The sequence below is a fragment of the Podarcis bocagei genome, assembly GCF_964188305.1.
Source record: "Podarcis bocagei genome assembly, chromosome: 1".
Taxonomy (NCBI): domain Eukaryota; kingdom Metazoa; phylum Chordata; class Lepidosauria; order Squamata; family Lacertidae; genus Podarcis; species Podarcis bocagei.
The window spans coordinates 10,805,797-10,949,975 of record NC_138125.1 but is presented as its reverse complement, the minus strand read 5'-3'; the positions used below and the strand labels follow the sequence as shown (position 1 = coordinate 10,949,975).

The window sequence follows — 144,179 nt, the reverse complement described above, 5'->3', positions numbered from 1 at the left end:
GACAGGAGGGCCTGGCATGCTCTGGTCCATGGGGTCACGAAGAGTCGAGGATTGGGAGGATTCGCCAAAGTTGTTGAGATTTTGGGGGGGAGGGGGGTCACCAAAAGTTGTTGAGATTTTTGGGAAATCAGGACTTTTGTTGGGGAGGCAGGACCAACATGATTGATCAGTTAGTTAAGTATTTGTTGGGGGGGAATTGTCATCGCGCCACTCCTTGGTGTGTGGAGTACCTCAGGGTGCGATACTCTCCCCGATGCTTTTCAACATCTTTATGCGCCCCCTCGCCCAGGTTGTCCGGAGTTTTGGGCTGGGTTGCCATCAGTATGCTGATGACACCCAACTCTATCTGTTGATGGATGGCCATCCTGACTCGGCCCCAGACACACTGACCAGATGTTTGGAAGCTGTGGCTGGATGGTTACGTGGGAGCTGGTTGAAGCTAAATCCTTCGAAGACAGAGGTCCTCTGGCTGGGACGGGATGATATGGAATTGGGGGGGTAACTCCCATCTCTTGTGGGGCCGCAATTAGTGCCAGCACCGTCCGTTAAGAGTTTGGGTGTAATCTTCGACACCTCCCTTTCCATGGAGGCGCAGATTACAGCTATAACAAAGGCGGCATTTTTCCATCTCCGCCAAGCTAAGCAGTTGGCTCCTTGCCTCTCTCGCCCTGACCTATCCACTGTGATCCACGCGATGGTCACCTCCAGACTGGATTATTGTAACTCGCTCTACGTGGGGCTGCCCTTGAGACTGACCCAGAAACTTCAGCGGGTGCAGAATGCTGCAGCAAGACTCCTTACGGGGTCTTCGCTGCGAGATCACATTCACCTGGTGCTATACCAGCTGCACTGGCTCCCGGTGGAGTACAGGATCAGGTTTAAGGTGCTGGTTTTAACCTTTAAAGCCCTATACGGCCTAGGACCCTCGTACCTACAGGACCGCCTCTCCTAGTATGTCCCACAGAGAAACTTACGGTCTTCAAATAAAAACATCTTGAAGGTCCCAGGCCACAGAGAGGTTAGGCTGGCCTCAACTAGAGCCAGGGCTTTTTCGGCTGTGGCTCCGATCTGGTGGAACACTCTGTCACAAGAGACTAGGGCCCTGTGGGACTTGACATCTTTCCGCAGGGCCTGCAAGACAGAGCTGTTCCACCAGGCCTTTGGCCAGGGCACAGCCTGACTCCCTCCCTCGGCAATCTTCGCGGAGCTCTGGCCCAATGGTTGCCAGTGGTTTGTTTTGAATTAATTTTATAATGAATGATTTTAGAGTGTTGAGTTGTACTGTTGTACTGTTTTATTGTTGTTAGCCGCCCTGAGCCGGAGAGGCTGGGGAGGGCGGGATATAAATAAAATTATTATTATTATTATTATTATTATTGTTGTTGTTGTTGTTGTTGTTGTTGTTGTTGTTGTTGTTGTTGTTGTTGTTGTTGTTGTTGTTGTGCTGAGGAGGGCTGCACAGATGAGGAATGGTGGGAACCTCCCCCTGCTCCTGATCAGGATCCTGAATCTTCCCAGGAGCAGGGCAACTGTATAGATCTGGAACAGTGGTTTGCAGAGGGACATAGTTCAGAAGGCAGAAGCTGGGAAGAACTGGGTGGTGAGCAGCTAGGAGAAGAAGAACTCGGAGAGAGACAGCTAACAGACTCACTTTCACTGGAAAGCGCCCATCTGCCCAGCCCAAGGTCAGGAAGAGCAGATAAGGTGGCAGCACAGGAAGCACAGTGGCTGCAAGATCAGGGGGGGGAGGGGCTAGGGATGAAGTGGGTGAAAGCCTGAATTGGGAGCACCTTTGTTCCAAGGAATGGATTCTTTGTTCTCTTGCTGTGATCATTAAAATTTCTAACCAGTAAGAGATTCCTTTCACTTTGTTCTGCTTATCTATTGCCAAAGGAGGGAGGAAGCTGAGTCCCTGAAGCCTGACAGCTACACTCATGGGTGGCAGGGGACAAATTCTGCGTGTCACCTGTCCAAAACAGGTCACGCCGTTCCCAAGCTCTTCTAACTGGAGGAGCAACGCTGATTCAAGCAAGGGAAGTCCTAGTGGCTGAACCAAAATCATGATGGGAGATCTGGTTAACTGGAACCCGGAGCAGGGTTTTCTCAGCTCTGGCATCCGGCCTTTGGAACGAGTCTTCCTTCTGAGAGCCTGGATGGCTCCTACGCTGAGCAGGTTCTTGCGACAAACGAAACGTTCTCAATTCACCTGGCCTTTGAGCGTTACGAGCAGACGTTTAATTTATACTGTTCTTCAGTTATGAGCGATGCTGCGAGAGAGATCGTTGCATCGACCGGTTCCGCAAGTTTCAGTTGTTTTGCATTTAATGATCATGCTTGATTGTATGTAAGAAAGCAGGCAGGCAAAAAAATAACAAAAAATCCAACAATAACAGCACATGCCTATTCTGCAGGGATGGCAGTTATAAATTTTGGTGTTGCAACCTGCCCTGTGGCTTCAGGAAGAAGGGTGGGGTATCGGTTCCGTAAATATATCTGTAACTGAATCAGAGGGCAGCATCTAAACACCCCTTGGGAAGCCTTGGCTAACAATGACATCATGAGGTGGCTCCAGAGGGACATCAGATGCTCGGGTGAAGAGCGCACCTTTGCTGTGGAAGCAAATAATGCACAACTCTTCAAGGTTTATGAATGCAGGCGGGAGCTGGGAAGAGTTCTGCAGATGTGCGGCCCAACTGCTGCAGAGGGGGAAGGATGGAGAAGATGTGTTGCGTCTGCTGCTCTGCTGAATCCAAGGGGAGAAAGAATCCCAGGTGGGAGCAGCAAAGAAGAAGGGAGGCATGTTGTTGTTTAGTCGTTTAGTCATGTCCGACTCTTCATGACCCCATGGACCAGAGCACGCCAGGCACACCTGTCTTCCACTGCCGCCCACAGTTTGGTCAAACTCATGCTGGTAGCTTTGAGAACACTGTCCAACCATCTCGTCCTCTGCCATCCCCTTCTCCTTGTGCCCTCCATCTTTCCCAACATCAGGGTCTTTTCCAGGGAATCTTCTCTTCTCATGAGGTGGCCAAAGTCTTGGAGCCTCAGCTTCAGGATCTGTCCTTCCAGTGAGCACTCAGGGCTGATTTCCTTAAGAATGGATAGGTTGGATCTTCTTGCAGTTCATGGGACTTTCAAGAGTCTCCTCCAGCACCATAATTCAAAAGCATCCATTCTTTGGCGATCAGCCTTCTTGATGGTCCAGCTCTCACTTCCATACATCACTACTGGGAAAACCAGAGCTTTTACTATACGGACCTTTGTTGGCAAGGGAGGCATAGGTAGTGCCTTACACCAACTTGGACCATTGGCCCACCTAACTTGGTAGTGCCTACACTGGCTGGCAGCAGCTCTTCGGGATTTCAAACAGGGGACATTCCCAGCCCTACTGGTAGATGTCAGGGGTTCAACCTGAGGTGTTCAGCATGCAGTGTAGACACTCCAACTTTTTGCTTTTGTTTCCCTTAAGAATGATACCAGTATCACAAACCTTGTTGCTGTGGAAAAAAGGCCGGCTGAAATAAGAGTGCCGGGAGCTGCATAAACTGAGCCGGAACACTGATCTATCTTACTCTGTATTGTCTACACTGACTGGCAACAGCTCCCTAGGGTTTCAGATAGAGGAAGGACCCAGCACAATCTGGGGAAGCCAGGTATCGAACCCAGGACCTTCTGCATGGAAAGCAGATGCTCTGCCCCTGAGCCACATAACATAAGATACAGGCAGGAGTCTCTGTGTCTGAGAAGAAGCTGCCGCTTTGAGCTCCAGACGGGGTGCTGGAAGGAAGCAGGGTGAGGTTCTACCTGCTACAAAAGTTTGTTGTATCAATAAACTTCTCCTTGGAATCTGGCTGACACTGCCCTTTGTGGAGGAAAGGCAAGCAGACGTGCTTCTGGCTAGCTGGAAGATGACCCTATGTCAGAGAGTCAGTGTGGTGTAGTGGTTAAGAGCGGTGGACTCGTAATCTGGGGAACCGGGTTCGCTTCCCCGCTCCTCCACATGCAGCTGCTGGGTGACCTTGGGCCAGTCACACTTCTCTGAAGTCTCTCAGCCCCACTCACCTCACAGAGTGTTTGTTGTGGGGGAGGAAGGGAAAGGAGAATGTTAGCCGCTTTGAGACTCCTGAAGGGGAGTGATAAAGTGGGATATCAAATCCAAACGCTTCTTCTTCTCATGTGGCTCCTCTTGCTGCTAAACGAGCAGTCACTATGGAGGAACACAGGAAGAGCCTTCCTGGATCAGGCCAATGACCCATCTACTCCAGCATCCTGTTCTCGAGTGGCCACTCAGATGCCACTCAGATGCCCCATTGGGGAGCCAGCAACACAGCATTCTCCCCTCCTGTGGTTTCCAGAGACTGGCATTGAGACGCATCCCTACCTCTGACTGTGGAAGCAGAGCACAGCCATCGTGGCTGGTACCCATCGATAGTCAAATCCCCCATGAATTTCTCTAGTGAGTCTTCTTTGTGGCTTAGGGCCCTCGTATTTATGGGACCGCCTCTCCTGGTCTGCCCCACAGAGGACCTTAAGGTCCATGAATAACCATAGTTTAGAGGTCCCGGGCCCTAAGGAAGTCAGACTATCCTCCACCAGGGCCAGGGCCTTCTCAGTGATGGCTCTGACCTGGTGGAATGCTCTGTCCCATGAGACCAGGGCCCTGCAGGATTTAACCTCCTTCCATCAGGCCTGTAAGACAGAGCTATTCCGCCTGGCTTTCAATTTGAACTTAGCCTGATCTTTTATTCCCCTTCCTCCCCTCCCCCTTTTTATGAAGATTACCCACCCTGGGATCCCACAGCTAATTCTCCCCTGGTCTCCTCGCTGGCCCAAATAGGACTAATTTAGCCAGCTAGCCCTGGTGATCATCTAATGTTTATTGGATGGACTTCCCCCCTAAATTGATTTTTGAATTCTGAATTTATTGTTATCCACGTTTTATACTGTATTTTAAGCTGTTTTTTGTTGCATCAATTAAGTGTTCTAAATTTGTTGTTAGCCACCCTGAGCCCTGTTTTCTGAACCGGGAAGGGCGGGGTATAAATAAAAAAATATTATTTTTTATTCTTATTCTTTCGAAACCATTCAAGATGGTGGAAAAAGATTTAACCTGAAGCAAACGTAACAAGAGGTATGCCTGTAATGGGTTCAACGGTCATGAGGGGCAGATGGGGCTCGTCCACCTGGGAAGGTACCCCGTCTGGGAGAAGGAAGACTCTGATCCTAAACCTCCACTGCCTTGTGGGACATCTTTGGGAGAAGAAAAGGCCGAGGAGTAAACCCGACACAAATTCAGAGTGCAGTCCCTAAGGCGGTTGGATGGTGCCTTGTACGCCTCCTTCCAGCAACTCCTGCAGCCAAGCTGTGGCCAAACGTCTTGCTCTGCTTTCCTTTGGACCACATCAGTGAATTCGGGGGGGGGGGGTAGATTTGGGCAGCCCAGGACCTCCAGACACACTGCCCAGTCTTGCACCCCAGGGAGTTCGCTTTGGTACTGCTAACATAGCAGTTTGACTTCGCTTCTGCATGCATTGCCTAAACGACAGTTCCTGGGTTAGAGTGGGTTTTTTCATTATGTGCAGGGGGGGGGTGTGGATCTGAAGGGGGTGAGGAAGAAACAGAAGTGGGGAGACCAGGTGGGGATGATGAAGTGTTCCCTGTTGAGAATTCCGTTCCACCTTAAGGAACAAACATGAGACGGTTATGTGTCACATGTCTGTTTACATTCCAGCACAGTATGCTGGGAACTTCCGTTGTGTGTATAGCTTTTGCTTTTAGCTGTTCTCTCTGAGACGACGTGAGAGAGAGAGACGACATGTTTCTTTGTCCTGATTTATGATTAATAAATCTGTAGTTGTACTATGCTTCCACAAGCCTCACGCCTATTCTGTGTGTGCAGTTTGATCTGCTGAGAGTGTGCCCTGGCTCAGAAGCCCAGGTCGCTGATTTACGTCAGAGCAGAGGTGATATTCTTTGGTGGAAAGAGACAGCCCAGCCAGGGCTAGCCAGCTGGCCTCCTGGCCCTCTGCATGTCGGCATCTTGGCAAAGAGATGCTTTGGGCAAACCTGGAGACCCAGCCATTCCATGCCACAGCGCTTTCTGCAAGGCTTCTCCCTCTGCCCCCAATGGCAGACGAAGGATAAATGTGATTTATCAGATAAAGGCCCCAGAGAACTTGGCAAGCAAGAAACTCCCAGGGGCCTGGCAGTGCCACCGCAAAAGCCACCGGGTCCTGCAGGACTGCTGTCTTTGGCACACCAGCAGTGCTTCTTGTTTCGCACGGCCTCTGTTCACCTGCCTGCCACCTGCACGGGGCTCCCACACTTATGTTCTTTCGTCACGTGCCCGTTGAGAACAATCCTGCCAACTCCACTCTCAGAAAGCGTTGCGACACTGCTGCTGCAGGCACTCTCGGTCTTATTCATGCAATGATCCTGTGGTTTGCTATTGCTTAAGTCACGCAAGGTGGATGGCAGCGGAGGACTTTCTTATCAGAAAGTGAAAAGCCTTAACCTGCAGGGGCAGGTCCAGAGGTTTGGGGTTGTTTTTTAGCAGGAACTTGGGGAACTGAGTTCCCATACCTTTTAAAAAATAAATGATTCTGGGCTGCATCAATAGGAGTATAGCATCTAGATCAAGGGAAGTAATAGTGCCACTGTATTCTGCTCTGGTCAGACCTCACCTGGAGTACTGTGTCCAGTTCTGGGCACCACAGTTCAAGAAGGACACTGACAAACTGGAACGTGTCCAGAGGAGGGCAACCAAAATGGTCAAAGGCCTGGAAACGATGCCTTATGAGGAACGGCTAAGGGAGCTGGGCATGTTTAGCCTGGAGAAGAGGAGGTTAAGGGGTGATATGATAGCCATGTTCAAATATATAAAAGGATGTCACATAGAGGAGGGAGAAAGGTTGTTTTCTGCTGCTCCAGAGAAGCGGACACGGAGCAATGGATCCAAACTACAAGAAAGAAGATTCCACCTAAACATTAGGAAGAACTTCCTGACAGTAAGAGCTGTTCGACAGTGGAATTTGCTGCCAAGGAGTGTGGTGGAGTCTCCTACTTTGGAGGTCTTTAAGCAGAGGCTTGACATCCATATGTCAGGAGTGCTCTGATGGTGTTTCCTGCTTGGCAGGGGGTTGGACTCGATGGCCCTTGTGGTCTCTTCCAACTCTATGATTCTATGATTGATTTTTGCTTTTGGTCCAGGGGTGCCTGAGCCAAAGATCCACCTGTATCTGTAATCAATGGAGTTGCGGCCATTTCTAATCCAGACCATTGTCTGCTTGAGTTTATTAATCACATCTTACAACTTCCGGGTTAGCGCGATCAGCAAATGGCGGATTCCCTCCGAGCTCCGGAGGGAATCGGCTTTGTAGAAGACGGGTCCTGCCATGGCGGCGACGCGGGGACCCTCAGAAACCACAGGCGCGGAAGCCTGTGGACCTGGTAACTCGGCGGGCACCATTTGCGCCCTCCTCGACCAGCGAAGAAGCCTTTTTAAAGGCTTCAGAACCGGTGACGGAGAGTGGCGTGGTGCTGTGAGTGGATCACTTCTTCTACGGAGTGAAGCCGCGAGCCATGGCCGGAGAGCACTGACTTCTTTCTTGAACATTTGGGCTGCAAAAGTAACAACCCGTGAGTAATACGGAAATTGGACTTATAAATTTCTTTTAATTGAATTCGGTACGACCGGGGGAGGTGTTAAAAGGAAGTCCGCCTCCCCCCCCCCCTTGCAGGCACTTTAAAGCAAGAATCGGATAACTAAGGTTGAGAGACTGTCTTTCTCTCGTTGAGATAAAAACTTTTAATTTCACGATTTGGCTACATAGGTTTTGTGCTGGAGGATTAGAATCGATTGCGAGAGCTGAAGTTTAACCCCCCGGATCCGGGAGCGACCCGAGAGAGAGCCTGTGGAGGATTTAAATAGAGTTTGACAGCTGTCAAATGAGCTGTCAAAGTCAGGAAATTTGGCTTTGGGCTATTTTTACCGGTTATTTTTGTTACATTGGACTTTAAGCTTTTGGAAATAAAGAAGAAATAAGAACAAAATAACCTGATTGTTGGAGAAAGAACACTAGTAACCAGAATCCCTCTAGAGGGGGTTCTGAGACATTACAATGGCCGCAGATGGGAAAGTACAGGCAGAGTTGGATAGAGTGTTTCATTTCCTGGGAATACTGCAAGAGCAGAGTGATGTTTTGGCTACAAATCTTACAACCTTGAACTCTAAAGTAAACAAATATGTTGAAACTGCTGAGGACTTGACTCAAGAAGAATCTGCAGCTGGAGAAGAAGAAATTTGCGTTGTTTTAGAGGAGTGGAAAGGAGGAGCTGTAATGCGGCAGGTGAAAAAGGACAACCAGAGGCCTGTTAGGACGGGATTTAAGGAAAGCAAGGTTAGGATGATGAAAACTTGGCGTGAAATGGAGAATGAAGATTGGGGACTTCTCCCTATAGGGAGTTCGGAAGACCTTTGGATTACAAATTTGATAAAGGCGAAAATCGGAGTATTTGGGACATTTGGGACATTGGTATCTGAAAAGACTAAGAAGCAGGGTCTGGACTCCTTCTTTGAATTTGGAGGTCTGGTTGGAAAAAATATACCGTATTTTTCGCCCCATAAGACACACTTTTTCCCCTCCAAAAATGAAGGGGAAATCGGGGTGCGTCTTATGGGGTGAATGCCTGCAAGCCTCGCGCGCCTGGCAGGAGGTCCCACCGGGTGCGCGAGGCTTGGGGCTGCAGCCTGTCGCCCGAAGCACGGGGAGCCCTCGGGAGGGCTCCCCCTGCTTTGGGCGAGTGTGTGCAAGCCTCACGCACCCAGCAGGAGGTCCCACCGGGTGCGCGAGGCTTGGGGCGGCAGCGGACTGCTTGCGCGCACCTAGAAGCTTGGGGCGCGCTGAGCTCAGCACGCCCCAAGCTCCTGGTGTAGCGCAGCGATCCGCTAGCCCTGGGAGAGCCCCGCGGCTCTCCCAAGACTAGCGGACTGCTTGCGCGCACGCAGAAGCTTGGGGCGCGCTGAGCTCAGCACGCCCTAAGCTCCTGGTGTAGCGCAGCGATCCGCTAGCCCTGGGAGAGCCCCGCGGCTCTCCCAAGGCTAGCGGACTGCTTGCGCGCACCTAGAAGCTTGGGGCGCGCTGAGCTCAGCACGCCCCAAGCTCCTGGTGTAGCGCAGCGCACCTGGGGGGGAAATAAATTTTTTCCCCTTTATTTCCCCCCAAAAAATCTAGGTGCGTCTTATGGGCCGGTGCGTCTTATGGGGCGAAAAATACGGTAGGTCCTAGTGGGTCAAAGCTGCTCCGAGACTTGATGTTCAACATGAAGGACTGTCAACAAAACCGGCTGAGAGGGACTGAAAGAGACTTAAGGGCCTCGGACGTGATAGATCCAGGCTGAGAACTGATAGACTGAAGGATAATTTTGGGGGATCAAAACCGGGGAAGGGGGGGAATTTTGGAATCCAAAGGGGTATAATTATATGTTTTTACTTGTTAGGTTGTTTGGTAATAATTATAAAAATTGGGAAACTCGTGAAAGGGAACTTGGGTCGACCTTAGAAAAAGGGGTAAATGTTATGTATTAAAATGAGGTTTAGAAGTTTAAAATTGGTTAGTTAAGATGATTTAAGTAAAATGTTAATAAGGGATAATTTGTGGATAAGAACTTGCTCACTTAATTATTGGAATAGGGATGCAAGAAGGGGAGGTGGGGGAAGTCTGGGAAAGTGGTTAAGAAATTAAGGTTCTAAAATTATACTTGTTATTTGTGTGTTGTGTCTGTATGTAGTTGTTTATGTTTTTGTGTTTGTCTAAATTTTTTTTGAAAACCCTAATAATTTTTTTTTTTTAAATATTAATCACATCTTACATTCAGCCATTGCTGGGGTTGACACAGCGACTGGGCCTGCAACGAATAAACAAACTTTGCGGTGAGTTCCCCCACCCACCTTTTTCACCCAGAAAAAAGCACTGGGCAGATCCCAGAGGAATAGTTCACACGCCACATTTCACGTGGGCAGGGTAATATATATTTAGAGGGGTGAGGTCATAGCTGTCAACATTTCCCTTTTTTTAAAGGGAAATTCCCTTATTCCGAATAGGATTCCTTGCAAGAAAATGGAAAAGTTGTCAGCTATGGGTGGGGTACACTACTTGGTTATGCCTGTGGGGATGTCTCAGTTGCACGGAAGGCAGAACAATAAAATTAGAGCATAAGACAAGATGGCTGTGGGGAACCGGCAAGCAGGATTCGAACGCAGGAGCCCTCTTTCCTCCTATGGCTTCCAGCGACTGGATTAGGAAAGAGGTTCACGAGGAAACAAAAACTATTCAAAGTAACCACACAATCATTCAATTTACATACTTTATCAAAAGTTCCCAGGATGGTTTACAACATTAAAAACACATTACAGAGCACCAATGATGAAAACCATAATAAAAAGCGTACTGGCAGACAGCCGAATAATAAAATCATCATCATAATAACAGACCTGCCTCTCCCCCACACTTTCATAGAATCATAGAATCATAGAATCATAGAATCATAGAGTTGGAAGAGACCACAAGGGCCATCGAGTCCAACCCCCTGCCAAGCAGGAAACACCATCAGAGCACTCCTGACATATGGTTGTCAAGCCTCTGCTTAAAGACCTCCAAAGTAGGAGACTCCACCACACTCCTTGGCAGCAAATTCCACTGTCGAACAGCTCTTACTGTCAGGAAGTTCTTCCTAATGTTTAGGTGGAATCTTCTTTCTTGTAGTTTGGATCCATTGCTCCGTGTCCGCTTCTCTGGAGCAGCAGAAAACAACCTTTCTCCCTCCTCTATGTGACATCCTTTTATATATTTGAACATGGCTATCATATCACCCCTTAACCTCCTCTTCTCCAGGCTAAACATGCCCAGCTCCCTTAGCCGTTCCTCATAAGGCATCGTTTCCAGGCCTTTGACCATTTTGGTTGCCCTCCTCTGGACACGTTCCAGTTTGTCAGTGTCCTTCTTGAATTGTGGTGCCCAGAACTGGACACAGTACTCCAGGTGAGGTCTGACCAGAGCAGAATACAGTGGCACTATTACTTCCCTTGATCTAGATGCTATACTCCTATTGATGAGGCCCAGAATTGCATTGGCTTTTTTAGCTGCCGCGTCACACTGTTGGCTCATGTCAAGTTTGTGGTCAACCAAGACTCCTAGATCCTTTTCACATGTACTGCTCTCAAGCCAGGTGTCCCCCATCTTGTATTTGTGCCTCTCATTTTTTTTGCCCAAGTGCAATACTTTACATTTCTCCCTGTTAAAATTCATTTTGTTTGTTTTTGCCCAGTTCTCTAATCTGTCAAGGTCGTTTTGAAGTGTGATCCTGTCCTCTGGGGTGTTAGCCACCCCTCCCAGTTTGGTGTCATCTGCAAATTTGATCAGGATGCCCTTGAGTCCATCATCCAAGTCGTTGATAAAGATGTTGAATAAGACCGGGCCCAAGACAGAACCCTGTGGCACCCCACTAGTCACTCTTCTCCAGGATGAAGAGGATGAAGAGGAACCATTGATGAGCACCCTTTGGGTTCGGTCAGTCAGCCAGTTACAAATCCACTGAGATTTCACAGACCATAGATTATTTAATAGCCTGGGTAAAGGAGGAATGTTTTTGCCTGGCACCTAAAGATGTGTAATGATGGCGCCAAGCGAGCTTCTCTGGGGAGAGCCTTCCACAACTGGGGAGCCACCACAGAAAAGGCCCTGTTCTCGTGTTGCCAACCTCCAAACCTCTCTGGGATGGGGGGGGCATAAAGAAGGGCCTCGGATAACAAGTGCAGGGGCCAGGTCAATTCGTATGGGGAGAGGCAGTCCTTAAGGTATTGCGGTCCTGAGCCCTGTAAGGCTTTCTAAGTCAACATCAGCACTTTGAATTGTGCCCAGAAACTAATTGGTAGCCAGTGCAGTTGTGCCAGGATTGGTTGTTTTATGCTCAAACCATAGTGGTCAACAAAAGAGGTTTGAAGACTCTCTCAAGGCAAGTATAACAAAATGTGGTATAAACACTGACAACTGGGAAACACTGGCCTGTGAGGGCTCCAGTTGGAGAACAGCCTTTACCAAAGGTGTCATGGGCTGTGAAGACGCTCAAACTCAGGGCAAAAGAGAGAAATGTGCTAAGAGGAAGGCACGCTTGCAAATCCTCACTGTGATCAACTCCCGCCTGGAAACCAATGTCCCCACTGTGGACGGATGTGAGGATCCAGAATTGGCCTCCACAGTCACTTACGGACTCACTGTTAAGACCGTGTTCATGGAAGACAATCCTACTTGGCTACGAGTCACTCTGCACCACTGAGGCCACCTGGACCTCAGAAGTGGACCCAGGAGCAGCCCCTGTTCCTTAAGAGGGAGTGTAAACCTTCCCCCGCCCCAGCAGTGCCTCTGTCTTAGCTGGTTTGAGCCGCTGCTTTTTGGCTCCCATCCAGTCCATTACTGAGGAAAGACACCGGTCCAGCATTTCCACCGCCTCACCTCCAGATGAAATAGATACGTGAAATAGATATGTGAAATGAAATGATAATTAAGAAATGAAATGATAATTAAGACTCTCCGGCAATGGCAGAATTCTTCTGATCGGGAGGAACCTGCTCCATGGAAATCAGGGTCTGGCCGCCACGGTGAAGGCGGAGACCCACTAAAAACCACAGGCGGGAGAAGCCTGTGGACGTGGGATTCGGCTGGCACCTTTTGCGCCTCCCCCACTCGTGGTGAAACCCGGTTTCGGGGGTCCGGAGCGACGTGGGGTGAGTGGCGCGGTGCTTCGAATCGACTGCTTCTTTCACGGAGTGAAGCCGCATTGCCGTTGCCGGAGAGCGCTGACTTTTTCCTGTGGACAATTGGACTTTAAGCAACTACCCGTGAGTAGAACGGAAAATTGGACCTTTAAACACCTTAATTAGGCACCGAAACGGGAAGGTTTCAAACAGGAAGTCCACCTTCCTCTTTTGTAAATAGATAGAGCAAAGACGCTGCAAGCTAAAGTCTTGGAGAGCCTTTTGTAAAGGACTAAATTTCCATCAGTCAAAATTATTAAACCCCCCTTGGAAGCAGGAGAAGAGGGGAGAAATTTTAGATCGCCTAAGCCTGCAGGAGAGAGAGTGAAGAAAGACAAATTACCACCGTTTTGAACCTGGGAATGGGCTGTCAGTAAGTTTGACGTTTTGGGAAAGTCCATTGACTGTGAATAAAACGTATGTTGACAGATAGTTAAATAAGAGAAATATATTGTCACCATTGTTTCCTTCTGCACTCAAAAAGGAGCAAACGTAACTGAAAGATTGAAATTAACTTTGTTGCTGGATCTGCGTTTAAAAGGACGGATACAAATAGAAATTGTTTCCTCTAGAGGGAGCTTTTGAAACTGTTGCAGGCGTGGAGCTGGGGAATTTTCCAGCTGCAGAGACAAAAGACCGTGAGAATCAGAGATTGACCTTGGACAAGAATGTTGACAGAAGAAGCCTTAGTGATTGCATTTTGTAAGATAAGTGCTTTATTGGAACAGGTTCATGAGAAGATGGATGTGATGACTATTAAAATTGATAATTTGGGACAAAAAATGACTGATTTGGGACAAGAAGTGAATATCTATACAGAAACTACTCAGGAATTGATCCAGGAATCTACTTCGACATGGCAAGTTGTGGAGAAGACGAGGGAGAAAGTTATTGTAGAACTTCAAGTAATACAAGTGGAGAGAGCCTCAGCCTTACAATTTGGTGAATATAAACTGTTGCCTTCTATGATTGAATTCAGAGAAAGCCAGTTGAAACACGTCCTGAAATATCTTTTGGACTCTAGTTTTGACTATGACGAATGGGCTGACCAGTCGAGAAGGAATAAAGACATTGTTAGGTTGGAGCTTCCCCGAGATCTACTCCTCAATGTTAAAGGAAGGAAATTAAGAATAAGATCAGCAGAAGATAAAGTAAAGTGTATGTATAAATATGAAGAAGATCTGCAGAAGGGAGATGGAAAAGAGTTAAGAGCCTCAGACAGACGATCACCAGGTTGATGGACCATATGGATTGATAGAAAGGACTGGCAGAATCCGAGACCAGGGAGAAGAGACGGTGGAAGAAGATTGGAAAAAAGTTTTAAAATTTATTTATAGAAACATTGTAAAATTAATGAGTGTTAGAAAAATGGTGGAACGAAATTACACGGCTTTAGTAGAAATGTTATAAGGAGTTGAGTACAAATAAGTTTTAGGGTATTAATGGTAAGACAAGGTTAAAATAAATTATGACAATTATATGATAGAAAATAGTGAAGGATGGAAAGGATTTGCTGAAATAATTAATAATTAGAACACAAAAAAGGGAGGTGCGAGGAGGTCGATGAAACAAGTTAATGAAAGACAAAGATATGGAAATATTGGATGTGTTTTTGTTTTTGTTTTTGCTTTTGTTTTGATGTATTGTGTTTTTTGTTTTTCCCTTTTTTATGTATAGTATGGATTTGTATTGTTTATTTTTTCTTTCTTTCTTTTCTTTTCTCTTTCTGTAATCTTTAAACCTTTAATAAATATTATTTAAAAAAATTAAAATGAAATGATAATTAAAAAGGGTTCACCAAGCACCAGAAGTTCATCTTGTCTGATCTCAGCTGGGAGGCAGTGCCACAGAAATGGACACACATAGTTCCTGGCAGGTGCAAGTTGTGTGTCAAAAGCATGTGGGAGACACTTGTCAGTTTCAGTTCTCCATTTCCACATCAGTTTGTGAACCTTCATGAAAATTCCACAGGATTTTAGTGTCGATGGAAGAGGAATAGGCAGTGGGGGCAATCTCATGGGCAAACCCTCCCAGTATCCCTATTTTCCAGGGACGGTCCTGGATTTACAGAAGCTATCCTGGTTTTTATCTGATCCCGGAATGTCCCGCTTTTCCTTAGGATGTCCCTATGTTCATCGGGGAAATGTTGGAGGGTATGGAGCTATGCCACCCCTGAGCCAAGGAGATAAGTGACTATCTAACCATTGTTGTTGTTGTTTAGTCGTTTCCGACTCTTTGTGACCCCATGGACCAGAGCAGGCCAGGTACTCCTGTCTTCCACTGCCTCCCGCAGTTTGGTCAGACTCATGTTTGTGGCTTCGAAAACACTGTCCAACCATCTCGTTCTCTGTCGTCCCCTTCTCCTTGTGCCCTCAATCTTGCCCAACATCAGCGTCTTTTCCAGGGAGTCTTCTCTCCTCATGAGGTGGCCAAAGTATTGGAGCCTCAGCTTCAGGATCTGTCCTTCCAGTGAGCACTCAGGGCTGATTTCCTTCAGAATGGAGAGGTTTGATCTTCTTGCAGTCCATGGGACTCTCCAGAGTCTCCTCCAGCACCATAATTCCAAAGCATCCATTCTTTGGCGATCAGCCTTCTTTATGGTCCAGCTCTCACTTCCATACATCACTACTGGGAAAACCATAGCTTTTACTATACAGACCTTTGTTGGCAAGGTGATGTCTCTGCTTTTTAAGATGCTAGAAGACCTCTGAAGGCAACCTTGTACAGTGAAGGTTTTTAAAAATCTGTTTAATGTTTTATTATGTTTTTATATATGCTGGTAGCCTCCCAGAGTGGTTGGAGCAACACAGTCAGATGGGCGGGGTCTAAATAATAAAATTATTACAATGATGGAATAGGAAGTCCCTATTTATCAGATAAATGTCGGAGGGTATGTTGTGCTAGAATGTGCTCGCAGATAAAGAGCCCAGATTTATTTCCTTATTTTATTTATTATATTTCTGTACCACCCTTCATCTCAAGATCACAGGGTGGCTTACAATATGAGAACACAGAAATGTATGGCATAATAACAAACAAAAAAAATAATCCTCCTCACACAGTTTAAAAGGCCATAAATTGATTAATTAGCCGCTGCAGAAAAGAGCTGTTCTTGTGTCGGTGCCCTGAGGCATACAAAGAGGGGCCTCAGATGATGATCACAGGGTCCGAGTTGATTCATATGGGGAGACAGTATTTACCTCCAATTCTCTCCCACACTAAATGTAAACTTTTACACATAGCTACCAGAAGTCTAGGGACGTGGGTAGCGCTGTGGTCTAAACCACTGAGCCTCTTGGGCTTGCCGATCAGAAGGGCAGGGGTTCGAATCCCCACAACGGGTGAGCTCCCGTTGCTCGGTCCCTGCTCCTGCCAACCTAGCAGTTCAAAAGCACGTTAGTATCTTGGCTCACAGTCAGAGGTACCTGGCCTCCCCCGAGGCAATTGAGCGAGATACTGTGTTTACCATCCGTCTGCGACCCCCGGCAGGCTAGGTAAACAAACCCGGCGATTCTTCTCATTAGTCGTGAGAAAGAACACACCCTTTGCTTCTCTGCTTCTCTCTCCCTCCCTGCATTCTCCCAGGGAGGGGAAATGAGACAGACAGGAGTCCTTTTTACATGTTTTATTCCTGTCACTCAGCAGTACATAGAAATGTGTCTGTTCCCTTCAGACTCCATCAGAAGAGACTCAACTCCACCCCTGTACTTCCAGCACAGGTCACATGACACTCTGAGCTAACATCCAGTGCTCAGTACAGAGAATAGGCTCCACCTTTTCTCCAGCAGTACATCTGCAAACCACAACATCCTGTTTTGCATTCCAGCCATCTGGAGCTGGCTTTTGCCTTGGTACTTTTTCCTGACATCCTCCCCCAAAAGCATCAATAGGCAAAACATGATCCAGAGAAGAAAACAAACAGTTGTTATACATATAACAGTCCCCTGTTGTTTCAGTTCCACCCTTGGAACTCCTCACCACTGGTTTCACCAGTGTACCTCTCTGGTTGTTTGGCTTCCAAGGAATGAGTGCTTCTGCATTACCTTGGCTAGCTATTCTCTGTTGTGTCTTTGTCTCTGACTTAGACACTGCTTTAACCTGTTTTGAGTTGTTAACAATAGCAACACATGCAACAGCTAAGTTAGCAAACTCTTTTGAGTACCTCTTTGGTGGTACACCCTTTGTAACTCTCTCAGACCTGCGTATGAGGTTCTGACCCTCTGTGCTCACTGGTTCAACCTCTGGACTTTGTTGAGAACCAGTAGCAATCAGTGGTTCTTCCTTCATCTGTGAGGGTCTATCCATCGTGTGAGATTTTCTCTCAATGACTGTTACAACTGAACTCTCTGAGCTATCACTGTCATTTTCATCAGTACCACTGTAATCTGTGACATCAGAAAAATCATCATCATCTGAATTGCCACCTGTGGGAAATGTTTGTTCTACAACCCGCTCTTTTTCCGGAGCACTCTCTAGGAACTTTGTGAGAATCACCTGACCAGATTCAGACAAAATTACTCTGTAGAGACCCTTTTCATATCCCACGAAAATGCCTCTGGCATTCTTTACTCCACCTGGAGCTTCTGTTCTTACATGAGACCCGAAAACCTTAAAATACGCAATAGAAGGTTTTCTATTGAACAGCTTCTCAAAAGGAGAACATCCCAACTCTGTTGAGACTTTTCTCAACCACACATGAAGATAGGACGCTAGCGATTCGGCCCAATAATCATGTGGCAAATGTGAACTTAGCAATTGCGCATGCATCCCCTTTAGCAATTCTTTGTTCACCCTAACACAGACCCCCCTGTTCCACGCTTCGGCTGAAACAGCAATTTTGTGGTCTATTCCTTTTCCATCCAGGAACTTCTGAAACTTCTGTAACAGAAAAATTTACTTCTCATCTGTGAAAAGACAATCAATGTTAGCATCATGCATATTTTTAACCTTGTCACAAAACTCCTGAAACTTTTCTAAAGTTTCTTGCGGTTTCTCCATCATAAAAACCCAAGAATAATTAGTGAAACAATCCACACACAAAAGGTAATATTTTGCACTGCCCCTAGATGGTTCTAGAGGACCAATCACATCAGCATACACCCGCTGAAACGCTCTGTCGACCTTCTTGGTCACCTTCCTGGTGCTCACACTGGTCACACCTGCAAGAGAGATTACGTTAGAATCAGAAGAATTACATTTCATGTAATCACTTTGATCAAAAGTCAACAAATACAGTCCATCTTTCTCTTTGGCAGTAAGAAAGAGTTCTCCATCTTTGTAGATCTTGCAGCTTTTAGCATCATAGGACAGTTTCAGTCCTTTCTTTGCAATCTGCGACACACTCAGCAGATTAACTCTCAGTTCTGGAACCAGGTAAACATCGCTTATAGTCAAGTTCAGACTCTCAAGATACACAGTCCCAATTCCAGTCGCTTCCAACTCTTGACCGTTGGCCTGTTTCACAGTGAAGCTTTGCTTCTTCAACGTCGAAAACAGTTGTCTGTGCAGGCATAAATGTTTTGTACATCCAGTGTCGATTATGAATGCGTTCCCAACATCTGGCGTGGTTCCTTTCGCCATCATAGCCTTTGCAGGTTTCACCTGGTACTTGGAACGGCTTTTGCCTGACGCCTCAGGCTTCGTAGAGCTGCTCTTCGCTCCTTTTGACTGGCGTGGCTTCCGACAGTTTCGCTGTAGATGCCCAGTCTGTCCACAATTGTGGCATCGGACAGCACTCAATGCTACTCCATGCTCTCCAGTAGATTCGGCAGTGGGGAGATTTGAACTCTGTTCTACCCTCCCCCTGTCCTTCACTTCCAGTGCAGCAAGTCTGTCGTGTTCATTCAGGACCACAGCACACACTCTTTCCGCGGTTAGCTGCGCGGCCGGTAGGGAACCAAGCTGACTGGCAACAACCTTGTAGGTGCGGTTAAGGCTGTTTATCATCATGAAGCAAAACACTTCCTCCTGTAGATTGAAATTGCGTTCCACCATCTGTTGACGCAGAAACTTCATTTCTGTCAGGTGCGCTTGAACATCTCCATCAGGCGCCAGTCTCAGATTGGTCAACTTCTCAAAATACAGCAACGCTGAAGAACCAGCATCTCTCTGATGCGTTGTACGCAGCGTGTCCCAAACCTCTTTCGCATTTTCTAAATGCTGGATATGCACAAGCTGCTGATCTGAGACACACAGAATTATAGCAGTCCTGGCCCTCACGTTCTGTGATTCCCAACCTCTGGTTGGTGCTGCAGGGATGGGGTTTTCAATCACCTCAAACAGCCTCTGATTCTGCAGCAGGGCCTTCATCTTAACAGACCAAGATGAATAATTGTCATTGGTTAGGGGAGGTGGGCAAGGCAGAGCTCCCTTCTTGGCATCCATCTTGAAGCCAAGCCTCTAGCTCACACTCTCAAACAAACTGTAAAATCCAACAGTCGTTTCCTGCCTTCTCTAGCAGGCAAACAGCAAGTTGTTTACGCTCTTTGGCACCTGGCAGCTAAACTCTGGCTGCTATGGAAAGTCCCTCCAAGAGCTCGTAAACGTGTAGCCAAAACACTCTATGGCTTTGTTTCGCTTTTCTCAAGCTCACAGTCCAGCCCCTCTGCCAGTAACTTTCCAAAGAGTGCATTCAGGACTTCTTATCTTAACCACAGGAATTTGTGGAATGCAGGCTGAGCTTTCAAGCTGCAGGCCTCTTCTCCCGGAGCTTTTGTTTTTTAAACGCAGAGCTCCCGTGAACCAGGGAATTTATCAACCTGCGTTCACACTTATAGCCCGAAATGTGCAGCATACCTTGAGCTCCGTTGCTTGGAAACACTTTCCTCTGGGTCTGTTCAGCCTCTGGCTTCTCTCAGACGCTTGCCTTCTCCCTTGGAGCAGAGGAGAACAATCCAGCATGCAGATGTCCGATGAATCGTAACCATCCGAAGGCTACCATATGTTAGTATCTTGGCTCACAGTCAGAGGTACCTGGCCTCCCCCGAGGCAATTGAGCGAGATACTGTGTTTACCATCCGTCTGCGACCCCCGGCAGGCTAGGTAAACAAACCCGGCGATTCTTCTCATTAGTGGTGAGAAAGAACACACCCTTTGCTTCTCTGATCTTCTCTCCCTCCCTGCATTCCCCCAGGGAGGGGAAATGAGACAGACAGGAGTCCTTTTTACATGTTTTATTCCTGTCACTCAGCAGTACATAGAATTGCGTCTGTTCCCTTCAGACTCCATCAGAAGAGACTCAACTCCACCCCTGTACTTCCAGCACAGGTCACATGACACTCTGAGCTAACATCCAGTGCTCAGTACAGAGAATAGGCTCCACCTTTTCTCCAGCAGTACATCTGCAAACCACAACATCCTGTTTTGCATTCCAGCCATCTGGAGCTGGCTTTTGCCTTGGTGCTTTTTCCTGACAGATCACAGGGTCCGAGTTGATTCATATGGGGAGACAGTATTTACCTCCAATTCTCTCCCACACTAAATGTAAACTTTTACACATAGCTACCAGAAGTCTAGGGACGTGGGTAGTGCTGTGGTCTAAACCACTGAGCCTCTTGGGCTTGCCGATCAGAAGGGCAGGGGTTCGAATCCCCACAACGGGGTGAGCTCCCGTTGCTCGGTCCCTGCTCCTGCCAACCTAGCAGTTCGAAAGCACGTCAAAGTGCAAGTAAGATAAATAGGTACTGCTCTGGCGGGGAGGTAAATGGTGTTTCCGTGTGCTCCTCTGGTTTCGCCAGAAGCGGCTTAGTCATGCTGACCACATGACCCGGAAGCTGTCTGCGGACAAACGCTGGCTCCCTTGGCCTATAGAGCAAGACGAGCGCACAACCCCAGAGTCGTCCATGACTGGACCTAATGATCAGGGGTCCCTTTACCTTTAACCAGAAGTTTGGGAACCACTTCCTAGATCTACCACCTGGAGTGACTGCCTCACCCTTTCTCATAGGTAGGCTGACCCTGGCTGGTGGAAACCGAAGGAGTGGCCTTGTGTTCGAATCCTGCTAGTGGGCTTCCCCTGGACATGTGAATCACTTGACTTGTGTTCTTATGTCACCATTGTCACTGGATCCTGAATTTGCTCTGTTCTGCCCTCCTTTTGTAACTTGTATTGGGAGCTTGCACAGCAAAGGGCTGTCTCTTCTTTTAAAAAGTGTAGGTGCCCTAATAAATAACACCACCACCTTCTGTTCTGTTATTATTGGATCCGACGCCTGGTTCAAATTAAACCCCGCCTAATAATCCTCCAGTTTCTTCCATCCTTTCCAATTTACATCTTTCCATTTTCTTGCATAGAAAATAAATAGGCGCAGGGCTGCGCAATAAAACAATTCACCTCGTTAGAAAAAGCAGTACGACAGCGCCCCCTGGCGGCCACGCTACGCAGCAGCACGCCTCTCCCTTTGCTCGCGCTGTCCGCTCGCATCCTTCCCTCTCTTGCCTCCAAGAGGGTGGGTCGTTGCAAAACTAATTGACGCTACACAAACTACACTTCCGGCTCTCCATCGAATATGTGGGGCAGAGTCAAGTCTGAACAAAAAGATAGGATCGGGGACGCCTGGCTGGATCTGGACTGGTCAAAGAAGCGATTCAGTTAAACGCGTTGTAAACTCATGCAGGGAAATCCGGTAAGGAAATCCGGGACTCCACAGCGCCATCTGGTGTCACAGTGTCATACCGCAGATACAACCCATATAAAACGCTTTTTCTTTACCAATCTAGCTGAGAAACGGAGCAAAAGCAAGTTACAAATACAAGCGCAGGAATTGCAGTGCTGCTGATAGCACACATGGACGTCGGTGAGCAAATTCTATGCGTTCCACTCGTGCGCCCCTCAAATGGCGGCCTTTTAGTGTAACCCGGAAGTACTGGCCGTCCGCTGACCTTGCCTTTCTTATCTCAATAGCCGGTGTGGGCGCGGCGTTCGGAAAGCCACGCCCTCGCTGCTGCCTTGACCAATCATATTAGCGTAGGAGTCCGTTGTCGTCGTTGCGTCGTGAGCAGCCGGCCAATGGGGCTGCGCTGAGCGGAGGCAGCTGCTGAAGCAGGAAGGAAAAGTGAAGCACGCGGGGAAGGGAGACGCTTCTTCTTTAACTCGCCTGCGCCAGGTAATACACGTGTCTTTCCGTTTGGTACGTGTGAATTGTGCGTGTCTTGTTTATTGCTGGTTTGTTCCGCATAATTTCTCCCCCCTCTTTTCATTTGTAAATTACATTATTTATTTAAGTTGGGTTAGTAAAATAAAGTTATATTCTCCCTTCTCAGTTAGATAATTTTGCATTACGAATTTCCATAAATTCCTGGGCCGCCCTTGCATCACCATCATTAATATTACTACTTCTTTGGGGTTGTTGTTTTTTTTTTTTTAAACACATTTCTCACAAGGTATCTCTAAAACGATCCCTTTCTGAAATTACTTCGGTGGTGTGGGAAGTCAGGCCTTGGCTTGTGCACGTGTGAAAAGGACTAGGCAGTTGGTTCTGTTGTTCCCCATGTGTGCATAGGGGAGCGGGCTCAGTCGTCCTTCCTGCTGCCCAAAACTATAATTCTCAGATTCCCAGGTTTTATTTTTTTAGAAAGTAACGTTCTCGATTTAGTAGAACTTTTCTTTCTTTTGAAATGTTTTAGATTGTTGTGGTTGTTCTTAACTTTGCTGTGTTAAATGTGCATTTAATTCCCTGTTAATTATGTTGCTTTGAAGGTAGACTTTCTGTTTGACGTTCTTCAGTAAGTTTTTATTCTGACTTGTTTTATTTGATGTTTCAATGTGTTGTAAAGCGTGCTGACATTTTCTCTTAAAAATATAAAGCAGCATGGCAGAGTCATGAATAATAATAATAACATTAAATATGAAAAATGCACAGGCACTATTCTCCTATTTCTGTGTGTATCAGAAACTATCCTGGTCCCCCACTTTACTTTGCTCCTACCCCTTGGGAAAAATACCTGCAAATTCCCTTGTATTTTTTATAATTTTACATATATAGATTTTGTATTTTTATAATTTTGCTATATACTGTTTTCCCCACCTCTCTCTTTCATGTGTAAGACTCCCTGCTCCGATTGTTTCAGCTCCTGCTGTTACCCCAGCAGTGTGAGTAGCAGCTCCTGTGAAATTGCAGACTGCAAAAGTGGTGATTGAAGGTGTCCTAAGATGTATTGAGGGACGCAGGTGGCACTGTGGGTTAAACCACTGAGCCTAGGACTTGCTGATCAGAAGGTCGGCGGTTCGAATCCCTGCAATGGGGTGAGCTCTCGTTGCTTGGTCCCTGCTCCTGCCAACCTAGCAGTTCGAAAGCACATCAAAGTGCAAGTAGATAAATAGGTACCGCTCCGGCAGGAAGGTAAACAGCGTTTCCGTGTGCTGCTCTGGTTTGCCAGAAGCGGCTTAGTCATGCTGGCCACATGACCCGGAAGCTGTACGCCGGCTCCCTTGGCCTATAGAGTGAGATGTGCGCCGCAACGACTGGACCTAACGGTCAGGGGTCCCTTTACCTTTAAGATATATTGAATTCATTCAGGTGCACACACATTCATGGCACATGCAATTTGCAGTATCTCCCTATGTGGCTACAGATGCCACGTAGAGAAAGCCTATCTGGGCCCGGCATTCCACAGTCAAGGGTGTCACCACTAAGAAGGCCCTCTCCTTGGTAGCTGCCTACCTCGCTTAAATTGGCTACAGCACCTGAATCTGAGCCTGTGAAGAGACTCTCAAGATTTGGGTAGGTATATATGGTTTCCAGCAACTGGTTTTTAGAAGTATTGCTGCCTCTAACCAAAGGGAAGTCACTTTGCCTCTCCTGATAGGTGAACTTAATTAACATACTTTACATGGTTTTCAGGAGGACAGCATAGCTTTGTGCACTTTAAACTTTCTATGAATGATTAAGAATACATATAGTGGCACCATCTCTCCTGAAGCTCTTCAGCCAGATCTTTTGCTTCCTAGCGGTTTCATTTTGCTCTTATACCCAGATCCATGTCTGTGGTGACACGTCTTGAGACTGGTAAGATATTATTAAACTTAGTAAAATGACAACGGCAAAATTCAAACTTGAGCTTTTTCAAATCGCTCCTGATTTACACAGGGATTGCGTTCCAAGGCACCACACGTTTAAGTAAAATCACCAAATTAAGTAAAAATTATGTAAAAACCAAATTAAGTAAAATTTGGAACACCATGGGAAAAGCTTGCAAACACCCCGTTTCTGCCATGTTCTGCCCCTTTTTGTGACATTGTTGGGTCACTTGTGGGTTCAGTTCAATGCACATATCAGATGTGCGTAAATGGGGCTTAATGATTGTTGCTTACTGCAGTGACTGTATTCCAAAATTAAGCATGATCATTTCTGTACAGGGTCACAAAGGACACACAAGATATACATTTTTGCTTAATACACATTCTAGCTGAAGCAAGTATTTTATAATTTATATCTTTTCCTTTTGGTCAATTTCGTTGCCATCCAGCTGTTTTGGGGGTTGTATTCCAAGTGTGTTGACTGTTACAGCCCTAACTGATCTGGGGATATCTCAGACAAGCTCAAGTTTTTTTACTTAGTTATGGAGGCTCTTTTTCAGCAGAGGGAATCTTTATCTGTGGCAATGCTTAAATAAAGAAATAATCTCCCAAGAGAGATTCATTTGATTGCGCCCCACTCTTTTTTTGCTTGTTTCTAAACAGACTTTTATGCATTTTCCCAGTCAGAGCCCTTGTTAGTTATATAGGGCTGTACAAAATGCCGTTAATCTGCTAGTGCAAGACCTCCTGCGCTAGCAGATGAGTGAGTTTTAATACTGCACAGCCGACGAACGCGGTGTAACAGTTGTACCAGCAGAAGCTTGCCGTGTAACCGATTACACCAAAGTTCACAGCAACGTTCCCCAGTGCAGAACGTTTTGCCAGTGGAACAAGCATGCTGTAGTTTAACATAGTGCTACGCTGGATATCACCCTTAGTCTGCCTTGGCTGTTTCCTTTCTTAAGATTCTGTTTTCGCTGTTGTTTTCATTTATCTAGCTTCGTCATTGCGACCATTTTTAAATTTTGCTTGGTACTTTTTGTTACTGGTGTTAGAGACCTGGAGGTGCAGAGCGGTGGCTTAAAATGTCTGAGCTGTGAATCGGGAAGGCCCTGGTCTGAATCACACCTCTGCCAGGAACTCATTAGGTGGCTTTCAGGCAAGCCCCTGTCTCTCTGCCTCAGTTTGCCCATCAGAAGTATGGGGGTAATAATACTTACCTCGCAGGGACATAAGAATTGTGACTAGATAGTGCATGCAAAGTGCTTTGGATAGAAAAACAGAATTGTAGAATTGTTGGAAGGGACCCTATGGGTCATCTAGTCCAACCCCTGCAATTTAGCCAGGCTATTTTTCAGCAACCTATTCCGTCCCCACCCCAGTCTTCATTTTTTCTTTTCCTATGATCACTTAACATTTCAGGACTACCAATCATTTTCAGACCTCATTGGGCTTCTTGCCACCTTATGTTTGTTTTTGTTTTAAAAATGGGTGGTTTCTTTTTGCACTTCTGTAACCCTTGGGTTTGGGATGTGGGTGGCACTGTGGTCTAAACCACAGAGTCTAGGGATTGCTGATCAGAAGGTCGGCAGTTCGAATCCCCGTGACGGGGTGAGCTCCCGTTGCTTGGTCCCTGATCCTGCCAACCTAGCAGTTTGAAAGCACGTCAAAGTGCGAGTAGATAAATAGGTACCACTCTGGCGGGAAGGTAAACGACGTTTCCGGGTGCTGCTCTGGTTCGCCAGAAGCGGCTTAGTCATGCTGGCCACATGACCCGGAAGCAATATGCCGGCTCCCTTGGCCAATAAAGCGAGATGAGTGCCGCATCTAGTTTGCGACTAGACCTAATGGTCAGGGGTCCCTTTACCTTTTCCTAACCCTTGGGTTTACTTCCCTGCATGCCTCCCAAGTATGCTGATGCCTCTCTCTTGATTTGCAGAGTCCCTGTTTGAACTCCAAGCTGGTCAGCGCTCAGCACCTGCATTCATTATCAGAACAATTTATATTTTCATTCGTGAGTCGCTCTGAGTTTGAATTCAGCTTACAAAGGCAGGCCTGCAGTTAATGATACATTTGGTCTTAGCTATCCTTTGGGCTGGAAGCTGTTTATGGAAGCTGTTTATCCTTTGGGCTGGAAGCTGTTCTTCGAAGGCATAAAGATCTTCCTTTCCCCCAAGACAGATTCCAGAGGTGCCGAGCAAATTGGCTGCCAATTGCGTTGCTTCTTCAGGTCCTATTGCCTTGGAAACCTGGCTTCTAAAATAACACATGTGCATTAGTGTGGGAATCGCGAGAGAGATGGAAGGCCCAGCCAGAGAAATAATTAAATGCAGAAAATGAGTCACACTCAAGACTTATTTTTAAATAAGAATTGTTTTCTTGTTCTGGAGTTTGCTTTGAGCTGTTGCTCCCAACCTTGGGACTGTTTTACCTGTTGTTTTGGTGGCTCTTTCTTTGAAACAGTCCAGTGCTCAAATGCTTGGCGTCTGCATTTTTTGCAAAGCCCTTAGAAGCTTCAAACTATTCTTTTCCGTAGTCAGGATGTTCAGGCTTCCCTTCCGGGCTACCATGGAAAAGCAGTGGCCTATTTTACTGAATGCCTGGTTTAGGTCAAAGGCGGGGAAAACTCTAGCCTGCAGGCCAAAGGCAGTCTGTCAAGACCTCTTGATTCGTCCTTGAGGCTGTTTTGAAAAAGCCAGGCCCTCTGTCCTCCATGACATCAAGTGTGGGTGGGTGGGCTTCAAAGGAACAACCTGGATCTTAAGTGAGCTCCTGATCGTCCCGTTCCTTAGAGCAAGACGCGCTCTCATCTGCCCCACAGCTGTCAGGAGCAAATAGGCAGTAAATCACACTGTTCTGGTTTGAGTTAACTCCTTACCAGCCAAAACATGATATGCACAGACTTGTCAGGGCGTCAGGCCTAATGAGTATAGGAACTCATCTCTGGTAGGTCTTGTCCCGCCTCCCCACAGCTGCTGGAGTCCTCTCCTCTCCAGCATTTTCTCCAGTCAATCAGAGACTGCGCCTGCATGCAGCCAACCTCTCCTCTGCCCTTTTCATGCCTCTTCTGGTTCTAGGCGACAAGCGGGGCAGGGAGCTTGTCACAGCAGGAGGAGGAGACACCTGTGACTCTTCCCCAGGTGGACTCATCTCTGCCTCTTGGCCTCCCTCCTTCCACCCTCCAGTGTGGTGTAGTGGTTAAGAGTGGTGGACTTGTAATCTGGTGAACTGGGTTCGCTTCCTTGCTCTTCCACATGCAGCTGCTGGGTGACCTTGGGCCAGTCACACTTCTCTGAAGTCTCTCAGCCCCACTCACCTCACAGAGTGTTTGTTGTGGGGGAGAGAGGGAAAAGAGAATGTTAGCTGCTTTGAGACTCCTTCGGATAGTGATAAAGCGGGATATCAAATCCAAACTCTTCTTCTCCTGCTTCTGCCTCTGTTTCTGAAATCCTCTCTGCCACAGACTCTCTCAGCTCACTAAACCCTGTTACCTCCTCAGCTTCCCACACCTTCTCCTCCCTGCCTCTTCTGTCTGACCACTCGTCCCACCACCAGTTCCCAGGCTCTGAGCCATCTTCCCTTGGGGGTTCCCCAGCTGGTGCCCCCCACCATTCCTCTGCATCCAGCCAATCCATGACATCAGTTGATGGGGGGTACAGAGCTTCTCCCTTCCAGCATTGCTTTGTGAAGCCACCCTGTGCTGCTCCTTCCAACCGCTGACTTTGAGGGTGGAAAGGAACAGCGAGTGGGCTGGGCCCGTGAGGTTTGCCCATGTCAGTGTCTCCATTTCCTTGTGGACAGAGGTCTTTAACTTACTGGTGCCTCCCTAGGCAGAAGCTCCTGAACGGCGACTCTTGAGGAGGTGCCTGATTAGAGGCATCCAATATCACAGGCACCTCCCTGTGATATCCCCAGGCATCCCCAACCTTCGGCCTTCCAGATGTTTTGGTCTACAATTCCCATCACCCCTGACCACTGGTCCTGTTACCTAGGGATCATGGCAGTGACCCCATGGACCAGAGCACGCCAGGCACTCCTGACTTCCACTGCCTCCCACAGTTTGGTCAAACTCATTCTGGTAGCTTTGAGAACACTGTCCAACCATCTCGTCCTCTGTCGTCCCCTTCTCCTTGTGCCCTCCATCTTTCCCAACATCAGGGTCTTTTCCAGGGAGTCTTCTCTTCTCATGAGGTGGCCAAAGTACTGGAGCCTCAGCCTCAGGATCTGTCCTTCCAGTGAGCACTCAGGGCTGATTTTCTTCAGAATGGATAGGTTGGATCTTCTTGCAGTCCATGGGACTCTCTCCCCCCCCAAAAAAAAGATATTTATTAAAGTTTTTTAAAATATAACAATGAAAAAATAAAAAATAAAAAGAAACAAAATACAACATAAAAACAGTTAAAAAACCAAATAATTTTCCATAATATATCTTCCTTACGCTTATTTCCCCAGACCTCCTCATACCTCCCTTCTTTGTATTCCACTTCAGTTTGTTAGTTCAGCAAATCCTTACCATTAAGCTTTTACCCATTTATAAACCTTTTTTTTTCAATCAAGAAAAAAAAAATGATCTAACATGTTTTTTTTTAAAAAGGGGGGAATTCGTGGAAGGAAATTGGGGCAGATCTTGGGGGGAAAATCTTTTTTCTATTTCTGTTAAAGATGAGGAGTGATGGTAAGATTGTATAAATTTAAATTGGCTAATGGGTTAAACATATTAGGTTTTAATTGGGAATGAGAGCTTGTGGAACCAACTTAGGGAAAGGGGAATACAGTCGGGAGGGGAAGGAGGGAGTCCTAGAAAGAAGGTTATGAAAGTAAGAATTCAAATTTGTCTTTTTTTCCTTTCTTTTCTTTATCTTCTCTATTTTTCTTATTCTGTTATTATTGGAAATTCTAATAAATATGATTAAAAAAAATAAACATTTTTTTCGTATCTCCTAAAGCATTACAGCTGGAAACCCCTTAGTTTCTACCCAACATCCTTCTAACATTCATTAATTTTACAATATTTCTGTAAATAATCTTTAAATTTCTTCCGGTCTTCTTTCACCAACTCTTCTCCCTGGTCTCGGATTCTGCCAGTCATTTCTGCCAATTCCATGTAGTCGATCACCTTCATCTGCCATTCTTCCAGAGTGGGTAAATCTTGTGTCTTCCAATACTTTGCAATGAGTATTCTTGCTGCTGTTGTAGCATACATAAAAAAAGTTCTGTCCTTCTTTAACACCGATTGGCCGACAATGCCCAGGAGAAAGGCCACTGGTTTCTTCAGGAAGGTATATTTAAATACCTTTTTCAGTTCATTATATATCATTTCCCAGAAAGCCTTAATCTTTGGGCATGTCCACCAAAGGTGAAAGAATGTACCTTCCATTTCTTTACATTTCCAACATTTGTTATCGGGCAAATGATAGATTTTTGCAAGCTTGACTGGGGTCATGTACCACCTGTATATCATTTTCATAATATTCTCTCTTAAGGCATTACATGCCGTAAACTTCATACCTGTGGTCCATAACTGTTCCCAGTCAGCAAACATAATATTATGTCCAACATCTTGTGCCCATTTAATCATAGCAGATTTCACCGTTTCATCCTGAGTATTCCATTTCAACAGCAAGTTATACATTCTTGACAGATTCTTAGTTTTGGGTTCTAACAGTTCTGTTTCTGATTTTGACTTTTCCACCTGGAAGCCGATTTTCTTGTCCAAATTATATGCCTCCATTATCTGATAATAATGAAGCCAATCTCTCACTTTGTTTTTTAATTTTTCGAAACTCTGCAATTTCAGTTTATCTCCCAGTCCATGGGACTCTCAAGAGTCTCCTCCAGCACCATAATTCAAAAGCATCAATTCTTCGGCGATCAGCCTTCTTCATGCTCCAGCTCTCACTTTCATGCATCACTACTGAGAAAACCATAGCTTTAACTATACGGACCTTTGTTGGCAAGGTGATGTCTCTGCTTTTTAAGATGCTGTCTAGGTTTGTCATTGCTTTTCTCCCAAGAAGCAGGCATCTTTTAATTTCGTCACCATCTGCAGTGATCATGGAGCCCAAGAAAGAAAAATCTCTCACTGCCTCCATTTCTTCCCTTTCTATTTGCCAGGAGGTGATGGGACCAGTGGCCAGCCAGATGCTTAACGGATAACCAATCGCAACCAGTCCAGCATTTGAAAAATAAGACTTTAGAGCCGTCTTGCCCCCAAATGGCGACTAGACATTCTGTTTTGGCGACTGCAGCCCTGGTTTAAAGTGCCATTTGGCATCTAGCTTCTATATCCAAGTTTCTAATGCTGCTCACCCACGGCGTGCTCTGAGCTTGGAGTACCTGTTGTGGACAGAAGCAAATGAAGGTGATGGACTTCCTTTACTTCCCTAAATCCTTGAGCTGCCTCTGTCCTCCTTTCTGGGCTAAACACATCCTTCAGAGGCAGAGCAAGTTGACATGCCTTGTTCTACCCCCTCTAGACACATTGGCTTGTCTCTGCACCTGGAGATGGGCTGTAGCTTAGGGGTAGAACATCTGCTTTGCATGCAGAAGGTCCTAGGTTTGATTCCCAGCGCCTCCAGTTAGGGGGATGGGACGGAAATCCCTGCCTGAAACCCTAGGAAACAGCTTCTCAACATGGTAGACAACACTGGACTTGGTGAACTAATGGCTTGACTTTGCTTCGGGTTCCTGTGCTCCTCTGCGATACATGGGTGTCATTAGTAGGGTGGGAGAGCCCTTAAGGACTAGAAACTTGGAAATGACGCACCAAAAATAGTGAGATGCCCGGGGCAGATTCTAAAAAGCCAGGACGAAGTGGCAGCAGTAGAAACGGGGAAGAGGTTTTTTAAAGCAGCAGTTCTGAGCCATTCGATGGTGAGGGAGGGTGAGAGACAGCAGGAGAGAGAAAGCAAAGAGATTGTGTGGTCTTGGTGCTTCGATGCAGGCAGACGCAAGCCTTGCTTGGCATAGATATGACGACACCACTGCTTTGCGTGGGGTTTGCTTTCCAGTGGTTACTTGCCGCAGCGGCCTTGCTCCCGGGAGACAGCAACCATTGTGAAAACCGCATTGTTGCCAAAAGATTCTCTGGGAGGTAGAAGAGTGTAATTCATGAATCACCGGTCTATTTTTGAAAACCTTGTAGGATTTAAATGACTCACGGATCTCTCTTTAGCCGAAGAAATGCTGTTTATAACTTGTGTGTCAATGACTGAACATCTATAACTATATTCCAGTAGCATTAAAAGTTATGCGGACCAATATTTCAAGCCTGCCACGGAAGGTTTTATAGTCCTTTATCACCTCCAATATACTCTTGGAGAAAATGGTATTTCAAATACTACTTTGCGACCAGTAATTCAATATTGAATTCCAATTAATTCTTCTAGTCACCCGGTACAACATTTCGAGGTCTTCACCCTGGTGCATCGTCTTCTCCCTGTGAACTGTGGTTTGCAAACTGGAAGCTAAGCTTTGCCTCTCTTTGGAGCAAATTCTACCTCCCAACCACGGTTTCGCATGTCATGTCCATCCATACAAACCATAGTTTCTTTGAAATGATTACTTGGAGCAGTTTAGCAAACCATGTTTGTTAGGAGAGTTTGGAGGCAAGGCTAGGGGGAGGATAGTTTGTCTATTTATTTCATAGTGACTTCAGGAGAGGCAACAGAGTGGAAGGGGGTGTCCCCTCTGCAAGACAAGAGACCTGGCCATGGTTTGACAGCCCAGCTTGGCTTCTCTACCATGGTGGGAGTTCAGCTGGGCTGTGGTGAGAGAGACAAGCTGATGGCCCTAGCCCCAAACTTGGGTGGAAGTCTGGACGTTGGTTGCGGATCTCTGCAAGACACAAGCAGAGATCTAGAGCAAACCTCTGCCACCCCTCTTCCAGGTCACTGTTGCTCCAGGCTGGAGGAAGAAAACAAGGAGGCTGTTTCAGGTACATAATAATAATAATAATAATAATAATAATAATAATAATAATAATAATAATAATTTATTTATATCCCGCTCTCCCCAGCCAAGACCGGGCTCAGGGCGGCTAACACCAGGTATAAAAACAATTGATTAAAATACAACTTAAAAACAAGATTAAAATACAACATTAAAATGCAGCCTCATTTCAGTAGAAACTCAAATAAAAAACTTTTTGAGGATGAAAACGTCAAATCTTCACCAAGGCCAACTATCCAGACTGGCCCTACGTGGGCCAGAAAAAAGCCAGGGAAGTCCCCAAATAGGAGTTCCATCACAGTTTTAAGGATAAGATAGCTGCTTATTTCCTTGACATCTGCTGGGAGGGTGTTCCACAGGGCAGGCGCCACTACCGAGAAGGCCCTCTGTCTGGTTCCCTGTAACCTCACTTCTCGCAATGAGGGAACGATGGGGGTGGAGACGCTCTTTCAGGTATACTGGGCCAAGGCCGTTTAGGGCTTTAAAGGTCAGCACCAACACTTTGAATTGTGCTCGGAAACGTACTGGGAGCCAATGCAGATCTCTCTTTGCCATGTATTCTTTCCCTGACACAGCCACCCACTCCCTCTCTCATAACATCCAGAAACTGCATTTTGCCCAGAAAAACTTGATATATATGAGGGGGGGGGGGGAAATGCAGGCAAAAGGGGAGTCGAGCTATTAACAACCCTGGGATTAATCGCCTTGAAATTAATAGGTGAAAACAGCAGCCGCAGACTGGATCTTGCATTTGCAGGCTTCCCATCTGCCCTGGCAATGTCTGCAGCTGGCTGCCTCCCAGCTCTTAATTTCCCATTGTGCATGGAAGATCACGACTTCCCTACTTCTCCCATAAATGTGACCCAGTGGGTAGAAGGTGGGGGGAGGGCCTTCTCCTGCCTCCTATTGAAACTCTTCCCATCAAAGTCTCGCAGCGGCTTCCTCTTCCGAAGAGGAAGAGCCTCTGGCTACACCCTGGACTCTCTGCCTGGCTTGTTTGTTTAACCTTCAGCCGGGCATTCCTAACGAGAGGTAGGATTCCGTTTTCACCAGCTGACATTTTGCCACATGTCCGCGGCGCGACTTAATGAGATGTGGCAGTCGACAAAAATACACCCTCGCCGGTTATTACCCCATTGTGTGGGATGCTGCCCTTTCCTCTGGAAGGCGGTGCCCTCCGACAGCAAGGACATGTAAACATTGCCCCAGAAAATGTGGAAATGACTTTTTTTATTATTTTAAGAAACATAAGTGCAGATTTATACAATAGTACCCTGGAAGAACTCCAGATCTGTTCTCCTTCCAGATCTCCACAATGTCTCTTGAGGAAGTCCAGGGAAATGCTCCTCAAATGTCTGATGGCTTCATCACTTCTTTTTCTTCTGAATGGAAACTGGAGGAACATTTGGCTGGAGATGCCTTAGGGACGGGCAGGTGGGGCTACCCACCTGTCAGTCACCTGACATCACAACGATGTCAGTTGGCTTGTCTTTGCCTGCGTGGTTTGCTAGGAGTCCATCATCTTTTATTGAGTGGCGATGTTATGCTGACGATGATTTGGGTTGTATTGTGTTGCATTGGTTTTATTCTTACCTGGGTCTTAAAGTAAAGGTAAAGGGACCCCCTGACCATTAGGTCCAGTTGTGGCCAACGCTGGGGTTGCGGCGCTCATCTCGCTCTACTGGCCGAGGGAGCCGGCATACAGCTTCCGGGTCATGTGGCCAGCAGGACTAAGCCGCTTCTGGCGAACCAGAGCAGCGCACGGAAACGCCGTTTACCTTCCCGCCAGAGCGGTACCTATTTATCTACTTGCACTTTGATGTGCTTTTGAACTGCTAGGTTGGCAGGAGCAGGGACTGAACAATGGGAGCTCACCCCGTTGCGGGGATTCGCAACCGCCGACCTTCTGATTGGCAAGTCCTAGGCTCTGTGGTTTAACCCACAGCGCCACCCGAATCCCTTACCTGGGTTTTAGCAGTGTTTTAAAACTGGCCTTTAGGAGTATTTACTTCTACGCTGACTTGTAAACTAGGAATGGCCAATTCCACCTGGCCCATAAAGGCTCTGGATAATTGCATTCAGGCTCTGGTTAAAATTTGCCCCAAACCTCAAGCATAAGGGGAAAAAATGAGAAATGGCATGTTTGAAAGTGTTGATATCTATCTCTGTTGGATTTTGTTTGGAACGCCCTGGCTATGCCTCAGAGGACATACTCCAAACCGTTGGAGGACACCAGCTTTATTATGGCACTTGAAAAGGTCAGTTTCCAGAGCGCAATGCTCCCTCCATTCCCAAAACCACTGTCAGGATAGTAACAGCTCTCAAGCATAAACACGCTGACTACCCTTGATTTAAACCACTAGCGGAACCTTTCTTGTGCCGAAAAGTGCTCTTGAAAGGATTAACAGTGGAGACCTTATTTAATTTGGTCTTATTTCTATTTTCCAGACCTCTACTTCTGGAGGATGCAGTTTTAGTCACAGTTGCTATGGAGAAGATCAAGGAGCAGTTTTCCAGTCTCCAAATAGCAAAACGGTGTGCACTAGCAGAAGACCCCACTTATCTGTTGGACTTGGACATTTCAAGAGGCGGAGGGAGCCAGTTGGTGGCCGTTTCGTGTTCCGATAAATCAATCAGGGTTTACAACAGAGAGACGCTCACTTTGCTACGGGAATATATCAGCCGTCCCGGGCTGCTCAGCGGCGTCCGATTCGCACATACGTGTGAAAGTGTGTTGTTCTCCGCTTGCAGCGATGGAACAGTGAAATGCTGGGATACGCGCTTGGCGACCGCAGGGCCGACGCAGTTGTTCCGTGGCTCCCTTTCAAATGTCTTCATTAGCTTTGACGTAAGCTGCAACGACCTCATAGTCTGCGCTGGAACGGAAAAAGTGGGGGACGATGTGTTCATGGCCTTCTGGGATGCTCGCAGCTGCGCGAGTAGTGTAGCTTCCAGCAACGAGCCTCTGGGCTTCTACTCGGAGACCCACAACGATGACATCACCAAAATTCGTTTCCACCCCACCAAACAGAACCTGGTAGTTTCTGGGTCAACCGACGGGCTGGTGAACGTGTTTGACATTAACAAGGACAGCGAAGAGGATGCACTGGTTGCTACTTGCAACTCGGACTCATCGGTCAGTTCCGTCGGGTGGTCCGGAAAAGATTACCGGCAGGTCTATTGCACGACGCACGACGAAGGGTTTTGTCGGTGGGATCTCGCCCAGCTGGAGACTGAGGAGCCAGTCACATTGCTGCATGTTCCAGACGCCCGAGAAGCAGGAAGTGGACAAAGCACCAAGGTGGACTACTTAATCGGTGGCTTGTACCATGAAACGATGGACAAGTTGGTTGTTGTTGGGGGAACGTCATCAGGAAACATCTGCCTCCTGGACTGTGGGGTTGGTGGCCTGAGTTCTGTAGGAGTCCTTCAGGAGGGGCACTCTGCTCCCGTCCGCTCATTCTGCTGGAACGTGGCAGATGATTCTTTGCTGACCGGTGGAGAGGATGCGCAGTTGTTGCTATGGAAACCTGGAGCCGTGGGGAAAGCCTTTGGAAAGAAGACTTCTATGAAGACTGCTTCCTCTGTTCATCAGCGGCTGAGAGTTCACCAGCACGCTTTCAAGAGCAAGAAAAAACGGACGTCTTTGTAAAGAGGTGGCTGCGATGGGGAGTGAGGAGGCCTCTACCTGAAAGTGATTCCAGAAGGGTACCTGCCTTAGCCCGTTTCAGGGGGGAAACAAGTCCTGCAGCACCTTGAAGACTTAATTTATTATGGCATAATGTTTCGTGGACTAAGGTTTGCTTCATCACGCACGGAAGCTTATGCCATAATAAATTAGTTGGGTCTTTAGGGTGCTGCAGTTTTCCACTTGTAGAGAGTTGACCTTTTGAAAAGTTGCAACACTTTTTTGGGGGGAGTGAGTTCCTTGCAGGTATTTGATGTGTACAGCTCGACAGCTGTGGCCTTGTTTACTCGGAAAATATCCTCTCCGTGTCAGTGGGGACCCCAACTTCCAGCAAAGTTGGCACTGGATTGGTGCCTCAATAGGAGAAGCCTGCCAAGCAAATTAAAAGGTATCGTTCTTTTGTCTGAAGCTGCTTATGACAGGCTTGTTCAAACATTTCTCTCCAGATCCCAACAGCCCAAATTATATTTTGCCATAGATGAAATTTTCTTAAAACGATGCCTGAAGTCACGGGGAGTGGAGGAAGAGGGAGATAAGCCTACTAAAAGAGGCATAAGGGACAAATTAAGAATGGCAAGATTAGAAAGTTCCCTTCTGCACCCCCTCAGTTCTGTGAAACTTGATATTTGTCACACAAGGCCTCCTCTCCAATGAATGAACTGGACACCCACAGCATCTCTCTTATTTTGGGGTGGGGCTGGGGACTAGCCTGTGGCCTCCAATCATCCCTGATCGTTTTCTGCAGCTAATGGATGTTGTAGTTCTTACCTGCTTCTGATTTCATCCATTTTCTGCAGGTGGGAAGGGAACTGGTCTCTGTTTGGAAATACTACAAGCTGAATACATGGTTCCCATGATTTGGGGATGCACACACCCAGTTCCTTATTTGTTATCAGAGGCCATTGTGCATTTATGAGCATTGTGCAAACATGACTGTTATGACTGTAGACATTTATTGTGGATCTTGAAGGGGGAGTCTTACCAGTCATGGAAGCTTATGATTTTTGGTAGTGCAAACATTATTTTGAGGTCTTGGGGCATATTGGGTGATGCCGAAGTAAATCTTACTGAAAAGTAGACCCACTGAAATTTAGCCTGTTGATTTTACTGGATCTACTCTGATCATAGCTAATTCGCTCATTCCCTTTAGTTCCTCTTCTGAATGAGTTGTTTTTCGAACTTTGGTCCAGATGAGGAACTGAAAACTGGGAACTGCTAGCTAACTTTAGCACTGCGTATCACATCAAGACACAAGGTAGTTTGTTTCGATCTCTGCAAACTTTCAGTTCCCTGAAATCCATGGATTAAAAAATGAAAGTCTGGAATCTGAAGCTATGGATCTTCAAAAACTGATTATTATTAGAGAAAATTTCTTACTTATTTTGTAAATGATACATGGATTCATGTGGCTGATTTTGTAGGCACATCATCGCTTTGAAGTTGTTTACAATACCCAGATTTACTTAATACCACGATCTGTCAAGGCTGGAGACAGGCACTGATTGGGGTCTCTCCCCCACCCCCACCCCCACCCCAAGAGCTGGCACCAGTTTGAAACCAAGACTGTGCCTTGTATGTTTCTCCCCGTCACTTAGCAGTAAACAGGTGCTGCAGATTTTTTAAAAATATAGTTTCTTTTCTTTCTGGATTGATGCTGACAGTAAGAATAACAGATTAAGTATAGATAATAAAAACTTCCTTTTGTTTACTACAGTGTGGGTGGTTTCTGTAACAAACTCTCCGATTTTTCCCGACTTGCAAAAGCTTAGTTTTCAAAAACGAAAGCAGCTTTGTACATTTTGTATTCCATAAATATACTAGGCAATATTCATCACAGTCATTCTGTTAGCACAAGGACCTTCAGCTGTGCAATGAGTCTTTCCTTCTCTCTTTTCTCCCCATGCACCCCCCAACAAAATATTAAAAACACGATACAGCCTTGGCCATTTAAAGCTTCCCTAAACACGGCAGCCTTCAGATGTCTTCTAAAAGTCAGATAGTTCTTTATATCCTTACCATCTGACGGGAGGGCGTTCCACAGGGCGGGTGCCACCACTGAGAAGGCCTTCTCCCTGTTTCCCTGTAACCTCACTTCTCGCAGGGAGGGAACCGCCAGAAGGCCCTCAGAGCTGGATGATGGAGGTGGAGATGCTCCTTTGGGTATAAAAGGCCAAGGCCGTTTAGGGCTTTAAATGTCAAAGCTAGTGCCTGCCAACATCAAGAATACTCAGCTAGGTAGAACAGCGATCTTGATTCGTGCTTTTCCATCGTCACTACAGCAGGATCTTCTGCCTACAACATTTCAGGTTCTGGCTCCTACAACTGGCCTCCGAAGATTCTGGGTTGGAGAATGTTCCTTCTAGGGTACAGACCCAGGTTGGCTTCCTGTAGACTTCAGCCAGTTCCAACCCCTTGGACCAGGGGTCTGCAACCCGCGGCTCCGGAGCCGCATGTGGCTCTTTTACACCTTTGCCGCGGCTCCAGGGCGGATACTAGCGAAGGGAGGAGGCGCATTGTGCGCCCCGACACTCCCCACTGTGGCGGGCGCTGTACTGGCTGTGATGTCGCATGGGGGTGGTGCGTGCGTTAGTCACGCACCGTCCCGATGTCACCTTCCCGCCCGCTGTCAGATCGCGGCTCCGAAGATATATTTGTTTTAAATGTCGCAATGGTTTTGCGGCTCCCAGTTTTTTTCCCCCTTCGGAAACGGGTCCAAGTGGCTCTTTTTGTCTTAAAGGTTGCAGACCCCTGCCTTGGACAGAAATACTGCAATGCTTGTTGGCTATTGCTTGTGTCCCTGAACTTCTCTTTTATTTAAAGAAGATTGAAAAAGACATGCAACCTAAATTTACCTCCCTTTTGGGATCTGTAGATTGGCATGGTGGTGGGTGGGATGAACTGACATTTTCCTTTCTGTATCCATATGGCAATGCCGTCACAAAACCAGGCATGTGGATGGTTGTTCGCTGTGCGATGAACTTTGCTATTGCCATACGTACAGCAGACACGATTTTGGCAGTTGTCAAGTACATGGGGGCGTCGGAGTTCGTCGCTCGCTGGACCTCTTCAGGCAACTTCATCTACTTGACTTGTCAGCTTTAAGGGGATTTGGGTTGGGCTCAGCGTTTGAGGGATTCCACACGCCCCAAGTGTGGTGCATTTTGAGGGGGAAGACAAAGCGTCACTTCTGGAAAATGGCCTTGTTTCGTCATCCTAGGCTTCATCAGTAGAACAGGCTCATATGTAATATTACAGTGGTACCTCGGGTTAAGTACTTAATTCGTTCCTGAGGTCCGTTCTTAACCTGAAACTGTTCTTAACCTGAAGCACCACTTTAGCTAATGGGGCCTCCTGCTGCTGCCGCGCTGCTGGAGCACGATTTCTGTTCTCATCCTGAAACAAAGTTCTTAACCTGAAGCACTATTTCTGGGTTAGCGGAGTCTGTAACCTGAAGCGTATGTAACCTGAAGCGTATGTAACCCGAGGTACCACTGTATTACAGGATAGTGGATCTTATAGCATAGTAGTGGTTGCAGCCTAGGATGACGAAACAAGGCTAATATTCCGGAAATCCTTGTCTTAGATTCTGTGAAAGGATTCTGTGGAACTGCAACAACCCTTCATGTAGATTATTGGACTCTATGAACAGACAGGTAGAATAGACACTTATACATGTATGGACCTTATGCATGAACTGACTAGAGAATGAACTGATCCACTGGGTCTTCTGCTTTTTTCGTTGAACTTTATGAGACTTCCATTGAACTCTACAATTTGATACAATGAATAGTATACGTTATTTATTCAAAAGCACAGCCAGTTACGTCTTGTGTGTTTATATAAAGATCTGAGCTAGCACAGAAACTGGCTCCCCTAACCCCTAGGAATAAAATCAATTACAAAACTTATTGGATTTTATTTTATTATTTTTATTTTAGTTTATTTATATGAAACTTTTTAGCCGCTTGTCCCCTGAAGGTCTCCAAGTGGCTCACAGCAAATAAAAATATACAGTACATAATACCATAAGGGGAAAAGCGGGGGGGGGGGGAATTATAGACTTGAAGGGTGCCCCCGAGGGTCATCCAGTCCACCCTCCTGCAATGCTGGAATCTTTTGCCCAAGGTGGGGCTTGAACCCCCAACCCTGAGATTTAAGTGCCTCACACTCTACCGACCGAGCTATCCCAGCTGCCATGGGGAATCATGTTAATATTTAATATCACATCCATGTAAAAGCGAAACAAAGAAAAGCGTACCAGCCGCATAAACAGTGGCAAACAATATTACCAATTCTTAAACAATAAAGAAGGCAATACTTTATTTTATGTTACTGCAATGAATTGAGGGAACCCTCAGAGCAGATATAGGGGCGTGCAGGGAATGGAAGCAGAAAAAGTTACACAAAAAGTTTTAGCTAAAAGTTACAGCTAAAAGTTGTGCTAGGGTAACTGGCTGAATCCTGCCCCTTGATGCCTTGCATGCTGTTGAGAGGCTTAACTTTCTTTGGCCTATAACAAGTCAGCCTTTGCCACAGTGGTAGGAGCCTGTCTGCTGCCTGTAGTGCTCTCTGTGTTTCAGGAAAGCCGATCTAGTGCCAAATTATTCATAGTAAGGCTCTGGTCTCTGATTAAAGCTCTGCATGCTGTGCTTATCCAAGTAGGAAACGGGGGGAAAACCCACTTCTGGAATAATCCCACAACCTGTGTGTCAAGGGGTTGTCATCCATTTATGGAAGCATTAATTTGCCAGTCTATTTTTAAAGTTTCGGTCTGAGCATGCTGGGGAATCTTCGCCGTGCCCAAACGATGTATCAGAGAAGCTGTAGGAAGGCCTTCCTAAAGCAACCAGTTGCATTATCAAAACATCGAAACCCATGTTAATGGGACAACTTATCAAAAAACCCCAAAACTGGGTAGTCTTATATGGGACGGAACTCAAACCGTATGCAAAAGTTAAAGGGAATGAGGAAGGCTGAAGGTTGTCCCACCGCCACCCAAACGATACAGGCGTTCTGGTCACTGCCACAATTTCTCTATAACACCAATACAGTGGTACCTCGGGTTACATACGCTTCAGGTTACATACACTTCAGGTTACAGACTCCGCTAACCCAGAAATAGTGCTTCAGGTTAAGAACTTTGCTTCAGGATGAGAACAGAAATTGTGTTCCGGCGGCACGGCAGCAGCAGGAGGCCCCATTAGCTAAAGTGGTGCTTCAGGTTAAGAACAGTTTCAGGTTAAGTATGGACCTCCAGAACGAATTAAGTACTTAACCCGAGGTACCACTGTATTCCAAGTAGTTAGAGCAGGGGTAGTCAACCTTTTTATACCTACTGCCCACTAATGCGTCTTTCTTGATGGTAAAATTTCCTTACCGCCCACCAGTGCTCGATGGAAGGTGGATTCAGCTTGTGCCCTAGAACTCCCTACCGCCCACCTAGAATCCTGAAACGCCCGCTAGTGGGCAGTAGGGACCAGATTGACAACCCCTGAGTTAGAGTAAGGCAAATTCCTGTTCCTAGGGAAAGGCAGGTTGGGTCAGGTGTGATGAAGAAGAGGTGTTACACTGAATGGAGCTGAGTGTGCACATTTGTGTTTTGCCAAACTCTTGCCCCCTGCACGTTCATTCTCCCATCTTGTGAACACACTTTTATAGGTTTCCCTTTACGAAATGATTGCTTTTATACCTGCGACTGCTCACCCCGGCTGGGGCTCTCATTCTCATGGTACAGAATCCAGTAGATCCTCTATTTGCATGGTGGATGGGAGCATTTTCTTCCATGCGCAAACCTTGATCACTCCAGTCTCTTGCAGCACAGCTACCCCCCACGTTGCAGGTTTGCGAATCGGCAGCGGATGGATGAGTCTCTTTAATGAACACATTACTTTAACATTAATGGGATGTTTAAAAACAAAATAAACCCCAGGCTCCTGGGAACTTCTCCTCAGGCTACCAGCAATATTACTATTGATCTTGATTACACAAGGACTAGATATGCAAGGAATATTGAAGCGGCAACTTCCCTTTAAGCCAGGTAGAGAACAGGATGTGGCTGGCAGACTCCATGCCAGGCCATGCTGACTGCTGGGCCCGCCCACCTGTCAATCTCCTGTGACATCACCATGCTATCAGGTGACCCGACTTCTAAGGAAAGGTTTGGGAGGGCAACGGAATAAGGTGCCAAATTCAAAAAGCAGATGCAGAGAAGGACATTTAAGGAGGACATTTAAAAGAGGAGGACATTTAAAAATGCATTCCTGCTTTTTCTCCATATTTAGCTTATGTTTAAAGCCATGGCTGGACGTTTCTGGCTCCTGACATCTTAGATGACACCAAGCACGGGAAAGGTGGACCACATCATACGTGCAGGCAGGCAGGCTGGAGGTTCCTTCAAGCAAGTAGAACACATCCTTTAAGTTGATTTTACTAATTGGGAAGTACAGAAAACAACATGGGTGAAATAGCTGCCATTTAATGATGGGTATCAGAAATCTGTGAATCTGGCAGTCCGAGGAGACCCTAAGCCCCATGCTGTTTAAAGAGTGCAGCTGTTTAAAGAGGACATTGTATTGCGAGATTTGTTATTGAGAGTATTTGGGTACAGTTTTCACCCAGAGCCAGCCAACATATATCGTTTTCCTACAGTTTTGCCCTCATCAGTGCGGAGCACAATAACTCCGCTTTTCAGAAAACTGAGTCATGCCTGTGGAAAGGGATACACGTGGTTTTCATCTCTTTGCTGTTTTCATCAGCCCGGAGCAATGCCTCTCGTGCATCATTCGCAGCAACAGATTCCCATTTTGCCAGAGACACCCCAACAATAGCCAGCCTCTTTTGATTTGGGCTGCTTCCTACCTCCCAGTGACAATGACCTCTGTCTTTAGGTTGTTTCCCCAAAATGCTGGCCCTGCCCTGCTACACCAGACATGAAGGCAGGAGGGTTGGAGGGTGGGAATAGATGAAAGCAGGAATCGGTGTCTGGATGGTGCGGCAAGACTTTTTTAAAAAAGGAAGGGGTGGTCCTTGCTGGTGTGTGTGTGTGTGTGTGTGTGTGCTACTTGGGCTCCACTCCAACAAAATGTCATGGGCTGGTACTGAGGCTGGCACACATCATCAGATCTCTGGCAATTTCTTCCACCTGAAGACAGGTTAGTCTCCAGTAAAGCAATTCCAGAACTGTTGGGGAAGACTTGGGTGGGTCAGGTCTGGCTGGCTGGCTTTGCATTGCCTAAAAGGTAAAGGTAAAGGGATCTCTGACCATTAGGTCCAGTCGTGACAGACTCTGGGGTTGCGGCGCTCATCTCACTTTATTGACCGAGGGAGCCGGCGTTTGTCCACAGACAGCTTCTGGGTCATGTGGCCAGCATGACTAAGCCACTTCTGGCGAACCAGAGCACTGCATGGAAATGCCGTTTACCTTCCCGCCGGAGTGGTACCTATTTATCTACTTGCACTTTGACATGCTTTCGAACTGCTAGGTTGGCAGGAGCAGGGACCGAACAACGGGAGCTCACCCTGTCGCGGGAATTCGAACCGCCGACCTTCTGATCAACAAGTCCTAGGCTCTGTGGTTTAACCCACAGCGCCATCCGTGTCCCTTCGCATTGCCTAGTGCCAGCTAAATAAATGAGACAAAGGTTCAAAAGGGTGGTGGTGGTAATAATCAAATCTATGCACAGCAAATGAGGAAATGCTGAAACAGACTAGTTGTAAAAGCAAACAAAATGACCACCATCAATTAACCCTGCAGAGTGAGAAAAGGAAGCTCTTGGACTCAGGAACTCTTTACCATGGGTTTGTGAATGGCAGAAGATTTCCACTGCAGGAGCAACACGAAGAGCACCAGCCCTTTGATTCATCCTTTTGGGGAGCAGCAAGAGCAAAGATATCATCAGCTGGTGGTCCCTGGAAGAACTAACTTGCCTTGGGAGTTGGTTACTTAAGTGACAGTTTAATAAATAATAATAATAATAATAATAATAATAATAATAATAATAATAATGTATTATTTATTCCCCATCCAACTGGCTGGGTTTCCTCAGCCACTCTGGGCGGCTCAAAACAAAACAAAACAAAACAAAACACACAGATATATAGTAGCACCTTTTGGAAGAAATGCTTCAGGCCTCTTGGGAATGGCTATTTTGAACATCTTTTTAAAATTCATTATGTATCATTTCCCAGAAGCCTATCGTATTTATATATTTAGATTTTATATTTATTTTTATTGGCATTGCGAGAGATTAGAGAGTCCAGAGCGTGGTTGTTTGTGTTTGCTTGGTTGCTGTGTGGTTTGTTTGCATGTGTGAAGGGGTGTGTGTGTTGTTGGCTCAGATAAGCCATATTTATTCATATTCTGTTGGGGGGTGGAATAGGTCATTGTATTGTTGTGCTGTACATGTGATATAGGGGAGCCACACCAGGATGAAGGTATTCTGCTTTGTTTGTCCCCATGCCAGTTAAAGTTAGCTAAATTCCCTAGTAGGGCAGTTTCCCATACATTTTTGTACCGGGGTTCTATATTCACTCCTGATAGGTCTTTCCAGTCTCTAGTTCCAGTGTGTAGCTGCTGAGAGTGACTTATGAGCCATGTGATCCTTGAAACCAAATGTCCATCATCACACATAATGGGCACTTGAGTCACTCCCCAACAAGCCTTGCTGCTGCTTGTATACCATAAACCGGATGTGATGTCACATGACAATTACAGTTACCTACCCTCCAGGGGACGTGGGTGGCGCTGTGGGTTAAACCACAGAGCCTAGAACTTGCTGATCAGAAGGTCGGCGGTTTGAATCCCCGCAATGGGGTGAGTTCCCATTGCTTGGTCCCTGCTCCTGCCAACCTAGCAGTTCATAAGCACGTCAAAGTGCAAGTAGATAAATAGGTACCGCTCAAGCAGGAAGGTAAACGGCGTTTCTGTGTGCTGCTCTGGTTCGCCAGAAGCGGCTTAGTTATGCTGGCCACATGACCCGGAAGCTGTACGCCGGCTCCCTCGGCCAATAAAGCGAGATGAGTGCCGCAACCCCAGAGTCGGTCACGACTAGACCTAATGGTCAGGGGTCCCTTTACCTTTACCCTCCAGCAGTTACCCGATGAAAATAAGGACATCCTATTCCACACCCTCCAACATTTCTTCTTGGATGAAAATATGGACATCCTAAGGAGAAGCAGGGCATTCCGGGATCAAATCAGAAACCGGGACGGACAGGTTCTGTAAATCTAGGACTGTCCCTGGAAAATAGGGACCCTTGGAAGGGTCTGCAATTTTTCCATATTATCTGTTCAGGAGATAGTTCCAAATGAGTTTGAGGTGGCCCCTAATGTCTGTTCCCTAGTAGGCAAGCTTTTTATTCCTGACGTTACACGAGGGAGGAACTCGTTGTACATTGACTACTGCAAGTTTCACATTTCGCTTAGGCCACTTTGGAATTCTGAAATTGTCGTGCTGGTTGCTTTTGCAACGACAGGGTTACTGGAAGAGGAGGGACGTGGAGAAACTGGAAAGTGTAGCTTCTGTTGCTGTGTGCAAGTTCCCTGTGGAGATGCAGAGGCGAGAAGGCAGGTTTGTGTTTTGTTGAAACTTGACAGAACTATGGAAACCCTCCACCCAGGTCTGCTTGGGTCAATGCAAGCTTAACTACGTTTTGCTTCGTGTGCTGGAGGTCCTGACAAGCCTTGAAAAATATCCTCCTTTGAAACAATGCCTGGGACCTGGAAAAACAACAACCGTACACAGTTCCTGCTAACATAAGACTGTGAATGTGAGGGACATGGTAGCTGCTCTCAGGTAAAGATCAGCACAAACTGTTCTCGAGTCCTCATCACGTTGTGTACAAACAGTATTACTGTTCAGCCGAGAGCAGGACCTTGAGAATAGGATTCAATTGCAAGAGAAAAATCTGCGGCCAATTCTGAAATTTTTAAATTACACAAGAACACATCGCATCTAGATAACGGCTTTGCTTTGCAAGACGTTGTGGAGCATCCTGACTGGATAATCAGAATCAATATTGTGAGTGCTGCTATGGTAAATGCTTGCTAGATCATACAGAGAGTCCATCTAGTGTTCTCTGCCTTCAACAGGGATCAGATGCAGATGGGAAGAGGTTCATAAGGAGACCCTGGAGGAGATGACCTACCCTCTTCTTCTGCCACCATGCACTTCCGGATACTACATCCACCACTGAATAGCTCTTACAATCAGAATGTTACTGATATTTAGTCCGGATTTCCTTTCTTTTTACTTGAATCCATTGGTTTAGGTTCTACCTGGCTTCGGCTGGGGAGGGCGGGATATAAATAAAATTTATTATTATCCCTGAGTGAGTGCTTGAGGGCCCTGCTCTTGCCACTTACCATCTGGCCTGGGGCGGGGCCTGGGGCCTCATAAGGACTGTGTGCTGCTTGCTGCCTGCTGCCCAGGAAGACTCCCTGAGTGAGTGCTTGAGGGCCCTGCTCCTTCCTGCCACTTACCATCTGGCCTGGGGCGGGGCCTGGGGCCTCATAAGGACTGTGTGCTGCTTGCGGCCTGCTGCCCAGGAAGACTCCCTGAGTGAGTGCTTGAGGGCCCTGCTCTTGCCACTTACCATCTGGCCTGGGGCGGGGCCTGGGGCCTCACAAGGACTGCGTGCTGCTTGCGGCCTGCTGCCCAGGAAGACTCCCTGAGTGAGTGCTTGAGGGCCCTGCTCTTGCCACTTACCATCTGGCCTGGGGCCTCATAAGGACTGCGTGCTGCTTGCTGCCTGCTGCCCAGGAAGACTCCCTGAGTGAGTGCTTGAGGGCCCTGCTCTTGCCACTTACCATCTGGCCTGGGGCGGGGCCTGGGGCCTCATAAGGACTGCGTGCTGCTTGCTGCCTGCTGCCCAGGAAGACTCCCTGAGTGAGTGCTTGAGGGCCCTGCTCTTGCCACTTACCATCTGGCCTGGGGCGGGGCCTGGGGCCTCACAAGGACTGTGTGCTGCTTGCTGCCTGCTGCCCAGGAAGACTCCCTGAGTGAGTGCTTGAGGGCCCTGCTTTTGCCACTTACCATCTGGCTTGGGGCGGGGCCTGAAGCCTCACAAGGACTGCGTGCTGCTTGCTGCCTGCTGCCCAGGAAGACTCCCTGAGTGAGTGCTTGAGGGCCCTGCTCTTGCCACTTACCATCTGGCCTGGGGCGGGGCCTGGGGCCTCACAAGGACTGCGTGCTGCTTGCGGCCTGCTGCGAGGGAAGACTCCCTGAGTGAGTGCTTGAGGGCCCTGCTCCTTCCTGCCACTTACCATCTGGCCTGGGGCGGGGCCTGAAGCCTCATAAGGACTGCGTGCTGCTTGCGGCCTGCTGCCCAGGAAGACTCCCTGAGTGAGTGCCTGAGGGCCCTGCTCCTTCCTGCCACTTACCACCTGGCCCAGGGCGGGGCCTGACAGGCCTCACTAGGACAGTTGTTATTGCCGGAGGGGCACAGAGTGTTTTTAAAATGTTTTTAAAAATTTTCTCTGGATTTTTTGTATGTGGGGGGTGGGGGTGGGATTGATGTTTGGTTGGGCGTGGGGAATTATTATTTTTTTATTTTGATGTTTTTGTAATTTTTACATTTTTTGTTTGTATTGTTTTATTGGTTTTGTTTGTTTAAGGTGTTATTTTGTTTTTAGGGGGAGGGTTCAGGGCTGCCGGGGAGTGGGCCCCAGCTCACAAAATGGCTGGGGCATGTTCCACAGGGGGGGATGCACTGGGACAACCGATCTCAGTGATCACGGGTAGGAGGAGGAGTTACGCTAAGACCAGACCATGTCATTACAGAGGAGGCAGGTTTAGTCGTTGTCTGAGGACTATCCCTGCCTCCGGGTCTGGTCCTGACCGGATGGATACTAGAATCAGCAAGGGATACCCACATGACCTGAAGGTGTTGCTGTGCAATGCCAGGTCAATGATTCATAAGACCACTGCCATCCATGACTTGATCATGGATGGAGGGTTTGACCTGGCATGTGTAACAGAGACTTGGTTGGATGAAGCAGATGGGCCTGTCCTTGCCGCTGCTTGTCCACCAGGTTTCTCTTACGCACAGCAACCCAGGTCACGTGGGCGGGGAGGGGGGGTTGCAGTGATTTTTAGGAAGTCATTAGTTTGCACCAGGCGTCCTATTGGGAAGACCCAGTTTTCTGAGTGCATGTTCTGGAAGTTGGGCAATAGGGGCAGTACAGGATTCCTTTTGGTGTACCGACCTCCCCGCTGCACCAAGGATTCCCTGCCCGAGCTGCTTCAGGTCGTGGCGGATGTTCTCCTGGAGACACCTAGCCTGGTCGTCCTAGGGGATTTTAACATCCATGCCGACACGACCTTACAAGGGGCCGCTCGGGACTTCGTGGAAAGCATGGCCTCCATGGGGCTGTCCCTGAATAAGTCTGGCCCAACCCATAGCCGTGGACATGCCTTGGACCTGGTGTTTACCTCTATGGATGTTGGTGATCTGACACTAAGTAAAAGCGAAACGAAAGAAGTGCCATGGTCAGATCACTTCCTGGTGCAGCTGGACTTCTCTGCGACCCATCCCCTCTGCAGGGAGGTGGGACCAATTCGGATGGTCCGCCCCCGCCACTTAATGGATCCAAATGGTTTCCAGAGAGTGGTAGGGGATGCTTTATCCCATGTTGATGGCCTTTCAGCTGATTCCCTGGTGGCCCGCTGGAATGTGGAGTTAACCAGGGCTATTGACTGTTTGGCTCCGAAGCGCCCTCTCCGATTGCATGGAGCCCGGACAGCCCCGTGGTTTTCCACGGATCTGAGGGCAATGAAACAATCGTTGAGACGGCTAGAGCGCCGGTGGCGGATAACTCATTCCGAATCTGACCGGACACAGGTTAGAGCTCAACGTCGAGCCTACCAAGTGGCGATAGCGACGGCGAAGAAGAATTTCTTCACCGCCTCTATTGCATCTGCAGAAAACAGCAGCAGGAGACCTTTTTCAGGTGGTTCACAATTTAGCGGAACCACCTGCAACATCGGGGCCCAGTACGGGCCACATGTTCTCCTGCAATGATTTTGCAAAGTTTTTTGCAGATAAAATCGCTCAGATTCGGGAAGAAGTAGACTCCACCGTGGGAGCAGGGCCGGGGCGGGAGAGTGCTAGAGTTCTGTCTAGTCAAGTTGAGTGGGATCAATTCCAATCTGTTACCTCCGAGGATGTGGACAGGCTGCTTGGACGAGTGAAACCAACCACCTGTCTCCTGGATCCTTGCCCATCCTGGCTTATAAAAGCTAGCCGGGAAGGACTGGGCGATGGGCTTCGTGGGGTGGTGAATGCTTCCCTCCGTGAGGGAGCCTTCCCAGACCCGCTGAAAGAGGCGGTTATTAAACCGCTTCTTAAAAAACCATCTTTAGATGCGGCCACGATGGCCAACTATCGCCCAGTCTCAAATCTTCCATTCCTGGGCAAGGTGATTGAGCGAGTGGTTGCCGAACAACTCCAGGCACGCCTGGAAGAAGCGGACCATTTGGATCCCTTCCAATCGGGATTCAGGCCTCATCATGGGACTGAAACTGCCTTGGTCGCACTGGTTGATGATCTCCGGCGGGCTAGGGACAAAGTTGAGAGCTGTTTCCTAGTTCTGCTGGATCTCTCAGCGGCGTTCGATACCATCGACCATAGCATCCTTCTGGACCGTCTTGAGGGGCTGGGAGCTGGGGGCACTGTTATACAGTGGTTCCGCTCCTTCCTCCTGGGCCGTGTTCAGAAAGTGGTGGTGGGGGATGAGTGTTCAGACCCCTGGGCTCTCACTTGTGGGGTGCCTCAGGGTTCTGTCCTCTCCCCCATGCTTTTCAACATCTACATGCGGCCGCTGGGAGAGATCATCAGGAGGTTTGGGCTGGGTGTTCATCAGTATGCGGATGATACCCAGCTCTACCTCTCTTTTAAATCAGAACCAGTGAAGGCGGTGAAGGTCCTGTGTGAGTGTCTGGAGGCGGTTGGAGGATGGATGGCGGCTAACAGATTGAGGTTGAATCCTGACAAGACAGAAGTACTGTTTTTGGGGGACAGGAGGCGGGCAGGTGTGGAGGATTCCCTGGTCCTGAGTGGGGTAACTGTGCCCCTGAAGGACCAGGTGCGCAGCCTGGGAGTCATTTTGGACTCACAGCTGTCCATGGAGGCACAGGTCAAATCTGTGTCCAGGGCAGCTGTTTACCAGCTCCATCTGGTACGTAGGCTGAGACCCTATCTGCCTGCGGACTGTCTTGCCAGAGTGGTGCATGCTCTGGTTATCTCCCGCTTGGACTACTGCAATGCACTCTACGTGGGGCTACCTTTGAAGGTGACTCGGAAACTACAACTAATCCAGAATGCGGCAGCTAGACTGGTGACTGGGAGCGGCCGCCGAGACCATATAACACCGGTCTTGAAAGACCTGCATTGGCTCCCAGTACGTTTCCGAGCACAATTCAAAGTGTTGGTGCTGACCTTTAAAGCCCTAAACGGCCTCGGTCCAGTATACCTGAAGGAGCGTCTCCACCCCCATCATTCTGCCCGGACGCTGAGGTCCAGCGCCGAGGGCCTTCTGGCGGTTCCCTCATTGCGAGAAGCAAAGCTACAGGGAACCAGGCAGAGGGCCTTCTCAGTAGTGGCGCCCGCCCTGTGGAACGCCCTTCCAGCAGATGTCAAAGCGATAAACAACTACCTGACATTCAGGAGACATCTTAAGGCAGCCCTGTTCAGGGAAGTTTTTAACGGGTGATATTTTATTGTATTTTTGGTTTTTATGGAAGCCGCCCAGAGTGGCTGGGGAGGCCCAGCCAGATGGGCGGGGTATAAATAATAAATTATTATTATTATTATTATTATTATTATTATTATTATTATTATTATTATTATTCCCCTGTGGAGAGGCAGAAAACAAGCTTGCTCCATCCTCCATGTGACAGCCCTTTAGATATTTGAACATGGATATCATATCTTCTCTCAGTCTCCTCTTTTCCACGCTAAACACACTCAACTCCTTCAACCGTTCCTCATAAGGCTTGGTTCCAGACCCTCCTCTGCACATGTTCCAGGTTGTCAATACCCTCCTTAAATTGAGGTGCCCAGAACTGGACACAGTACTCCAGGTGCAGTCTGACCACACATTGTACTAGCTTCTCCGCAAGACATGGGGAACTTTGTCAAAAGCCTTATTGAAATCAAGGTACACTACGTTCCTGAATCCTGTTTCCACAGTGGCCAAGGTAGGAAACGCACAAGCAGGACCTGAGCACGAGAATGCTCCCCCCTCCTGCGGTTCCAGCAACTGGTACTTCCTCTTCTCTCACAACTCCTCATGTTGTAAATCTCTTCTTAGAGTCACCTCTATGGACGCAGTTCCCATAGTAGCTTGAATGGTCAGGGGTAGTAGGCGCCTGTGCTTCCAAGCAAGAACCAAGGAGACCCTTAATGGCAGCAGTGGGTGGGGGAACTGATGCTATGCTACCTACCACAGACACTAGTGATCAGCAAATGCTTTGGGGTGTGTGGAGCTAGGCCAGCGTTTCTCAAACTTTGGTCCCCAGCTGTTGTTGGGACTACAACTCCCACTGATCCTACTAGCTAGCGACGATGGGAGTTGTAGTCCAACGATAGCTGGAAGGCCACAGGTTAGCCACCCACTGAAATCAGAGAGATGTTGTATGTGTCCAGTTCTTAACACCCTCCATACATCAGAAAGGAAGCCTTGTGAGCTAGGCCAGCTACTTCTTCCAAGTCTGTCTGATTCATAGAATCATAGAGTTGGAAGAGACCACAAGGGCCATCAAGTCCAACCCCCTGCCAAGCAGGAAACACCATCAGAGCACTCCTGACATATGGTTGTCAAGCCTCTGCTTAAAGACCTCCAAAGTAGGAGACTCCACCACACTCCTTGGCAGCAAATTCCACTGTTGAACAGCTCTTACTGTCAGGAAGTTCTTCCTAATGTTTAGGTGGAATCTTCTTTCTTGTAGTTTGGATCAATTGCTCCGTGTCCGCTTCTCTGGAGCAGCAGAAAACAACCTTTCTCCCTCCTCTATGTGACATCCTTTTATATACTTGAACATGGCTATCATATCACCCCTTAACCTCCTCTTCTCCAGGCTAAACATGCCCAGCTCCCTTAGCCGTTCCTCATAAGGCATCGTTTCCAGGCCTTTGACCATTTTGGTTGCCCTCCTCTGGACACGTTCCAGTTTGTCAGTGTCCTTCTTGAATTGTGGTGCCCAGAACTGGACACAGTTTCCACTGCCAGTTTCCAGATTCGCTCCACTGCCTTGTCTAACACCACCCTACGTTCCAAGTTCAGCAACCACAATGTAGTACCACCCGTTACAGCGTGTAAGCCCTAGCGGTTTTCTAGGGAAATAAGGAAACAAAAAGTCGGCAGCGCCAGTCCTGTTAAGATCCCCTAAATCCCTACAAGATCTGTACATAGTAACATGAAGTTTGGTTGTAACATGCCGAGTTATGCACAAACTATGCAGGCCTGCACATAGTTTCGTTGTGGGTTTTGCAAATATTTAAAGTGGCTTCGCAAAACAGCCCGGGTCAAAATCACAAGCTCATTCAGCCTCTTCTTTCTAGCCCTACCTGTTCTCACTGCATGCCTGTGTGTTACGTAAGAAACAGCTCACAAATTATCCAGGAAGAATGAGATTCTATGGGCGCTTTTGATTTGTGAAGAGTTAGCTATTATGATACAGGCAACATTCTCAGCAGAGATGACCCCCCCTTCACCACTAGTGTTGGACTAAGAATTGCAAGTCCAGAGTGGAAATTCCCACTTGGACACAAAGCTCATCGGACAACCTTGGGACAACAGCTGTTTTTCAGCCTGACCTACCTCACTGGGTTGTTGTGAGAATACAATGGGGAGGGGGAGAAACCACATGGAGGCAAGGTGGATATAAATGTAATAATAAATAAATGTGCAAATCCTGTAGGCTGGAGAGAAGAAAGACTATTTCCTTCCCCTCTCCAATGTGTACAGTCAGCATCATTCTCACTGAATGCACAATGTGACCATATTTTGTCCATCACCTAAAATCATCTACATTGAGTGTTCCGGGCACCACAACTGTTGCGAATTGGTTCATAATACAAAATCCATGCGATGACAACCAAAACCCATGCACAATGCCTGCTGGAGATGTTACATGCTCTAGCAATAGCTGCAGTCATAGTCATTAGATGGCAATATTCTTAGTGATGCACTCATAATTCAGTGATTAACCGTCTAGGTTCCTGCTCAGTCTGAAATAACTGAATGCAACAATTCTCACTAGAGGAACTGGGATCTCCCACAAAACTAATCTTAAGGTTTTTTGTGATGTAGATTTTATGTTTAAGTTGCTTCATAGATAGATAGATAGATAGATAGATAGATAGATAGAGAGAGAGATATAGATATAGATATGGATATGGATATGGATATAGATATATAGAAGGTATCAATATCCATCTGTCATGGATGCTTTAGATGAGATTCCTGCATTGAAAGGCGTTGGACTAGATGGCCCTTGGGTTCCTTCCAACTCAATGATATTGAATGCTATTGTTTTATTGAATTTAGGAACTTAATTGATGAAGGGTGGTTTAAAAATGGATTAAGTAAACAAAGTGTCTGTGCCATTAAGAATTTAAGTGACTGGATCTTACCATTTTAGATAACCGGATCATACACCATAACTTTAGCTATGAAGCCAACATATACAATAAAAAGTACAGGATATTTTATGAATAATTCACTCTGAAAATATCACCTAAAACCTAGCTATACATAAATGGTGTTCTCTTCCAAAAGTAGTTGTAGCAATGCATTTTTCAAATGAAGGCCACAAAGCAATAACCATTGTGAGAGTTTGCATATATTCATGAACTCAACTGTGCTTTTTGGGTTGGGTGATCACCTCAGTGCTACAGATAAAACAAAATCAATCAGGGAGGTGCTTTTTTATTATTATCCTAAAGGCCACCCAGTATGCTACAGGCAGGATTAAGTATCGAGATTCAAAACCCCAGTCTCCTAGGGTGGCATTCAACTAAGTTGTACTCAGAAACTGAGTAACTGAAATTAACAAACCTAACCCCATTTGCATTTATTTTTGCTTTGAGTATAATTTAATTCAATACCATCCCTACATCAGATGGCACTATCTAAAAGGCAATAAAGACAGGGCTGGACAGATTTAGAACTTGTTAATTCAGTTTGGCCACAACAGAAGTGTAAAACTATTGTGATTAATTGCAGTCAGTTATACTTTTTAACATAATAATAACAGTGCATTTCTCTTTAAAAATGAAAGGGGGTGGGAAATATGAACATGTAGCTTAATGAAAACTTATTCCAACTTGTCAGTGACATTTCTTTATATGCCTCATCAAAATCTATTAACAATCCAACAGGCAATGAATAGCTTTGAATATAGGAAGTGCCGTTCTTAAATTAATGCATGCAATTAGCTGTTGGAGGCTCAGTGTTCTTAATGCCATCATGCCACTACACAGCATTTGGCATTTTGAAGACTGTAGGAGTGACTGGTACACATTACAAAACATATAGGCTACCTTATGAAGGCAAGGGTCTCTTATGGTAGACTCAAATAATATCAATAAGAACCATTAAGTCTGCCTTATCCCAGAATTTTGCTGTTGCAAAAGTGGGCATAAAATACTGCAGATTTTGAGTTGTCAGAATAAGGCTTTCCAGTTTGTTGTTGGGTTTTTTTTAAGTACAAGTCCTGTTGAAGGATGGAAATTTGGCACCAAAGCAACATTTTAGGCAGCTGACAATTTCTGGAATTTTTCCAATCCTTTTCACAGGAGTTTAGTGGCACCATGGCAGGTCAAAATCTGGTTGACAGGCCGTTAAGTCCTCCACGGGGAGTGGATTCAGGTTCAATGGACAGGGCAAAATTTTACTTTTTATGCTTGTGATTCCAGCTCAAGTGAAAATAATAATTCAGCACAGTGGCCGTATTTCAGTTCAACTCCCAGAACGGAAGTAATAAGAAAGCACAGCGAATGACAAGTAAGCAGGACATCTTCCGTCGATTTTTGAACTCAAAAGGAACCTTTAGGGAGGTGGCTATCTCACACGTTGGAGGGAGGGAGGCAGGAAAGGGCAGAACTCTGGACTCAAGTGTATTCTGAAGCAGTTGGCGATGACAGTTGGGACAGAAGAGAAAGCATTCTGAAGAAAGCATCACGGAGAGGAGCAGGAGACAAGGGGAAGGGAGGAAAATGAGCAGAGAGTGAGTGTTGGGAAAGGGTGAGGAACGGAAAAGTGAGCCAAAAGGGAATAAGCAAGGAATGAATGAAATGCAACAAGAGGAAGCAGGAGCAAAATGACAAGACAGAGACACACGAGGCAGGATATGCAACTGAATGAAACGACAGCCCAGTCCTTTGCCGAAAAGCAATTCTGGACGCTAGCGATTTTGCAGAGCGGAAGCGACGGTTTGATTATATTTTTGCTGCCAGTTGCTTCTCAGCTGAGAACTGCTCCCTCCTGCTGCTTTTCGGCAAACAAGCAACAAACAAACAAACAAACAAACAAACAAACAAACAAACAACCCAGGCCACCAGAGTTTTCTTATACATGGTTGTGTATAAAAGTGCGGTTGTTCCACTTCAGAAAGGCATTTTTTTACTCCACCAGTTTCTAACCGAAAGCAGATCGATGATGGGTCTGGCCTCAAACTCCACGATTCTTTTAGCAGTGGCAACTGTGTATTCACTTCACATTAAAGGCTTATTTCAGTGTGTTTTTAACCAGTGTGCCGTGGCACCCTGGGGTGCCTTGAATGGTGGTCAGGGGTGCCGCAGGCAACTAACTAGCCTCCCTCTTTCCTCCCCTCCCTCCTTATGCCCTCTCACATCTCTGCCTCCCAAAGGCTTGTGTGGCTGTCTGTTGTGGCAGCCCTGGTGCAGTATAGCTGAAGAAGCGTCTCCACTTCCATCATTCTGTCCAGACACTGAGGTCTAGCGCCAAGGGCCTTCTGGCGGTTCCCTCCCTGCGAGAAGCTAAGTTATAGGGAACCAGACAGAGGGCCTTCTCGGCAGTGGCACCTGTCCTGTGGAACGCCCTCCCACCAGATGTCAGAGAGATAAACAACTACATGACATTTATAAGACATCTGAAGGCAGCCCTGTTTAGGGAAGCTTTTAATGTTTAACAGACCACTGTGTTTTAATACTTGGTTGGAAGCTGCCCAGAGTGGCTGGGGAAATCCAGCCAGATGGGCTGGGTATTAATAATAATAATAATAATAATAATAATAATAATAATAATAATAATAATAATAATAATAAATATAATAATAATAAATATAATAATAATAATTTATTACTACTACTACTACTATTTTATTATTATTATTATTATTATTATTATTATTATTATTATTATTATTATTATTATTATTATTATTATTATTATTATTACAACCTCCCCAGGCAAATGGTGCCTCTGGGGCTGGCCAAGGGGTGCTGGTTGCCAGGAGCTGAGGTGGCCTCAGCTGAGTTAGCAAGCAAATGGGCGAGGAGCCCAGCCAGCCAGGACACCAACCCTTGCTGTTAGGAATGGACAGATTAGTGGGAGGCCGGGCAGGCAGTCACTGCGCTGGCCTTTCTTCTGCTTGCTGTGTGCAAGGCCTGCCTGGGAGCCAAGTACCCGGTGCTGAAGCAGTGCCTTTCTGCCATGTAGCCCCAGCAGTGCCCACTGCTGCCTCCAAGGTAAGGTGCTGGCCACATGTCCACCTTTGGCCAGTCTCCATCGGGCCATTAAGGTTGGGGGCATCCTCTTCCCAGACACCTGTGGGGCACCCCTATTTCCTTAATTAACTGTAGATCTCCCACGTACAGTGCTTCAACTACAGAAGCAAAGCGGCACAGAAAAGCATTGGCTATGATATTCTGTTCTTATAGTTTGTAACATATTTGTAACGCTTTAAGAGAGATGCTGCGAATCTCTCAATAGTCTTTTTTCTTCAAAAAATGTAAATCAGTACAGAAATGATCTCAATAAATGAAATATTAAACCAAAATGAAATGCATAACTGGCCCAAACATTAAAAAATAGGAAGGGAAGTCCCAATTCCTGCAAAAACCTTAAAGTAGTCTTAGATGAGATATTGACCACATACCTACTGGTAGAAATAAGCAGTTGGCTCAGACATTAGGAGCATACATGCAGAACACTTATGACTGTATTCTAAGAACTGGACTTGCAAATGAACACTTAAGTGATGAATATCTCTCTTCCATTTTCAAGTTCACTAAAGATTTCACCCTGTGCCAATCTTACATAAAAATTGATTAGAAGCTGCACCATATTCCCATGAATATACTTTTGTGGGGAAAGGCCCCCCTTTTGCTTTCCTGATTGTGAATTCAACACCATGGATAAAAGTATTAAGGGCTTTGTAGAGTTTTGTGAGCTTTTATTCTATATGACACAGAAGATATGTCACAAATGAGGTCACAAATCCCAGAAAACACAAGTAGATGCTGGCAAGGCACATATAGACTCAGCTTGAGATATTTTGATTGGTAGGCACTCCAATCCCTCTCAATTTTTTTTTTAAAGGAATTATCTTGACAAATATCTTAAAGATCCCTCTAAATGATCATAACTGAAACATGAGTGCTTGCAATTTCTTGAATTTTGAACAAGGGCATTTCCAAAAGATCTATTAATGGGACAGCTATTCTTCAAATATATTCAGTGGGACTGTCTATGCTAAAGGGTAGTCAGGCAGCTTCACAGTCATATCAGCAGAAGACAACAATGAGCTGCATCATACTCTTGAGTAGACCAACTGAATTCAATGGACATAAGTCATGATTAACTGAGATCCCTCAAATTCAATGGGTCTTCTCAGAGAATGACTTTCTAATTCAAGAGGACTAAGATGCCTCAGGATATAGAAAAGCCATTATACATTATCACAATTATTTTTATATAAACCCAGATGTAAATTAAGCATACAATTGCAACACTTAAGCTGCTGCTGTTTGCAAATATGGCCATGAGGTGTACATTAGTTACATTACATAGTTAAAGACATTCTGACCTTTCTCAAAAATACAGAGAAGCAAGAATTCATGGGAAATGTCCAAGAAAGAAAAGGAAAGCTGACCAATAAGAAAAGGAAGCTAGGAGCAAGTTTGCTGATTGGAAGAAAAACTACAATGTAAGTCTAATTTCAACACTGCTGCAACTCCTCATACTGCTCCAGTTAAGGAAATCCGTTCCACTTAAAAAATTTTAGATCAGGAACTGTGGGTCAAATGCACATGCAGTTGCATGGAAAGTGGATGATGTGCCCATTTTTCATGCTTTCCTTGGAATGCAAGTTCTCTTGCCCATTCCCATACAGGCAAAACTAGTCATGTTTGTATACCTTCTAAAAGCATAAGTTGAGTTTGCTCGGGGTAATTTTGCTTCTGTGATACATAAAAACGCAGTCACCAGCAGTTCAGTTGAGACATAGCAAACCATAGTTTGTGCTAATCATAATATAGAACTGAAACTATGTTTTGAACTTCCAGCATACAAACCATGGATTTAGAGCTGCATTCCTACTTTAATTTTCCATCCTGTAAGCACCTAGCATTGTAAATTCATGAGGTCACTGGTGCCTCTATGGGTCAACAACCAAAGCAACTGCTGTATCAATTATTTGCCAGTTCAGACAGCATGCCAAACCAGAATTTGTAAAATCATTATTTACAAGCTCAATTCAAAATATGGATAGGTAGCCGTGTTGGTCTGCCATAGTCAAAATAAAAAAATTCCTTCCTGTAGCACCTTAAAGACCAACTAAGTTAGTTCTTGGTATAAGCTTTCGTGTGCATGCACACTTCTTCAGATACACTGAAACAGAAGTTGCCAGATCCTTCTATAGATCCTTCTATATAGAAGGATCTGGCAACTTCTGTTTCAGTGTATCTGAAGAAGTGTGCATGCACATGAAAGCTTATACCAAGAACTAACTTAGTTGGTCTTTAAGGTGCTACAGGAAGGAATTTTTTAAATTCAAAATATGGTTTTTAACTCTGGTTTACTGGCTTACTATAAACTTATTTGCCAATGCATAAACCTTAAATATGAACTAGAAGTGATAATGGTGAATTGAACTACGTCAACACCAGAACCCTTGGTGCACTTTTGGTTCTATTACAAAACTCTTTCATTCCACATATACTTTTAGACATATTGTGAATAATAGCACAGTAAATTCATTGTGGCTGCAATCCCAGAATCACATGAATTCATTCCTAACAGATCCTTCTTGAGCTTTTTCTGGATGGCTTGCTCTTCGGACAAGCAGGCCTTATAGTTTGGAAGCTTCCCCTTTCTAGTTTAACCCCACTACTTCTTATGTTGTGGATAAACAAGTGTCACCCCCTTTTTTACATGCTTTATTTTTAATAAAGTGCACATGCCACCTCTTTTTAGATGAAAACATTCTCAGTTCCTTTCCAGCCCCTTAATCACTTTTTTAAAGTTCCCCTGAATTTTCCAAATTACCACTACCTTCTATTTTCCAAATTACCACTACCTTCTCGATGCCAGCGGAAGTTATTTTCAGCTAGCTGCCAAAAATAGTGTAGCTGCATGATCCTCCGAGAGGAAAAATGTGTCAGAAAATGAATTGAGGATTGCAATGACACTTGGGACTTCGAGGACAGAATGATAAGACCACAAGAAACCCCTTGCTGTATTTGAGCCAGGGGTCAACACTGCTGCCAACAGTGGCCAGTTAGGAAGTCCACAAGCAGGACACAACTGAAGGCATTTCAGACCTTTATTTTAGTTGGTTGCTATGTCCCACCCCTTTCCCACTCTCAAGATGATATACCGTATTTTTCGCTCTATAAGACGCACTTTTCCTCTCCTAAAAAGTAAGGGGAAATGTGTGTGTGCCTTATGGACCGAATGCAGGCTGCTGAGCACTGTGGAGCACTCCCTCTAGCTGTTCTAGCTTCTGGCTTAGCCGCATGAAGCCTCTGCAGGGCACGGGGAGCCTTCATCCCTGTGCCCTGTGGAGGCTTTGTGGGGCTATCCCTGGCTTTTGCGGGAGGTGGGGGAAGGGACAGAGCGGACAGCTCTGTCCCTTCCGCCACCTCGCAGAAAAGCCCCCAAGAGCCGCGCTCCCTTTAAAGAGCCGCGTGGAGCTGCCTTTCAGTGACGGGCTGCCCTTCTCCCTCCTTGGGGAAAAGCCTGCAAGTGCCGCACACAGGCTCCTCGCGGCTCGTGAAAGGGAGAGCTGAGCAGAGCCTGGGATGCATACAGGCTCTGCTCAGCACTCCCTTAAGCTTTTCCCTTGCATTCTCCCTCTAAAAAATACAGTGGTGCCTCGCAAGACGAAAAGAATCCGTTCTGTGATTCTCTTCGTCTAGCGGTTTTTTCGTCTTGCGAAGCAAGCCCATTGAAGGATTAGCGGCTTTTAGCGGCTTATCTGCTGATCAGATCAGCTGATATGCGGCTTAGAAAAAGGGGGGAAAGGAAAAAAAAACCATCAGGAACTCGCAAGACATTGTCGTCTTGCGAAGCAAGCCCATAGGAAATTCGTTTTGCGAAGCACCTCCAAAACGGAAAACTCTTTCGTCTAGCGAGTTTTCCGTCTTGCGAGGCATTCGTCTTGCGGGGCACCACTGTAGGTGCGTCTTATGGCCAGGTGCGCCTTATGGGGCGAAAAATACAGTAATTACATAGGGTTCTCCCCATTCAAGAACTGGCCAGACACAGACCTGCCTAGCTTCAGCTGCATCATATGCTTTTATACTATGCTTTGGAACCTACCAAAGAATTTGCTGTTCACCTCCAGCAAACAAGGGTTACTTTTCCCCTGTGCCACCCCACGACTCCCAAGTTTTCTTTTCCAGTCACCACCTATTCAGACTTCATCAGCCTATATATGAAGTTAGTAAATTTATTGTTTTCTACAGAAGGGAATGTGACTGAACAATTATTGACAAAACAATCCTAAATTATGAGATTATTATAGACCTAAAATATAAGATTCCCCCCCCCCCAATTTAAATATACTCCAAAGCAGTATTGGGAAAATAATTGCCACTAATAATGCATTTCCATCAGCTGATAATTGTATCCTGGAGATTACTCCTCCCACTTGCTCCAACAGGAAGGAATTATGCAAATTACCTTAGAATTTCTGGCTTTGACAGCTGGGAGGAGTAGCTGCTGTCTTCGAGTTTTCTGACTTGCCTACTCCACACTGACAGGTCCTCTGAGGAATTCTATCTTCATCTTTACTTAACATGTACTATCTTCAACTGAAATCTGCCTCACACAGTGTTGCTGGGCAGGGATTCTTGGCCAGAACATTATGTCCCAAACACTACAGTTGTCAGGTGTTCATTCTTTCAACAGTTGATCTGTATTTTGTAAAAGCCATCTCTAGTGGCTTTTAGCAGAATATCACTGAATGTTGAAAGCCAAGAGAAACTGTAATTTCTATCAGCAAACACAGATAGCATTATGTATTAAATAGTCAAAAGATATTCAAGCCACTACACACACACACACACACAGTTTCTTGGAAAGCAGTTGTGCTCCACTTTAATTGCAGTGTTTCACAATTTTGGGTGCTTTATAATACCATTCATAGTCATACACACATAAATAAAGGTGGCATATTTAAAATGACTGAAAACAAGAACCACCTTAATTACTGCATAGCTCCCAGTGCTCAAATCTCTTAAGTTGTAATAGTCTGGAAAAAAAGTTACAGGGAACGTTTTAGAGAAAACGATTAAGGGTCACCAATTTATTATTGTATGAGCTTCTGTGGACCAGAGTACACTTTATTAGATGCAGAGTCTATAGGGTCTAACAGCAATAGCTGTATAAGTGGTCTGAGCAAAAATGGTCAACACCAACTTTTAACATCACATTCATAAAATCGTATCACCATGCTCTATGTTAAATGCCACCTCCTTAGCACAAATATGTATTAAAAGGGTGGAAAAGTCCACCCCTTTCAACGCAGTACTTAAATGTGTTTACTCTTAAGCCCCATCCAGCTCAACGGGCCTTATTCACTATCAAGTGTGCTTAAGACGGCAACCTTTAATAATATTTGTTCGTATCATTGTGAGCATGGTAGGCAATTAAAAGTGTTGAGATATAACTGCTTTCCTCCAGGTAACATACTTTATAAATATAATGCAATCAAATCAATAATTCTATAGAAAAATATTGTGCAACTCAGCATATCACATACTGATCAGCATATAATTATATCTAGTTTCTCAATGAGGTTTTCCACACTATAACCAAATATTTAAAATAAGCTACACGAAAAAGGAAGCTAAATATTTTCAAATGTGTTATACTTACTGTGCTTTTTACAAATTAATATTCCATTTGCTTCAAGGTCAGACATCTGCATGTCACATGATAGAAGCTGGTAGCACGGTATCCTTCAACATAATCTCTTTGCTATCAGATATACCATTGAGATAAAACACCCTTTATTATTGGGTGTCCAACTTGAATCTAATGAAGGGGCGGCAATATTTTATTATTCTTATTTGCTATGCTCATGTAAACAAAAAAGGATGGGTGGGATATGGTGTATAATTTTTAGAAAAGGTGCATACAGATGTGAGGAAGCAGAGTCCTACTATAGCTTATCTCTCTGTGTTCTGTTATTTCAGGCACTTTTCTTCTGGTCTGGTTGCAATGCCAGATGTTAGCCAGGCAATGAGAAAAGTGTCTGAAGTGATGGGGCACAGCAAGGTAAGGTGTGTGTATGTTTATTTGTTAGGATGAACATAAGCAGCTGTTCTACATTGAGTTACACTTTTAGTCCATCTAGTCTTGTCTACACCAGGGTTTCCCAACATCCACTAAGCCCTTGATGAGCTTATAAAACTGTTGCTGATCCCAAACCAAATTCTTAGGAATGTAAATGAAGGCAAGTGAAGAAATATCAATATATAACCAACATTTATTAATCAATCAATCAATCAATCAATCAATCAATCACTATTACTATGAACCATTATATATATAGTGAAAAAGTGTAAATAACAACAATACATACTTTTTAATCTTTTCTAATGAGCTTCAGCAAGTACATGAATATTTGGCTGTAAGTATCACTGTTCCTTAATGTTCAGCTCATTTCTCTGTTTGTTCAGAAGAGCACAAATATATATGAATCCAGCTTTAACTCTGTATGGACCTGAATATGCTTGCAGTGGTTTGGGTATTTGACAGCGGTTCTCACTGCTCTAGCAACCACTGAAAAGTGTTTTTGCCTCAAAATTCATGCTCATTTAGATGAATTCCTGCTGTAGGTTAGGCTCCACATTTGCACTTCCTGTTTGCAAGTACAGCAGAGAGACATCCTAATCCAATCAGAAAACTGCATACTGTAATTTCAAAGTATTCAAAACAAAAAACCTTAAAATATTAGAAGCATATACAGTCATGCCCTGGGATGAATATGCTTTGGGTTAAGCATTTTCGGGTTGTGTTCCGCGGCAACCCGAAAGAAACGGAGCGCGTTACTTCCGGGTTTCACCACGCGCGCATGCGCAGACCATCAAAATGACGTCACACGCATGCGCAGAAGTGCCGAAGCGTGACCCGCGCACGCGCAGACACGGGTTATGTTCGCTTCGGGATGCGAACAGGGCTCCGGAACAGAACCCGTTTGCATCCCGAGGTACCACTGTAGTTGGAAGGGCCCTTGAGGGTTATCTAGTCCACCCCCTGCAATTCAGGAAAGGTGTGTTGTATAGATCAATAGGTCATTGTCTGAAGTACTATTCTCAGCTCCCCATTACAGGTGCAGCAAGTTTGTGAAATAGCGGTATTATAGTTTGAGTTTGAATGGTAGTAATGCCTTTCCTTTGCAGGCTTTTTTGTATTTCATTAAATTTGCAAAATAAGACATGATCTTTATAGTGCAACAACTCATTACCCAGTGATGGTTCCACATATTCCAGAGGTTCTACAGCTGAATTGGCTAGTCTTTGTAAACAATCTTCCTTTGAGAGTCACTGTACTTTTGTATGCAGAAGCAGCTGGGTGAAATTTTTACTATTACTTTCACTTAACATTGCAAAAGGCCACCTGAGCCTCAAATGACAGCAAGGGATCCAGGAGCACCCACAAGCTATGTACCCACTCCTCCAGAAGGAGTGTAACCCCATCAAGAGAAGGCAACTGCCCATCCATTTGGTATAGGAAACTACCCACTAACTGTGCCTCAGTGAGTTTCAATTTGTTGACTCTCATACAATCTAATAAAAAACGGTCCAGCACACCCATGTAAAGGAGAAGTAGAGCTGTGTGTCATCAGCGTATCGCTGACAACAAACTCCAAAACACTGGATGACCCAACTCAGTGGTTTCATGTTAATGTTAACTAGCATACGGGATAAATTTGAACCCTGAGAAACCCCACAATGAAGGCTCCACAGGGCCGAAGAACATGATATAAGTATCAACCTCTGGAATAGACTATCTGACCACTGAAAAGCAGTGCCACCCACCTACCCCAACTCATACAGCTGCTCCAGAAGGATACTATGGTCTATGGCATTGAAAGCCACTGAGAGGTTGAGAATTAACAGGGACACATTTCCCCCCTCTCCTGACAGAGGTCATCATACAGGGTGACCAAAGGAGTTTCTGTGCCCAAACCAGACCTATACCCCAATTGAAATGGATCTAGAAAATCAGTTTCCTCCAAGACTGCCTGAACCTGATCTGCGATGATGCAATCAAGAACCTTACCAAGAAGAGGAGATTGGCAACTGGCTGGTAATTACTTAAGATTTTCTGAATCCAGGGAAGGCTGCTTAAGGAGTGGTCTTACCACTGCCTCCTTCCAGCAGGCAGGGACCACCCTGTCTCACAGGGAGACATTAACCACCTCCCTAGCCCAGGATGCTGTCCTCTGCCTGCTAGTTTTTATCAGGCATGGGGGCAAAGATCCAGAAGGGAAGCGGTCCCCCGACTGATTCAAGTACCTTGTCCACGTCCTTGAGCATTACCAATCATGAGAACTGGTTCTACACCAGAGCTGCGTACAGCCCACCATCTGTATCTCTGTGGTAGTTCCAGAGTAGGCTCCATGATCAAGAACTACAGGGGATGACAGCGCAATGGTGTGATTCCTAGTCACCTGGAGCTCCAAAAGTGCTCTAGGCTTTGGAGGGGCTCAAAATGATGGCGAATGTCCAAGATGGAAGTGGCAAATTTACTCCTCAGAGACAAAGATCTGGACAGCAGGCAACTGCAAACAAGAAACATTAACATGATATTTAGTTCAAAAATAAAAGTTCTTTGTTTGCTGGGGAGTACAGTACTTGCCAATCACTGCGGGTGTCCCACTGGAAGCAACTACTGCAATGTTACATGTGGATTGTCGTATTTCTCAAAATACTCCTCCAAGCACAGGAAGATCGCCTCAGCCTTCAAGTCAGCTTTAAATAATTTGGCAAAAGGAAACACACTGAATGTGCACCTTTTGCTGGTACCGCAATACCTTACATAAGTCAAAAGGCTAGTACAATTTCCAAACACTGACTTGCCCAGCTGGATAGGAAATTAAACTGTTGAAGTCACTGTTATTTGAACATCATGGGCTACCTCATCAACAAGGCGCTGAGGGGAATTGTTATTCAGTGCAATCCTCTTCAAAATAGGTCCTCCATTCAATTTCATAACCATTTGTATAACTACTTTTCTGGCTAGTAGAATGAGCTCCTTGCCAACATTTTGCAGCTTTCCTTTCTTTGCAATTATAATAGCAATATAGCATGGTCTGAAATACTGCTGTATTGTAAGATCATTTTATTTTAAAAGGATTCGTCATTGGCAAGGGAAGTGCACTCTGTACATGGTTACACTACTTATTGGGAACTATGAAACTTCAAAAGCTCTACCATAAGAGCTACAGCCGTTCTCCAGTCTTATTTCCTTCAGACACCTTTTGCAACCCCCAACTTCATATAGGGCAAACAAACATGGCTGTCCCCAGGGCTTTTTTTCAGTCAGAGCTCACCTGAACTCAGCTCTGGAACCTCTCAAGTAGGTGCCATCGCCATTCTAAGAGAACAAAGGAGAATTTCTTGGTGAGCTCTAGCACCTCTTTTTCTAGAAAAATTGCACTGACTGTCCCCATCATTAACTCATTGGGCCCCAGATGTGAGCCTTAATTCTTTCTTAAGCAATGAAGTGGCATGGCTGGTCTGGAATTTTGGGTGGGATTTTTCATATGTTGCAACACTTCTCCATACAAAAACCAGCACCATCACTCCCTCCCTCCATGTGGAAACCTTACACAGAAGCTAGGACGGTGTCTTCTCCTTGGCAAGCTAATTTCCTTACACAAAGGAAATACTTTTGGACGTGGAGTATTTGAGTATTTCATCATACGAATCCCTATATGTAGTCAGTCAGGACACCACCCCAGTGAGGACAAATTACGAGGGCATGTATACTGACTGGCCAAAGGAAGAGGCAAGGCAAGACCATGCTGCATCCTGCAATCTGTCACAGCTGGCGCACCACTGCACCTGGAACACTAACCCACGCCTACTAAACAAGCTTCTTTTAGGCAAAGAAACGGCCAAAAGTTATTTGGGCAGGGCAGAAGAGCATGCAACTTCTTCTCGTTCTCTGATGTCCAAGCTGCCATTCTCCAGCTGCCTCTCCCGGCCTGGAAGCAGCACCCAGATAGGCGCCAAGCCCTCACAGGCTCCAGGGGCTTCCTTGCTGCTGGGCTCCTCTCAGAGGTCTCCGCCCCAGGCTTCTGCTTCCAGGCAGGTAGGCACAGGATCGCACCTCAAGTCAGGGCGCAAACCGCTCCGCGGCGTTTGCTTTGTGGGTTTTCTCTCAGAAACGTCTCTTCCTCTTTCCTCACAAGCCAGGCAGCTGCTCCGCAAAATAACAAAATCCGCCTCGCAGAGAAAAGGGGCGATCCCAGGATCAGGGCGCGCGCGCGGGGCATCTGCGAAAAGGCGACACGGGCCACGGCCAGCGAGCTTCCGCTTCTTCCTCCACGCGTCGAGAAATGCGTCACGTGTGAATACTTACCTCAGCCTTCCCAGAAAAAATATATCCCCGCACCCCCCCCCCAAGTCCCTTAATTTCCAGAGCCCAAACGGAAGCTGACTCCTCGCTAAGGCCCGGCGGCCGGCGCGCAGCACCCCGCTTCCCTCAGGAGACCGCAGCCGCCGGCCGTAGCGAGAGGCAAGAGGACCGTGGGACTCCGGGGGAGAAGGGGGACGGGAAGAACCAACCCACCCACCCTCGCCTCTCCCCGCGAGCCCGCCGGTCTCCCTTCCCTGACAGAAAACGCCCGTACCACTCGGCTCCCGCCGCGGCCTTGTCCTCTTGCCGCTGCTGCCACTTGAGGCGATACGAAGCCGGGGTGGGGGGAAGGGGCCGGAGGAGGAGGAGGAGGAACCGACTTGCTTCCGGCCCAATGAGGCTTCGCGTCGGACGTTCTGGCGGCGGCGGACGTCAACGGTGTCGGCACGCGCACGCCCAGCCTCGGCTCCTCCTACTCCCCCTCCCCCGCCATCCTCCCGAGGGGCGTGGGCGCGAGGCGGGGCCTCGAGGGTCCCAGCATGTTCGGCTGCGAGCGGGGGCCTGAACGGCTGGCTCGGCTGACTGACGGTGTATGTGTGTGTGAGAGAGAGCGAGAGCGCGTGCGCGCGCCGGAGAAAGCGGGAGAGGGCGCGAGCGAGCGTGTGTGTGTGTTTGAGAGAGAGACGGGAGAGGGCCATGGCCGGAGCTCAGTGACTGACTGACTGACTGACAATAGGGACGAGGGAGAGCTGCCGCAGCCGCAGCGACAGAAGGCGGGGAGAAAGGGAAAGAGGCCGCCCGAGAAAACCTTCCGCAGCAGCAGCGGCAAGAGCAGCGCCCGCCGCCGCTTCTCCTCCCTCCTCCTCGCCGCACCCCGAACGAAGGCAGCTCGGGCCGCGCTCGCCCTCCTTCCCCGAGGCCGCCTCGCCGGGAATGTGAGAGAAGCCGCCGCCGCCTCGGCTACAACCGCAGCAGGAGGAGGAGGCCTCTCGGGCGGCCGCCGCCGTGTCGTTTGGGGGAAAGGAGGGCGGGAGCGGGCCGAGGGCGGCAGCGCATGGGACCGGAGGGAAAGACGAGGAGAAGCCGCCGCCGCCGTTGCCGCCGCCGCTCTCGCCGCTGATTCCCGAAGCCGCCAACGCCGCCCTGCGCTGGGGGAGGCCGCCGAGGCCTACCAGGCTGCCGCTGCTCCTGCGGCAGGAACCGCGCCGCGGCCAGAGAGAGGCGCAGGCACACGCGCGCCGGCCCGGCTCGCCCTCGCCGCCTCCGCCGGGGATCGGGGCCTTGCTCCTCCTGCTGCTGCTGCTCCTTTTTTCTCCTCCTCGTCTCTGGATTCTCTGCCGGGAGGGTTCAAGGTAACTTCCAGAGAGAGAGAGCAACCGCCCGGCCGCGCGTGTTGGGAGCGTTGGAGGGAAGGCGCGAGGGGATCGCCCCCGATCCGCCGGGACGAGGTGTTCCCCCCCCTCCAGTCACCCGGTGTCACCGAGGGGGTCGCTTCCGTCCCTCTCTGCCCGCCGGTGTTTCCTCCCCGCGTTGCCTCTGACAGCCGGTTGCTCCGCAGGCGCCCAAACGCCGCCTCCCCGCCGCCCCCCTCGCTTAAAAATAATAACGGTAATCCCCGGCTTAAGCCTGCGCTGGCCCAAGGGGGTGAGAAGGGAAAGCGGGCGGTGGGGAGGGGAAGGGAAGGCCACGCTGGGATATTAATAACACCGCCCCCCCCCGCTCGCGGGCGCGCAAACACAAATAAATAAGATCTACAGTATTTCTGCGTGATTATGTCCAAGGAAGCAGCCGCCCGCCGCGGGGAGGGAGATCCGAAAGAGATCTTGTCCTCTTCCGCGCCCCGCGTTGCCTGCCGACTGTCGCCGGGGCTCGTCGGGTTAGAATTGGACCCTTAACGAAGCGGGAAAGGGGGGGGGGCGTTGCTAAATTTACAGTCGAGAAGGGCCGCCAAAAGCTTCTTGCTGACACAATGATCCCGCCGTCGAAAGGATCTGCTTGAGGGCTTGTCCATTAATACGGTTAGCCGTTCCATTTTGAGACGCCGCGAAAATATTCCAGGAGAGATGGAGACGTAGTCCTAAAGGGTTGTTGACAATGCGAGGATAAACCCCTGCCTAGCAGGCCCGGAAACCTCAGAGTGCAGCACCAGCCTTTGCATGCTTATTCAAGAGTGAGAGCCAGGTTTCCCTCTGAGTAAACATGCTTTGCATTGGGCTGTGAGTGCAGGGGTGTTTTTTTGAGTTTCGGGTTCCCACCTGAGGACCAATAACATCCTTGTTGTTTGTGTGGAGCTTCTCTCAAATATGGCTTACAGGCTAGTTTTATACATCTTCAGTTTGGAAAACTGGCTTCACATCTTCATGGTATATTTAATATTTTAATTTTTCATACTTAAATTGATAACCATAATAATAACACAGTATCATTAATCTTTTACGAGCAAGCTGTGTTATTCAGGATAATGATGCCGCAACGGCCATGAGAACGATAAGTTGATAAAAGTATGGATTGTTGTAGATAAAGCTGCTCTCACTGCTGAGTGACAAGGGCTTGTGATTCCTTGTAGAGGTTGAGAGTACTGTAGTTGTTGTACACACAATTCTGACACACACCCCCTGCGCTTTTTACACAGCACTGGTCATCTTAAAAATCAACATGGAACTCTCATATATGAAAGTTCAACTTTTGGATTGACACAGGGCAATAAACATTTAAATCAATATTCAATGATATTTTATAATTGCAGTAATGCCCTTTGTCCTGCAAAGGTCTTATGTGTATAGCATAGTCCCATTGACCAGTAATGTGTCCTGTGTTGATTTCAGTGCCCACTATTTGCAGTATGAGATCTTGCTATTATGTTTGCTGCTATTTTAAAATAGTAAATCATAAGTAAAAAACTTTATTATTTTAAAAGAATATAATATGACATGTTTAAATAATCCATAATGGCAATATCTTGTGTTTCCTTACATGTAAGGAGAAGGTGATGTAATTTTTAAAAATTGATCTACTTAGTGAGGTTGTGGGTTCACAGGGGTTCATCAGTTTTAGGGTTTCCTGGCTTAGGGCAAGGAATTGGACTACAACACTCCTAGCACTTCCCCCAATTTCAGAGACTCAAGAAATGGGAAGCAAAAGAAAAAGGGAATTGCAGGTTAGCACCATAGGTAATGGACATGATACATCTTTGACTAACTGAACTCAGTGTCAGACTCACATTGCCATTACATAACTTTCATTACATGTAAATACTTAAATGAAGTATAAAATATCATCAGATTAATTTAGGGGTATCTGGAACATTGTATTTATGCAATAAGGACTGAAAGGCTCATTATTTAATTCCAGAAATGATTCCTAATAGGAGAGTTCATGCCACCCATTTAAAGATGTTGTGAATTTGCTTTCCCTGTATTGCTTGCATAATTGCTATGATGCATGAAGAAGAACTTAAAAATATCATCAAAAAGAAAAAAGTGAATTGGAGCAAGAATGAGAAAAATAAAGACTGGTGCAGCTGCATATATGTACAGTGGTGCCTCGCAAGACGAAAATAATCCGTTCCACGAGTCTCTTTGTCTAGCGGTTTTTTCGTCTTGCGAAGCAACCCTATTAGCGGATTAGCGCTATTAGCGGATTAGCGGCTAAAAGGCTATTAGCGGCTTAGAAAAAAGAGGGGAGCGAAAAAAATCGGAACACTCGCAAGACGTTTTCGTCTTGCGAAGCAAGCCCATAGGGAAATTCATCTTGCGAAGCAGCTCAAAAACGGAAAACCCTTTCATCTAGCGGGTTTTCCGTCTTGCGAGGCATTCGTCTTGCGGGGCACCACTGTATGTTCATTGCACTGGACTCTTTATTATTGTGGGATTCTCATGGCATGTATCTTGTCATACTAGGACTGGATGGACCAATGGACAAATTGGATTGCCCTCTAAGTCAGTTTCCCAAACTAAACTCTGCAGTTAGAGACAGATTTCTTGCTAGTATGATCTTTAAGGGGCAGTGAAGTTTGTGTGTAATATTTATTGGAAAAATTCTTAAAGATCTTTGTTCCTTTCAGTAGGGATATGTCCTCAGCACCAACCACTCCTCCATCAGTGGATAAAGTAGACGGATTTTCTCGGAAGTCCGTCAGAAAAGCCAGGCAGAAGAGGTCGCAAAGTTCCTCCCAGTTTCGGTCTCAGGGCAAGCCTATAGAGTTAACTCCACTGCCTCTGCTAAAAGGTAAGGCTCTACCAATCTTTATCAGTTGGAAAACAATGTTTTAATTATAAATAAGTTGTGGAAGAGTCAGATAATAGTTGCTGTTTGCAGAAAGAAAACAAAATTAAAAAATTACTTCCGGTAGCACCTTAGAGACCAACTAAGTTTGTTATTGGTATGAACTTTCATGTGCATGCACACGAAAGCTCATACCAATAACAAACTTAGACATCATCTATGAGTTTAGAAAGACGCCCAGCCAGTTGCTAAAGGTCAAGTGTGGGAATGAGAGGCCTGATCCAACTGGGATCCTGCCACAGAGGGAATGGGGCATCAACCTTTGGCCTGACCCCTCCTGCTGGGGTTCAGATCTGGACTGGGCCCTCTGCTGCTTGCTGTTTTCTTGGCAGTGGGCCCCCACTTGCTCCAATGGGAGGTGTGTGCCCCACGCCATGCAGGTACAGTAGGCCCAATCTGGATTGGGAACAGGGAGGCAAAGAGTTAAAGCCCCCTAATCCCACCACCTAATCTTGTGCATGCACACGAAAGCTCATACCAATAACAAACTTAGTTGGTCTCAGGTGCTACTGGAAGGAATTTTTTTGTTTTGTTTCAACTACAGCAGGCCAACACAGCTACCTACCTTTATGCAGAAAGAAAGTTCACACTGGATTACAGTGAACTATTTAACTGCTCTATAGGTGTGTAATGTATGTGTAAATTCTATTGATGCTTATGTTGAATAACTGATTGCCAGTTCTGTTTATCATAATGTAGTTGCAATATTAGCAGACAGTGCATGTGCTGGGAGTTTAGTGGTTGATCACACAGCCTGATTATTTTCTGCAGCATTTAAGATTTGACAATTTCTGCAGTTTCATTAGGAATCTGGACCATTGAAAAATCAGGGAAGCTTTTGTATATATTCTCTACCTTTCTCATTTTTATTGTTGGATCTTTTCAGCCTACCAAAAGTGTGCAAACATGGAAAACAGACGCTGTGTTTACTAACAGATAATTCTAGTAACTTGTACTGTAGTATGAAATGTTTAATTTTGGAGCTGCCAACTTTGTTTTGTTCTGCAGCTGCTTATATTTTCTGTTCCTTGCACTTAGTCAACTTGCAATTAGCAAGGTATGGAATACTCAGCAATTTAACAAAGATGATCTCCTCATATATTGTTTGAAGGCACATAAGAACCTGGTTACATGGGTTTGCGCTGCCTTGGGTGCAATGATGGAAGAAAGGCTAGCTATAAATGTAATAAAATAAAATAAAAACCCTGTTTTATTTGAATAGCAAGTGGAATTTGTCAAGCATGTGCCAGAGCAGGCTTTATGAAGGACAGATGAACATATTCCATGTGACTGACGTGAGGCCTTGTCCAGGCAAACTTTGTTGTGAACCTTCAGGCCAGGCTGCATTAAGAGGGACTGGGTGACAGAAGCTTGGTCGTGCTATACTTAGCTACATTTAAACAAACCTCACATAGGGTAGAGGAGCTTGCAGAACATGTAATCTTGGCTAATGCCATTTAGCTTGCCCGAGGCCTAATAAAACCAAGCGGGCTTCCCTCTTCTTCCTCTGAAAGTAGATTAACAATGAGAGAAGTTGGGAAGCACATGACAAATTAAATACACCTTGTATGTTTTTGAGTATGGTTGACACAGTGCACTTGAGTACTCATCTTCTCCATTGTGGTCATTCATTGATTCACCTTGTGAAGAACTACTGTGTTAGACACATGACACTTGATTTCTTAAAAATGTCAGGTACCAGTAACTCGAAAGTTAAGGCAACAGTTCATATGGGCAAGGGAGGATATGGCTTGGCTAAATAGGCCAGGTATCCGATGGGAAATAGTTGTGGGAGGCCAAGAACAGGGACGTAGAATGTTGATCATGTTCATTCTCAGAAATGAGTTGCCCAGACTAAGTTTGTGCAGGGTGGGCTTTAGAGCTATATAATGCAAATTAATAATTAAAAAAATGGAGAGCAGGAATTGGAGTGGGATTGGCTCTCCTGTATCACCTGACTCTCAAACTCAGCAGTGCCTGTCAGCCTGATCTGAAATACTGTAACGAGTTTTCTTGAGTGACAAGCAGCTATAGTGGCACAAGGGCCAGAGGAATTGGTTCCTGTTCCTGCAGGGCTCCTGAATAAAAGCCCCTCAGCACCTGATACAAGAAGTGCTTGGCTACGACTCCAGATTCCATCCAGACTGATGCTTCTTTCTAAAAATTCTCATCAAGAATCTGACACAAAAACTTGAGTTTTCAGTTCCATAATTTCCTAATAATCTGAGTCCATCATCAGCCAGCACTGTTCTACCAAAACAAAAATGTTCTTCAGTGTGTTGAATTACCTGACTTTCCAAATATTTTTGTCGGCCTGTGTGGCATTTTGGTAAACAAATCAGTGTTGCATTTCAATATTAATAGAATCTTTTCAAAGCTTATGGGTCTGCAACTTCAGTTGCATTTTGCATGGTATGTGACAACATTGAAAGTGTATGATCACAGGGAGGTTGACTTGGCCGTTAGGTGGTTATAAAAACTTTGGCAATTCACAGATCAAATGGTGGTTAAATGTGTTAAAGTTTTCGGCTAGTTGAACTACAGTTCAAAGGGAGATGGTAGTTCCAATTACAAAAACCCAGATTGTTTAGTTATTATGAATAGGGGAAACAATATTCTAAATCAGCTATTATTTATAGCTTGCTGTAGTTGACAGAAATTGAACTGGGTCCTTCTGCTTGCAATGGATGATATGACTGACAGATCTATGATCTCTCATTGTGCAGATATAAATTTGTGTCTGTGATGTATAAGAGATCAAATAATTACTTTCAGATTTTGCTTGGAACTTCAGGGATAGCATGTATGTAAAGGCAATGGTTTTAAAACATGGATATAGTACTGGCCAGGAGATTCCTTCTCATAACTGTGGAGTTCATGTGTACTACGTAGGGCTGGGCAACAAGAAATACACAGCATTAGTTATTGGAAAGCACCATGATACAATTTAAAAAGTTGGCTGCCCATCTACATAAAACATTATTAAGATTGTGGAAAATTTAACCATGCTCAATTGACTAGCTTCTCAGACCTTTAAAGACATCAGAGGCGTGCAGGGGCTCTCAGATGCAGGCGCTGGGCTGCCTCCACCTTCCCCGACCCCAGCCCCTTTTCTGCCTGATTGCCTTCAGGTGGTGTAGGGGCTCTGATGCTGAGGTGGGGGCTCCTTTGAACTTTTCCCTTGAGGGGAGCGGAGCCACGCACCCCTCAATGGAAAAGTGTGAAAGAGCCTGCACTTCCCCAGCTGAGCAGCCTCGATCCAGCTCCTGCTCCCATGCAAGGAGGAGCAGGATGGGGCTCTCTCAGCTGGGAAGGAAGGAGAAAGCTGCCTCATCTCACTCCTACTACAGTGGTACCTCTAGTTACGAACTTAATTCGTTCCAGAGGTCCGTTCTTAACCTGAAACTGTTCTTAACTAGAGGTGTGCTCTCGCTAATGGGACCCTCATGCTGCTGCTGTGCTGCCGGCACACAATTTCCGTTCTCATCCTGGGGCAAAGTTCTCAACTCGAGGTAACTCTTCCAGGCAAGCAGGAGCAGGGTCGGGGATCTCTCAGCTGGGGATCTCTCATGCTCCCCAGCTGAGCCGCCCCCATCTCGCTTTCAGCCCTCCAGATGCTGGGCTGAAAGTGCCTCAGGTCCCACCTGAGAACTGAGGCAGTTTCTTCCAGTGCACTGCCTACTGGGGCCAATGCAGCTTGTTTCAACATGGCGGTTTATCGCCAAACTGCAATGTTTTTCTGGTGATACATCACATTGTTGAAAACCTAACATCGCCCAGCCCTACTCTGGAGCAATTTCTGAGCATATTTGAGGGGCTACAGCAGGGAGATGAGAGCTAGAAGTCCCATTGTGCAAGCAGGTGGACATAATTTAATGTCTCCTCATATTTAGTACAAAACAATGGAGCTCTTAATTATTATTATTGGAAGAAACTTGTAGTCTGAAATGGTAAACTTAAATATCCGTGTATGTATACGTTTCTGAGAATACTTTTTTAAATAAATAAATCCACAGAAGATGAACTGGTTGATAAAATAATTGGAAAATAAGCAGAATGTGGTCGCATCAGCCTTCAAGCTTGCAATGTATATGAAGAGCACATTGTCTGTGGTTGGCCTTTGTTCTATTTAGAATATTATTCTTTGGTCATGTAATAGGAATACTGAGTTTCATGTGGTGTATAATTTTTCACATGCCTGTAATGGAGGAACTCATTATACAGTTACAGGACTGAGAAAATGTTTCAGATTTCTTGATACCAGCACTACATTGCACAAGGGTGAATAAATATTTAATAATTGTGTTTATATATTGTATTTCTTAAGTGTTCAGAGCATGTCTCATACTTAACAGGGCTGCTGTAAGGGTTACTGAGATAATGTAGGACTGTATTTGTATCCCCGTATTGCTTGGGGAACCTAGGCTAAGAGAATTGTGATTTGCTGAGTTTCAGGCAACCTAGCAAATTAATGGCTTGTAGTAAGATTTGAATGGGGACTTCCTTAGTCATAGTTCTGTCCCTCTTAAGAATTTGAAAGTTAGTTTAACAAAGTGCCTAAGTGCTAGCAGAACATTACCTGGAGGTGTGTCCCCCCCCCCCCCGATTTCTTCATCTTGGACTTTTAATTTTTTGTACGGAAACTCCCGATGGGCTGAATATAGATCAATTCAGGGCTTTTTTCAGCTGGAACTTACCGGAACTCAATTCTGGAATGAAACATTTTGTTAAGTAAAATGAAAATAGTGTGTTCATATCAGGCAGGGCTTAGATGCAGATGTGGGAGGTGCTGTGGATGGGGTGGGTTTAAGATTACCTAATGAATGGGAAGATTTGAAGTGGGGATTTCTGATTTGTAGTTTAGTTTGTGTAGCCACTGTGCTACATGAATTTTAAAAAAGGTTTCTGAGTTTTGGCCGTTTGCTTCCCTTCTGTGAGATGGTGATGTTTGAACCCATATCCCTGGAGGCATAAAGTAAGAAAGACGTCTGGAAATTTATTGTTCTCAGATTTCATATTGGCCCGATTTGGACACAGCATTGCATACTTCAGCAAACTGCGAATGAGAGTGTTGCCCATATGTCTTCTCCCAAGCCACTTCCCTTTGTGGGCCAGCTTTACAGCACTGATCCCAGTTATCTGAATTACAGTTCCCCGTTACATCTGAAATGAGAAACGGTGGTTTAACGATGGCTTATTAGGGTGGATCTGTGAACCGTGTCTGCAAAGGCCCTTATTCATGTATTTCCAAGGTTTCAAGGATCTTGGATTTAATACCTTGTTAACTACTTTGATTTGTATTTTAACAAACTTAAACCTAGGTGCTCATCATGGCCAGTCATTTCTGTAGCTGCAAATTTGTAAAAATACACTTCAATGGTCTTACTCCTTCAAATGTTTTATTCAATTTACCGGTATATTACTCTTGTTCATAGCTTCTATCTATAGTCTTGCTTCAGTATTTGTATTATTGATCTATACATTAGAGAGAGGTATGAATTACTATAAAGATTTATAAAGATTATAGGTCTTACCCAAACTGTTGTTTGTTCTCCTTCTGAGGCTGCTTTAGAATTGGCCTAGGGTAGGGTTGAGACAGTCAAATTGCCAACAGTTATTTACCATGATCTTAGCAAATAATTCCCTTTTGTTAGTGACAGCCTTTTTATTAAAAAACCCCCAAGATCTATAATGAAAGGTAGGCTGCCACACTCATAAGGGCATTATTGACTGCATACAAATATATGGCCATGGTAAATACCACCTACATACATACACACACACACACACCCAACATATCTAAAGTTAGCTTTTAATAATGGTTTTTGACAGTTTCTGAAAGCTTGCCTTTTCCTGTGAAAAGACTGCTTTCATCATAAAATTAGCTTTGATAATATTACTGTGAGATGCATTAATCATGTTTGTTGCCATAGTGAACAAGTATCAAGCGCTATAGAAGTTATCTGATAGAGGCAGTGGAAGGTTTTGTGAAACATGACATTAAACCATGGTTTAAAACAAGCTATGGAGGAAACAAACCATGATCTTGGGTTTGGGCTAACACAGATCTTTAATAAAAAATATATTTTTTTAAAAAACCCCAAAACAAATAAAAGAGCAGACTGGCGTATTTTGTCTGCAATGGGAATGTCTTGAGCAGCCTGCATCAGCATGCTCTTCGTTCACATCAAACCATAGTTCAAAAGAAACCATCATGCAGGGCTAGCTGAGCAGTGGCACTGCATATGTTGTCTGATTCAGTTTCCATCAGCCAGCATGATGGGTGATAGTTTAGGGCAGGGGTCTGCAACCTTTAAGACAAAAAGAGCCACTTGGACCCGTTTCCGAAGAAAAAAAAACTGGGAGCCGCAAAACTCGTCATTATAAAAATAACTTTTTGTCACTTTTTATTATTATTTCTTTGTTTGACCCCTCAGAATTACTCCTCCTCATAGAAATAAATGTTAAATTAACAAGTTACCTTTTTTTTGTGTGTGTGTTTTTCACTCCCCTTCAAAACAGTGACCAGCGTACATGCCCCCTTTCAATGCAGTGACCAGCGTACATGCCCCTTACAATGTAATGGGCGGGCGGGAAGGTGACGTCGGGATGGTGCGTGACTAACGCACGCACCGCCCCCATGCGACGTCACAGCCAGTACAGCGCCTGCCACAGTGGGGAGTGTCGGGGCGCACAATGCACCTCCTCCCCTCGCTAGTATCTGCCCCGGAGCCGTGGCAAAGGTGTAAAAGAGCCACATGCGGGTTGCAGACCCCTGGTTTAGGGGATTATGATAGAGGACCAGCAACATCTGGAGTTTAGCTATCCCTGATTACTCTGACTTGTGGACCAGGCCTGTACCTGTCATGTGCTTGTTCATGATTAATTATAAGTGAGATCTGCAAGGAAATGGTTCTGTGTGGTGTGCTCCTTTTCAGGGTTCTAGCTATGCCTTTTAGGCTGCATCATTCAATTTCCTCAAGTTTTCTGCTAACCATCTCAACTGGTCTTTTTACCCCTCCCCTTTTTAGGGTCCCCCCTCCAGTTTTTAATTACTTATGAAAACAATTGAGTTCCCCAACCTTTCTGATATCTGGCTCTTTTGCATGTGGCACTTCTGGCTCAGCACTCAATTCTCCAATTGAGTTTACCATTATTTATTTATAAAAGTATTTCTGTAATACCATATCATAAAAAATCAGGGCAGTGTACAGCATTAAAACATAAACACCATTAAAAACAATACAGATAATCAAGAATTAAGAATTAAACAGCTACACAGGCCATTATAAAAAGGTTCAGAGACGCCTGAAAGTGAAATGCCTGTTGATTCTGTGCTGGAAGGATGTTCTGCTGCATGGAACTAGTGGCATTAGATGCTAGTTGGACTTCCGCAACACATGTGGCAATTATATTTGTTTATTTGATGATATTGTATTAGTATATATGGTGATATTCGTAAGCTAATTCCAGAGCAAAATTGCAGAGTTAAAACCATTAGTAATACCGTATTTTTCTGTCTATAAGACACCCCATGTATAAGACACCTCCTATTTTTGGGGACTCAGATTCAAGAAAATGGGAGATGTATCCGCGTATAAGACGCGCCCTATTTTTTTGACATTATTTTTTAGGGAAAACACCTAGTCTTATACACGGAAAATTACGGAAATTCTCCCCAGGGTCAATAAAAGGCTGAAGACATAGCTAAATTAAAATGGCATGGTGGAAGTGATTAATGTTAGTTTCATCACTTTAGATAAAGGATTTTGCACTAAATGTGGGGCTTTGTTTATAAAATAAGGGAGGTAGATTTGATACATACAGGAGGAAATCGAGGGAATAGACAAATGCTTAGGAAGTAATGACTTGTGTAATGCAACCTTCTTTGTAATGAATTATCTGAGTAACATGAAGAGCAGGAGTTTGCAACTTGGAGGGTTGGTGGAGAAGGCAGACAGATGACATTGGATAATGACAAGAAGAAAGAATGGGCAGGGTGAGAATATTTGTCTTATTCTCAAACAACCCATGGTTCTATGAATCCCCAGGTTGCGATGCAAAAGTGAGCCTTGGAGTCATTTGGGCATTAGTCTCACAGATTTAGACATCTGCACTCACTGGTAGATTCATGGAAATAGTCCCATCTTGCCTGCTTGTCTTTCACCTGACCAGAGCAGATTGTAAACTTCACCTTGTTAATAAAAACCATTTTTCTTTCCTCTGTTAGCAAGTGGAGTGCATTGAGATAGATTTAAACTTTGACAATGTATTTAAAGGGGATTGGTAAATACATGATAAAAGGTCGTGATGGAAATGTATTGTTGGTCTGCAGGTCTGGAAGGAGAGTCTGTGTGCCAAAGTTTGAGAACCACAGATTAAAGCACAGGAAACTTTCCAAAGCAGAATGTTGTATAGGTAGACCTTTTGTTAAGGGGGAACCTGCAGGGAGCAGTTGTGAATGGCACTCAAACAGCTCTTGAAGTTAGGGTTGTGATTTACTCACTAGGTAAGTTGTACAACTACTCAGGGGGGTGGTACTAATTTGCCTCTTAATGCTATCATGCTAGTCTGAATATGGATCGGCACAGGTGGCGCTTTTGACCTCCTGCCAGAACATCATTGATTTAGGTGGAACTCTGGGTAATTAAAGGACTAATAATTGTGTCAGGAACAAGAATTATTATGTAGACTGAAAAGTTAATGTCAGAGGTAGTTTATTGAACTGGGGGATTCATCCCTATTTGAACCTTGTATTCCAAAAAATAATACAATGCTTCAGGATGTTCTCTCATCTTGTAGAGAAATAGTTCATATTCTTGTAGCTATCTTTTATACATTTCTGAATTTGTCTCTTGTGAAATATCGGTTCACTAATGCTAAAATTCCTGAACAAATGCTACTAAATTATTTTTTAATATACTTTACATTAGGTTTTTTACATAGGTTCTGTGCTTGTCCACTTACTTTTGTAAGTCCTACTGAGTTCAGTGGGACATAGTCCCAGTTATTCTTGGTTGGAATCAGAAAAGTGCGAACAGAACTCTGCTTGCATAGTGAGGCTTTTCCATAACTCTCCTTGGTGCAACTTCTAGTGCCCCTTAAGCATGAGCACCAGAACTTGAATTGGGCCCAGATGGATACAGACAACCAGCATCATTCTTGAAGAATAGGACTAATAATTCCTTTATTAAATTTCTATCCTTTCCTTCCTCCCATTGGAGCCCAGGGTGACAGTGCTTCATATATCCACATCAGACAATTGTAGCCAAATTCTCTCTGCAAGTGTTCCAGATTATTTTCAAGGGCAACTTCATGTTCAACAACAACATCACAGTAATTCATGTGGAAATTACCAGATTATGAAGCACTGTAACTAATCTATCCCCATCCAGGAACCTCTAGTTCTCTCATGGTAGGTGCAACCGGTCTGGTATAGGAGGAACAACACGATTCAGTTTCACCCATTTTGATACCAAATCCAGACAATGTTTCAGTACCTGCTCCATTCTCAGCAGACTGATGACGGGGAGAAATAGAGCTGAGTGTCATCAGCACACTGATAGCACCACACTCCAAACTCTTGTATGGCCTTCCAGAGTCACTTCATAAAAGCATTGGGCTTGGGGGATGGAATCTTGCAAAACCACACAACTCTTATGCTGAAATCCTACAGTGAGCTTTCTGCAGCTGACCCTGCAGGTATGAGCAGAACCACCTTGACACTATGCTTCTTGCTCCCAACTTGCAGAGCCAGTCCAGCAAGATGCCATGATCAATGGTACCCAAAGCCACCAAGCAATTAAGGAAAATCACACTCCCCCATGTCTCTCCTTTCAAAGGTCGCCCATCAACACTCTTTCAGTGACAGACTGTCACCTGAAGCCAGATTGAGATGGGTCCAGATAACTAGTTTCAAGGTCTCTTCTAGCTCTGTTATTCTGCCTGGATGTTACGGGTGGTTGCCATCCTGCTCCAAGGTAGCAGTGAAGTTGAAACAAACCACACAATTGAATACCATATCATACCATATCAATAGTACCTAAATAATGCATCTATTAAGGGCAGTTTCACAGCAATAGAAGACAATGTGTTCTGCACCCCTGCATAGTTTTTTTCAAATTTGAGCAGAGGGAAGTATACATTTGGGCCCCACCTGATGATCTTAGAGGTTGGCAGGATGGGCATAAAGTATTTCCCTGAAGTATTCTGGGCTTGATGGCTCACATTATTAGCTCATTAATGTCCCACATTTATGGGCCATTTTTTGCATTATATTTCATTGAGTGCACAATTTTATTATTTTTATTACTGTTGTTTTTATTTATTAATTAAATTGATAAACCACCCTTCATCCAAAGATCACAGGGCAGTTTATAGTATAAAAAGGGTGATTTACAGAATATGTCAAAGAGTACAGAAATGGTCTAATAACAATGACATAATAGCAATTTCAACAGAGCAAAAACGAGAAAACATAGTGGAATTAAGGCAAAACATCATATAGACAAGAGCTGTTAAACTGGTTGCTTAAAATAGGTGGGAATAAAGGTAAAAATATGAGAATAACTACCAGGGATTAATCAACTTTCAGTTGTGCTATAATGCTGTTTCCTCCTTGCAGATTAAACCCAACTGGCATTTAGGAACATCTAGGGCAGATAAAAGTCATATAGAAGCCATACTAAGGCTAAACATTAAATTTCATTAAAGTTCACATTGCATTCGGCATGCTTGGGAATATAGCCAATTGGTACATAGAATCATAGAATTATAGAGCTGGAAGGTACCCCAAGGGTCATCTATTCCAGCCCCCTGCAATACAGGAATCTCAGCTAAAGCATCCATGACAGATGGTCATCTAACTTCTGCTTAAAAACCTCCAAGGAAGGAGAGTCCACAACCATATTTTGAAATTTCCTGTTCAAAACTTTTTGTGAAGAATTTGATGCTCTTGAGGTATAAAAGAGTTCAGTGATGTGAGGCCCCTGAAATATGCCTAATGGCTGCCCTAATTTGGAAACCAAAGGAGTAAAGGAATCTGTGGCTGGTCAGTCTGTAGGATACTTGTATTTTACTGGCTACCTTTTGATGATGAATTCCATAAGTATTGTGGGAAGAAATACTTTGTGTGTGTGTGCATCCTAAGCCTATTCAACATCTGTATTCATTGGATGAGTGAATTTTCTGGTGTTAGAAGTTCATTTATCCCTTCAGTTTTGCCAAAACTAATTGTATAAGCCCCTCTTATGAATCCTTTAAGTAGTTAGGTTCTATTTAAATGAAAAAGTCTTAACCCCTTCAGCCCTTCTTTGGAGGAAGGTTATGTTTTCTTTTCCCGTGTTCTATACTTTGAATCTCATCTGCCATTCTTTTGCCTTTTCACATGGTTTGAAGTATCCACTGCCGATTGGATGGCCTCAGTATTCACCCTTGACTCATTCTCACTCATGAATATTAAGTTACACTGGTTCCAATGGAAACAGCCCAGTTTTTGCAGTTCTTGTTTTTAAACCAGTTTACTGATTTCACACAATTCATATCACAACTTGCCATCTTCTTCCAGGCATACCTCATTTTATTGTGCCCTGCTTTATTGTGCTTCACACATATTGACCCTTACAAAGACATGGGTTCAGGGGCAGGCAGCCCAGCCACTTCCAGGGCAAGGAAGCCCCCTGCAGCCTCACTGCCCCTCTTCAGGCCACAAGGGTGGAGCTGGCTAGGGCTGAAACTGGATTTCCCCCTCCTGCCCCTGCAGCCAGGTAGGTGGGACTGGTTTAATAGACTGCAATATAGTGTAAACATAACTTTTAGATGCACTGGGAAACAAACAAACAAACAAACAAACAAACAAACAAACAAACAAGGTGTGATTCGCTGTATTGCGATATTCGCTTTATTGCAGTGGTCCAGAACTGAACCTGCAATATCTTCAAGATATGCCTGTACAAAGTTTCTTAGGTGCCTTTGGGGAGGGATTTTGTAAAAAACCGTTTGAAAACCCAAATATATAATGTCTACCACTCACCACATCTAAAAGTTTGTTGACACTCTCAACAAATTCTAAAAGGTTGGTGAGGCAAAACGTCCCTTTTCAGAAGCCATGCTGATCCTTTCTTTAGCCTTAATAATGCTTCCCAGCAATATAACTGGAACATCACTAGGCTCACAGGGCCTGTCGTTTCCTAGATTCATCTGGATTAAAAAACAACCACAAATCAGTGTTGTGTTGGCTGCCTTCCAATCACTTCTGATAAGGACTTTGCCAGCTTTTTAACTGAAATATGTAAATCAATTTCATTTTTGAGTTTAAGAACTCTTGGGTGAATGCCACCTGGACTAAGAGACTGACTACTTTTTAATTTGTCAATCATTTCTAAAATGGCATCCTCTCACCTCCATTTAACATAGTTCTTCAAATGTACTCCCTGAAAACGATTCAGGAATGTGTATGTCTTTAACATTTTCTGCAGTGACTTGTGCAAAAGAATTCATTTAGTTTCTCTACAGTTTCCTTTTCTTTCTTTTTAAACCTTGTCATCCAACAGTTTTACTGCTTCTCTGGCTGGTTTTCTGATGCATTCTGTGTGGCTCACAGACCCTGTTAGAATCCTGGGAATCCCAGCTTTCATTTAAAAGCTGTCATGCTTGCAAAGATAAGCTTTAAAATGTGATGATGGCATATCCTTTGAAAACTGCAAGCCAAATAAAAAAAGCACCACAAATGATCCTTTCAGACCTTGCTGTTTCTAATATCATATATATTTTCAGATTTGAAATTCCTATAATACCATAGTTGGCTCATGGTTTTCTCTGACGCCTGAGTTGGGTAACTGTAGTAATTGCTAAGCAGGATTGCCAATGCATGATTTCACATCGTGGTTCGTGAGTTTGCAGAATATGGTTGTAGTGTACTATGGAAGTAAGTGGAGAGTAGGAAATGTGATGCCTGAATTGGGCTCATACATATGGGTAGTTAGAGTACAGTTTGTGGGGGACTTGTTGTTGGCATTCATCTGTCTTAAGAGACAATGAGATGCACCTCCGGAGCGTTAGCAGAACTGAAGTTACTTAAAATGCCACACCTCATAGCCACAGCATTCCTGCTTTACTCTGCTGTTTGAGTGTGCCTATATCTTTGGATATGTTTCTCTGCTGCATGCCGGGCCAGAAGATTTATGAATGTCTTGTGCTGCACTCCACAAGGAAGATGCCCGGGGAGGTTTGTCTCAGTCTGGGGTCTGTGGGTGCCCCCCAGGTGTGTTCTGACAGTGACTTCCCTGGAGGCACAAGCCTGAGTCGTGTGTACTGATGTCCTGGGCTGCGTAGAGTACAAGACCTCCCCTCTTGGCTTCACTGATGTGGTCCAGAGCAGAGCAATACATTTGGCACCAGCTTGGCTGCAAGAGCTGCTGAAAGGAGTTGTACAAGGCACCATCCAGCTACCTTAGGGACTCCACTCTGGATTTGTGTAGGGTTTACTTCCTAGCCCTTTCTTTTCCCGAAGATAGCCTGCAAAGAAGTGGAAGTTTCAGATCAGAGTCTTCCTTCTAGATAGGCTACTTTCCTAGGTTGACAAATCCCACCTGCCCCTCACTTCCCTCTACAGCAGTGATGGCCAAACTTGGCCCTCCAGCTGTTTTGGGACTACAACTCCCATCATCCCCTAGCTAAGAGGACCAGTGGTCAGGGATGATGGGAATTGTAGTCCCAAAACAGCTGGAGGGCCAAGTTTGACCATGCCTGCTCTACAGCATGTGCAGAAACTGCCTTATTGACCATTTGACCCATTATTTGTCTCATCCATTCAATCCGCTGGAGCCTGTCTTCACATGCAGGGGAAGTTCCTAACTCATCAGGTGTTCGAGAGCCATTGGCTACCCTCATCTAGTTTAGCTGGCCAGTAGAAGCCATTACCTGGAGTGTGGCCTCTGTCACATGTTGACCGCTTCTAGGAGCCTGAGTGCAGGGTAGGGACCAAAGGTGGACAGTCTACCCCAGAAGGAGAATGACGCATCCCTCACTAGAGGTAGTTGGTGTTGTTTAGTCGTGACTCCTGTCTTCCACTGCCTCCTGTAAAGAGGTAGTACTCCTCACCTAACACCCCATACACCCCGGTAGGGGACTTAGGAGTAAGATAAATGGATGGGGAACCATATAATCAGTAGGCTGTGTGTTTCATTTCTGCCTCTCTTAAGTCCAGAAAGAAATGATGTTAGGAATGCAGCAAGCTGCCTTATACTGAGCCAGTCTATTGGATCCATCTAGCTCCGTAGTGCCTACATTGACTAGCTGCGACTCTCCAGGATTTCAAACAGCTGTTCCTCCCAGCCCTACCTGGAGATGCTGGGGATTTAATCTTGGACCTTCTGCATGCAAGGTGGGTGCTCAACCCCTGGCTATGTCCCTTCTGCTTGCTACTCTTGATTATTTTTGGGGAGGTGGATTGTAGCAGTTCCCAGTTGTCCATGAAGCAGAAGGAAATGAATCAGATTCTTTCAAGAATGTGGTCTTTAAATATTGGGATAAGAATAGTAGCTGGTTTGTGTATCCATAACCTGATGTTCAGGCATGAAGCTGTTGTTGTTGTTGATTTTCTGAGAAAGGTTGAGTTGTATCACAGTGGCTGGCAAGATAAAAACATTCAGTGATTGGGAATTAGCCAACACTTTGTGAGTGGTTGACAAATTTGGGAAACAAAACATTTCCTTTCTTCCCAAGTCCCAGGAAAGCCTCTCCAGAGGATTGGTGAGGTGGGGAGGAGGAGGGGAAGACACACTTAATCATGCATTGTGGGTTGAGTTGTATGGGACAACAGTAGAACCACAATATACTGTTTGGCAAGAGAAATGTATTAATCATATTTGGTGGCTAATTTAGAGACAGCAATTGGACATTCCTACATTTCAGTTTGTGCTGTATTGTTCAAATGGTAATTATTATTTAGGATTATGGCATTAGTTGTAATCCCTTTTTATTTTCCTCTCTTTCCCTGTTACCTCTTACCACTTTTCTTTCTTAATTCCACAACCTTTGCCCCTTTCAAGGTTTTAAAATCATCTTCTTTAGTTGTAGTGATTAAATGCAGCCACTAGAGTGTGACATGTTTTTTAACCTTTGAATCATGCCTAAAACACTTACACGAGGTTAGTATTTTCAAAGTAGTCATATGTTGTATATATATATATATATATATATGTGTGTGTTGGAGAAGTATATATGTTGGAGAAATGTGTAGTATACTCCCTTTGTTGACTTCTTAATGAAGAAGCAAATGTTGCTTACTATGAAAAATGTACAGCTCTTTAGATATAATATTTAAGTCTTAAATCTGTGATAAAGTATTTTGGACTGCAACTCCCATCATCCCTGACCGTTGACTATGGTGGCCCAGACTGAATTGCAGTCCAAAACAACTCAAGGGCTCTAGGTTGGGGAAGGTTGTTGTGGACAAACTTGAAAAAGATGAATAAATCTCTAACCCTGTTAAAAGTTCTGGTGAGGAATCTTTCATAATAGTCAGCTGGCAGAACCTGCTATATGTGGGAATCATGCTTGTTCTTGAGGTGTGGAATGTTGGAAGAAGTCAGGTGCCGTTGATGAGTTGAAGGTATGGCCAGAAATGTCTTTAGGGACATCATGTGTAAGAATGGCTCTGAACACAGATGAGAGATATGTTGGAATTAGATTAAAAACTTGAAAATGATAAAAAAAATGCAGCAGGATCAACTTCTTCCACAATCATCCTTTTATTCAGGTTTGTGTCTAAGGACTGTTTCACGTGTCTGGTTGTACTCATTGAGGAATCATGGAAAAGCCTCGGTTGTGATTGATATTCCTGTTTGTTAACACTGTTTGCTGCACTGTTAGTTTTAGGCTTATATGATTAAAAAAATGTTTTTCAAAGAAGTAATGTATGTCAAAGCCATTAACCTTTTATTTTTGTAAGAAAATGCTGCCCATTTGGCAATACAGCCGTGTTTTTTTTTTAATGAGAGAATTGAGTTGGAGATCAGGAAGGGAGAAAAGTAGGATTTGCAATTAGGAGGGAAGATGGAAGAGTAAGATATATTCACAGGCTTTGCAGACACCTGAAAGACTGGACTGTTTTGGAAGCTTAGGAGGGCATGATAATTTTTTCCTTAATGAGGATTTTTTTAAGAGCCAGGTAAAGCGTAGGAAGCAGAAAATCCAGTTTGGAACACATATGTCAGTAGGATTGAATGAAAATGTCAAGGCTGAACTGATGGGGAAAAGGAGCGATGGAGTGGGGGGTAAAAACTGGGAAATTCCAGCAGCTACAATGTGACCAGGGCATAGGTAGTGTTTTAATGCAGAAAATATCTTTTATTCTTTTTTTTTATGTGTTCCAGGGATTGGTCATTGACATTGAAAACAGATGTCAGGAGGGAGCTCTAGTATGAATTAAACCCTGCCCATAATCAAGGATTATAGAGGGTGTTCTGGAGCACTCTGTTTGCTGTGGCATTCGGCCAGAGCAGAGGCTGCCTGACCAGTCCCTGAGTGAACTGAAGGTTTCAGTGGCTGCAGCAGATTGAGAGGGAAAGAGCCAGAGCTTTGTCTCTTTCCACCTGCCTTTGCTGCTCACTGGGCTCCTCTCCTCCTCCCCTTCCCACCTGTTTCTCTTGTGCTTCTGCTTTTCCCTATTAACCAGCTCATGCTGTGGAATTATTTGTATCATCACAACTTCTAAAGTATTTTCCAAAGTGGATTTGATTTAAATCAAATCGATTTAAATCACAATTTAAATCACTAGTCAGTAAGGACTTGATTTAAATCATCATCTGAATATTTACAACCAGATGAAGGTTTCATTTTTGGAATAAAAAATTTTCAGACTAGTTTTTACAGTTGTATCAAAAATTACTGATTTGGTTATGCTGTTAGAACTACATAGAAAGATAGTTATGAAATTATTGTGAGGTTTAATAAGTTAACTTTATAATTTGACAACATTTCTGCTGTATTGGAAGGAGAAAAATAAATAATCATTTCCTTAATAACAATTTAAACAATTTATTTAACTAAAACACTAACATTATAGCATATGTATCCATGCTTGTTAACTGATGTGGTTAGAGACTTTATTGTATGGACAATGTCAGGCGAGCCCTGGGAAGAAGGGCCTGGAACCAGTGAACTCTTATTAGTTGACTGGCAAGCACTTGAAGGTCTCGCCAAGGACCTACAGATCCCAGTTACTGTTTCTGCACACCCCTTCCCTTTGGATTTGCTTCTACATTCAGGTGCCTATTCTGTACAGTTAAGTGTTAGTGCAGTTGTTGGGACCCAGTAGGATTGGGAAGAGGGTGCCAGCCCTGAAGTGCCTTCAGCACTTGCCTCAAGTCTGAGCTGCAGAGACATGCAACTGACTTCCACAATTATTACACAAAGTTCCCAAGACTTGTGGCGTATTCTGCTTACAAGGTTGCACTTTCATTTTTACTGTTTCACACTTTTAGCTACTTGTGCAGCTCTTGTTGTTGTTGTTTAGTCGTGTCCGACTTTTCGTGACCCCATGGACCAGAGCATGCCAGGCCCTCCTGTCTTCCTGTGCATCTCTATTCCACTCCAAACAATCTATTCATTGAACCTCTTGGAATTTGGCATTTCAGAGGTATGGGGTTGATTCTCTGTATATAAATTTGCAAAGGAACAATGGGATTAAGGGTTTCCCCCCCCCTCAACTCTGTATGTTTATTTTATAACGTTTTTCCTGTGAAGAAAAGTCTTGTTATCTCTGCAGACACAAATTCACGCTTTTGAGAACTGCAAAAACAAGCATCTGTGGTAATATCTTCTCATTAGAAAAACTGCCCCAAATAATCTTACAGAAACCTTTGGAAGAGCATGACATTGTGAACGGATTAATGGAATTCATTTACCAAAATTTTTAAACGTTGCATATAAAGCCTCATGCTACATAATTAAAAACAAATCCTTATTTCCTCATGAATAAAAAACAACATTTTTTTTTTAAAAAAACCCACTGATTTTTATCCACCCTGGTATTTTCACATGTTGCTAATTCAGTGTAATCGTTCATAAGTAATAGTTCTCACCATTGTGCTGATATGATTTGAGGTTGTAAGATAATGTTAACCCTCAACATATTGTTTCTTTGAGCAGTTACAGTGGTGCCTCGCAAGACGAAATTAATTCGTTCCGCAAGTCTTTTCGTCTTGCGATGTTTTTCGTCTTGCGAAGCACGGTCCGTCGCAACTACGCCTCTTCAAGCGACTTTAAGAAGAAAGCGAACAAACTCGCAAGACGTTTTCGTCTTGCGAAGCAAGCCCATAGGGATATTCGTCTAGCGAAGCAACGCAAAACCCGAAAAACCCTTTCGTCTAGCGAGTTTTTCGTCTAGCGAGGCATTCGTCTTGCGGGGCACCACTGTATATGGGGTAGACCAGCAGGAGAACTGAAGCACTTCCTCCTTTCTGTCTACCTTGGATAAGGAAAACTGATTCCTTTCCTTGGGCGCTGGGTAGGTAATCCTTTTCAGCCTGAGAGCCACCCTGAGGGTGAACCAACCCTCTTAATTCTGGCATATGGACAGTCAACCTTGCCATGCTCATATACATACCAGATTCCCTCCCCGCCACCCCGCAAACACTGGGCTAGGAAGAGGTACTTCTGCTCCTAGCCAAGTGCTGCAGTGAGGAAGAAAAGCAGCCAGCCCAGCGTTCTCCTCTTCACCCAGTAATGCAAGAGAAGTGCTCCATTTATATTGGAAAAGCACACCTCCTTCTGGTGTGTCATGATTGCAAGAAGCTCTTAGAATATGGGAAGAAGAAAGGAGCTCTCCTTCCTATTTCCTGAACCTCTAAGACCAGTGACGCCGCACCAGAGGGAGAAGCGGGACTTTTCCAAGGTGCAGAGAAGTGCCTGATATTGGCAGAGGGCTGGCAGGCTGCTAGAAGCAGCTTTGGAGGCTGGATCAAGTCTGTAGGCTTATCAGCCCACCCATATGCTATATCAAACATGTAGCTGCAAACATCTGAGAATAAAAAATGATAAACGTAAATAAAACAACACAAACCTTTAAAAGGATAGGACAAATCCCAGAAGAATTGCATTTGTGTCTTTTTTTGGTCTTTTTTTTAAAAAATGTGTTTTTAGTATATTCGTAAATTTAAATACATATTTATGATTTTGTTGCTCTTGGAAATCAGAGGCCAGAACTTACAATATTCATCTTGTCATCTTTTGTTACTTAATTGTCTGGTTTAGCCCCTCCCCTTAGTTTAATATGCAGAAATGTAGACCTTAGAATGAATTCTGTGTTGTACACATGTGAGGGTGACAGAAGGGTTGAAGATGTTCTGACAAAGACAAATGGTATTTGGCAATGAGTTTGTTCTGAAAATTTGACGAAGACAGTAATAATAACTTGCCCATGATTCTCCTGTATGAAGCCATGTCTGTTTTCTTCCCTGTGGCTAGCTGTGTTAAGAACTCTTCAAAGGTAATAAACAGTGTGACTGTATTTGTTCAGGCTAAGTGGAATTATAAAATAAGCTTTTTGAACCTAAGCATTGATGCGTTAGGTTATGTGTGGTGTGGTGTGGTGTAGCTGGGTTTTTCCTTTCTAGAACATGTCTACTGTAACAAAAGTACAGAAAATTGTAAACAGCTGTTTCCCCACTTCATTTCTAATACATTTGTCTTTATAAATTTATGTTTGGATTAGGCATTTCTGTTTCAAAATAGGCAAAAGATTTCACAATTATTTTCAAGATTTCAGACGTAAAGAGGGAAGAAGGAAGGAGGCAGAATGAGACAGAGATGTAAAACAAAGATTGATTTTGATTTACTAAGGGGTCTATTTCTGGACCCACATTAAAGCTACACACATATTGAAAATAATATTATTTGTATTAATAATTCAGACATACCTTGTTCTTGCTGCCACTGTGTTCTCCTTGTCTTCCCAAGAAAGGGAAGAGTATGATTTGGAACAAGTTATTCTGTCCAGAGGATGGAAGAATGGTTGTAGATGAACAGTATTTCTCCAAAATTCTTCCTGAGGTTCTACTACTCCCACAATTCAGACTTTGAACAGTCGTTGTTGGGTTTCTTTTTTTACAAGAAACTTAAGACATCTTGTTACTGTTTGAATAACAAACTATGTAAGTAAAATGGATATGCAGGAAGTCAAGGTTGCATATGATTATGAAACATAAGCCATTTCTGTTGAATGATTGGTTAATTGAAATGTTGTATGTCATCCTGTTTGTGTGACAGGTAATTTTTTATTAGTCATTCCTTAATTATGAATTTATGCATGCAAGTACTGTGTTCACCTCCAAGTATATACACAGGAGAGGAAAGGATGGTGTTAACAGACATATCGGCTGTTGGAGCCTAGCCTTATGAGCTTCTTTGGTGAAATATCATGATTCTTCTTTCATAATGGTGTTTTTTTAAAAAATGGATGTGACAGCTGGAACCATCAGTGGAGTAGATGAGCTGTTTACTCATTCCTGCCTCGCACACTGTTGTGCTTCCTAAACCTTTTTCTTGCCTTCTCATCTGAGAACATAGGCTTTACATTTTTGGCAGGTGAGAACATGCCTTGTTGATTTGACTGACAGCCGTGTTGGGCGTGACTTCGGGTGGGGGAGGGTTGGGGCCCAACAGCCAGCTACCTTCCTGATACTTGAGATTAAGGGTATTGTGTATGTGTGTTTCCCCCCTTTCTCTTTTGTGGAGCTGGTTCTTGCCTAATTAGAAACTTAGCTTGTTGCTTAAATTGTTAAGTTCTTGGGAGGAAGGCAAGTGATGTGCCTCCCCACTCAACTGGGCAGAGTGGGATGGGGAGCAGTTGCAGTGCTTCTGGGTAAGGGGAGGTATGGTGTGGGAGGAGGGGTAAGCCAGATGAAAACATAAAGGTAAAGGACCTGGATGGTTAAAGCTAGTCAAAGATGACTATAGGGTGCGGCACTCATATTGCTTTTCATGCCAAGGGAGCCAGCGTTTGTCTGCAGACAGCTTTCTGGGTCATGTGGCCAACATGACTTCTGGTGCAGCAGGGCACCATGACGAAAGCCAGAGTGCACGGAAATGCTATTTACCTTCCTGCCACAGTGGTACCTATTTATCTACTTGCATTGGTATGCTTTTGAACTACTAGGTTGGCAGAAGCTGGGCTAGAGCAACAGGTGCTTATTCCATTACACGGATTCAAACTGCCGACCTTCCAGTCACATCCTGAGTGTATATCTGAACCTGATGTTGGGTAATCAGGACAGATGAGAGATTCTGCTAGTTTACTATCTGCTTTGCTGCCCAGCAGTTTCCACTGGGCGAGCTAATAGAGATGGTCTTGAGAACTCCCATACTGTTGGTTCTAGGAGATTTGAGGCATCCATGCTGAGGCTGTCAATTCTGCAGCATGTGGCCTGCCACACTCGGGATCTGGTTTTCTGAACCAGGCAGGAAGAAGGTAATCTGAGAGCAAGGGATATTAATACCAGGAGCTTGTCATGCATGGATCATCTCCTATTGAGATTTAGGATTTCAATTGCTTTCCCCCTCTGCAGAGGTGTACAACCAATCAGGGAGGTCTGCCCCCAGTGTCTGATGGATCCAGTTGGTTTCCAAACTAACTGATAATGGATGTTACGGTTGCTGTAGCCCTGACAGATTTTTGGAATATGCAGATAAGCCAGCATGTTGACATGATCACTTATTGGAGCCCAAGTGGCTCTTCCTTATGCTTCAGAGCTTAGGGTAATGAAACAAGTATTGTTTAAACCAGTGCGGTCCGACTTTTTATACCAAGTGGGCAGCAAAAGTAGTTTGACATGGAACCCATGAGCCTCACAGTGCCTTGTCATGTGGGGGTGGGGGGAGCGAGGCCAAAATGTGACGCCCCCCCCCCGGCCATTCTGCTGCCTTCCCAAAGCTGGGTAGGTGAGGCAGGAGGCTTTGGAAAGGAGATGTGAGGCTCTGGTAGGGTCCTAGAGCCCTCCTTCCTCCAGGAAAAGGTATGTCACATAAAGCGCTAGCTATAGGCTTTGGGAAGGAGACTGGACTCTAGGATTCTGTCGGGGCCCAAATATTGCTGATGGCTGCCAAAAAAAAGCCCTTGAGGGTCGCATGTGGACCACCCTGGCTTAAACACAATTGGAGACAACCGCAGTCAAAATGAGTGCTCATCAGGCCCAATCAGTGTCACAGGTCCGCACTTTAAAACTCTCTTTGTTTCGTTCGGGAGCTTTGCTTGCAAAAACCTCTTTACTGCTGAATCTGAGCATACGTCAATCCGTGGAAAACCTGAGTTGCCGTTTATTGCACTTCAGCTTTAAAGAGTGAGATTTCACGGGCAAAGCTCTGGGGTGAAAAAAAGAGTGCTCGCACCTGGAGCTTGAAATCATGGACCTGTGCCTGGAAAGCATGGCAGTTGGTATTTTTAAAGCTGTAGATTCTGTACTCAGCCCTACTGTGGGGGTGTCTAGGTACAATGGGTTGTAGTTTTGAGAGTTCTGTAAGGATTCTTGTATATATATTCTGTATTTAATGCTATTTCTCCAAGTTTTTGCTTGAATCAGTGAAGAGGCCATTGGTGAGCTACTGTGCTGTGGAGAAAGGAAGTTATGGGCCAGATGGAAAATCTGCATTCCAGTCATTGCTAATTCAAGGGTGTGTATTTGCACATCCAAGAGAGGAGGAAGTCATCAATCTAATTAATGAAAAGAAATCCTCTTTCAAATAGTGCCTTCAAAGAGAGAACACCTTTTAAAAGTCATTCAACAAAGCTTGCAGAGATTATCTTGTCTTATTTCAAAACTCCAAATGCACACATTTGTTTGTTCCTTCTTGAAAAGAACATATGGGGATAGTAGTCAAGGAGGATCATCTCTGGCTTGCTTTCTGTCCTGCCTTCGTGGCACAAATTTATATAGCTCAATAAATTGATGTATTTTAGCTCCTTGGCCTTAGAGAGCTCTTTATAAGGTTCCTTCTGAGTGATACAGAATAGGTGCACTTTCCCTTCAGATACTGTGTGCTCAATCATAATTAAATTAATTTCTTTTAACATGCTTCCTAATAATCAAGAGCTGCCATGATTGTGGTTAAGGCATTTGACCACTTCCCTGATTGCAGGTTTCAGCCTCCCTGTATCTTCTTACACTGGATGGCTACTACTAATGCACTTGTGTCACCAGACTGGAAAAGTTAGCCATAGCACTAAGTCATAAATATTTGGTGCCTTAATCATTCCAGTACCTTAATCAGGTGGTGTGTGATTCAAACCTAGGAATTTGGGGCCTGATATTTCTTCTAGGCTTCCTCAGAATGCTGATGTATTGAAAACATAGCTTTATATCTCATGGGCCATAAGAAGAGTTGTGTGTGGTGATAAAGTCTCTAAAGGCTTTGGCTAAGGTGGGTAAGTGTGGAGCAAGGCAGGCAGCAGTAAGAAACAGCCCTTGTGACTAGATTTACCTCCAAATATATGAGGGTTTATGCTTCTGAACGCCAACTGCTGGGAATCGTAATCTGGAGAGTGCTACTGTGCTCATATTCTGTATGTGGGATCCCTGTAGGTATCTGGTTGGCCACAGTGAGAACAGGATGCTGGAATAGATAGGCTGTTGGCCTGATCCAGCAGGACTCTTGCTCAGCAGGAGCAAGATTGACCTGTTTGTTTCTTCTGGGTAGCTCCTGAAGGTTTTGCTGATCATCTTGCAGTTCCTTCCTGTGGATATTGGAGATGATGTGTCTGTAGGAGTTTTAAAAGGAGCTCCGGGTTGGTCCTTTTGAAAGTTTAAAATATATGCATTTAAATAATTTTATAAACGTATTTAAAATTTGTGTTATTTTTTATGAAATTCTAAGTTCTGTAGCTTCTGTCTTGAAAAGAAATTTCAATTAGAATATTTAAAGTGCATTTCAGGAAGATGCATCTTCGAGTATTTTGTCTGGCTTGCTGACTTCTGCAGAGCTTTCTTGGATTATTCAGTTCTCTTAGATTGCTGTTTTGTCCTCCCAAGTACAGCTCACTCAGCCTGTCTTTCCTGCTTATGATGATTTTTTCCATTCTTATGAAGGCGTCCTGTGTGTGCTGCTAATCACAAGGAAAATATAGTCAAGCTGCTAGATGATCCAGTTCATCTGATCCAGGCTTAGAAACAAACTTGGGAGGTTGTAAAAGCTGACTCAGACAGAAGGTGAACTTTTAAAGCTCCTGAATTCTTCTTGGATATGTGATCGAAGTCTGATCTGGAGAAGAATTCCTGCCTTCTGCCATTTTCTCAAGCCCACGAAACACCTCATTTCTAGGGCTGGGCGATGCATCAATATATCGTCCAAAACTGGTTTGAAGTCTATATCATGATACCAGTTTCATAATTTTTGACCTGGCTACATATCACAAATTATGATGTGTGTGTCTGTGTGTGTGAGCTAAAAATCACAATGTGGGAAATACTGTGAAGCCAGCCAGTGCCTCTATATAGCTTCATCCTTATTTCAGGCATTGTGATATATCAGTATATCACGATGTTTAGCTGGTGATATATCACAATGTTGACAACCAGATATTGTCCAGCCCTACTGTTAGTCTCTACATAGTTCCATCCTTATTTCAGGCATCATGATATATTGAGATATCACCATGTTAGCTGGTAATATATTGCAATGTGGAAAACTAGGTATTTCCCAACCCTATCCCTTTACTTTTTCATTTGTGGTAGAATCTACAGTGGAGGTGAGAAAGAGGAGGGTAGTTTCCTTTCTTCCACCCTGCCCCTTTGCCTATCACCTTGATATGCTAAGTAAGCTATGCTTGGGGGATTTTGGGTCATGTGAATTTTCTAAGCACCTGCTACAAACACCCTCCTCTCAATATGTGCATCAGCTGTTGCTGCTGCCATTTTAAAGTTATGACAATGGAAGATGGTGAGTGTGTTTTGGTGGATATGGTTTTTAGGGGATGCAACGTGGTAAATCCGAGCTGAATTTGGAAGAGCTCACCCACCCATGTATAAAGCCAGTGTGGTGTAGTAATTAAGAGCAGTAGACTCGTAATTTGGAGAACCGAGTTCGCGTCTCCGCTCCTCCACATGCAGCTGCTGGGTGACCTTGGGCTAGTCACACTTCTTTGAAGTCTCTCAGCCCCACTCACCTCACAGAGTGTTTGTTGTGGGGGAGGAAGGGAAAGGAGAATGTTAGCCGCTTTGAGACTGCTTCGGGTAGTGATAAAGCAGGATATCAAATCCAGACTCCTCCTCCTTCTCCATAACTATTAGGGGAAATGCCGTTATTTTAGCCACTAGTTGTAAATGCCATAGTAATACAGACTTTCCAGATTAATAGAAAGATTACATAAACATTCATTGACCATTTACGGAGTATTGTTATTGGAAATTAAAAGACGCCTGCTTCTTGGGAGAAAAGCGATGACAAACCTAGACAGCATCTTAAAAAGCAGAGACATCACCTTGCTGACAAAGGTCCATATAGTTAAAGCTATGGTTTTCCCAGTACAGTGGTACCTCAGGTTAAGTACTTAATTCGTTCCGGAGGTCCGTACTTAACCTGAAACTGCTCTTAACCTGAAGCACCACTCTTGCTGCTGCCGCGCTTCCGGAGCATGATTTCTGTTCTCATCCTGAAGCAAAGTTCTTAACCTGAAGCACGATTTCTGGGTTAGCGGAGTCTGTAACCTGAAGCGTATGTAACCTGAAGCGTATGTAACCTGAGGTACCACTGTAGTGATGTATGTAAGTGAGAGCTGGATCATAAAGAAGGCTGATCACCAAAGAATTGATGCTTTTGAATTATGGCGCTGGAGGAGACTCTTGGGAGTCCCATGGACTGCAAGAAGATCAAACCGATCCATTCTGAAGGAAATCACCCCTGAGTGCTCACTGGAAGGACAGATCCTGAAGCTGAGGCTCCAGTACTTTGGCCACCTCATGAGAAGAGAAGACTCCCTGGGAAAGACCCTGATGTTGGGAAAGATGGAAGGCAAAAGGAGAAGGGGACGACAGAGGACAAGATGGTTGGACTACTAACATGAGTTTGACCAAACTGCGGGAGGCAGTGGAGTGCATGGCATGCTCTGGTCCAGGGGTCATGAAGAGTCGGACACAACTAAACGACTAAACAACAATTACTAGTGGAGCTAAAATTCAGCCAGAAGTTACACCTTTTCTCAAGGGCTTAGCCCAAGAGCATGTGCAGCAATAGATTGCTATTATTTTGAAAATTAATTTAAAATTCCTCATAAAAATAAATGTTAAACCAGAAAAAAATCATCATTATCATCAACTTTATTGTTATTCTGGAAGAGGGAGAAACTGTACAACAGCCTGTCATTGTATGGCTAGACTTCAAATGCTTTTAATACTGAACACATAACTTGTCTTGTGTTAAAAGTACTATTCTTGAATTTTGGTAGTGCATTCAGTCATGTAAATGTTACCTAGTAAGATGGTATCTGTCTGCAGTTTATTTGAATGATACATTAAAAAAGGCAGCGTAGGTTAGATGTATATTGAAAATTACATGCCTATCTTCTCAGAGATTATTGAAAAACATGTGCCTATCTAGCATCAAAACAGAGTTAGTGTTGCTCCTGTAATGCAAAGGTTGATATTTACCTGAATCTATTTTTAGGTCCTGTGTGTGCAAGCTTCATTGAATTTGAAGAAGTACAGAGCAGTATTGGTTATTAGATTTTTTAAATAAACCTTTAAATATTTAGGAATGTGATTGTGGCATGGGCATAGCCAGTGAGTGTATAGACTTTTGGGAAGGCCTGCAGAAATACAAATACGTGTGTGTGTATTTGTGTGTGTGTGTGTTACGACAAAAAGTACATATCTTTGATGCTTATCTGACTTCTGGCACGTGTGATACCACAAGGAGTGTCCCCCTTCAGGTAACCTGGTCCTGGTCCTGAGTAGTTGCTTTGTATACTAACAGCAAAACCTTAAACCTGTTCCATCAGAGGGAATGTAACCCCATCCAGTAACTGGCCTGTATCTTAGACAGTGGAGCCACTCACCTACAAGGCCTCTGTCCTGCTGCCACTCAGCTCCAGTTTATTAGCCTTCGTCCAGCCCTACATTGTGTTCAGACACTGGTCTGGGCTTGTGGAGCCACACCTGGCTTGGATGTCATAGAGTTGAGTGTCATCAGCTTACTGATGGCTTTTTTCTCCAAATCTAATGACCGCACCCGCTGGCCTCATATAAATCTTAAACAGTGTGAGGGACAAGATGATAACCTGTGGGTACCTTAGCAGACTTGCCGGGCAGTCCCCTGATGCTGCTCTCTGAAGCCAAACTCCCACAGAGCGCAATTCCCATCTTTATAGAGCTGGTCCAGGAAGATTCTGTGACCAGTAGTGTCAAAAGCTGCTGACATTGAGTAAAAGTCCTTCTCAATACAGGTATGAAATGCATCCCTATAGAATGTAGGATGCTCTGGTTTCATTTTTCCGAAGGTAAAATTTTAATCCCTATGGTTATGGAAACATTTTAGACCATGGGTAGGCAAACTAAGGCCTGGGGCCTGGATCTGGCCCAATCGCCTTCTAAATCTGGCCCACAGATGGTCCAGGAATCAGCTTTTTTTTACATGAGTAAAATGTGTCCTTTTATTTAAAATGCACCTCTGGGTTATTTATGGGGCATAGGAATTCATCCCCCCCCAAAAAAAAATATAGTCCAGTCCTCCACAAGGTCTGAGGGTCAGTGGACCGGCCCCCTGCTGAAAAAGTTTGCTGACCCCTGTTTTAGACCATTGTAGTCTGGGCTTCTTAAAAGCAGAGGAGGATATTGGAGTTTTCCAGTGATCTGTGCTATGCATGGATTTATTATCCTGTTTTTATGCTGCTGCTTTATTTGCCCCCGTGACTCTATTCACTAAAAGAGAATGTCAGTTGGGCAACCTGATTCCGATTGGGACTTTAGCTGTTGCATCAGAAGAACTCTGAATATCACTGTAATGGTTCTAGGGGTTGCTCATGCGTAAGCCGGTGCAAACACCTGGCTGGGTTGCCTGAGTGAACCTTTTCTGTTCGGACAGCCACTCACCCGTGGCTGTCTCAATCGCTGGCAGAATCCGTCAGTGGGCATTTCTTAAACTTCTTCCAGCAAAGAAGCTCTTTGATGCCTAGTCTCCTCCTACTCTCTCTGCACGAAAGCCTTCTGCGCAAGGAGGGTGTAGGCAGCGGAGGACCCCTACTCTCCCCGCTGGTCCCCGGAAAGGAGTCATGGGACCGCCTCGCCGCTTCCCCCATCTGCCCCCCTTCTCCACTGGTGCTACGCTGATTCTCTTCCCCAGAAGATGGGCTGCCTTTCCCAATCCCAGGACACTCTCTGGAATCCCTCTGGATTTTGCTCTCTCCCTCCAGCACTGATGGCAGTTCCCTGACAATCACCCTATTAAAATATCTATAAATTAAGTTGCTAGGTAAATTTACCTTGGACCCTTTACAAACACTTAAAAAAACCAGTGCACTTTAGTGTTCTTTTGTGTTTTTAGTAGGAAAGTACAGTCTCCCTTGCAAGCCTATATGCATGTGCGTGTGCTTGTGTGCCAGTGTGTATACGATTGATTGGAATATCAGAACTGGAGGGCTGTGTGTGCTCTTTGCTAGAAACAAAACCAACCACATCAAATTGACTGAAAAGTTGTAAAGAAAAGCTGAATTCTCTATCTGTATACATATATTCATGGGAGTAGATCACAGGGGTGGATGGAAGGTGACTTTTTCATCCTCTTTTCTCCCTGCCAACGCCAGAGGACCTCCCACCCCAATGCTTACCTGAGGGTTATGGGGTCATGTTGAATAGACTGGGGCTGACAGGGAAGGGACAGATCTCACTTAAAAGTGTGTGTCGTGGGGAGTTGTCAATCCTCAGGGGAGCATTTTCAAGGGCTCTTTCGACTGTAAGGTGTAGTAGGAAAGTCACCTTTTGGCCGCTGACTCCAGTCCATGGAAGTAAAGAAAAATAAAGCATGCCTTGCGTGCAGAAGGTTCAAATCTAAATCTCTGATGTCTCCAAGTGGGGGTGGGAAAGTCTCTTGCCTGAACCCCCCATGGAACTGATACCACTCGGAGTAGACAATACTTAGCTAGGTAGACAAATAAGGTGACTTGGTATAAGGCAGCTTCCTGTACAGTATTCCTGTGCAAAATAGTCATTGTTCAGTTGTGAATGATGTCTTATTCTGTGATCTTATTAAAGTTGGTTATTTTTAATGGGGGGGGATTAATTTCAGGACAAGTAAGGGGAACTAGGGGGAATTGTTGGATGGTAACATAAAAAAATTAATAACTTAAAAAGACAATTGTGCAGTTTTTCTTCTCCCCCTCTTTAGGGAACGGGAAGGGAAATATTCTGTAAATCCTGGCCAACTCACACCCTTCCTGCCCCCCCCCCCCCCGTTCTGATATTTTACCAGGTGTGGTCCACACACTTTTAGCATATTTTTCTGGACACAGCAAGGGCTGCGAAACCAAAGTTTTTCCAGAGAGTGACTTTTGTGCTGATTTTTCTTCTTTCATGGAATAACAGAATAACCACAGTCAGTACTCTAAGTGACTGGTTTTTAAAAAAACAATTTTGCTTTAATTGATGAGACTGCCTGATTTGTCATTGCAGGTCAAGATAAGGAGTAGAATCACATTTTAATTATGTTAAGGGTGATAAAAATTGCTGCATGCCCCCAGTTATTTTGGACAGACAAGCGATGAGCAAGAGTCAAGTTGAGTTCTTTGTGATCTAGCAAGTTACTTCTGCATTCCTGTGCCTTGCATTTTAAGACTTCTTTCCAGATATTTAAAATTGTTCTTGATGGGGAAACTGTTGAAGAGGTTCAGATTTTGAACTGCCATCGATACACAAGGCATGTTCTTGTGCCACTGATGTGGTGAGACTACTCTCTATTTCAAAATAGTAAATGCCATTAAAGTGCTGCATGAGAGAAGAAGCACATTGTATACAGTAGGGTGAGTCAGATTTTAAAGCAACAGTGGATTTGCAGTGTTATTTCACCTGAAAGAAGGCAGGAAATAAGATACCAGAAGAGGATACAAGTAGTTCTTGGAATTGAAGTGGGAGTGTGTTGGTAGAGTGTCAGGTTTCAAGGCCAGCATCAAAACCTTGGATTAAAAAAAAAATATCCCTAAACTGAGAAAGCAGAATATGCTAATCTGGTTCCCTTGGTGACCGATAACATCAAAACAGAACATAAAATAAAGCTAACCTGGGGGCCTTAATGAGACAGATCCCTACTGCAAACAGTCATATATTTGAAGTGAATGTTTTTCATTACTTTCTACTTGGTGACCCAGGAAAATAGTTGTGGAGAGGGAAATAAATTTAAAGTGGAATTAGCAATCCCAAAGCCGGATTGTGCTTCTGCTACAAGAAATAAAAATAAAAATGCATATGTTGACTGCAGTTGAAAAGGAATTAGAATTGTGTTTGAGATGGGGGTAAACCCCCCCCCCAAGAATGGGAAAGGAAGGGGGAAATGCTGTAGTGACATGAAAGGTCAAACGTTTCTGGTATCTCTTGCACTAGATTTATAATGCCCTAACTGCAGAATGTATGGCAGCTTTTTAATCTTGTCTCATGACAGTCTATAAATACCTCGGTTTGGAGCTTCTTCATGCTGTTGTCTAAAAACCTTTGGCTCTACCCTAACCACAGTCTTGAAAAAAATGGAAACCTTTCCTTTGATCCATTCTCCTGTGAAGATTTGAGAGATATCCTCTAATGCAAGACAAAAAAGATCCTGTGAAAGGAAAAGTGAATATAGGAATGTAAGTGATCGGGGGGAAAATAAAGACCTAAAATATTAAGCAGACTGCAGCAAATAGTATTTATTCTAAATATTTATGTTACACTTTTTGAACTGCTCAAATGAGCTTGCAGCCAAAATTAAAAATAATAGTCAGCAATAAAAATATACTATAATTAATGGCACAACCTGTGAAGCAACATAACAACAAAGGAGGAAGGAAAAAAGATGTCTGAATAATCATTCTCCCTTTGATAGAATATACAAGAGTATATTCAACTCTTGAAGTTGCATTCCATCATGAGTTCCTTTGGTGCCTCCAAATCTCTGTAACTGTGCTAATTAAATGTTGTAAGTTTGAGCATTCTGTGGCTCAGTTAAGTTTCTGATGAGCAAGACAGGCATGTTGACAGGTGCAGGGTGTTTTTCTTGCATAGGCTTTTCTGGGGCGGTTTTTCTGGAAACATTTCTCAGTTTTTGCTGTGGTTTTTAGGAAACTGTTAGGTCAAGGGGAACACCTAGTGCAACATATTTGTAGTTTGGGTTTTTGTTGTTTTTTTGGAGGCATTTTTGTGACCAGTATTATTCAATAGAATTTCATAATGGTGTGGACCTGCGCATGCTCAGCACGAGTCTGTTGCAAATGAAGTTTAAATGGAGGAAGGGAGTCTTGAATGGAATATTGAGTGGAGTGAGAATGAGAATCAGACTATATGAGGGACAGAAAAGGGTGGCAACAGGGCAATATATATGAAATAGTATATTGTATTTATTTTGGGGGCAATAATAGTGGCCCTCTTGTTACAAGTAAATGGGCTGAATTGCATCAGTGGCAATAGGTTCTACAGCAGGGGTCAGCAACCTTTTTCAGCCGTGGGCCGGTCTACCGTCCCTCAGACCATGTGGGGGGGGGCCGGATTGCATTTGGTGGGGGGGGGGAATGAACGAATTCCTATGCCCCACAAATAACCCAGAGATGCATTTTAAATAAAAGGGCACATTCTGCTCATGTAAAAACACGCTGATTCGTGGACCGTCCATGGTCCGTATTTAGAAGGCGACCGGGCCACATCTGGCCCCAGGGCCTTAGGTTGCCTACCCCGTTCTACAGCTTACAGTCTGAAAATGGTTTAATGGATTGATTTGCGTGATGGTCCATGCAACATTTGGGGTACAGAGGATAAGAATGGCTTGATCCCGTGTGCTGGGAGTGAGCCTGCTAGGAAAGAGAGTCTGGGAAACTTTCCTTCCACAAACTACTTTAATTTATCTTGGTATCCAAGCCATTATTAGCTTTATTTTTGCATCTGTTGATTCTTGAGAGCTATAGAACTGCCATGTTACACGAGTGATATCTACTCATTCTTTGTGTTTGTGCTTCCCCTATGGGTGATCTCAGCTCCTCCAGAACTGAGACCTGCTACAGTTTCACAAAGTGCCTGCATAAAGTGTGGAGATTGCTGTGCTAACATGAGCTTTAGTAGCCTCAGTCTGCATTGCCTCTTTTGACCCAGAGGCAGAGGTTGAAGGACTTACGAAGTGTCTTGCAGAAATTGAGATCCAGCTGAATGCCAGCTGACTTAAGCTCTGCTATTTCAGCTCACAGAGAAAGCACTTCAGGATTATGAAGGAGCCTAAACTGCTTTAGGTATGTTTTGGACGAGAACACATGTCAAAGCCTGATAACAATATTTCTGTGCACTGAGTTCTGTTAGAGTTCTGTTCCAGGTACCTTATTTATCTGAGGTATGCTTCTAAACAATAACAGAGACTTGTAAAATAGGCCTGGCTGGTGTCTACCTTTATAATGTTTTTGGTACCAGACAAAAAAGTTCTTAATCATCCAGGCTTCTTAAATTGTTGTAAATTTAAGTTTTCTGTTTTAAGGATTTTATCCTTTGTCATTACTTGTATTGTGACATAATGGTTGTACAACAGACGCGGGTGGTGCTGTGGTCTAAACCACCGAACCTCTTGAGCGTGTCGGTTGTAAGGTTGGCAGTTTGAATACGCGCGAAGGTGTGAGCTCCCGTTGCTCAGTCCCAGCTCCTGCCAACCTAGCAGTTTGAAAGCATACCAGCGCAAGTAGATAAAGTGCTCTGGCTTCTGTCACGGTGTCCTGTTGTGCCAGAAGCAGTTTAGTCATGCTGGCCACATGACCCGGAAAAGCCCTCTGCGGACAAACGCTGGCTCCCTCGGTCTGAAAGCAGAGATGAGCGTTGCACCCCACAGTTGAATTTGACTGGACTTAACCATCCAGGGGTCCTTTACCTACCTTTACCAGTGGTTGTACAACACCCTAAAGTCCTAAAAGAAAGAAAAGTAGTATATGTTTTAAATAAACAATATCTTACTCAGCTCATGCATTCAGAAGAGAAAAGACAGTTCTGCATTGCAGGGGTTGGACTACATGACCCTTGGGTCTCCTCCAACTCTGCAGTCCTATGATTCTATGACACTTTTTCTGGATATCGTATTTTTGGCAGCCTTAAGCTTAAGAACCTGTTAGTAAATAAGGATATAGAACCCATCCAAAGAGGCAGGACACTTCTCGGATCTCTTAAGGGTTCCTAGAAATCCTGATGTATCCAACTGAAAAGGCCTTAGATGTGCCAGAGAGCAAACACCATCAGTCCCAGGCCAAAGTCTAGCGGATGGCTTTATTTGGCTCACTAGTGCTGAAACATGCTGCTCTTTTTATTGTTTTGCTTTTTTTTTGGTTAGTCAATCAAAGTGCTCAGTGAGCAGAAGAGCAGGATATAACTATCAATGATTATAATAATTAAGGCATCCGTTGATAAATGACTTTCTGCAGTTTTGCAGGCGACAGTTGCTAGGCAGGGCAGAGTACCCATGGACCAACTTTGATGTGCCACATTTATCTTCTGCTCTTCCACTCACTATAATATTTGAAAATGTGGAAGCAGCTATTGTTGTTTGGCCAGTATCCTTGAAATTTGTTTTTCACCCAGCTTGGTTTAATCCAGGGGTGGGGAACCTTTTCTGGGCAGAGGGCCAAGTCTTTATCTCTCCTGCCTCTGACAAGGGTGCCCACCTGTCAACCCACCTGAGCTGATAATGACATCAGATTGTGCTTCTATTTAAAGTCCCAATTGAAGTGAACCATGGGGCTTCTAAAGAACCCTCTGCAAGAATTCTTCTTGGTTTGAATGAAAAGTGGGGTGGGGGTTGTTTGTGCGGCTAATTTAAAGTCCTTTGTACACATCCCTGGAGCAAACTGCTGAGGTTTGAAGAAGTTTGTGGGGGTGTGGGGGGTGTTGTATGCATACTCCAATCTGCTTATGGGCAGATGGGAGTGTACCTTCAAAGGTCCTCCACTTCTTCAAACTTCCATGGTTTGAAGAAGAAACATGGGGAGTTGGGATGTTGAAGTCACATTCCAATCCACCCATCAGCGGATTGGAGTCAGGTGGGAGCGCACTTGCTGGATCCAAGGAGCAACCAGAAACTTTAAGCTGCTGATCATTCTTTTAAACTCCCATTCTTATCCACCCCACACCTGATGTTGTGTGGGGGCATGACTTCCTGAAATGGACCTGACGGGGCACATTTTGCCAATGGGCCAGAGTCACCATTGGTTTAATACAGACGTACCTTGGAAGTCAAACGGAATCTGTTCTGGAAGTCAGTTCGACTTCCAAAACATTTGACTTCCAAGGCAAGACTTCCAATTGGCTGCAGGACACTCCGGAAGCTGCGTTGAATGTCCGGCTTCATTTAGGAGTCGAAACGTTTGAGTTTACAGGCGTTCGGCTTCCAAGGTTCCACTGTATAAATCTGTTAAATTTCAGATGTGGGCTTTTCATCTGCCTAACTTTTCTCTCCTCATCCACCCTTTCTCGGTTTCTTTTGCTTACCATCTGGCCTGCAGAAAAGTTCTGGACAAGTTGAAAGATTGCTCAATACATGATTTTTTTAAGTTAAAAATCTACTTAAAAGTAGTGCTCTACAGTTGTTTTTATATGTTCTTTCTCTTCTGTTTGTGACTCAGTCACAAAGCACTTAAAGCAGCAACACATTGAATTAGGCAGTGGAATAACTCCTAATGCAGGAAAGCACAACTCTTGCACTCACAGTGTAAACAGTGACAGTGTCTGTAGAGAAGTAGAGACAGTGATAGCTGTCCTATCTCACAGCATGTGAATTGTGGAGTCTGACATAAATGTAAGCCTACCAATCAGTGTGGGTCAGTCTGGAGTGGGTGTGCTGCTTGTGTCCAGTCAGGGAAGAAATTGGAGCATGCAAGGGGAGGAAGGAGCATGCAAAGCCAAGACTTGGAGCAGACATTCAAGTTTTGGTTTGGCTATTATTAGATACATGGTGTTGAATGGGAAAAATATACTATGCCACAAAACTCCTATATATTTTTATTTTGTTTCCAGCTAAAATTTGGAATCCAGAACTTCCTACTAGAAAGCAAAAATTGTCATCTTATTTTGTATGTATTGGGTGAGAGTCTGAAGATAAACAGCTTTGTTGAAGACTGCAAAATGTGTACCCGTTGAAGCATTGCTTTAAAATACAATTTTGGGGTCCCCCCCCTTGTTTTGCGATGCTGTTTAAACGTTGTGAATAAATCTGCTGCTCCTAATCAAACTGCAGGGTAGAGGAAAAATCCTTTTCCTTTTCTTGGTGTCTGCTGTTCAAATAAAGCTCTGTGTTTGTTCTTGTGACTTGCCCATTATTATTAGCCCCCTGGGTACTTGAGATTAATCTACATTTTATGCACTTCCTTTGAAAATGTGTAACAGCGTAACTCACTTGCCACTGTGAATAAAATGGAAACCGTCAACTGTTCTGAGGAGATTTATGATGACTTGCCACATTCATGGTTACCTTCATATAATATTTTGAGTCAAACATTGATTCAGTATGTAGCAATAAATCCAAAAGGCTTGTGTATACAGGTCCACCCTCCACTTATGCACAGGTTACGTTACGGGCTCCTGTGCGCATAAGAAAAATCGCCTAAGTCGAGAGCACCCTCTAAAAAGCCTCTAAACACATGTCTTTTCCTGCTCTCCAGCTCTCTCCCCCCTCTCTGGGGCAGCTGGAGGCTGGGGGACGTGCAGGAAAGTGGCTGCTGCGCTGCTTTGTGTGTCAGCTGCTAGGTGAGGAGGCTGAGCAGCCTAAATAGAGCCCTGCTGCACCCCCAATCTCTTTGGGGCTTCATCCTCAATGAAGTCCTCTTTGAGTTCTGGGAGGGGTCTCCTCGTAAGCCACAAGGACTCTCCAGCCCTCTCCTGCCATTTCCTGGTTTAAATCTATTTATTTCCCAGTGCTGCACATATATGCAGACATTCACAAATTGATCATGTGCCGGGGGGGGGGGAGACACACCTGTATATGGTTTAAAGCATTATAAATCATACATATTACTTACACTGAGGTCCTCTTCCGAGTGTCTTCTGGTGGTTCCCTCAAGTGAAGTTACAGGGAACCAGGCAGAGGCCCTTCTCAGCAGTGGCGCCCTCCCTGTGGAACACCCTCCCATCAGATATCAAGTAGATAAAGAGCTGTACAACTTTTAGAAGACACTTAAAGGCAGCCCTGTTTAGGGAAGTTTTAATATTCTGTTGGGAGCCGCCCAGAGTGGCTGGGGAACCCCAGCCAGATGGGCAGGGTACAAATATAGTAGTAGTAGTAGTAATAGTAGTAACAACAACAACAATAACAACAACAACCTATTAAACACTTACACATGTATGGTGAGGAGAGCATTGAGTTTTGTAGTATTATGCTTCTAAAAGATTTACTTGTGCATCTGATAGGCTACTAGGAAAGTAAAATGTTGGGGTTTTTTAGCCTTTTCTCATCCAGAATAAACTCAAATATCTTTTTAAATGAAAGCTAAACTTGCCCAACTCCCCATTCCCAGATTTCTGTGCAGTTTTCAGAGAGATTATAATGTTATTAGTTGAAAATACAAGTGACAACTGTTGTAATAAAATTTGAGCCAGTTTCTTGGTCCCAGTCTTAATATGCCTGTGAACAAATAAAAAGTGCTATTTTATTATTTGAACTGTTTGTGATATTCTACTGGCGCTAGATGGAAATTAAAGAACTTTAATTGTTCATATGGTTTCTTTTTTTACAGATATTCAATGGCTATTGCTGCTTTTGTTGTCCTTTCGAAGCGTGATTTGTTTTATGTTAAGACTAACACAGGCTTTCCTTTTTTCCTTTCCAGACGTTCCAACTTCAGAGCAACCTGAGTTGTTCCTAAAGAAACTTCAGCAGTGCTGTGTCATTTTTGACTTCATGGACACACTTTCTGATCTTAAAATGAAAGAATACAAGCGCTCAACTCTTAATGAACTTGTGGATTACATTACAATAAGCAGAGGCTGTTTGACAGAGCAGACTTACCCTGAAGTAGTTAGAATGGTAAGTTTTATCACGAACACTTTACAAATCAAGATAGTGCTAGCTAGTATGTGTGCTCAATAGAACATTGGAATTTGCATGACGGATATAGCGTATTGCTGTAAAGCCTTTCAAATGCAAAATGGGGAAGACAACTTTACTTCTGGTAATTCACAATATGAGATGCAGCCGAATTTATTATGTCCGCTCAAAATGCAGTGGGTGGGTTGGGATCACAGAAGACTCATAGGAGGTTTTGTATTCCTCATTTTGTTAAAATACAGGTCTTTCAAATGTTGGACTTCTTAGCTGTGGTTCAGAACACTTCTATACAATGTTCACAAGTTGTTGTGCAGTGTTTTGATGTTAGGGGAAAAACCATTTTACATATGCGACATTAAAATGCTTTAAAGTTATGGATTTTAAATAGTTATTTGGATTGCACCTAGCACTGTCTTACTAATTGTATTGATTTTTCAAATGGCGAGGGGCCTTTTACAACTTGGTGTGCAGTGGAAGTTGGAGGAGCCATCAGAGTCTATGTTGAGATTGCAAAGCACTTTGTGAATAATTTTTTTTACATCTGTTCAGACTTGAACTGCAGTTGTGTGTGGAGTGTGCTGAATGTGTCTTTAACACAGTCTTTATCAGGTTTCTGTGCCTACTTTTATTTGTTTGACTAGAGGAAATGGACGAAATTCTTTGAGAGATATGCTTGATCCTTTCCCTTTCCTGGCTGACAAAGACAGGGAAGGCTGAGATTATCTGTCTGGGCAACCTTGAGAGAAGGTTCCATGCCTTCTGTTCTCAAGAAGGCAGTGATGTGCCCTTTGATGAAGCTATCATTTTACTCAAACAGACTGGGCAATTGTCTAGTCTTGAGTACTGGAGTCTTAGGCTAGGTAGTTGTGTATTGTGCTTACCCAGCTTCAAATTTACCTGCATGGGAGCTCATTGTCTAAATCCCTTTCAGTCTGGTTTTATGCAGAATTTTGCAACAGAAATGGTTTTGGTTGCCGTAATGGACATCTTGTACTGAGAAACACAAATCTGCCTAATTTTATTTTACAGCCACCCCATTTAGTCGCCGTGATCACATTTTGTGGTATTGAATTCCATAGTTGAACAGTGCACAGTGTGAAGTACTTCCTTTCGTCTTCCAACATTAAGCTTGCATTGGCTGTCCCCAGCTTCTAGTGTTCTGAGATAGAGAGAAAAACCTCTCTCTGTTAATTTTATCTACAGCTTACATAATTGTATACACATCTATCATTTCCCTCCTTACTGCTTTTTTTAAAACTAAAAAGCCTAATGATCCCTAACATGTAATTTGCCTTTTTCACAGCTTCTGCACAGTGGGGTCCACATCTTCATTGAGCTATCTACTTTGACCCCAAGGTCTTTTCCCTGCTTCATCACTTGTCAGTTCAGACTCTATTAATATATGAGGATTTATTGTCCCCTTGTGCATCACTTTACACTTGCTTATTCTCCAGGTTCTCTCTCAATTTCTTAGCCCAGGACACCAGATGAAAACAGTACCCCATCCAAATTTGGAACGGTGGTTACGCCAACAGGAAACCCGTTTCATCTACATGTTCAATTCTGTCCCTCTGGGGGGATTGAATTCTGAGTTAGATTTTCATTGTTTTATTTAATTGCATTATCTGCCATGATCCACTGACTGGATGGGGTACTGTTTTCATCTGGTTGTCAGGCATTCTTGCTGTTAATGTTGTGCTGTGTCTTTAATTTCCCTTACAGTATATTAGTTTCACCTGTGGCTAACTATATTATATTCTTTACAATTTCTTACCAGCATCAGTGACTACACTATCATATGAGCACTGATCCAGAGCATATTTTCTACAGCGTTTATATTTACTTACATGTAAGATTGGGTATGTATCTTAGTTGTATATATTGTATTATGCATTTTATCTTATACAGACGCAGGTTTCATCGCATTTATATTGTAATTTCAGCTTGTTAAGAAATTGAACTGCATCCTTGTCATATTAATTCTTACAAGTCGGCTGATGAAGCATTGAACGAAATAGATTCATTATCCGGAAACTCTGTTCCAGCGATATTTGGTGACAGATTATGTATATATTGATCATTTGAATTATTCTACCACGACTGGTGAAGAAGATTTAGAGACTTTGGTTGCAATTTCTGATCATTTGTATTAGTCTATAAATAGTGTTTAGTGCCATTGTTATTGACCATTGTGTTGTGTTATTTTGTTCAGCTTGTCTATATTGCAACACAGAGCTCAAGGATGGATGGCAGGTAGTGATGACTGCAGAGTACTTGGAGTCAGAGTTTGTATTGCAGAGTTTGGCGGATAGGTAATAATGACAAGCATGCAGGATTTGCTCAGTGTCAAGCATCAGAATCTAGGTTGGAAACGAGGAAACCTGTAGTGTTGATTCAGTCATGGCTTGAAACCTCCAGAGGGCTGAAATACACAGGTGTGTGTTCCAGTTCCCACCTCCCTGGTTGGGAGATCAACTTGCATTTAAGGGGCAGTGCTTCCATATTGGGGCTTGCTTGCCATTGTTACTGGGAAATAGCTGAATGAATTTCTTAAAAGGGATAGTTGATATCTGAGGATGTTGGCAAACAAACCTCAGAAGCAATGGATCAAAGAAGCAGAGTTCAAACTGGTGCTTCTTTGTTGGTAGAAGTATCTGCCAAAAAGACTGCCCCAGTTGCTGCTTCTTAAACGTGGTCCTGGGAAAGGGAATTTTCCCTTCTGAAGCAGAGGTGCCTATGTCTTGGTCCTTGGTCACAGTATTTTTAAAAATGTTTTAGGATAACTTAGATGGGAAACATTGGTTATCCTTAGCTGCTGTGACTGAACAGTATAAATGAAGAGATAAAGTTGAAAGGGTTGTGAGGAATATTTGTTTAAGTTGGTCATTGGTGAAGGGGCTGTTTAGATTGAAGCTGCATTAATAAGATATGTGTATTGCATCCCAGCAACATGCAATTTCCCTGTACCATGCTTATGGGAAGCATAAAACGTTCATGCTCTAGTGCTTGATATATATGCATCCTTAGGTGTACAGGTTTAACTGAAATCTGACAGAGCTGGTTTTATTAATGAGATATGTGTAGGCAAAATGTAAGGTATGATTCAGTTAACTAATTGGCAGCTTTATCTTGGGGGTTGTGCTGTAAAAAAAGTGATGCTGGTTTGGTGGTATAATTTCTATGGTACTTGTGAATCTCGCTGTTCTTAAAAGTGAAGTAGACAGACTGCTGTGGAAAACCCTGCATTGCCAATCCCAGTCAGCTACCACATGCTGCAGTTTTGATTTCGTTTTCCCTTCAGATCTCATCTGTCCTCTCTGCTGCTTTACCTTTCTAGCTGAGCAGTCCCTGTCTTTCATTATGACACCAGTGGCAATTTTTATCCTTGGAAAGGCACTATCCTTTCAGTTTAACACTCATTGGATTCATTGTCACAGTTCTGCATTATAAAAAATATAATCGGTAGGCTCCCATAATTTAAAGAAGTGGGGCTTAGTCACTGGGAAAATCTTGATCTTTCCATAATGTCTGATATGCAGGGCTGTGTATAGTCTGCATTCACTTCTTCTGTTCTAAAGAGCCTCAGAATGTGCAGTAAGAATTAATATATAATATGTACGTATTTGTGACACATTTGCAGTATAGCTCCTTATTCTGCACATTTCCATCTCCTTGCAACATTGTGAATCTTGCAGAGTCAGTGGCATTGGCGCTCTTGCAGTGAGGCATATGGTGGTGGAAGACTGCTGCATGGAGATAGGGTTTAAATGGCTAGTAAGATCAGGACAAGCACTTCAGAGTGCAAGTAGATAAATAGGTACCGCTCCAGCGGGAAGGTAAACAGCGTTTTCGTGCGCTTCTCTGGTTCGCCAGAAGCGGCTTAGTCATGCTGGCCACATGACCCGGAAGCTGCACACCAGCTCCCTCGGCCAATAAAGCAAGATGAGTGCCGTAACCCCAGAGTCGGTCACAACTGGACCTAATGGTCAGGGGTCCCTTTACCTTTACCTTTAAGATCAGGACAGCAGGATATTTTGGCTTTATGGAAGGACAGAGGGCTTTCTTTAGTGCCTGGGGTGTTACCCATGAGGGACCACCCGAGACCAGGCATTGCCCACACATTTCCAAGCTTTTATCTGCATCCATAAAGACTAGAAATTTGGTTTATTTTTTCTTACTTGGATTCAGATACCTACTGCTGAATTATGCGTCACGTACTTGATGTTTTAATAATAAAGAACTGAAATCCAGTAGAAGAGCAGTTGGTCTAGTTTGTTATAAAGCATTTGATGACAAAGCAAGTATAGAAATTTAATAAATAAAACAATTACAATCTGTGGCCCTTTAAAATATATGTGTGGGGATATTGTTTTTGTTTGTTACTATGTCTTGCCGATCGGAAGGTTGGCGGTTTGAATTCCTGTGATGGGGTGCGCTCCCGTTGCTCGGTCCCTGCTCATGCTAACCTAGCAGTTCAAAAGCATGTCAAAGTGCAAGTAGATAAATAGGTATCGCTCCGGCAGGAAGGTAAACGGCGTTTCCGTGCGCTGCTCTCGTTTGCCAGAAGTGGCTTAGTCATGCTGGGCCACATGACCCAGCTGTATGCCGGCTCCCTCAGCCAATAAAGCGAGATGAGCGTCGCAACCCCAGAGTCATCTGTGACTGGACCTAACGGTCAGGGGTCCCTTTACCTTTATGTTAGGTATTTTTGTGTTTTTACATTGTAAACCTCTCTGTAATCCTTGGGTGGAGGGTGGCATAGAAATTAAATGAATAAACAACATTCTGTTAAATCATATTAGAAGCTCAGACTTAATTTTGCACTGTCGTAGCGGGTTCTGCTTCTGGCCTTTATGCAACCTCACCACTGTTGAGAGCATAGTGGTGCTGCCCTAGTGTGGGATCATGAATCTGCTCACAGTGCCACAAGATGCGATGTTCTGCTCCACAGTATTCATTGCATTGCCTCATTCTGATCCAGTGACACAATGACTTATTGTCCTTAGCTTGCCTATGTGATGTACCACTATGATGGAAAAGCTCTTTTGCTGATTTGTTTGTTGTTGATTATATAAGCCCCCTGATGAAACGCCAAGCTTTCTCCATGAACTTGGGGAAATAGTGGCATTAAAGGAGGATTGTAAGCCCTAGGAAATGTATACAGTGGTGCCCCGCAAGACGAATGCCTCGCAAGATGAAAATCCCGCTAGACGAAAGGGTTTTCCGTTTTTCGATGCGCTTCGCAAGACGAATTTCCCTATGGGCTTGCTTCGCAAGACGAAAAAGTCTTGCGAGTCTTGCGATTTTTCCCCCCTTCCCCCCTTTTTCTAAGCCGCTAATAGCCTTTTAGCCGCTAAGCCTTTAATAGCCGCTAAACCGCTAATAGCGCTAATCCGCTAATAGGGTTGCTTCGCAAGACGAAAAAACCGCTAGACGAAGAGACTCGCGGAACGGATTAATTTCGTCTTGCGAGGCACCACTGTATTCCTTTGATATGGAAACATCTTGGTGAAGAGCTTGCCCCAGGTTTTTAGCTTTTTGACAGTCTTACTCACCTTAGGAAGAATAGGGAGGAGGTCTGAGGCTGCGCCAATGTCCTGCTCTCCTTGAACACTCCTGCAAGGGTATATTTTATCCTTAAGGGAAAATTAATTTTGTATGTTGAAGACTAGTGACAGTATAAGAACCTGTGGAGCTGAACACTTAGGAGAATATTGAAAGTGGGGTGTGTGTGTGTGTGTGTGTGTGAGAGAGAGAGAGAGAGAGAGAGAGAGAGAATGAACGAATATATTTGGAAACAGGTTGTCGGGGGAGTTAGATCTCAATGAATATAGGAACATTTATGGTTCTATTTTTGGGGAAAAAACTACTGTTTGCACAGAACCACTTAAAACTTAGTTTAGAATTAAACCTTTCAGAGTTCTGAAAACTGACACAAGTATTGATTATCAATAGTTGTAAGTGTAACTGTCACTCATATCATCACACTGCCTGCATATTGCTATCACTTGCCCTTGTAGAGCAGAACAAGTAAAATATTGTGTTTCCCACACTGAACCAGTCCCCTGTAACAGCTGTTTTATATTGTTAAAGGTTGAAGCAGGTCTGAGCAGGTTGGCTGTGTCATTTAAAGCATAAATATTTTGCAAGGTTTAAGGACAATAGCAGACGATAGCTCTAAAACGGCATCCTTACATTGTATTTTTGTTTGTTGTTTACTCTGGAATAAATTATATTATAGTGGCTGATGACTGTTATTACAGTGTATATCTACACAAGTTGTATGGTATGCTGCTTGTAGTTAAAACCTGTCTGGCTTGTGTTAGTATTGCATCTTTAGTGTGTTGTTGGTTTACTGTACTTTTTTTTTTACAAATCTTAATGGTAGCTGTAAATGACACAAAATAATAGGAGGTGTCCTCTTATGGACCAGGAATACGTTAAATGCGGCAGCTAGACTGGTGACTGGGGGTGGCCGCCGAGACCACATGACACCGGTCTTGAAAGACCTACATTGGCTCCCAGTACGTTTCCGAGCACAATTCAAAGTGCTGGTGTTGACCTTTAAAGCCCTAAACGGCCTCGGTCCAGTATACCTGAAGGAGCGTCTCCACCTCCATCATTCTGCCCGGACGCTGAGGTCCAGCGTCGAGGGCCTTCTGGCGGTTCCCTCATTGCGAGAAGCAAAGCTACAGGGAACCAGGCAGAGGGCCTTATCAGTAGTGGCGCCCGCCCTGTGGAACGCCCTCCCATCAGATGTCAAAACGATAAACAACTACCTGACATTCAGAAGACATCTTAAGGCAGCCCTGTTCAGGGAAGTTTTTAATGTATGATATTCTAGTGTTTTTTGGTTTCTATGGAAGCCGCCCAGAGTGGCTGCGGAAACCCAGCCAGATGGGCGGGGTACAAATAAATTATTATTATTATTATTATTATTATTATTATTATTATTATTAGCAGGAAACAGTAGGGTTAACTGGACATTTCTCTGAACGGAGAAGATAGAAGGTGGAGTTTCCGAAAGATTGGTATTGGAACTTGTGCTTTTTAACGTGTTGAAAACTATGCAGTTTAGGAGTGAGATGACCAAGTTTTGTGATGGTATTAAATTGTTAAAAAAGATTGTGCAGAGCTTGCAAAGGACCTCTCCAAACCAATTGAATGGGTGGTAAAATGGCAAATACAATTCACTGTCTACAGTGTAAAGTGATGCATGTGAGAGCAATAATCTTAAATTCACATAGACGCTTATGGGGTCTGAACTGGAGGTGACTGACCAGGAACAAGACCATGGGGCCATAGTGAATGAAGATGTCAACCCCATGTGCAGCAGCTGTGAAAAGGGCAAATTCCATACTAAAGATAATTAGGAAAGGAATTGAAAACAAAACTGCTGATACAACATTTCTCTTATATAAATCTGTGGTGTGGCCTCATTTGGAATAATGTGTAAAGTTCTGGTTGCCTCACATGCAAAAGGAAATTGCAGGGTTAGAAAAGATCTAATTATGGGCAACCAAAATGATCAAGGCGATAGGGCAGCACCTCTCTGAGTAGACGTTGCAGCACGTGGGACTTTTTAGCCGAGGAAAAATGGGAGTAAGAGGTGACACAACAGAAGTTTATAAAATCATTCATGGCATGGAGAAAGGGGATAGATAAATGCTGCTAAATACTAGTTGCTGGGAATGGCAGGAGGAGAGAGTGCTATTACACTCATGCCCTTCTTGCATGCTTCCCATGGGCATCTGGTTAACCAGTTTGAGAACAGGATGCTGGGCCAGATGAGCCATTAGCCTGATTCAGCAGGCTTTTCTTCTCTTCTTCCTCCTTGGATGCTATCCAACTACAGTGGTGCCCCGCAAGACGAATGCCTTGCAAGACGGAAAACTCGCTAGACGAAAGAGTTTTCCGTTTTGGAGGTGCTTCGCAAAACGAATTTCCTATGGGCTTGCTTCGCAAGACGATAATGTCTTGCGAGTTCCTGCTGGTTTTTTCCCCTTTCCTCCCCTTTTTTCTAAGCCGCTAAGCCGCTTATCAGCTGATCCAATCAGCAGATAAGGCGCTAATAGCGCTAATCCGCTAATCCGTCAATGGGCTTGCTTCACAAGACGAAAAAACCGCTAGACGAAGAGAATCACAGAACGGATTCTTTTCGTCTTGCAAGGCACCACTGTAAGTCATACCCAGTGTAGTTCCACTGAAGTCCATTGATTTAAGTAGTTTAACTAACATTGTTTGTTTGTTTCTTGATTAACATTGCTTGTTTGTTTCCTGATTAAATTTGTATCCTGCTCTTCCTTTCATACGAGCCCATGGCGAATACCACCCCTTCACTTTCCTGAACTTCAGCCACGTGTTCTCACTGGAGGATTTATAGTATTTAAAAAAAAATTAGAACACCTCACTATATTCTGCTATAACAGTTCTTTTGACATGTTTTTATTCCTTGTTTATATGCGCTTTGCCAAACATCAAGGCTGAAAATGAAGTAGTGTGAAAATTGTGTGTGTGTGATTTGAGTATGGATGTCCCACATACTTGCAAAAAGGTATATATAATAAATATTTATTTAATTTATGAATCACATGAGGCAACTTGAAACAATTAATACAATGAAAGATACAGAGCAGTTCAAAGCAAGTGCATATAAAAACAGTTTTAAAAAAGCAACTATAAAAAAATAAATATGGGGTCTAAAAGCCAAGAGAAAGAGGCAGTTAGTTGTCTGATAACAATGGGAAGGTGTTCCAGAGGTTTGGTTCTGCCAGACTAAAGGGCTGATTCTGGAATGGACCTACAGGTAGACTGATATCTGCCAGACCTCTACTACAGAACACAGTGATCAATTAGGTATGCAGAGGATCAAACAATGTTTTAGGTATCCCAGTACCCAGCTGTATAGGGCTTAGTACACCAATATCAGTATCTTGAACCTAGCCAATTGGCAGCCAGTGCAGTTCCTTTATCAGTGGCACAATGCGATGGTGATATTCTGCTCCAGTGAGCAACCCAGCCACTGGGTTTTGTGCCGGCTTCAGCTTCTGGGTCAGCTTCAAGGGCCTCTCTACCTATAACATGTTGCAATAATGCAGTCTGAATGTTACTAGTCCATGGGCCGGCAGCGCTGAGACAATCCAGAATCACCTGCAGCAGCCTGACCAAGTAAAGTTGGTAGAAGGCACTCCTAAATATATCTAAATATCATAATGTTCCAAAAAAGGCAATAGCCAGTTCCTAATAGCCTCTTTATCAGGTTCGATTGTTTACCATTGAGTTCTGTACGACAAATAAGTAACCTGTAGTGGCAGCACTGTTATAGGATGGGCGATGTTGCTGGCGTTCATAAATAAATTTCCACGCCTCCTTTCTACCATATAAGTGAATGCCTGGCGTTCATTCATGTGGAAAAGCTAATTTTAGAGCTGCAAACAGCTTCTTGCGCTTCCATCCCCTTCAACTATGTACATGCAACACCTCCGCTTCAGTTTTGATTAAGGTGTCTGTTAGAAACCCACTGCACAAGTAATACTAAAAACAGCCTTGCAAATAAGCTTGCAAAAGTTAGTAGCCTGCTGGGGACTAGCCAAGCAGTCTTAAGGTGCTGTGGGATAGGGAGCAGCCCATTTGGTTTCTAGCCTAGATGATATCCATCCCTCTTGCCTGCCTGCAGTTTCTCATTGGCTACCAGGCTGGTGCTTAGATAAGACTGCACTGTGATTTTTACACACTCTCACTTTTAAAAGAAATCAACCGCTTTTTGCTGTGCGGCACATAACACTGGAGTGGCCCCCTTCAGTTAAAATTATAGTCTTCAGAAATGTAGTGTTATAAGGTGTATGTCTGAACCCACATACATGTTCACCCCAGTGTTTGACATTCCCCAGGCGCATTTTGCTATTGGCGCAGGTCCAGTTGCGGCTACATGGAGATTCCTGGGCACCCGGATGGCTACCGCAGTCTAAAAACATCTGCCTTTTAGTCCACAGTTAATAATATTTCCATTTCCACTGTTTCTCCTCCTTGCATACTGAGACAAGTGAATTGTTGTAAAAGCAAGCTAGAGTCAAGCAATGTAGTTGAGATTGTAGAGTTGTTTTTTTAATAATATTTTTTATTAATTTTAGCATACAAAAAATTTAAGACATACCACACAAATTATTATACATATGTCCTTGTTTGGACTTCCCTCAGCATCTCTGATAGCCTTCAGTCTTGATTATTTCTCCTGCAATTCTTAACTTAATATTACCTTTATCCTTTCAAACAAATCATTTCTCCCTTTCCATTTTTACAATCTTTCTTAAATTACTCCTCACAGAACTTCTTGTAGTCCTACAAACGTAATCTGATCATCACAAATACTTTTCAGATACTCAGTAAATTTAGTCCAGTCTTCGGTAAACCTCTGGTCCCGCCGGTCTCGGATCCTTCCTGTTAGCTTGTCTAATTCTGTGTAGTCCATCAATTTCAACCTCCATTCTTCTAATGTTGGTAGTTCTTCTTGTTTCCATTTCCGGACCAATAATATTCTTGCTGCTGAGATCGTAGAGTTGTGATGGGACCCCTGAGGGTTGTGATGGGACCCCTGAGGGTCATCCAGTTTAACCCCCTGACAAGCATAACCTGGGTTTAAGGTGCCATCTGGCACCCAGCTTATATATCTGAGTTTCTCACACTAGTTCACCATGTGTGTAGACCCACACTGAGAGGAATGGAACCTTCTGTATGGAGTCAGGACGTGTGTCTGTTAAGAACATGTGTATATTTTTAACTCTGCTGCCTACTAAACAACTTATCACAACAGGAAATAGGGGAAATTATTGCTTATGAGACAGAAATGGAAGAGATTATGAATTTTCATTATGGCTGTTCTTTCAAGGGTAAGATGGAATGAAGTATAAATCAGATAAGTAAAGATAGGTTTAAGATAGCTACTTTTCCATACAACTGTTTCATTGCCAGCCTACTTCTACAAGTATTTCCTCAGAAGAGATTGGGTTCAATCTTAAGAAAGGATGCACAGGGTTGTATCTTTTGTGCGTACAGTGATGATACACTATTGAAAAGCCATTGTTGTAATAAGGTGTAATTGAACATCCCAATGTGCTGCTGCTGTTCTGTAATTACACTGCAGAAGTGTTGGTGCTAGTAAAGGAGATCCCCCCCATTGCAAATAGCAGCTTCAAAGAACCAATTTTCATCAGGACCAAAGCAGGAGATGAAAGAGTTTTACTCCGCCTTTCTGCCAGCTGGGTGCCTTCGTAATGATCAGCCCACACTCTGTGACTTCTGTTTGCCTTTTGACCTGTAGGAAGGACTCTATGAATTGAAAACAGAGACGTTATATGCACCTTTGTTAGCCATGAAAATCTTTCAGTAATAATAATAATAATAATAATAATAATAATAATATCCATGCATGGCTACTTTGGCTCTCCAGTCGCTTTCAGGTATATTGTTCTTTAGTCCCAGCACAAGTGATCAATTTTCTATTTGCGTGGCCAGATGGAATCATTGATTTTCTTGAAGTTATTTATGTATCTGCCACAATATGTATAGCGTTCTTCTCTACTATTATACAGCAAAATGTGTGAAATCCAAAGTATCTTTGGCGGAACTAACACTTGGCATTTGTATAACTGTTAGGAGAGGTGGAAGTGCTTTACATACATTATCGTTACATTCGCACCATACATCTAAAGCACTCATATCACTTTAACAGTCATGGCTTCCCCTAAGAATCATGAGAACCGTGGTTCATTCAGGGTGCTGGGAAGTCTCACCACCCTTAATAAACTGCAGTTCCCAGGATTTTTTTTAGGGAAGCCCATGATGGTTAAAGTAGTATAAGAGTGCATTAAATGTGTGGTGTGGCTGTGACCTATCTCCACCCTTACAACATCATTGTAAGGTAAGTCAGTGTCTACCTATTGTAGCATGTGCTGGGGAGGAACTGGGGGTGAGGGGGGTTGGGTTTGAGAGACGGTATCTTGTATAAAAGGCACTCAATGAGTTTGTGGAAGAAGCAAGATTGAAACTGAGGGATCTTTGCCACTTTGGCTAAATTAGATTGCATAGGTCAACCCTTTGATCTATTGCTCAAATTAGTTGAATAGCATAAATAGACTCTGAATGATCACTGCTACTAGGTGTTAATTTTAGAACAAAATATAAACAGATAATCTCTTAGGAAACCTGCACCAAAGGCAAGTTTAAATCAGTTGTTTGGTATCTGTTGCTAATAGACTGATCTCTGACTATGAAACACCATGTGATGGAAGTATATATTGGTGCATAACAAATATTTTAGGAAAAGTCAGCATTCTTTTTCTAGGATTATATCAAAATGCACCCTCTTGTGGTGAGAAAAGAAAACACTTAAGTACAAAACCTCTTTTATTTCCTGCTTACTCTTTCACAGTAATTTTAAAGTCTAGTCTAATGTGTGAGAGAAAGCTCAAATTATTGAAATGATTCTGTTTCATCTAAGCGAACTGGAATATTGAAACGCATTAGGAGGAGGTGACAATTAGGCACTGTTGTATAAAGTTTCAGACTTGGGCTATGGATGACTGAGTTCATTTCCCTTCTTAATTGTGAGCCTTAATATCTTTGGGCAAGGTGCTGGTTTTTTTTGTTATCATCTAACAAGGTGCTTGTGAGAATAAACTGCTCCTGCTCCTTCCTGATAGATTGCTCTGTTAGGCTTGATCTGAGCACTGTAAAGAAAGGGAGCAGGTTGAGACTGCGTTGTCACTTGATGTGGGTCTCGTGAGGTGTAGCCATAGCAGGGCACATGTTCATTTCTTGGAATATGAGCTATGCTTTGTGTCCAGAGTATTCCCAGAGGGAGATGCTAGTCAGCTTAGAGGGGTCACATAGTTTTTTCTTCTCTCTAGAGCTGGTAGTAGGTGCTCCCTGCTTTCATTACAAGGATAAAACGGAGGTAAGAAATGATTAGTGCAATTTGGAAGCCATAAAGTGCCATATACATTGTTCTTATCTAAGAATAATCTGCTAGTGAAATGCATTATATCAATTTATGGATTCATTGGGCAATTTTTATCAATTTGTGAATGCACTCTAATTCTTCTGATTGCCTTGCCCTGTAATCTTGATGAGAGAGCAGCCTTTAATTGTGTTTGTTCAATTTCCTAGGTTTCTTGCAATATATTCCGAACACTTCCTCCTAGCGATAGCAATGAGTTTGATCCAGAAGAAGATGAACCCACCCTTGAGGCGTCATGGCCACATTTACAGGTGATTTGATTCTTTTACATTTTTTATTTTAGAATTAAAATCAAGCACACCAACTTACTAGCTGGAAGGACCCTGAAATGGGACAGAACGCTATACACACACACACACACACACACACACACACACACACAATTTGTTGTGATTAGATAGGGCGGGGGACGGGGATGATTTGTGACAGTGTCAATTTAGGATTAATGTGATACACCCTTCTGGGTTATGTCTTATAACTCCCCAGTAACCCAGCCTGGTGACTGTGGGGCAGGATTGACCTTTTTAGCTCTGCAGCCACGTATAGACCAGACCTAAGGCCGATTTAGTCCGATATTCTGTTTTTTACAGTGGCTATCTAGATGCTTATAAGGGGACTTCAAGCAGGACAGGAACTCGCCAGCACTCTTCCCACAGGATAGTAGATTGTTACAGGCTGCAGCAAAGTTCTTTTTGGGGAGAAGGAAGCAAACTCCCTGTAACTGATGGCCCCTTGTCCAATGGCAGGACCTGATAACTTCCCTTTGCTCTGCCTAGAAGCCTCCAGTAGCCCATGACCCTCTGGCTGGTTCAGGGGACCAAAGCCTACGTCTCCTTTCTGCTGCAGGTCCAGTGCAACATTTAAGGATTCAGTAGTCAGTGCTTAACTTCAAAGTTTTGGAGTTGCCACCCTAATCCGAAGTTTTTATTTTTAAACTAACAGTGTGTACAAGCATCTCCCTTTGTACACCGCCTCATTTTTGCTGCTTTGTAAACAGGCATGCTATTGCATTTACCTGAAGTGTTCACACAAATTAAAGTTAGAAACCAGGAAGTCTTAGCAGTATCTAATCTACATTGCCTTAGTCTCAAATGACTTTAAACTTCTATTTCTCAGCTGTCAACTGATGTGCACTTTTCTGTATATAGCTTGCCCTGGCCATGTGAGGACAGCAGAAATCTTTAGTTTGACACTATCATAATAGCTGTTGCCATTTATTTTGGGTACTGTATACCCACATGGCAGGTTCTGTGCTGTTAGTTTTGATAAACTTCAGGACTCTTTCACTTTCTGGTTCCCTTTGAAAATTGTGTTCAGATTCTCTATGCAGAATAGTAACAGTTTGCCATATTACAGGTGAATGTATATAGATAAATACAGATTTAGTGATTTTAAATTCTTTATTTAGCTTGGCATTCTGTTCAGTATGGATATTGATTTTTATAAAAGGGACTAGGAAACACCATTTTAAATAGTTTCCTAGGAAATACAAAGATGCATTGAGGAGAAGCAGCTGTAGGCTCCAGCTTTCAGTCCTCTACCACCTTTTATTTAGCTAGGCAGAATACACTGAGCCACACCTTATGATGGTCTTGCAACTTCTAAAACCAGTTTCACACAGATTTTAATAAACACAGTGGTACCTCGGGTTACAAACACTTCAGGTTACATACGCTTCAGGTTACAGACTCCGCTAACCCAGAAATAGTACCTTGGGTTAAGAACTTTGCTTCAGGATGAGAACCGAAATTGTGCTCCCGCGGCGCGGCGGCAGCAGGAGCTCCCATTAGCTAAAGTGGTGCTTCAGGTTAAGAACAGTTTCAGGTTAAGAACGGACCTCCGGAACGAATTAAGTACTTAACCCGAGATACCACTGTACCAGTGTTATTGCTTCCTTTCCACTCTTCCATTCATGGAACTAATGGCCCTGGTCACTTGCTTTCAGCTAAAAAGATGTAGGCTTTGTGTACAAAGTGCTCTAGGTTCAATCCATGTAGGACTGGGAATGCCCCCTTTCTGAAGCCTAGGAGAGCCAGTGCCTGCTGGGGTAAACCTGTGATGAGACTTAGTGAAAGGAAGCTTCATGTGTTCCTGCTTATGTGCAAACCTGGGCAACGGTAACTTAGTAGCACACCTACCCCAGTTCTTCAGGAGACAACAATTAATTGCGACGTAGCAGGCTGTATAATCCTTTCTTTGCCCCAAATGGTGCCACATGGTGTTTTTTCACCCCACAGGGTTATAAATGCCCACACATTTTAAACCTCACGGGGGGAAAGTTGCCTGGCATGGTGACTTGGAGTGAGGAAACAGGGCAGAGAAGGACTTAAAAGCCCTTTCCATCCACTGATTCCCTCCCTATCAGTTCTACAAAGTGGGAAGGGCTGTTGGGGATGTTTATGTGTAACTTGCAGTCAGGCCCTGTGGGGTGGAGAGGGAGAGAGTGCAGGCACACAAATGCCTTCCATGCAGGAGGCAGTCATCTCTCTCTCCCCCCCCCAACAAGTTTGGAGAATCCAGATTAAAACACATTATTCTGCATCAGACATCTGTGTTGTAGTTGAATGCTCCCAAACGCTTTCTAATTACCATTAAATGTTTCACCAACATAATAATTGCTTTATTTTATATGATTTCAAGAGTCTGGAGGGCAGAGGAATGCTGATTATACCCCTGGGAGCTTTGGCAAGCCAGTGCAAAAGAGTTTGTGATGCCTGCTCTTAGAATGAGCTGCAGTACTTCTGATGGCAGCTAAATAAAAAGAATTAATGGGCGCTAGGCTTATGCCACTCTAGGCTATATGAACACAGGAAAATAACACATTATTAAGTTAAATTGGATTTATATCCCACCCTATCCTGAGTAGGTATGAGTGGCAGTGGTAATATTTAACTATATGTGTGGGTGGGTCTGTGTCTCTGAAAAGGGCCTATAGGGGGAAAAGACCATATAAATAAACCAAGGAAGGGTGGGGCAGGAGGTAGGGGGAGATGGGGAAAAAGTTTTATCAAGGTGGTCATGAACATAACCTTTTTTTTAAAAAAAGTTGTTTGATTCAGCAACAATCTCCCCACACATGCAGGACAATGAACTCCTCTGTCCAGTGGGAGGGAGGGCACCAGGTTGGAAAACACTCACTTGAACCAGGGGTAGGCACATAGACGATGTCTTTACCTACCATTGTCCCTCTCTTGCCTCTCTTTAAATACGGAAGCAGAATAATAGTTTACTGTTTCATTCTGTAGAAATGCAGCACGCATTAACACATTACTAAATTGTGTTGTGATTTATTGCAGCTTGTATATGAATTTTTCATACGATTTTTGGAAAGCCAAGAATTCCAGCCCAGCATTGCCAAAAAATACATAGATCAGAAATTTGTACTACAGGTAAGGAGGTCTGCTCTCTTCGAAGCTCATGAGAGTATTTGTAATGCGAACTTTTATTTAAAAAACAACAACCTGTAGGTTGATTACTGGAGTTTCTGTAAGTCTGAGAGACTTAAAAAAACAAACTGCATTCAGAAGCTGTCACTGGAATGTGTGAAGGCAATTATGAAATACTGTAACTTAAATTTGGTAGAAGATGACATTAAATGTTTGACACTAAGAAGAAGAGAAAAGTTTGGATTTGATATCCTGCTTTATCACTACCCTAAGGAGTCTCAACCTCCTTTCCCTTCCTCCCCCACAACAAACACTCTGTGAGGTGAGTGAGGCTGAGAGACTTCAGAGAAGTGTGACTAGCCCAAGGTCACCCAGCAGGTGCATGTGGAGGAACAGGGAATCGAACCCAGTTCACCAGATTATGAGTCCACCGCTCTGAACCACTACATCACACGGGCTAACTTCACATGAGAGAGAATACCACACAGCTATCTCCTGAAACAATTCTCAATCTGCCTCCACCTTACGAATAGAATTCTGTGGTGCAAAAGGCTTGAACCAGCCCCTCCCTGTTAGATCTTGCCACGGATTAAGCAAAATACTGGTCCATCAGTGCTTGGGAAGTAAGGCTTATATGCAATTTGGTCCTTCTGTTCATGGGCAGACTCTTTGATCCAGCAAAGGCTTCTGTGAAGAGGAGGAAGAGCGAGGTGATTGCCATACATTCTCCCTTCTCTCTGCAGCCCTTTGCATCCACACCAGATCTGCTTCAGAGAGTTCGGATACCCTTTGGGTTCGAAAATAGCCAGGCGCCAGGCGCATTTTGCACCTGGCTATCGGCCATTTGCGACTAAGCACAGATGCCTGAGCTTCAGGATGACACCTGATATCTCCATCATCTGGAGGTGCATACCCGAGGATCTTTGGATCTGGACTGTTTTCACACACTAATGCCCCTTCCTGTAGAATTCTATCAGTTATATTTTCTCTGCGCAGACAGAATGAATTTCAGGAACCAAAATGGTTTTTTCTCCTGTGCAGCCTGAGCAGGAGCAGTGAACAATGTTCTAGTTAGTTGCTGTTGCTTGTCTTCCCTTACCCCACTCCACTGCCGTGCTCACAGTTGTGAAGAATGTTCTTACGTTATGAATGTGTTACCGTCAAGAAAAAGAGGTAGAAATAGGCTAGTATATATGCGGACAGTCCCTGGATAAAGTGACTTTTAGCCTTTAAGTTCTCAAAGCTCTTAACCTAGCTCAAGGGTGTCATCTGAACTAGCTAGAGAATCAATCAAATCAGTCATCATTTGAAAAATAAGACTTGTCTTGCCCCAAAATGGCAACTAGACATTCTGGTTTGGCGACTGCAACCTTGGTTTAAGTAGCCATTTGGCCCCTAGCTTATATGTCCGAATTTCTAACACTGCTCTGGAACAGTGATGGGAGCTGTATGGAGGAAGGGGACATTTGCAAAAACATCCCCCCACCCCGTTCATGGAAGATTCCACTGGATCAAAGAGTCTTCTATGAAGGTTACTGGTAGGGGTCCGTTAGTCAGACAGAAGGTAAAAATTCACGATGGACAATTTGGCTGTGGAATGAAGAAGTATGGTCAGATAAAGCCAATTCAGAAATGCAGATGTTAGAGTCAGGCTCCATTTCTGAGCTGTTGGTTTCATTTTGATTTCCCCCCCAAAATAGCTTCTGGAACTGTTTGACAGCGAAGATCCTCGTGAGCGGGACTACCTAAAAACAGTCTTACACAGAATTTATGGAAAGTTCCTTGGTCTTAGAGCATTTATCAGGAAACAGATTAACAATATTTTTCTACGGTAAGTGTGGGTTTTTTTGTTTTTTTAAAAGAAAGCTGTTTATGTACCGTATTTTTCGCTCTATAAGACACACTTTTCCCTCCTAAAAAGTGGAAATGTGTGTGCATCTTATGGAGCGAATGCAGGCTGCGTGGCTATCCCAGAAGCCAGAACAGCGAGAGGGATTGCTGCACAGTGCTCCCTCTTGCTGTTCTAGCTTCTGGCTTAGCCCCTCTGTCCCTTCCCCCACCTCCTGGAAATGCCCCCAAGAGCCGCACTCCCTTTCATGAGCCGCGTGGAGCGTGTGTGCGGCTCTTGGGGGCTTTTCCCCGAGGAGGAAGAAGGGCAGCCTTGTGAAAGGGAGCGCTGAGCAGCGCCTGGGATGCATACAGGCTCTGCTCAGCGCTCCCTTTAAAGAATATTTTTTTCTTGCATTCCCCCTCTAAAAACTAGGTGCGTCTTATGGTCAGGTGCGTCTTATGGAGCAAAAAATATGGTAGTTTTCTATTTTCATTCCTGTAGGTTTGTACGCCCACAATATATTTTTTAATGTGTTGTGTTTTTAAACTGTAAATCACCCTGGTTGGTCCATGCACACTAGAAGGGCAGGCTAGAAATTTCCAAGTAAAGAAATACTTAATCTGTGTAATTTGTGTCTATGCAATTTGCTTAATTATTTAATGTATGTAATTTGTTTGGGCAGGTTTGTTTATGAAACTGAACACTTCAATGGTGTAGCTGAACTGCTGGAAATATTAGGAAGGTAAATAAAGTTTCGTTTTAAGGGCTGACCTCACCTACGACACTCCTTCTACATGATGACAAACTTGATGTGCGAAAAAGGTTATCTTAAATTTACTGACGGCCCAGAATGTTTCTGTGGAAGAAACCTCACTAGCAGTTGAACTGGCTTCCAGATAAGGGTGCTTGTGATAGTAAGCACATGGCCCAACTTTCAGTTTCCCAAAATGAGGGGTGTTAAAAAGTTGTAACATGACTTAAGAATTCAAAAGGTATTTTAATTAAATTGATATAATTTAGGTTTGCCTGGTAAGTTAAATGTGTGTGAAATTGCATAGAATTCATTAAAAATCATTGCCAAATACTTGTGGCAATTATTATTATTATTATTATTATTATTATTATTATTATTATTATTTATTACTATAATCACTACTACTATTTAGCATTATCTGACATTTTCATAAGGCAAAATTAATTTTTGTTTTGTTTTCCGAAAGCAGTTTATGTGCTTCTCCATCAACAGACTTACCAAGCTAACTGTTGTCCAATCACAAAAATAATAGCAGATTTGAATTCCTCACACTCAAAAACATATTTTTAAGACCCCTCGCTAAAGAGATTTGCAAAAAAGTTCAACTCCTAAAATGACATGCCCTAATGGCCCAAATGTGAGTTGCTGCCTTGCTATGGGGTCTCATAAGATGCATAAGATGCAGTGGTGCCGAACCAATTCTCAGCCCTGTTCTTTTTTCCTCCACTCACTTGTGCTGCACACAATAGTTCAAATGGAACTGCAGTTGTGCAGGGGGGAGTGAAGCTGTAGAAGGCCCTCTTTGAAATTCAGGAAAGATGTCATTGTCAGGAGTTCAGCTTACACTTGAGTAGGACCCTGGCAGAGACACATGCCTGACTGGCATGTTCTCTCCCTCTTAGTCGATCGTTCGGGAGCTTCATAAGCTTTCTTCAGCCCGAACATCACAGTGACTGATGCCAACTGACACTGGCACACTTAGTGATCCACAGAGTTTGCACAGTTGGCGTAACACACCTCAGCAATTCAGCATTTTGGCTAATCTACTTTATTTACATATAAACACACACGGAGCACTGCAACATGGCTCCCTCTCTGTCTAGCATCAGACAGCAAATAGAGAAAGAACAAAGGACAATAGTCCCACTTCATGGAACACAGTAACACAAACATCCTGTCTTCGTCACATCCCACTCTGTGGAGTCAAAACATATACCATCATGTGAAAGACAAAAATCCCATGACTGCAATCATAGATCAGGAATTCTGGCAGCCATGACTCTTGACTGCTGCGTTTCTGAGAGCACAAGGAAGCTAAATATGTGTCTTCCTGAAGTTGGACAGAGTTACTTGCCAGGGCTGGGATTCTGCCTTATCTGAGTTAGTTTAAGCTGTTCCTTATAATATTGGTTCTAAACTGGATCTAAAGGATTGGGTTGCTGGTGGGGATTGTCAGGCAATCTATGCTTTATTGGGCATCCGATTTTGGCAAGGTAGCTCTCACTGACATTTAAAGCGGCATTCAAATGCTATGAGGACCTGTATCCTTAGTTGCTTGGCATATGCTTAACTTCAGTTTAGAGGCAAGGTCAGGCTGTTAAGCTTTTCTGTGCTCCATTTTAGAGTTTCTAACGGCCCACACCTTGGGCTTGTTGATTTGGTTCCCAGGATTTTATTTGCATTGAGGTCAGGAGCAGACCTTGAGCTCATGTACTTTCTCTTTGTGGACTTACGGCCCATATGCTCCCTTGTCTGCTCGCTTTGATCCTGAAAGAGAAATCCTTGGCCTTTTCACTTGCAGGATCTGGCAGATTCCATCCTGAAGTGAAAGTAGTTTATTCAGTCACTTCTACCCACATCTGAAGAAGTGTGCATGCACACGAAAGCTTATACCAAGAACTAACTTAGTTGGTCTTTAAGGTGCTACAGGAAGGAATTTTTTTATTTTGACTTCTACCCACAGTGAGAGAGGACAAGAGACCCAAACTTGCTCATGATAACAGAATTCTCAGGGGTCAGATAATGAAAGGAAATCTGTATGGACAATTTTATAATATGCAGTGTTTGCACTTATTGGTAAAAGAATGCTTTTCTGCTTATAAATAAAATTTGCAAGATTACTTTTGTTCTCATGCAAATTTAGACCATGTTTCATGTGTGCCAGTTTCAAACGCTTGTTCTAGCTGTGATTAGATACAATCCAGTTCATTCTGTGTTAAGGAATACCTTGATACTAATAATGCTTCTTTTCTCCCTTCTAGTATTATCAATGGCTTTGCTTTACCTCTTAAAGCCGAGCATAAACAGTTTTTGGTGAAAGTACTGATTCCTCTACATACCGTTAGAAGTTTATCGCTCTTCCATGCACAGGTAAAAACTTCCATACAAATGTTTGTTTGTTTTTTGTTTCTTGCTTTTGTTAGAACCAGTGTGGCCGGCACTTCTGTATGTGCTGAGTTGGAAATAGATTTAACCAAACCCTTTACGAAAACAGAAACATGTAGAGTCCAGCAGACATATTTTTGCTTGCCCCTTGTGTTCACCAGAGACTGCCTGCAATTGGGCAAGAATCTCCAGCAACCCATCCACTTCTGTCAGTCTGTTCTTACAAGGTTATTTGGCTAGGTGAGCGGGATGTTTTCTCTAGTTCAGCCCTGAGCCCACAATGCAGTGCTTAGGTAAGCTAAGGAGGTACAAGGCTACTGGCTGTTTTGCTGAAACAGAGCTACTGCTAATTGTATCTTAATTGTTTAGTGTTGCCTTAGGATGAGGGCGCACACAAAGTTTGAAAGCTAAACTTACATCAGTTTGCACAAGTGTCTGTCTTCAGTGTTGATGAATACAAACAACCCCTGTTTTAGGCGCGACCGAAATGTGCATGATTGTGCACATGCACATTGCGGCAAATCGGGAAGGGACCAGGAAACGTCCTAAAAGGGATGGATGGGGCAGGGTGTTTTAATTGCACACAATTTCACGCAAGTGTGCAACGCCCTGGAATGCAAGACCCATCCAGATCTGGGACTGCCTGTACAGCTTCCCTGTTTATTTATTTTTTACTTTTTTTTGGTTTGGGTGCTTTATTCCACTCTGTAATTGGGGCTTGGCAGCTAGACATGCCTGCCAGCTAACTTGGGGAGGAGCACTACAGCCCGAGTCAGACACCTCCTCCCCTTTCCTCCCGCCTTCTTACTTTTGCCACTCCAGTGAATCTGTAGTCAGCTGACACAAAGCCCCTAAGGGTAGCATCTTCCACTGTTCTTGATGGGAGAGGCGACTGCAGGGAATAATAAGTGGGGAGTGTGGCTGTGTGTTTCTGAAAGTGTTTGCTGCTTCCAAAAGCCAGTTGTTGAGGTGGTTGGTTAGAATGAAAATGTTGCCTTCCTCTGCTGCAAGGTGATGGTGAAGCAACAGTGGTGTCAGATTTAGCCTGCAGGCTGCCATTCTGCACACCACTGCTTTGAATTCCTGGCACAAATTCTGAACCAGCACCTATACTCTTTAGTATTCTTGCTTTCCTAAGTTTGACTACAAATCTTCTCATTGAACAGCAGCATGTCCCCCCATTTCCTGCTCTCCAAACCTTTGCCTCTGATATCCCTGCAGAGGGAGCCTTGCTAGCTTAATATTTCTGTACGCCAGTCTTCAGCTGTGCTAACTCAACTCACGTGCCCTAGTGCTGCCAGAAACGTAGAAGAAAAACATCCACAGCACAATGAAGCATTCAGTGCCGAAATTCAGATGGTTTCAGACTCACATTTATCTAGTTGCTTTAGTATACTGAGGATCTTGGTGTGTTGGTCAATGTTGCAGTTTGATGGAACTCCACATCTTTCAATCTTCATTTGAAATGGAAACTGCTAGCAGAATAAGACTTGGATACAAAGCTGCCCCTGTGTAATTTGAGGGTTGTTGCATCATCATCATCATTATTCTTATAGGACCACTGATTTATCTCTTCCTGCTACAGCTCCCTGCATTACTTCCTAATATTTTACAGTGGGCATCATTAATTGTTGCTCTTTGTAGTTGCAGGAGGATGCAGCAGGTCAGGGGAAACCTAGTGCCATGAAGGAAGTCTGTTCGTTGCAGTTAGGATTCTGGATGTATATCTGGATTAATACCTTAATTAATTAAATACCATAATGATATTTTTTATTCTTTTTTATTCTTTTTGCGTTTTCAAGAAAATACTTTAATGCAATGTTTTCTTACATATTTTGCAGTTGGCGTATTGCATAGTGCAGTTTCTGGAGAAAGACCCTTCACTCACAGAGCCCGTAAGTATGATCTATACATGTCTCTTTTTATCTTGAGAGTTGGCTTCAGATACCTGTGTATTTCTGTATCTAAATGGACTGTTCATTATCTCTTCTTCAATGCAGGTCATTAGAGGTTTAATGAAATTCTGGCCAAAAACTTGCAGTCAAAAAGAAGTAAGTAATGGGGCGTCGATCGTCTTCCTGTTGAAAACAGAATCTGTAGAAAAAGGGAACATTGGGCCATCTCTTATTATATTGCAAATGCCATTTAATGTAAGCAAGTGTAAAGGGATGCACATTTCAGACAAAAATATCTTAATCACATATATATGCTCATGGGGTCTGAACTGCTGGTGGCTGATGAGTAGAGAGACCTTGGAAATAGCTAGATGAAGATGGCAGCCCAGGGTATGCAGCAGCTGTGGGAAAAGGCATATTCCGTGCTTGGGATCATCAGAGTGCTTAGAGTGTTCAACTAGGGGGACTTGGGTTCAAATCTTCACTCGGCCATGAAGCTAACTGGGTGGCCTTTGGTCAACCATTGCCTCTCAGGCCAATCTCTCACACAGGGCAGCTTTGAGGATAAAATGGTGAGGACCCAGCCATGTGTGCTGTTTTGAGCTCTTTAGAGAAATGATAGGATAGAAACCTTACAAGTAACCCAATAGTATTTTGTAGTACAATGGAAAATGTAGGTGTCTTTGAGGAAAGTTAAACGATTCTATTAAATGATTTTAGATGCAGATTATTATTTTTTTGACATTCATCATTGACTACTCAGAAGCCATAGGTTTATTGCTTTGCACAAAGGTTGACAGCAGCCCAATTAGCAACCATTGTATGCTGCATATTCTTGTAGGAGTAAAATAATGGCTACCCTCCTTAGTGCCATCTGTAAAAAGTAAGCTGTCCACCCTACTTAGCTGTTAATAGTGTCAATTTTTAAGAGCGGTTGGAAATGTTTGCATGTGCTCTTTAATTGTGACATTTGCAAGTTTATTTTGGTGCAGAGTCTTACTGACTTGATTGAAGTGTGCTTGTTCCTATGCCAATAAATGGTGCTGGGTTTTGCATTTACTTCCTAAGAAGTATATGCATGATTGCAGCCAGTTTCTGCAAATGAAGGGTATATTGTTCTTGTGCATTATCTCTACTGGCATAACTAGAAGCTGAGTTAATGCTTCCTTCAAAATTTATTTCCGAATGCAAACAGAAGACCTCTGAATTTAATACTTCCTTTCTCACTTTAGGTCATGTTCCTTGGAGAGCTGGAGGAGATATTGGATGTGATTGAACCCTCACAGTTTGTCAAAATTCAAGAACCCTTGTTTAAACAAATAGCTAAGTGTGTGTCTAGCCCTCACTTTCAGGTCAGTATTGGCAGCCAGAAACTCAGAAGCAAATTGTATGTTGCATGTACATAAACTGTGGCACCATTTTTTAATATGGGAAGTCACTTCAGAAGAGGGAGATTCTGAGCAGTGAAGCAAGTTTTGGAGGATGCTTAGCCTTTTCCCAGTGGAGTACAGGATCAGGTTTAAGGTGCTGGTTTTAACCTTTAAAGCCCTATATGGCCTAGGACTCTCAAACCTACGGGATCTGCTCTCCTGGTATGCCCCATGGAGGACCTTCTGGTCCGCAAATAATAACATCTTTGAGGTCCTGGGCCTCAAGGAAATTAGACTGGCCTCAACCAGAGCCAAGGCCTTTTTGGCCGTGGCCCCAACCTGGTAGAATGCTCTGCCACAAGAGACCAGGGCCCTGCGGGATCTGACATCTTTCCACAGAGCCTGCAAGATGGAGCTGTTCCGCCAGGCCTTTGGTTAGGGTCCTGTTTGGTTGGGGTCTGACTCCCCCCCTTCTTATAAAAACTTATACGAAAGTGGCCCCGCAACTTTTCTCACAGGTTTATATAAGATCAGTACAAACAGTTAGGCTGATGAGCATTTAAGGTCCCCAGCCCTAATCTGTGGGCTGTCACCTGATTGGATTTCACTTTGATTCTGATTTGATTTTAGGATGTATTTTAATTGATTGCCTGATTTTATGTTAATATGTTATATATTTGATGTTAGCCACTCTGAGCCTGGTTTTGGCCGGGGAGGGCAGGGTAAAAATAATTATAATTATAATTTATTATTTATACAAAATATTAAAATACAGTAATCCATCAAACATTAAACACTTCCCTAAACAGGGCTGCCTTCAGATGTCTTCTAAAAGTCTGGTAGTTGTTGTTCTCTTTGACATCTGGTGGGAGGGCATTCCACAGGGCGGGTGCCGCTACCGAAAAGGCCCTCTGCCTGGTTCCCTGTAACTTGGCTTCTCACAGCGAGGGAACCGCCAGAAGGCCCTGTCCTACCACTTTGCCGTGCAATATTGTTTCCTCTCAATAGATTTCCCCTAATGGAATACCACATGTGCATTTACTTGCTGACCCCAATATGTTTAGGGCTTTAAAGGTTAATTCCAGCACTTTTAAGTTGGGCCCATAAACAGTACTGGAAAACAGTACAGATGGCAAAGCACTGGCATAATATGGTTGTACTTACTGGAATTGTTACCTGATCTAGGAAATAAAAGAATACCATTTCCCCCTTTTTCCAAGGTGGCTGAAAGAGCACTGTACTATTGGAATAATGAATACATCATGAGTTTGATAGAGGAGAATTCCAATGTAATACTTCCCATAATGTTTTCCAGTCTGTACAGGATTTCCAAAGAACACTGGAACCCGTAAGTGTTTTTCTTTGTTTTATTTTTTAAAAAACCCATTGTTGTATATTTGCAACACATTGAAAATCTTAGATTTGTACCTTTCACAGAGCTGTTTTCTAACCAATGAAATACTGCTTATCTGACCTGTCTTGACATTTCACCACTTGCAGGGTTTTACAGCATAGACTTGACACCAAATGCACTTAACTCTAGAGTTGCACAATGAGAGCAGTGCTTTTGCAAGCACTTAGGATATTTACCTGAAGTGTATGCACGAAACTTGTTTCTGGGATACCATACAATTGAGAAAGTTGCAGTGTTTCTCATATATATAGTGCTAGCTGACAGTATGGTACTTGCAGTATGATAGAATAAGCTTGCAGATGCTCCTCTGAGATCCTTGGTGGGAGAGGTTAAGAAGAGGAGAAAACACGAATTGCAGAGATAATAAATCCCTGTACGTGCTCTGGTCCATGGGGTCACGAAGAGTCGGACACGACTAAACGACTAAACAACATAGTTGGAATGTGGCCTTGCCTCGTTGTGTACATGGTCACTTAGGAAAATAAAGGTAAAGGTAAAGGTACCCCTGCCTGTACAGGCCAGTCGTGTCCGACTCTAGGGTTGCGTGCTCATCTCGCTCTAGAGGTCGTGAGCCGGCGCCGTCCGAAGACACTTCCGGGTCACGTGGCCAGCGTGACGAAGCTGCAGCTGGCGAGCCAGCATCAGTGCAGCACACGGAATGCCGTTTACCTTCCCGCTATAAAGCGGTACCTATTTATCTACTTGCACTTTTAAGGGTGCTTTCGAACTGCTAGGTGGGCAGGAGCTGGGACAGAGCAACGGGAGCTCACCCCGCCGCGGGGATTCGAACCGCCGACCATACGATCAGCAAGTCCTAGGCGCTGAGGTTTTACCCACAGCGCCACCCGCGTCCCTCTTAGGAAAATAGATAAGGTTAAAACTTTTGGAAATTAGAGGAGACTTGGTTGGCTCTCCAAAGCGACTCTCATTATGATCTGGCCTATTTACTTGAAAAGGGATATTGGAACCTCTTCATAGATATTTGGTGCATAGCCGTATTGTGAGCAAAAGTATGATGATTTCCAAGTTGGACTATTACAGATCTTTGAACAGAAACATGTCATCTAGAGACTTGCAGAACCTGGAAAAGGTTTCACCAGTTTGAAGGGTCCGTTTCTCAGGAACGGAAAGTTTATTTATTTATTTTTTGTAAAAAACCTGTACAGATCATTGTTCAAACCAAGTTTCACAAAGCTGTTCACAGTTAAACCATAATATAATTTTGAAACTAAATAAAAACAAAAAAATAATAATTTCATTTTTTCAAAACAGCACAGAAACCTGCTGAAACAAGCAGCACCAGTTAGTAGTACCTGGCATGATATGTCCATATTAAATATTGAGTTGGGAAAGCGCAAAGTTCATTCCATATCCTGAGCTAGCATATTGGCAGATGCTCTGATTCTTGTATCCCCCACCCCCAAAGACTAAACTGTACAGTGGTGCCTCGCAAGACGAAAATAATCCGTTCCGCGAGTCTCTTTGTCTAGCGGTTTTTTCATCTTGCGAAGCAACCCTATTAGCGGCTTAGCAGATTAGCGCTATTAGCGGTTTAGCGGCTATTAAAGGCTTAGCGGCTTAGCGGCTAAAAGGCTATTAGCGGCTTAGAAAAGGGGGGGGAGCGAAAAAAATGGCAAGACTTGCAAGACTTTTTCATCTTGCGAAGCAAGCCCATAGGGAAATTCGTCTAGCGAAGCAACACAAAAACGGAAAACCCTTTCGTCTAGCGGGTTTTTTGTCTTGCGAGGCATTCGCCTTGCGGGGCACCACTGTATTATTAAAAATCTAGCCAAAAGAATGTGAAGAATTTGCAGTTCACTGGGACCAGGGAGGTTGGTTTACTGTTCTTCCTCAGACCGGTTGTGTGGAGGATTGTGTCACAGTTGAGTGATGTTGATGTCACTAGTACCTTGCGTATCAGGAACTTTGAAACAAAGGATCTATCATAGAATTAGAGTTGGAAGGAAGCGCTGAGGGTCATCTATCCTCTAGTCCAACCACCTGCAGTGCAGGACTCCTGTCCACAGCTGTCCCGGGGGGGGGGGGGGCCTGAACCGCCAACCTTCTGGTCAACAGCCAGATGCACTGACCTATTGCGCCACAGAGATGTGCATCCCGTATTTTTAAAAGGTGCCTTTTGCCGCTCTGCAGCTGCAACATTGCCACTTTACAGCAATATCCTCCAGATAAAACCTTAATACGATTTACTTTTGCCCTAGTCTTCAGAGCACTGCACTGATAAGCCCTGTGGTATTTTGTGGGGTCTGCAGTAGGAGACAGCCTTGAGGTGCACAGACAGGTCATCAAAAGCTTACTCAAGAGGGCTTATGGGAGATGAGTCCCTGGTTTTCTTACACTTTCTTCTTCTGGGTCTCCTTAACAGGACATGCAGTAAGTTCAGTAGTACTTACTTCTACATGCATATATTGCACTGAGCTTCTACGGGGTAATAAAGAAAAAATATAAACATGAAAGTCCTTTTTTATTTAAGATGAGGTTCTCTGCTCCTCCTCAGTGCTTCTCTCATTCCATTTCCTTTTTCTAATTCTAGTCTTCCTTTCCCCCAGTCCTTTTTCTTATAGTTTCTTTTGCCATTGTCCCAGCTTATTAGCATAGAAGGACTGGAGTTGACTAGAGGGTATCTTGAGGTTCCCAGTCCTTGGAGAACTTAGCACTAGGGTGCACAGATGAAAGGAATGAAAAAGTTGGGATCACCTGCCTGGTACCATGCTAAGTTTTGTGTTAAATCTTCCTGCATTCTCTCCCTGCTTTTCATATGTTTCTGCAAAACTTGAGTTCTAAACTTCAGTTGCCCCCTCTGCTCTTCCCCCATAAAGTAATAGCATCTTGAGTTTGGCTTATCGCTGTTCCTTTTACATTGAAACACTGCAGAATTTGAAAAGGCTCCACACACTGTATTCAGCTGTGGTTGCTGACACTTCCCAGTACAACATTTATTGATGCAGGATTCTGTTTCCATTGACCCATTATAGATTTGGGGAAGACTGGAAGGGGACACACCTTGGATGATGCCAGAGCTGTGTGTCCTATGACACAGATACATCAAATCAGAACGGTGTTGTTGGCACGAAAAGATCCGTCCCGTTTGAACGGCAAATTAACGGACTCTTTCTTTCACGATTCACAGGGCTATTGTGGCTTTAGTATACAACGTGCTGAAGGCATTTATGGAAATGAACAGCGCCATGTTTGACGAGCTGACGGCCACTTACAAGTCAGATCGCCAGCGGTAACTTTCTATAGCCTTTTTTTTATTTTATTTTGTCAGCTGTGCATAAAGCCTGCTGTTTTTAGTTTTGGTTCTTTTTTTATTTAAACACTTTGCAGTAATTGCATAATTCCCACACATGATTGATTGCAATGCCTCATTCCCCCCCCTCCCCGCATGCTCATTAGCCTGGCGCCTGCAAGACGTATAGATGGTTGTTTTTTTCCTTCCCTTTATGAGATACAGTACCCATTGCGTAGCTTGTGAACTTGCATTCCTCACAGAACTTCTTTTGGCTCTATGTTCTTAAAGACTTAATTGTATCAAGAATTTCAATAGTAAAAAATAAAAATAATTTCTTTTTTTATTAACCCCCACCCCACCCCAAACTCATCAATTTGCCTTCACTTTGCTTTGAAGATGGTGTCCAGAATGCATACAAGAACTCTTTGCGAGTCAAGAAAGCTTTCGGCAATTAACTCTCATAACTTGCGTCTGACCTTTATTGGAATCTCTAAGCAAAGTGACCCCCTTCCCCCCCCCCCAGCCTTCCTTGCTTTCCTTCTCCATAATATCTTGATACATTTAAGGCTTTGACATTGCTGGATCTAGAAGAAGTGCCATCCATACGATCATTAGTTGCACCTTAGTTTAAAATGTTTCTCTGTCTTTCCCTTAATCACCCTTCTCCAATTATAGTGCATCATCTTTTGTCTGAAATTTCAGCTTATCCAAAGCAGCAGGTGAAACTAATGAGGAAACTTCGGGAACTCCGGGCAGTTTGCGACTTGGTGAAAGTCGTGCCTTTTGTGAGACTCGGGGTTCCCACAAGCAAAGCGAAGGGTACTGTATGTCATCAAGCCTTGTTAGGTTAGTATAGCCTCTCACACGTTCTTGGAGGCCCTAATGTTGTTCAGTTCCATCACCAGGCTGACAGCTCTCTGCTTAACATTAAAAAGAAAACTCAAAGAAATGTAAATAGAGGGGTACCAAGTACCCCTTAGCTTTAATAGACTTTATGCCTGTACGCACAGCAAGTCAGTTATGATTGATTTGTTAATGTTTTGTCTAAGCTAGGCTAGGCTTCTTACACAGTGGCCCAGGACCATCAGGGTATCGGGGATGCTGCTGTGTGGATTTAGTGTGGCCCTTTTTGTAAACATTACGCAAGTTTCAACAAGAAACTGGTTAGATTCCTAACAATTATTAGTGAAGTATTGATTGTTTTTCTGGCAATGGGTGTTTCTGGCGTTTGGTCACCTCGAAAGGTCAAAGCTGAGGCTTCCATCTACGTGCAGGAAACACATTTTTAAAATCATGACATCTTGGAGGCAAGGATCCGGAAAGTTATTTCATTCATCGAGAATCTCCGGCGTGGTTTTCGACCTTTTTGTCTTTGAACAGCAGGCTCCCATGTCACACCATGATCAGCTTTGAACATTCACTCGGTCTCAAAAATGGTTTTCCGTGTGGCATTGCGGGGTGTTTGAGAAACACAAGCCTAAAGCCTCCCTGGCTGCTAGCACAAAACTCGATGCACTGTTGTTTGGATTCCAGCAGTAAAAAAGACAAGGCATTGCTCAAGTAGAGGATACACTTTGCTAAGGAGTAAGCACTATTGTTTTCACTGGGGTCTCCTCCATAATGAATAGCGGTAGGATAGTAGTCCAGGATTGTTCTAGTATACAGAATTTTGCCATTTTTAACTATGTACACTATGTATAGTTGACAACTGTGACATTATCTATTGCCTGCCAAGTCAATATCCGGTGTTTTTAAAAAGTTAAGTAGCTATATTTTAATGCATTTTTAATCTTTTGCTGGAAGCAGCCCTGAGTGGCTGGGGAAACCCAGCCAGATGGGTGGGGTATAAATATTTTTTTAAAAATTATTATTATTGTTATTATTATTATTGTTACTATTACTACGATAAACTTGGGTATAATTCATTAGCTCTCTGGCAACTTGAAAGTTATGCACATATCAAGTTTATGATCCTGAGAAATAGAAAGGTTAAGTAGCAGTTTCTGTTTTGTGAAAGGTTGGACCTGGAATTTTGGTCACTTGTCTGGCTGGAGTTCCAATGGTTTCATTGGTGGTTTCATTGGAAAGAAGCTTAGGACAGTTTTCTGTAAATAATGATGACGATAAGAATGTATGGGGAAGGAGAGAACAAGAAATGGAATAATAATGTCCGGTAATTAAAAAGAGATCCAATGAGTTCGCTAGAAAGAAAAATAAATCCACTCGTCACGGATGACATACATTGCCAAATGAAGCTCCACTGGCTTCCATCTCCATAGTATTTGAAGGAACATATTGGGCAGCATGGGTTTGTAATGGCTTCAAATACAGGAACACAATTCCTTACCCTCCAAAACGTCTGCAGTAGTGCATTTGGTATGTAATTGTTTTTATTCTACCTTTGTTTTGCTCTAGAAGGCAGGTTTTCATTAACTCGGATAAAGAAATCCCAGTAAGTGCAGGACAAGACCAGGAAATAGAGCAAGCGGTGTGATTCCGAAGTCTTGCCAGACTGGGTAGCACTGGATGCTGCAAGGCACCACCGGCTTGGGGTTGTTCCTGCGAATGCCTGGCACTATTCAGTTGCGGGGTTCTTGTGTGTGCAGCCTTAAGAGGTTTCAGAGAAAATGCAAAGCGTTGGGACACCCCAGTGCATCGTTCTACCTCTAGTGCCGTTTTCTTTCTGTAGCTGTACTGATGTAAGAAACAAGGGGCTCGTGAAAACCTGACTTTTCCCTCTAATGCTTCTCTTCCCCCTTCCCCTTAATTTAACAGCGAGAAGAAAAAGGAGAAGGAACGTGAAGAACTATGGAAGAAACTGGAGGATTTGGAACTAAAGCGGGGTCTTAGACGGGATGGGATAATTCCAACTTAACAAAAAGCAGCAAAGCAGCATTTAAATAACCTGTGGAGTCACACATGTATGTAGTAGAAGATGGAGCAACAGTTTTCTGTATTGTGCAACTTTACAGTAGATTTCACATTTGTTTCATTATTACAACAGCACTGTATATATCTGTCTCTAAGTAAAGGAAAACAAACAAACAAAAAAAGAACTTCAATCCAAAGTTTGGACAACAGATGGACTTCTCAGAACTTTGCAAAAATGATCATTGTTTTAACCCTTCTTTAAACCAGTCTTCAAAAGATCTGTCGAAATTGCTATGTCCAAATTCCATTGTCAGGACCTCTTCTTCCTTATTTATCATTAGCAGAGAGTGATACAACTTCAAATGTGAACAATCTTAAATTTAGCTTGTCTTTCTGCTAAACTGTTAAATGTATTTATAGTAAAAGAGAGAGAGAGAGAAAAAGATTGTCATTTTCTTATGAGTTTGTGTAACATCTTTCTCCTCCAGATAACTATGCTGTCATTTGACTTGGATTTTTTGTTTTTGTTTTTTTCCTTTTTTTTGCACATCTTCATGAGTTGAATGTTTATACAGATCAGGGCCGTAAAAAGAAAAAAAAAATAGAGGCCCTTTAAATGCTAAGAGTTTGTTCTGGTATACGCAACTTTTGAGTACCAGACCTGCTTTGGTGCTCCTTCAGTGTGAACATTACGAGTAACTATAATGTGGTTATAGGCGGACTTGGGAGGTGTGCATTGGGATTTGCCAATGAATCAGTTGCTTGCGAATCCCAGCTCACCTCACCAGTCCTTATCAAAGTGTGCAGTGGCAACAACGCAGACTTCAGTATCCAACCAGTATTAAGCTGTACACGGTTGATAAAATGACCAGATTTGTCTTAGGAATACTGAGGATAAATTATTGCATTGCTATACATTTTCTTTAGGCTATTTGGAAATAATAAAACAAGAGTACATCTAAAAAAAAATTGATCGTGTATGGTCATCATGGAGCTAATATGGGGGTGGGGGGGGAGTTGAGCAGACAGGTTGGATTGTTTGAAGTTGTTGCCTTACCTTTCTAAATATTTATTAAACATTCCAGCCAAAAAAGAAAAGGAAAAAAAAAGATTCTGTGGTGGTTTTTGCAACTCTGTTTCTTATCACAGCAACATCTTGTTTTGAGCTGGAATGGATTATGGATAACATACTTCAGCATTCTGAACTTGGGTGCTCATTTCCTAATTACTGTATTTGTTACAAAAAGTGGTTCTAAGAAATACTATTGGGGAGCGGGGGGGAAGAGAATATTCCAATTCTGGCAAACCTAATGTCTTGAGTATTAATAATAAAATTTTAAATGATTTTATATCAAAGGTGCATTGTGACCAAATTGTTTAAGGTTAAAAACAAAGCAAAAAAAATATATATGGGAAAAAGAGAGGGCTGTATTATAAATATACATTACTGGCTATCTGCTTTGTATTTAAAAGTGGAATCTCACATCTTTGGTAGATAAAATGCTGATAAGACTTGTGTACAGTATATATTTAGCTAATGCAGGTACATTATTATATACCGTAAGGTATGTGTTTTTCAGGATTTTTCTCCAGGATGCTTTTGAACTGTTATAGACAACATATGACAACAATGATTGATAATCCTAAACCATTGATCCAGCAGTATTTACAGTATAAAGCTGAATTGGTGTTCATAAGTCTTTTGTGATAGTCGCAAACATGAATTTACAACCTGTTGCCATTGATAGAAGTACAGTATAAATACGAGCTTGTATATTTTTCTTCCTGCCATTTGGTAGAGTTGGGGGTTTCTTGTTTCCAGGCCAAATAAATAAATAAATAAAATGAGAGAGCAGGGAGATTCCCCTCTCTTGTCAGACGGACTACTGTTTCGGGGTTACCAGGTCACAGTTTGTACATGTGAGTCTTTGCACATGGATATTGTAAACTCAAGAGCTTTGTAAAAACTTGACACTGCTAATTCATGGGGGGGAGGGCGGGTGGAAACGAGAAGTAAACTAGTCATATGCAACACCAAACACAACATGGTTTAATGGGATTAAGCTAAGCCTCTTTTAAGAACATTGACTGGGACTCAATGTATACATGGCAGATGCTGCCATAGGTGAAACGTTCTATTTTAAAAAAAAAGTGCTGGAGCAAAAGGTGCAAGCTGAAATACTGAAGATGAAATAAATTTATAACAAATCATATCCCTTAGACGTCCTTGATTTTGACCAGTCTTTTGTTTCTGCTACGGATTTTGAAGTTAACCCATGCCTAAAATAGGCTTCAACGAGAACGTTTTACACACCTGACTAAAACATTTTACAGTCGTGAAAAGCATATTAAAGCAGCAGTGTAAATGTTATATGCTATTATGATGGTGTTAAAACACACACATGTGTAATTAGGAAAAAGTGGTATATCTTTGAAGGAGGGTCAGTTGATTGCTTGACTCCCGGATATTTGCAGTCATCTTGCAACGGGGGACACATTCCAGGCCGTTTGTCACATAGGCGCTGAATACTCTTCATGAGCGGAAGGTATGGAAATTCAGCCTGAGAGCCAGCCTTTCTCATGCCTTTCTTTGAGCAAAGAAATAAATACAACAAAGAGACTAGGACGCAGCTCCCAGGGTCAACAAATGATCTTCCTGGACTGTATGTAAGTAAAAAGAGTCAGGCGGGAGATAGCTGGGGGCAGACTGAGGCAGTTGAAGCAGCCCCTCATTTAGGGCCGGCGCACCCATGAGGCAAGGTGAGGGGACTGCCTCAGGCAGCAGCATCCCCAGGGGCAGCAGATCCCAATGTCCGTTTTCCTTCCTCCTCTGTTCCTAACATAGACCTCCTGTGGTTGGGAGTAGGACATCAATTTATGGTTCCACCTCAAGTGCAAAAACGTATTGGGCTGGCCCCTGCCCAGCCCGCCTTAATGAAGCGGCCTACACTATGAAAACAAAACACTTTTCATGCACAGATATTTTATCTGCCTTTCAAAACACATGAAACGCTTGAGAGGGCGCTGAGGCACCAGGAAACGCAGCATTGTGTCTGCGCACTGAGCTTATATTTTTTGCTCTATAAGACTCACTTTTTCCCTCCTAAAAAGTAAGGGGGAATGTGTGTGCGTGTTATGGAGCGAATGCAGGCTGCGCAGCTATCCCAGAAGCCAGAACAGCAAGAGGGATTGCTGCTTTCACTGCGCAGTGATTCCTCTTGCTGTTCTGGCTTCTGAGATTCAGAATATTTTTTTCCTTGTTTTCCTCCTCCAAAAACTAGATGAGTCTTGTGGTCTGGTGCGTCTTATAGAGCGAAAAATACGGTAAATTATGTTTACAGCCGCAGGATCTCTTACTATTATGGGGCAGCCACAATTATGCACTTTAAAAGCCTTTTGTATGCTTTGGTTTTTTTAAAAAGGGGAGTGGAAATCAAGTTGATAGCTGTGATTCCCCAGCCCAAGGGTAGCTTATATTCTGCTGCAGTTGGACTCTGTCTCCCATCGGCCTCAGCCAGGAAGGCCCAAGGGCCAGGGATGATGGGAGCTGTAACCTCTGGAGGGCTGCACTTTGGCTACGCCTTCAGGCGTGGGGAACTTGTGGTCCTCCAGGTATGGCTGAACTACAACTCCCATCTTCCCTAGCAGCTGGCCATGCATGCTGGGGCTGATGGGAGATTCGGTTCAATTTTTTTTTAAAAAAATCCTGTCACGTCTCATTCAGATGAATCGTAAATTGGCTTACAAATGACAAATACAGTGGTACCTCGGGTTACAAACACTTCGGGTTACGGACTCCCCTAACCCGGAAGTAGTACCTCGGGTTAAGAACTTTACCTCAGGATGAGAACAGAAATTGTGTGGCAGCAGCGGGAGGCCCCATTATCTAAAGTGGTACCTCAGGTTAAGAACGGATCTCCAGAACGAATTAAGTTTGTAACCAGAGGTACCACTGTAATAACATAA

General features: G+C 44.1%; 2 protein-coding genes and 2 long non-coding RNA genes across 9 annotated transcripts; 2 read left to right on the top strand and 2 right to left on the bottom strand.

Annotated features, from left to right (window-relative positions):
- The first annotated feature begins 33,746 nt into the window (after positions 1-33,746).
- On the top strand, positions 33,747-37,174 carry WDR89 (WD repeat domain 89). Its single transcript, XM_081193702.1, has one exon. The coding sequence runs from the start codon at positions 34,267-34,269 to the stop codon at positions 35,428-35,430; it is 1,164 nt and encodes a 387-aa protein (XP_081049828.1). The 5' UTR covers positions 33,747-34,266; the 3' UTR covers positions 35,431-37,174.
- A 17,404-nt stretch (positions 37,175-54,578) lies between these two features.
- PPP2R5E (protein phosphatase 2 regulatory subunit B'epsilon) lies at positions 54,579-142,424 on the top strand. Of its 6 annotated transcripts, none has more exons than XM_081192853.1 (16): positions 54,579-54,694; positions 57,535-57,637; positions 70,595-70,755; positions 107,822-108,018; positions 121,204-121,305; positions 124,351-124,443; positions 126,141-126,271; positions 126,954-127,013; positions 129,287-129,395; positions 131,252-131,305; positions 131,411-131,461; positions 132,538-132,657; positions 133,896-134,023; positions 137,238-137,339; positions 138,045-138,188; positions 140,118-142,424. In XM_081192853.1, exons 2-16 carry the CDS (start codon positions 57,549-57,551, stop codon positions 140,215-140,217), a joined length of 1,641 nt encoding a protein of 546 aa, XP_081048979.1. In that variant the 5' UTR covers positions 54,579-54,694; positions 57,535-57,548; the 3' UTR covers positions 140,218-142,424. The 6 variants fall into 6 exon arrangements, with proteins under 6 accessions (XP_081048979.1, XP_081048977.1, XP_081048981.1 ...); XM_081192851.1 differs by having other exon boundaries at positions 70,592-70,755; XM_081192852.1 differs by lacking the exon at positions 54,579-54,694 and adding an exon at positions 54,719-54,810 and having other exon boundaries at positions 70,592-70,755.
- LOC308587457 lies at positions 62,410-66,946 on the bottom strand. The gene is made up of 2 exons (XR_014008399.1): positions 64,461-66,946; positions 62,410-62,852 (listed from the first exon to the last, which is right to left on the bottom strand). It is a non-coding gene; the product is annotated as an uncharacterized lncRNA (long non-coding RNA).
- LOC308587602 lies at positions 75,789-90,949 on the bottom strand. Its single transcript, XR_014008486.1, has 3 exons — positions 90,735-90,949; positions 76,347-76,391; positions 75,789-75,975 (listed from the first exon to the last, which is right to left on the bottom strand). It is a non-coding gene; the product is annotated as an uncharacterized lncRNA (long non-coding RNA).
- Positions 142,425-144,179: the final 1,755 nt, after the last annotated feature.

Excerpts from the sequence above, each read along its gene's own strand:
- PPP2R5E (XM_081192851.1), top strand. The coding sequence starts at position 57,549 with ATGGGAAATGTCCAAGAAAGAAAAGGAAAGCTGACCAATAAGAAAAGG. Across the intron at positions 57,638-70,591 it reads ATTGGAAGAAAAACTACAAT|TAGGGATATGTCCTCAGCAC; the intron begins GTAAGTCTAATT and ends TGTTCCTTTCAG. Across the intron at positions 129,396-131,251 it reads TATCGCTCTTCCATGCACAG|TTGGCGTATTGCATAGTGCA; the intron begins GTAAAAACTTCC and ends CATATTTTGCAG.
- WDR89 (XM_081193702.1), top strand. The coding sequence starts at position 34,267 with ATGGAGAAGATCAAGGAGCAGTTTTCCAGTCTCCAAATAGCAAAACGG.